This window comes from Argiope bruennichi, chromosome 2, assembly GCF_947563725.1.
Source record: "Argiope bruennichi chromosome 2, qqArgBrue1.1, whole genome shotgun sequence".
Classification (NCBI taxonomy): Eukaryota; Metazoa; Arthropoda; class Arachnida; order Araneae; family Araneidae; genus Argiope; species Argiope bruennichi.
Genome location: NC_079152.1, coordinates 108,251,839 through 108,396,017, shown reverse-complemented (window position 1 = coordinate 108,396,017; position 144,179 = coordinate 108,251,839). Strand labels below are relative to the sequence as shown.

Genomic DNA, 144,179 nt, shown 5'->3' with positions numbered 1-144,179 from the left:
TGTTAATTCCTTATGAGCAGGAAAGGATTCCATAATTTTCTGGAGCTCCTAGAATCCCCAGTTTTGTTTCAGTTCTCTAGCCATCTTGAGATATACATACATATATATAATATCAGTGGAGATTGGCTAGTTTTAAGGATGCTGATCCTGAATAGGTTTTTATCATGGCAAGTAATGTCTATTCAGATTGCTTTATTTGGTCTAGAGTGAAAATTTTCGGAAAGGCAGTAAATTAGTATTGACATATTCATAAAGATAGAATATTTCAGGATTATTTAATGTTTAAAAAGAAAGCAAGTATTTTAATTTGGATGAGTAATTATTAGAAAACATAATTTAGAATGAAATGAGACTCATTTTTCCCCCTATACTGTTATTCATTCATCCTGAAGGATGTATCATTTTGGAATATAGCTAGAAATTCATTTTGCACATTCTCTTAGATTTTGAATTCATTTAAGGTAAGTTTACAGAAAGAGTATTTAAATAAGTCGAGCAATTTTTTCATTTGGAGCTTCTAATTTATGCTCTAGTAAATGTGTTGTGAGTGTATATTTGAATAATGAAGCATGTGAAAACCTCTAGAATAATTGGTAAGAAATTAGCTGAGAAATAATTTCATATAATTAGTTCTGTTTGAATAATTGCTTAAACTGACACATTCATAACTATATAAAGAAAGAAAGCTTTATCAAATATGTGAATCCAACAGAAGTGTATGTGTAAAGAATGAGGATAATTTTGCCTATTGAAAGAGGAAAGTAGTCTGTTCTTTCTAATTAGAACAAGCACTTCTTTTTAGTTTCTGTGAACAGATAATCTTCCTATATTAATGACTTAGTTTAAATGCATTTTAAAACTGTTGTGAATGCTGTTTAGTTTTGAAATGGGAAAGATGGACTTTATGCTGTTGCCTTGTTAATTATATCTTACACCTTTTTTTCTGTAATAGCTCTTGTGATAAGAATTGGCAAATTTAATTTTTCTAAATCAGCACATATCTATCTCATGATTAAAATTGCCATCTTCAATTGGTATTTATAAAATTGAATACCTCAGTAAATGTATCTATAATGAGACAAAATTACAATAAATGTTTAAAAAAAAGTTAAGCTTCTTTACTAGTAAGGATTATAAATTGTGAAATCTGAAATAGATTTTAGGAGGAAGTGTGTACCAGTTATATAACTTGTGTAATAGCTTGAATTTTACTCTTCCAAGTTTCAGTGGGTTTATAAAAAGAATGCGTTTATTTCAATAAATTAGTGGTTAAATGAGCCATCTTAATTACTTTCTCAAGAGTGATAAATGTATGGGGAACCGTATATATATGAATATATTTAAAAAAATACTCTGTTAAGTAAAACTGATGTTCCCGTTTAGTTTTAATTTATGTATTCCTGATGAACACATTGAAGTAAGAATGGGCAAAAAAATGTAAATATTATTCAGAAAAGAAAAAATTAGTTGTCTCATTTAAAGAACAATTGTCAATAATGTAGAACTTGCAGAAAACCAATGGAATTATAAAATCTTGCACTTCTTTACAAGATGTTGAATTTAAGCAGAATTATTAAGTTTATAATTAGGAATTAGAAAAATGCTAGCAAATGATGACATTTTTTATAAACAAACTTCTTTATTTAGAAGAATTATCATTTTAAACTACATTTTTTTCTAATTAACTCGTCATTAAATAAAACGGCAATCACAGTTCATATGATAATAAGTGCATGATAACGCAATTTAAGGAAGTTTTAATTTTGGAGGATGTGCAAAAATCTAACATGTGAAATTACATGTGCAAGTTTTGTGTATAATTGTCTATCTTCAATTATTATTGATAGTTTCTTTGACAAAATCCAGGAGAGTCTAGCAATGGCTTAGAGAAGTAATTTGCCCGATTCGTAACGATGGATGGAAATGGAGTTGCCACGAACTGATGCTGCTGGGCGTCTCAATATGTCTCGTAGTGTGGTCAAACGAATTGTTGACCAATTTCAGTCGAGGATTCTGTGTCTAGAAGACATGCTTTAGGCCAACCACTCGTTACAACATTTGTGAGAGCCCGTTGCTTAGTTCTTCCGGCCCGGAGAAACACTACTGTTGTGCCTAAAGTTATGGCAGATAATTTTGTGGTAACAAAAATAAATTTTTTTGCTATTTCAGCGCGAAAACGCCTTTACAATATAGGTCTGCATGCAAGGGATCAGTTTGCGTCTTCCCTTGAATCCAGGGCACAGTTATCCGCTTACGTTGGGCAAGAGACCATATCTGGATCAGACAGCAAAGATTTTCTATATTCATCACAGACGAGTCCACGTTCACACGGGAGAGTAATTCAGGACTTTAGGTGATCTAGAGGGAACAATGCATCAGATACAACAAATTTAACGTTGTTAAAAGCCGCATTTATAGAGATGGTGGGAGTATGGTTTGAGCAGGGTCACACTTAACTTGCATGTGTTCTGAGGAACTTTAAAAGGTTTGAGATATCGAGACGAGATCCTTGATCCATATGCCGCTGCTATTGGTATGATTTTTTTCTGATAGACGGTAATGTATGACTGCACCAAGCTCTGCTTATTGCGGACTATCTTGAGGGTCACGATATGTAGCGAATCTACTTTTGATTACAAGGATTAGAATGATAGCTCGATCCCCAGACTTGATTTCGATAGAGTATGTTTGGGATTATCTCGGGAGATAGGTTGCTGCTTTAAGTCCTCCTCCAGGATCATTAAGATTAAATGAATTAGAGCAAGGATTACACCGTGTCTGATCTTCGCTTCCCTTTCGGTGTCTGACAACTTAATTCTCAGCGCGGAAAGTCGATGCCGCCAATGCATTGCAATTTCTTAATAGAACCTATTTCTGTAATGTTTCCGTGACATTTTCACATATAAAACTTAAGAATTCCTCCAAGAATAGTGCTTTTTTTTTTTGTTGTTGTAAATCGCGTTTCTGTTGAACTTAAAAAAATTTATATGTTTTATTCATTAAAGAACTATTTATTGAACATGTTTCTATGCTCATTCATTCTCAAATTAGACACAAAAGACAGGTTGTGTCATAACTTTTAGAGGTAGTGTGTTTAAGACAATTTGATCTTAATTATTATGCTTTAATAAGAAACCATCAATATTCTCTGGTTTGTATGATACAAATTTACATAAGATGAACATTTCTCCTTTTGGAGAGGTTTTTGTCCAAATGATTGGGAAAGGATAATCTGTCTATACATAATCTATCAACAGTGGCATAGCAAAGATAAATGGTATTTGAGGAATTAAAAAAAAAGTCATATTTGCCTTTAGAAAAGGAACTTACAACCTACATGGTACCCGGGGATCATTATTCTCTTCCATCTTCCTTCTTCAGTTATGTAAATGGCTGTTAATGTTATGTAATGGCTAAAAGTAAATACACATTTTTCAAGTTATACTTGTCCATGATTAATTAAATATTATTTTTATATATGTGTGATGACTTTTTTTTCCAGGTAAGAGATAAAAATTGAATCCAAGTAAATATTTTCACTCAAATATTATTTGATAGGTTTTAAAAACTTGTTATATTTATTCATCTTATAAATATATTTTTAATAATTATATATATTTTACTAAACAAACAAATTTGGAAAGTTCAACCAATAGATTACACCAAATTGCACACTCATTAAACTGATTTAATAATAAGAGAAAGTGGAAATTATAAAAAGGTTTATGATTATATTTTTAATGAATAATATGAATCAAGCTCTATAATTTATTTTTATCTTTTGTAATATGAGACCATTAATAAAATAAGAAAGATTACAAATTCTCTTTAAAACAGACAATTTTTGCTCTTTTTATGAGCAATTAATGTTGCAATGTATGCTAAATTTTTAGATTGAATTCTTTTTAAACATATTTTACTAGAAAATTCTAATTTCTATATCCATTCTTACATATATTTCTTTTAATTGGTCAAAAAATTATTAATATTAGATTTATTAATTTTTTGTCATACCTACCTAGAATAATGATCTTAGATATGCATTTTTTATTATTTGCAATTGATTATATAGATCATTTTTAGCTATTAACATTTTTTTAATATATTAAATTTTACAATTTTATTTTTTCTTAAAATTAAAGATGAAATATATTTAGTGGTTCCTTATTGTGGGTTATTATTTTGCCAAAGTTTTAATAATAAATTCAAGTGTTCAAAGCTCACAAAAATATTTAGCATATTCTAAAATTTTTAAAATGCAACCCAATTTCAATTTTTTAAATATTGGTTATATTTCAATTTCCAAGCTTTTTTGAATAATAATTTCAATTTTTTCCCTCTTTACATAAAGTGTATAAATTTACAGAATTCGGTAATAATGCCTAGATGTACCAATGCAATTAATGAAGACCGTTTTATACTGCAATATAATGAAACCCAAAAGCACTTATTAAGTTTAATGCACTAGGAAATATTCTCAAACTTGCATATTTATGGAATACTTTGGTGCAAGTTTTAAGACATTTAGCATGAAAAAATGTACTATTAAAAATGTCTTAAGAATTTGTTAACCAATTTAAATTATTCAACGGCAAAAAAATAGTTAAAAAAATTATGAAGTTTAAGCTAATTTTAAAGCTATATAATGTTTGCAAAATCATGAAAGATACCTAATAAAATTTATTAGTCTGAAGAAAATTAGTTGTTCTTGCTCACATTTTATGATAAAAAAACATTTTTTAAATAATCAGTTGTTTTGATTTTCAAACTCATCAGAATTCTTTAATCAAAGTAATAATATAAGATGTGAAATTTTGGTTCCGATATTATTTTCTAAAATTTGACATTTTATTTTTAAAAAGTGAAAGTGATTGCCTATTCATCATTCAAAGTATTTCTGTCGCCCACCCTTTTTCTTTTGGCAATTGTCGGTACCATTTCGAAAAAAGATGAATCTTTTGAGATGATCTAGAATCATCCATTATTGGACTTCATCATAATGGCGAAAATGCTTATCAGCCAGCCAGATCGATTATTCCATCGATTGAAATAAATGGTAGTCAGGAAGAGCAATGTCTGGAGAATTCGGAGTAAGACCTTTCATTTTAGCATTTCCAAGTATGTCTTGACTGGCCTTACAGCATATGGCCGGACATTGTCATGCTGGAGGATAAACTTGTCATGGCATATTAGACATGGACATACTTATATCATGGATACAGGTAAATAATATATTTTTTAATGCTTGGCTCAAACGCATAAATTAATTTCAACACAGATTCCTTGTAATAGTCACACTCGGTTTCAACAGCTCATAATATATCATACCGAGCTAGTCCCATCAAATATGGAGCATAACCTTGACATTGAGAACATTTGGTCAGAAGCGTTGAAACCACTTACGACATATTCTTTCACTAAATGCAGACTCACCGTAAATACTGGAGAGCTTTCAACGCGCCACAGCCGCAGTTTTCTTCAAATGGAAGTAGAAAATCAAAAGTTCTTGCAAATAATGATAATTTGTCTCAAAAATGAACATCTTCGACCGAAAATAAATTTATGATGTCAACGCAAATTCACTAATGTGAGGTTTTCGTTATGTTGACAGATGTCTAAGTTTATTGTGCACCATTTTCGATCCGTCTGTTTCAATCAATACTTACCACTTCAGCCATCCATTGAAAAACGACGGAAGTAATGTTGTATACCTAATATTACAATTTTAGATCAATTCATATTCGATTTAAATAATCAATAATTTCATCATTGTTTTATCATCATCCTGCCCTTCTGTTTTTAATATATTTTTAAAAGTTAAATAATCCAGAAAAAAATTATTACATTTCGTATTTAAGAGATTGAAATTGTTCGTAGCCTTAATTGGCTTTAAATTTGTCTTTTTTAAACAAATAAATATAAAAAAATATGTAAATTTAGCTCAATTCTGCATTCATTTTTTTCTTACATTGCAAAGAAAAGGTTAAGCACTTTTTGAAGTAAAGCAGTTTTAATTACATTATTTTTCAATTTCTGAGTGGAAGTTTGAGATATTCTAGTTAAGTTACATAAATATTCCATTTAAAGCAGTATGAGAATTTTTTCTGATATAAATATTATAATTTGGAATCATGGTCAAATGAGATATGATACCCTGCTTTACAAACTCACATCCTCATGTTAATGATAAAATGTTTGGCTATCAATTTCAGATTTAATTTGCAAAACCACCTCATCCCCTATCCACCATATGGTGAGTTTTGAATCTAGAACCCTCTAATACTGAAATCAAAACATTATTACTGTGGTTCTTCTCCAACACAGTATATTAGCAGATAATAATGAAAGTATGCAATTCTTTTTAATTACAATAAAAAAAAGTATTATACAGAAACATTCATTCACACCTCATAGAGCATATGCTTTTCTTCTAAATTAATTTTTATGAAAATGGTATTGGCATGGAGCAGCAGAAGAGAGTTTACATACAAAGTAATCGATAAAGTCTTTTTAAGCCCTTTAAATTCAAAATGGCGTCTTGTATAGACAGAGAAGTAATATGTACATACAGTAAAATAACTATAATGAATTAATTAGAACAGGCTACAAGTGTCCCTAGGGGTGAAATAAAGAAATTACAAAAAGATAAAGGTAACCAGCCAAACAGTCTCAATGAAAAATATAAGCTTTACTAGAATAAAAACAGAGGGAAAGGTTGCATGCAGTTATTTGTAAAATAAGCAAGATGTTAAAATTATGAGCTTTTCATGACTGGAAAAAGGGTTCATATAAAACTGAAAAATGTATTCTCTAGTATTCCCCTCTTCAAATGCGTTTTTCTGATTTCTTATTATTTTTGGTTTATTTTATTCATTGACTAAATTATATTACGCCTCAGAAAAAAAAAAAAAAAAAAAACTAAAATACTGGAGAATACATTTTTCAATTTAGGATGAACTATTTTCTGTCTCAAGTCACAGAAAGTTTAATTTTAACCACAATTATCTCAGCCAATTTTACAGTTAATGTCATGAAATTTCTTCCTTGTCTTTATTACGATACAGCATACATTTTTCTAATTGGACTTTTGGGCAAATTCTCTTTATTTTTTTAAACTTCCTTATACCATTGCTTAGAGCACTATAACCTATCTCAATAAATTCAGCATTGTAACTTTATACCAAGTACATGCTACTTCCTTTGTTGTATGAGACACCTTTTTGAATTTAAAGGGCTTAAAAGGGGCTTCACCTTCCACCCTGTATATTAAAATTAACACTGATTTGATTTTTTTTTATTTGAAAACTTTTTGACAATTTAAAACAGCATTTATTTGTTATGAGTGCCATGGGAATTTAGAAATTATTAAATATATTTATAATAGTTATGTTTCATGTTTGCTAAATTTTATGTGAAGAAACCAATCTTAAAAATTTTCAAATGATGGATATAATTTATTTAATAACATTACAAAAATATAAACACAATGATACAAAACAATACTTCCAAGTATCAAATAATTAATACAATACTTAAAAACAGACTAGACAGATGACTAGATTATATCTGGATACAATTTCATTTGCAAATATTTAGAGATTTACATGAGGAAGCAACAAGATGTTAATCAGTTTGGCACAGAAACTGATTTTTGGCAAGATTATCAGCAAGTTACTAGTTTAAAGTTTTGTCACTGTATTGTAATTTAAACAGGGGCAAGTGTCATATTATTTTCAAAATAGATTAGTAAAACTCCAAACTTAAGAGCAGACTGATTTATGAAAAGTAAAAAAAATTGACTAATCTGTCAATAAACTATCTGTAAAATCTTTAGCAACATGGCCTTGAGAAGAGTTCTATGACATTAAAACTCCACATGGATTTTTTGGTATATTAATCTGGTTTAATGATTAAAAACAAAGAATAGCAATGTGTTATATATGTATATATTTCAAGGTTTAATGACAGGTTCTGTATTCTTATAATTACTAGGATAATAAGTCCCAACTGTATTAAAATAACTTCAATGTTTTGCATTTGCTTCATATGAAAAATCAAAGAAAGAAAATAATTTTTAAAAGAAAGATTAATTTTGATTTAATTTCTTAAGAAGAAAGACTTAATTTTTAAAAAATGTAAGTAATTGGAAACAAAACTCATTTAGTAAAAAATATAGAAGAGTATAAATAAAAAATATTTAATCCGTAAAATATTGATTATTATCTGATAGAAAATAATATTATTGAATGGAAGGGCAAAATAAAATATAAAAGTTGGAAGGGCAAAATAAAATATAAAAGTTGTTTGCAGTGTAGTAAAAAAAATTTTTTTTTGGGTTTAGATGTCATTTTTTTTTTTTTTTTTTGAGTAACAATACAACAATTATTAATATTTCTAAGAATAACAATACTCTAAATTCTGTCACATCATATATATAATTCTCTGAATTATATATTTGTCATAAAACAAAATCTGAGGAAGACAATAAATTATTAACAAAATGGATAATTATAAATTCGTATATATATATATATATAAAACAACTAAATTTTCAGCTGATGTTCAAACAACTATCACTCCTGGTTAAACAGCAATAATAAGGAATTGAAAATTCATATATATTCCTTTCTGTGGGCTTTTTATAGTAATTAGAAATTGTAAAAGGAATGCTTATGAGTTTCTATATACATTAATAGATCAAATAATTACTTTTACTTAATCAAAAAATTTCAGCAACAATAACAGAAAATTTTCAGATCATTTGAAATAAATCTGATATATACATTAACAAAATAATACAATAATTATAGAAATATATATAAAAGAAGAACCAATATTTGGAAAGGTATATGAAAGGTAAGGTATATGATATATACCTTATTTTTCATTCTAATGATATAAAAATAGACAAAATATTAAAATAAAAAAATCTAGAACAATGAATTATAGAAATATATTTAATTTGAAAACTGATATTTTCCTTTCCTCTATTAAATTTTAATAAAGGAGTTGAATCATATTTGAAGTTACACAATGACTCTATATTATTTCAGTTTTATAAAGGCATTAAAGAACTTCCAATTTTACCAGAGAATGATAAATTTTGGATTAGAAATTAAATATTTTGTTATTCATAAATAGTATCAAAATTTACAGTTTGTAATCGCTTATTGAAATTTAGTCGTATATGGAATTGGCTTCATATTGATGAAATTTCAAACTACCACAGAAAACCAATTTTATTTTTTGTATAATCAATTACTTTCTACAGTAGCAAAACAGATTATGCAGTTTCAATTATTATTATTTTCCAAAATATTCTCTGTGGAAAATAAATAAATAAATCCAAATTGTAGAATGTTTGCTAGATTAAAAAAAATGAGGCAAAGAATAGTAGCTTTAAAGCATCTACAATATAAATAACATAAAGTTGTAAAGAACAATAGTTGAGAAATTCATTTGGAATTAAAAAAAAAAAAAGAAAAAAAAGAAGAGTGAAAAATTGTGGAAGCAGTTTTTTTTTTAACCAAAGTATAATTTCAAGATTATATTACTTTTTAACTAACGTTTTCTCTGTCAATGTTTGTGGATTGAAAATTCTTCTAAAACTTCAGTATTTTGTTTAGAAATTTAAATGAATACTAGATAACATCTTACTAAAATAAATGTCTATAAATTTTTTGGATCAATAGCAAAATTCTTAGAAATATTTGCAAGCTTAAACAAACAAACAAACAAAAAAAAAATCCACATTTTTTTCCCTTTTTTTTTTCTCCTGACAAGTGAATATTCAGGTTTATCATTACAAATTTAAGTGAAATGTAATTTGCTTCTGACTAGATCTTTACATAGCACAGAAATTATTTCTTATACATAAAATATTTGGAAAACATTAATAGTATGTGACAAAAATTTTTATGATGTATATTCAGCATATTCTAAAATAATACTTAATACTCTCAGTGATGTTTTACCATCTAATGGCACCTGAAGACTGACCAATATGCAAGATAAAATAAATAAAAAAGTAAATGCTATAAAATATGCATTTAAAGATAAATGAAAAATACAAGAGATAAAAAACAACAACATATAATGAGATAAGTAAATAATAATAAAAAAAAAACATGTATAGAAAAAAATAAGTATAGCCAAAACATTACTAATGGGCTACTTTGAATGAAGGTGATTTTAACAAAAAAAAAAGTTTCTTATTTTAAATAGCATAATTTATCTGTCAATATCAAATGAAGAGGCAAACATAAATGTGAGATTGATGATAATAAAACAAGTATAATTTAAAGTGAATTTCTATTGTCATTTCTTTAAATTCACAACAAAAATAAAAAAAATCTATAATTTTTTAAATAAATTTTATAGTTTTAAAAAAAGTTAGGCAAATTAAATAGCTTGTAATAGAATAGGATTGGAATGAACTAAATTAGGATGCATTTGTTCATGCAATATTCCTTTAAAATAATGTATTATTATTTACTTATCACATTTAATAAATTCTTTATTTTGAGAAAAAGTTTCAAAAGCAATATTTCTTTTGCTGAAAACAATTGTGATCAGTTCCCACTGATTGTTAGTTCGATTTTAAAAGTGATAAGAAATGTAGAGGACACCCTTTTCTCCCCCCCCTTTTTTTTTTCCAGATTGTTTATTTGAATTTCAAGTTTAAATAAGAATGAAAAATAACTAATTCCTTAATACATTTTTCAAATATTGCAACTAAATTTTAATAAGGGAAACTAGCTATGCACTTTCAGCTAATGAAAATCTCACAATTGATATCATAAACATATAAATTGTTGAAGTGTGGTTGACTCAAAAAATATGTAATCAAAATTACAACTTATTAAATTTTAATTAAAAATTATATGAAAATAATTGGGTACAATAAAAAAAATTTAATTAATAAAAATAATTTAACAAATTTAGCTCAGGTTTTACTTTCAAAATTATGAACATATTCTCTCATGGGAAAGATCATTCCAAAAACTTACAGTAACGATGTGAGCTGATGGACTGATAGCATGGAAATATATATGTCTTTATAAATGCTGAGAATGAATAAAAATTTATTTTATACTGGATTTAGATTAAGAAAATAACCAACATATTTACATGCACACAAAAATATTCAGTTAATGTTGATCATTGACTACTCCTTGAATTGACTGATCCTTTATTTTCAAAAAGCATTAATGACAGATATTTGTGGAATTTCCTTATCCTCTGAGTAATTTCTACCCATGAGATGTGGTTCATATTCTTTCATAAGAACAAGCATGGTCTGAAATGATTTAATCTGACTACCAATGGGACATCCCACTAGCCTATTAACACTATTAAAGGAAAATAATTAATAACAACATTATCATGATACCACAAACTCAATAGTTAGAAAAAAAAAAAATGTTTTGAAGATTTCACTTTCAAGAACTGAAATTGATCTATGATGCCTTTTCCAACTTCAGAAATAATTATGTATAATATTTCCCATATTCCAGTGAAACTTTATCTAACAGTTTAGCCTATTTTTAAATTTAATTTGATGTATTCCTTTAGGTTAAGTCTTCCAGTAAATGCACAACATATTTTGTATTTGGCACATAAATTATCTATTAACCACAGAAATAAAAATGTCTATATATATCTAACTGGAACATAGCATTAACTGCCAATATTAAATTCCTAACTTTCATATATTATTGATGAAATTCAAAAATTGTGCAAACTTATTCTTTGATTAGATTCATTATTTGATAGATTTAAAAGAAAATTAATTTCATATTTCAACAAGAATACAGCCTTATTATTGCCAAGATAAACCAAGAGATTATAAATATTAAATAATACCTGAAAAATCTCTTGGTTAGGTTTTGGTCATTTAACAAAAATGAATGTTTTAGCAAAAACTGAAATAGCTCTTTTCCCCTTTCCAGAATAGATTTCTGAAATAGATTTTCTGGAATACAAATAATAATATAATAATAAAAAGTAATAATTTCTACTGATTCATTGAATTAAACACATACAGTTTAAACTGCAACATATGCATCTGTTGGTAAGAGGTTTAGGTGGTATCAGATCAAGATCCTCATCATCAGGTGTCAAATCTAAATTATACCCATCTTTTATCAGTTGTTCAGATATTTCTTTTGCAGCAGATTTGGATATTGGATGGTAATCAATTTCATCATCACTGTAAAAGATAATTATCTTCAATATCACAAAAAGAAATAACAATTTAAATAGGAATACATATTGTTTAATATGCTCATTACTTTGACGTTCTAGCCAATCATTAGTGTAAATAGTGTGTAGCAATATTTATGTTGACAAAATTATTGCAAAAATTTAAAAAGGCTTCTGATAATTGAATAATTAAGTAGCAAAATATAACATAACAGAAAGTTTTTAATTCCAACAATCAAATTTTAACTCTGTTTTTAATTAGATAATTTAATTAATGGCAGCATCTGTAGATATATAAATTAGGAAACTGATTCTATTCATTAAGATTAACAATACAGTAATATTAAATCTATTTTTAAATTTTGAATGGTTTAAATGAATTTTTAAAAGCAATTCTATTTATCTGAAAAATAAAAATGTATTTTAATATTTTTAATTACTTATGTCTATACACTATTTAACACATGATCTATATATATAAATTGCGAGAAAACTTACTGTTCTTCACACATTTATATTTTAAATAAATTTTTTACATCTGCATTCCTTAAAATCTTTTCATCTTTAAAAATGTTAACAAGTATTTAGCATTACATTAGATAATTATTAGCAATCTTATATCACTTTAAAACTTTTTTTTACTACCCATAAAATATAGCAATTTATTAACCAAGATATTAAAATATGATGATTTTTCTGATGACAAAATAAGTCTATTATTAATATTTCATATGACAGCATTTTATTGGAAACTTTTAAATAATTTTTGAAATCAAACATACAATTTTAGTGAAAGATTTCAAAACTATCAGAATATAAAAAGTACACATTTTGTCACATACACAGTATTAAAATTCACAAAACTACTAATAGTTCTTTAGTATATAAATTAGTTGGAAAATAACTTGCCACTCTTTTCTTAAGAATTTCATAGTTCCCTAGCTATTAGTAATTAGTGTTTTCAATTTTAATGGATATTTTAAAATAAATGTAACAATTAAACATTTGCATTTAATTTAATTTTTGTATTTACTTAAAATAATACTCAGACATAGAATATGCAGCTGAATATGCAAAAACATGTGTAAACTGGATATGAATAAGCATTTATAACTAACATTACGAAAACAGTTTGAATAAATTAGGAAATAATGGTAATTACAGGTATATAATTATATGGAAAAAAAATCTAAATTCAATTCAAAGTGTTATTTTTAAGGTAGTCATTCAAATATTAATTTACATATTATTAATAATTATGATAAGTCTCAGTTTGAAGTTTATTCCTATTTATATTAATGATAAATGCATACAAATACTCAAACTTACACATTGACGTGTGTGTGAATATTAATATTTTAATGTATATTATAAATATAAAATTCTTATTTATGCAGTAGTTCACAAATAAAAAGTTCAGAGTACATTTGTCATATATTTATTAATCTTGAGAGACCAATTATTTTAGTTGTTAAAAAAACTAAACATGCATGTTAAATTCTACCTTTCACTTTCCCAGGAAACAAGAGGATGAGAATCTGTTTTCTTTACTAATGGTACATCACTTTTGGGAACTTTAAGTCTAAAAAATTTGGACAAAATTGTTAAGTAAATACAAAATACATTATTCAACAAGAACAGTAAATACATTAAAAAAATATTTTGTAAATATCAGATATCACATAAAATATTTCATCACATTCTAAACTAACATGAATAAAATTATAATATAAAATGGAAACTGCAATATAATACTGATCTTATTCCTAAAGCTTATATATATATATATATATATATATATATATATATATATATATATTGAAATTTTTGTTACAATTACAAACAATTGATCAAATTTGTGGAAGTTTTTAGGCATAACTAGTCTAAGTTTAATGAATCATAATACTATCTGCTTTTTGAGTAACAAAGATTTGCATTTTGAGAAGTATACAAAAAAATTACAAAAATGAAATGTAATAAATTTTGCCTAAACACCAAAATTGCATAAAAAAAAAAAATAAAGGATAAATAAAATTTAATTGAATGAAATGAAAAATAATGTTTTAAAGATGCATATATTTTTTAATTTATTAGTGAACATAAAAATTTACACTACAAAAAAGAAAATCTTAGTCATATGAGCTGAAATTTTCATAGATGCATTATGGTTAAGAAAATTTATCATATGCTATATGTATTCATGAATAGTATTTTTTTTTAATCTTAGTTTTTAACAACTGGCATTCTAACATCATCTATATATAAATAAATAGTTTCATATGATTATTAAAGTTCTGAGATTTTTCATAGAGAAGTTATTGGCCCTTTCCCTTTATTTAGAATATGCAAGATAAAGAAAAAAGGACTTTATTTATTCATTTTTTAAGCAACAATTTTTTTCAGACATAAACTGATTAATAAGTTTTACATTAAAAAGTACTCTTAGACTGACCTCTAAATTTCATGATGTGCTTTTACCTATCATATAAATATGGACAATTAAATAATCCTCATTAGTTAAATACAACTTATTGTTAATTATTGATTAGATATTAAATAATTCATTAGGTTTTCTTCGATCCTAAAATTTATGATAAATTCATCTAAACTGCCATTTAAATATATTATTGATTTTTTTATAAAAATAAAATGTATTCAAATATTTACATTTTTTTGACAAAAAAATATGAAATAAGGTATACAGAATAATAATTACTTAAATTTTGCAAAGAATTAGACAGCTTTTATGATTTATACTTACCTACTACGTGGTATGAGTTTCTTTTGCATTCGTTCTAAATTTTGTTCTCTTTGTCGAAATTTTCGAGACTGAAGCATTTGTTTTTCTGAAAATAATATGAGTATCCTTAAGTTAGATGACAACACCAAACAAAAGCATATTGTAACATTGATTGTGACATCATTTATTAAAGATCACTACATGCTTACATCTTAAGAAACTATATAAAATTATATTGTAAGTGCTAACAGATTCAAAACTGATAAAACATGAAATATCAGTTTTATAAAAGAAACAAATGCAAGAATAAATACGATTGTTATATGCAAAGTGTACAAAAAATGGTGAATTATGAATGAAATGGGATGTTCTTAAAAAAATCCGATTGATTGATTTTTTCGCAAAAATAATGCTGATTATCATACAAATAAAGAGTATTTTATGCTATTTTTAAAGGCTTAGGTAAATGCTATTTAACCTTTTGCCATCCTCTCTTGTCCACGAACATTTTTGTTTTTCCTCTATTTTTTGCCGCATTAGAATTAACAAAAATAAAAACTTAAAAAAGTAAACATTTACAATGCATTTTAAATGTTTAAAAGTTTCAAAATGCATAAGAACACTTGAAGCGTGTTATGGTTACCCTATAGAAGTTTCACTCAAACATGCTAGATGCGTTACAGACAACAAAGAGGTTAATTTATGATTACATGTATCAAGATATTTCCCACAGTCTTTATTCTTTCCATCATTTTTCAATTCAACTTTATATTGAAGACACTAGCTTTTTTAGTGAGTTAAATTCATATTTTAGGCAGTTATAATTCTTATATAATTTCATAAGATGGATATCTTACATAATTTCAAGCTTCCAAAAATATATAAAAAAATCATGCATGGAAAAATTTTGTCCTCAATAAATACTAACCAAACTAAAAATTACTTTATTAAAGAATGCAGACAAAAAAATTCTTGATAGTTTTAAATATAGAAGTAATCTTTTTCTCTTGAAATAAATCATCATAATTGATTTCTCATCTCTGAAGTTCTGCATGAATTTTTTAAAAAAGATATTTAAAAAAAGAGAGCCAATTTTGGTGCAACTACCATTGAAGGAAAAGTGGCTAAAAATTTCATACATGCCAATACCATGCTATTATGTTTGGACTATACAGTGGTTTCTGGTGCATTCTGCAAAGAGCCATCTGCAAAAAAAAAGTTCTGGCAGGATATCATCTTGAAGTTTGATTTTAAAGAAGTGATCAAAGAAGCTTTGAAATTTAATAATCAACTTAAGATACAGTTTATTGTGCCATTTATAAAATATTATAAGCCAGTAACAGATATTCTTAGTTATAATGAATCCATTTTCATGTTAGAATCTTAATGAACTACAGACAAGTAAAAATCTTACCTAAATGCTTCTGAAGAACAGATGATGATTTGTGCTTAGAGGGTGCTTTGAGTGTCCCTTTGCAAAATACAACTTCTGCATCATTAGCCTGAATAAAAATAGAATGTTTCAAATGATAAAATATTTCTAAAACTGTATATACTATGAGTTAAAACTCTTTATAGACTTTCTTTAAAAATCTAATTGAAATGTAAAACTTTTACTGGAAGATAATAGCAAGAATTAAATGCTTTAATTACAATATTAATTTGAAATTGTAGCCTTTAAACATTAAAATAGAATCAAAGTTATCAAAAAGATACAGTTAGGAGGTATAGATAGGTACAAGATTTCATTTAATAGCTAGTAATTTTCCAACATCGTGCAATTTTTTTTGCCCCAAAGCTTTGAATGAGCTTTAGCCTTCCTAAGAATTCCAGTCTTATACTTCATTTAATAAAATTTTATCAACTAACTGACTTTTCCATCAAAAAGAAAATACCAAATAGTAAGCTAAAAGCATTAAGTAAATAAAAAAATAAAACTTTTTTTAAATAAATTTAATGATACTAGAGTTGTTATGTTTAAAATGGATCAAATCTGAAAAAGAAAGAAAAAAAAAAAAAAATAAGATCTGTATTTGTAACAGACAGTAAGCATATTCTAATATATAGTTTAAAAATTTACTTTGAAATTGATTTCATAAAAAAAAAAAAAAGTTCTTAGATACAGCTCTTGGAAAGGCAAAGTCTGAAATAATACTGACAAACATTTGAATTTATTGCGTAATAAAAAGGTATAGTTTAAAGGAAATTCCACAACAACTAGTGTACAAAATTTATTTTTAATGAATATCATTTCATAGGTTATTGACAACAAAAATAATAGTAATATTGAAAACTGAGTTAGTATTCAATTCTGCACAATTCCAAGCTAGATCATTGGAAAATATGAGAATCACATGGGGAGGGTTTGGGTAAGGAAACTGAGTAAAAATGAAATTTGGTATATTAATAATATATGTTTAGGGTGCTCACTCTTTAAAATATTAAAGTACAGCAGACAAACCAACTGCATAAATATTAAATTTTGAGATAGTTTATATATCTAAGTTGCCTCAGTTTGCCAGGGATCAAGCACTATGGTTAGCAGCTGATTGGCTGATTATGTTGGTGAGGGTCAACTCTGTTTATTATTGTATTTGTAAAATTAATAATTTTACATAAACAACTTATAAATACATGTTATTAAAATGTTAATTATTCTTATCTGTAAAATAACTGCTCATCCATATGACATTTGAATAATAACTTAATTTTTAAACAGAATATTAATTTAAAACACAACTTTAATGGTGATAAATATAAGTTTAAAGTTTATTTTTTCAGAATTAGCTAGCTGAAAGTTTTACTATTAGTTTATTATTTTAACAAGTAAACATCCTAAAAGTATTTTAATATACTTGGTTTCATCCCAAACTAAATTTTCAATCCACACCATCTTTTTGTCAAAATATCAGATATAATGTGCACAAGCCAACATATATGATGGAATAAGATTTGATCCTACTGCCAAAACCTTACAAATGGTCATTTCAGCCTCTTTACAACATTATAATTTTGACCAAATGAAATTCCACATATAGAGAAATAAGATTTAAAAAAAATCTAGATTTAGGTCTAAATTTAAATTTTACAGATTTTTTTCTATTTCAAATTGCAAAAATTATTCAACACTTTTCATTTTATCAATTGAATATAATTTTAAAAGGTTAAACATTTACTTCTGACGAGTTTTTAAAAGCTTCAGAATTCACATTAACAGTATCTTCACTATCATTTGGCTCTTCTTCATGATCTGGGATTGCAATGTAAGATTTATGTGTTTTAAGTAATCCAGATTTACTATCACTGTCAATGCCACTGTCTTCCATTTTCCAATCTGTTAAAAGAAATCAGTTCCATTTCAAATAATTCATAGAGCAATTTAAACAGAGTATGTGAAAAATTGAACAAAAATAAATTAAATTCCTATATTTCATTCAGTATTTAGATAAGTTCAAAAAATCCTATTTTGACTTTCTAAGTATTATTATAATATGCTTAGATTATTATCATAAATTTTATTTTTACATTTTATTTTAGAAAAATCTTTCATAATCCTGATGTTGGTAAAATCTTCTTTTAGTTCTCTAGGCTCTCTTTCTATAATAACATATTTTCACTTCTAAGATCTAATATATATATATATTTAAAAGCATACCGTAGTAATATGAAAATTCAAAAATTAGTATAAAAGAATTTTTAAATAATATTAATTTTAATATAATTTAACTTCCTTAACCATTACAACTGTTAATCTAAATGTTTTCTTCCATCAAAAGATATATAAATTTAGAAATTAAACTGGGAAAGTTACTTTAAATGTTTAGAATATTCCAAAAAGTTTATAGTAAAATAAAATTTAAATAAAAAATGGAATAATAAGCAAAATTATTAAAAATAATTTTGTCTCTTGAACTAATACACAGAAATATTAATTATTTAATTAACAATAAAAAAATTCTTGATTTAACATATCTAATATCAAAATTTGAATTTTATAATATCTGAATAATATGAATAAGCAAAAGATATCGTTTGGTACATCATTATTATTCCTGAATAAAAAATTTATAAACTTTCTCAATATGAATTTTTAATACTATGTCAAATATTTTCACAAAATCAAATTCTAAAACTACGTTTTTTTCCAGGTCTGTTTAATTAATAACACATTTTCATATTGTAAAAAAAATTGTCAGTTTAGTTAAAAAAAATAAAAAATGCAGACGTCAGTTTTTGATATTACTTAAGAACTATTTTTTAACAATTCAATTGTTTCACATTTCAATATGTATTTTTTAATGAACTTGTAATTGAATTATTTTTTGGTTCATTTTTTCATTTCAGTAATTTTGTGAAAATATATGTTATTTATTTTGATTTGTGACTATGCTATTCATGTTTGTGCATAATTATATTTCAGCATATGCTTGTTGTTAATTAATTACTGTAATAATTAAGAGAACACAAGGAAACAGGTACGAACTTGACCTATAGATACTGTTAATATTATTCTAATATTTTATAATTTATAGTTTAAATTTTTAAAAATTGATTCATTTAGCAACTAAACTAACAGCAACTACTTAATCAATCTGTTTTCTCCTTTTCTCAGTTTAGCAGACCTAGGCAATTAACTGCCTAATTAAAAATCTGGTACTGCTCTTAACCAAATCATTGGTTTAAATCTTTTGGCATTTTTAAATGTCTTTTTATCTCACAGCTTAAGTTAACACTATGCATTTTTTGGAAAAATTCAATTATTTTAAAACCTTTTAATTACTTTTTGGTGCAAAATTTGTTCTATTAAATTTTTTCAGCGATATTCACATATCGCTATAAAAATTTAAAATCATGGATTAAGAAGAGGGGGGGAAAAAAAAGAGGAGGAAATCTCAAGCATATTTTTATCAACATTTTAGAAATTTGGATATTTTTAAAAATCAAAAACTGTCAAACAGTTATGACATTTAGAATCAAATGAAACAAAAATGCAACACAATATTAATATAGAATGAATAGCTACATAGTTTCTCTATAATAATTCCTATCGGAACATATTTTATTATTTTGATAAACAACCTTTTGAGAGTTGAATGGGGTAAAATTTCTCCACTTATATATATCTGCATTCAATAAATGACATTTTTCCCCGTTAAATGTTCCTTTTTGGTAACATTAATTCTTCTGATACTTGTTTCACATGTTGTTCTATAATGGATCTTTTTATAACATCATGAATAATAAAGATATTAATCAGTCTGTTTCCCAAAATTAGTTAAATTATGAATTCTTTTTTTAAAAAATACTGAATTTTAAGGAATTCATTAGAGTTGAAAAGAAATAGATATTTTGAAGAAAAAAATTTACCTTGTAAGATTATTGGAATAATATAATAAATTAATTTCTAAATGCATAGAAAAAATTTTCGTTTTACATTATGGATTTAAAATTCTAAATACATAAATCAAATCATAGATTTCAGAATTAGCAATCCACAATATTACTTAATTATGCTTAAATAATACAACGAATCTTAACCGAACGGCTGAGAAACCCGGTGTATGATTGATTGATTGAACTGAGTTTTGAGATTTTTAGCTGTAGAGCCTGTCATTCCCGTATTCACGTGATTTCAACATTTCAAAGATTTTGTCGCGAAAATTTCAAAGATTTGCTTATGAGTTCCTTGAGTTTGCTAAACAGCAAAACAATTATAACGCCAGGACTGTTGAATCGTTTTAACCTCCATGATGATCTCCTTTGTCATGAATGTAATAGCATTAATGATATTGAACACGGGCAAAAAGTATACAAATTATAGGGACAAATTGTGAGCTTTTCTACCATTAGATAAGAAAGATATCTCCTTCAAAAATTTTTTTGGGTTAAATAACTGCAAATAAGACCAATATGCACGTTTCTTTTCAAGAGGTGAAGCACTTCAATATCTACTAACTTTATTGACCACATTCTGCTGAGATTTTTTTGTCTCTTTTCTTTATTACCATTCCGTGTTTCGTCTTATTGTACTTCTTTTCATGGAATTCCCGAATATGTACTAAATCGCATCAGCGGAACTGCTTTGTAACTGCTAACTGATTGATTGTGTTTACTGATAAATGGTTTTTGCTCTCTACATCTGGAAACAGGATATAACAGCCATTGATGCTATAAATTCCAATATCTTACTTCTTTTAAGTTCAAATTCCTTGAGTTTGAAATTTTTGATGATTTCAATCGCAATTTATTCCAGAGAATATACTGGATTATTGAATAATATCGAATTAAATAAAATGTTAATAGTTTAAATTTGCATTTTCTTCGGATGTAAAAGGTTTGTGGTGGTAACTTCATATGCCAGATAACAACTTTCGGAAAAGAGTCTACACTTTTGTCTAGTGGTTTTGTTACTCGACTATGAACTCTAACGTTGCGAGTGCGGACCACAAACCTGCACATTGGGGACCCTGGTTCTGAACAACCGCATCCTTCGTTCAGCTGTCGTGGTTCTATCTAGAGATGCATAATCCACGATTTTTTGAATAACAAATAATATTGCTATTGTTATTTTTAAATATGTGTTCCAAATATCTGTTATTTAAATCATATTATTAATTAAAAATTATTACGTAATATTAAATATAAAATTTATTAATTGTAATTAATACTTAATTTAATAATTTAATTAACGTGTGATTGAATTAATTTATCTGTCTCAGCTTACTTCTTGAATTTTTTTTCTCAAAACTATTTATTTAATTTATTTATTAGAGTGAACCATTTTCTGGAAAAGATGAGTTAAAAATATATGTCATTTCTTTAAAATGTTTACTTTAGTCCTATATTCTACCAATAGATGGCGCCAGCAGTAAACATAGTACATGTAATCAAAGTCAATCAAAATGATCTGTCAATAAAAATGATCTGTATGGAATAGTGCATTATCAAATACGAATATCGGTCACTCCCGTAAAGTGGAGCGGTGACTTCGCACTTACCAGTGAAGCCTCGCACTTTCCGGTAAAATCACCGCTCCGATAAGTTTCAGTGATATGCAATTCAATGATACGATACGATAATTCCAATAACCGGTCCGTTCACTTTTCAATCCAATCACAGATTTCTTTCGAGAGCTTCCATTGGACAGATCGTATCGATTGTTACTTTCCAGTGAAGTCACCGCTCCGGCAAATTTCAGTGATATTGTATCGATTGCTACTTTCTATCCTGATCCAAAACCTGTAATCGAAATATCATCAGTAAGATCGTATCAAGGATTTGAATCACACCTCTCTTTGAAAAGTATTGATCACTTGTATTTGTGACTTTTTGATATTGGTTACGTAATAACGGCTCTGAAAATATTCGTCATCCCTAGTTCCATCTACCGGCAGAAACGACTCACACACGCTCGCCGTCGCCCGCCATAATGCTTGGCGCTGTAACAACGTTCGTGGCTCGCCATAACGCCTGGCGCGATAATCACGTTAGTCGCTCGCCAAAACTGGCGCGATAAACTCTACCGACTGACTGGTGGGGGAGTATTGTGGTGGTAACTTCCTCCGGAAAAGAGTGTCTACTTTTGTCTATACTCTGTTTCACCCTAACTTGGCAGTAGTGAATATTCTACGCATGCCGAATCGCAGTCGTTGTCAAGGGAACTGGGTTACTTTAAAATACAAAGTTACAAGAAATGTAGATCGCTAGGCGAAACTTTATCGCCCAAATTTTTCGCCAAATAATAAATATTTATTAACTTTATTAGATTGTCATTTTAAATCAGAATTAATTCTTACCTTATTTTCATTATTTTGTTCAATATTATTGGTACATAACTTTACTGATTTATTAAAATAATTTCATTTTAAGTTTATACTTATTTATACGAGATTGAATGACTATTAAAATCCCACATAATTGAAAGCAATGCATAAGTGAGAGTGGCTAAAGTTTTTATTTCTTGACTGAATATTCAATATCAAGAAGTTGATTTTTCGGAGATTGAAGTTTAGAACTGTTAAACAAAATATAATAATGGTTTTGAGTAATAAGCCTTGCATTAATAACAATGTATGACATTATTTGCGATGAAACAATATGCAGTGCTTAATAAAAAGTAAAGTTAAACTGAGATTTTTTTCAAATGTTTTACGGTTTTCTCAATAAAGTCTAAAAATTAACAAAAGGAAGAAATTTTAAAAAATTTAAATTTTCGAATTAATACAATAATTAACGTATTTATATTAATAATAAATAATTTTGCATATTATATATATATATATATATATATATATATATATATATATATATATTCAATGAAATCAAATTTAAAAATCAAACATTATTAATTTAATCCAGAAAATCAAGTATTTACAAATATATAAATACGCTAAATATTCAGAATATCGTAAATTATTGTATTATAAAAATCGTAAAATATTAAAATTCGAAGTAATTGAGAATATCAAGAGAAATAAATTATTTTATGGGGGAAAAAAAACATACTTACTAAAGTTATTCAGAACATTTAAAAAATATATTAATTATAATATACATTATAAATGAGACATCAAAAATCATCAGCACTCATTAGTTCTGCCTCAATGTCACTTGAATCACTGTTCATGGAAATTATTAAATTTTGGTTTTCGCATACTTCCTCTACAAGTCCGTCAATTTCCCACATTTCTTTCTCTTTTGTTGTTACATGGTTAATGCATTTTTTCCAATTGTCAATTGTTACTTTTTGTATTGCTTGGATTACGAGCTCCTTTACATCATTAAGCTTAAAAGTTTTATTTTCGCGTGCAACATGTCCTTTAATTTGACTCCAAATCATCTCGATAGGATTTAACTCGCTGTGGTAAGGTGGCAATCTCAAAATTGTATGTCCATATTTTTCTGCAATAGTTTCTACTCGATATATATCATAAAAATGTTTCACTTCAGAAACTTTCTGCAAAAGTTCGATTTTAATCATGTCTTTATCCCATGAAATATGCTTTTGGGATAACCATTCTTGAATAGACTTTTTAGTCCAAGAAGTTGTAGGAATTTTCTCCATTTTTACAGAATGATAAGAAGCATTGTCCATTACGATTACGCTGTTTTTCTTCAGTTTAGGAAGAACACTTTCTAGCCATTTTTCAAAATGATCACCATTCATCTCGTCATGATAGTCACCAGTTTTTTTCCCAATAAAAATCTCAGCTGCATCACGGACGAAACCTTCTTCGCTTCCAATATGTGTAATAATGAGTCTTCTTCCTTTTCCTTTTGGTGCCGACAAACCTACTGTTAAATTTGAAGAGGAGGCTTCGTAGCTACTTTTAATTTTAGTATCTTGCCATACTCGACTCTGAGAATGGCCTTCATTTACCCATGTCTCATCAAGATAATAAATGGGCGTGTTTTGTTTCTTATAATGAGCAATTTTTCTCAAATAATTCCTCCGCCACAAAATAATATCTTGTCTCTCTAGGAGTAACGCTTGTGTTTTTCTTTTTTCTAAAGAAAATCCCAAGTCTTTCAATATTCTGTAAAGCGTTGTTCTGCTGATGTTTTTCGAAAAGATATCTCTATCATCGTTCACAACTTTTAAAACTTTATCTAATGTTGAGATCTCATTTCTACGAAAAAATGCATGAATTTTTCGTCGAATGCAGGATAAGGTAAAGTCATCATATTTTATAAGTCTTGATTGTTTACCTTCTAAGCCTGGTCGCTTCTTTCCAGGGGTACTTAAAGGACTGGATGCCTTTTTTTCTTTTTTCAAACGGAAAACTGTTCTTTGTGAAACGCCCGTAAGATGCGAAACTTTGTCAACGATTTGATTGATAGAGTCTTGAGGGTTTTCTTCTCGGAGTCGAGAATAAACATTTAATATGTTTCTACGTGCTGCACTTTTTATTGGTTTTGTAGGAACAGATTGTGAGTAACGCAACTCATCATCGCAAGTTATTGTGGTTCACACGTAACTAAATATTATAAATAATTATTAATGTTTTGTATTTGTTTAATTGTTATAATTGTTCATGTTTGTTTTTGAAGTAATTGCATCAAAAATATTTTATATATTATTTTTGTGTTAAATGAAACTATTTTTCTGCTGTTGCATCTGGCAACGAGATTATTATTGTAAAAATAAATAGAACGAGTGAGATGCTCGCCGTTGCTTGGATTTGACGTAGTTTGTGTTTTTATTTTAATTTCTTTAAAATACTTTAAATCGTTGGTCGTAATATCCTAAAATAAGAAATGTTTATTTTATGTATCGAGCGTTTACAATCTGCACATTAAAACGCAGAGTCATACGCCGATAAAGTGGTGACCCGGAAACAGAACTGCAATGGCGACCAGCGAAAAACACGAACCGAAACTAAGTGCAACGGAAACTGCAGCTAATGGTGAAGTAGCCAAGGTTAGTATAAAAATACCTCCATTTTGGACAGAAAAGCCAGAAATTTGGTTTTACCAAGTGGAGGCGCAATTTTCCATTAGTGGTATTAAATCGGAGGAAACAAAATTTCATTATTTAATTGCGCAGATGGAACCAAGATTTGTTGAAAATTTATGGGATATAGTCACTGATGCTAATGAAAATAAATATACCGCTGCGAAGGAGAGATTGCTGAATACCTTTAAAGAAAGCGAAAATAGACGTATTCAGCGTCTCGTGTCAGAAATGGAGTTAGGCGATTTACGGCCAACTCAACTACTTCAAAAAATGCGTAGTTTGGCGACAGATGGGATTTCGGATAATGTGTTGAAAACTCTATTTCTTCAAAAAATGCCGGATTCCATCCGAAATATCCTAATCGTCAGCAATGAAGATATCCGGAAACTTGCCGAAATGGCTGACCGTATTGTAGAAATGCATCCGAATCGGGAAATATATGCTACATCTAGAGGTGATATACAGCAGGATAGTGAAATAAATAGTTTACGTTCACAAATTGTTTCTTTAGAGCGTAAAATCAACCGCTTACAACTTGAACGCAGTCGTTCAAGAAGCAGAGCTGCTAATCAAAACAATCGGGGGCGCAGCGCGTCTCGTAAACGATTTAATCCTGCTGGTAAGTACTGTTTTTATCATTATAAATTTGGAGCAAAGTGTCATCCCGATAAATGCAAGAAACCTTGCGAGTGGAAAAATGCAAATTCGGAAAACTAGCATCAGCAGCAGACTTAACGGCGAGTTCTGCTGCGGAAGTAAATCAAGATTGCCGTAAATACCGTTTATTTGTCTTTGACAAAACAACGGGTTTGCGTTTTCTTGTGGACAGTGGAGCTGATGTTAGCATTTTTCCCAATACCGCAAAACAAATTTCAACTAGTGATTATAAATTATATGCTGCAAATGGAACTGAAATTGAAACATATGGAACGAAAGTATTAACCCTTGATTTGGGATTACGTCGTGAATTCCAATGGCCTTTTGTCATAGCAAATATCAAACAGCCAATTTTAGGAGCAGATTTCCTAAATCGCTTCCATTTGTTAGTTGACGTTAAGAATAAAACATTAATTGATGGAATAACTAACCTCTCTACTGAAGGTAAAGTTGCACCTGCCTTAAACGTCAGTGTAAATACAATGTACAGTGCCTGTAAATATTCAGATTTATTGTATTTGTACCCATCTATTACAAAACCTAATTTTTTTATTTCTGATGTAAAGCATACTATAAAACACCACATAGAAACTAGGGGACCACCAGTGTACTCTAAGGCAAGACGATTAGATCCGAAGAAATTAGAAACTGCCAAACAGGAATTTAAGTTTATGCTGGACAATAATATTATTCGTCCATCTAAATCAGAGTGGGCCAGTCCACTGCATATGGTCTCGAAGAAAGATGGATCTTTCCGACCATGCGGGGACTACAGAAGGTTGAATGACCAAACACTCCCAGATAGATATCCAATTCCTAGACTTGAAGATTTTCAGCACATTTTGCCAAACAAAGTCATATTTTCTAAAATTGATCTTTTTAAGGCCTATTTTCATATTCCTGTTGCAGAGGAGGACAAGATAAAAACAGCTATTATTACTCCGTTTGGACTTTACGAATTTAACAGAATGAGTTTTGGTTTGCGGAATGCTCCGGCAACATTCCAAAGATTTATTCACGAAGTATTTCGAAATTTAGACTTTGTGTTTCCTTATTTAGATGATGTATTGATTGCCTCTTCTAGTCCAGAAGAACATCGTTCACATCTCAAAATAGTTTTTCAACGCTTAAATGATTACGGGCTTCGCATAAATGTCAGCAAATCAGTTTTCGGAGTTGATTCACTAGAATTTTTGGGCTATAAAATTTCGGCTAAAGGATCAGGGCCCCTGCCTGAAAAAGTAAAGGCCATATTAGAGTATCCATTGCCAAATACCCTCCAAAAATTGCGTACATTTTTGGGTATGCTAAACTTCTATCGTCCATACATAAAAAATGCTGCGGAAACTCAAGCCCCTCTTCATGAATTTTTAAAAGGTGCCAAAAAGAAAGATCAGAGAAAAGTGCCTTGGAGTGAGGCAACTGTAAAATTATTTGAAAAATGCAAAATGGATATAGCAGAAGTTGCAATGTTGACATATCCAAATTCCGATTATCCTCTGTCTCTTCACACAGACGCATCGAATTTGGCTATAGGAGCAGTTTTGCAACAACACGAACCTGATGGGTTGAAACCTATCGCATTTTTTTCAAAAAAGTTAAATGAGGCACAAACCAATTATTCGACGTACGATCGTGAACTTTTGGCTATTTATTTGGCCGTAAAACATTTTAAGCATTATTTGGAAGGAAGAGATTTCCAAATCTTCACTGATCATAAACCTTTGGTTTTTGCTTTTAAGCAAAAGAACGACAAAGCGTCGCCAAGACAGTTGAGACATTTACAGTATATTTCTCAATTTACCACAAATATATGTCATGTAAAGGGTCAGGAAAATATTGTCGCAGATACATTATCGAGAATTGCTAATGTTAACCTGCCATCTATAGACTATGATCAAATTGCTGATGCCCAAACTGATGATGACGAACTGAAACAACTGCGACTTTACAGTAAATCCTTGAAATTTAAGCAGTGTCAACTTCCATCCGGAAAATCTTTATGGTGCGACACATCTACATCAAAGGTTAGACCTTTTATTCCAAAGCCTTTCCGTATGCGGATGTTTCAACAAATCCATTGTTTATCTCACCCTGGAATTCGTACAACAGTTAAAGAAATGTCATCACGATTCATTTGGTCTTCACTGAAACAGGAAGTTCGTAACTGGACACGAGCATGTCTCCATTGCCAAAAAAATAAAATTTCGTGGCATACAAAATCCGAATTTGGAACTTTTAAACCGCCAGATGATCGTTTTAGTGTAATTCATATTGATTTGATTGGACCGTATTCTCCATCGGATGGATACATCTATTGTTTGACATGCATCGATAGACACACATCTTGGATGGAAGTGGTTCCTTTACGACAGATCACTGCTGAAGTTGTTGCACAAGCTTTTTACGAATGCTGGATAACACGATTTGGAGTACCTTCTCTCGTGGTTACGGATCGAGGAACTCAGTTTACTTCAGAATTATTCAAAAAATTAGCAATCATTTGTGGTGTAAAATTACGGCATACGACGTCTTATCATCCCCAAAGCAATGGAAAGATAGAACGCCTACATCGCACGCTAAAAGCAGCCATTAGATGCCACAACTGTATTCGATGGACTGAGTCGTTGCCTACGGTTCTCATGGGTTTACGAGCTTCTCTTCGAGACGATTGTAGTTTTACAATAGCCGAAATGGTATTTGGTAAATCTATCAAATTACCTGGTGAGTTTTTTGAAGATTCGAAAACTGTGTCCATTACAGATTCTTTTGTTGATAATCTGCGAAAACAGATGCAGTTAGTAAAACCAAGAATACCCAAGCAAAAATGCAAACAACACATTTTTGTCCCACAAGATTTAAATACAGCTACTCACGTATTTCTTAGGATTGATCGCGTAAAAAAACCCTTAGAACCGCCATATGAAGGACCATTTTTAGTATTACAACGAACGCAAAAATTTTTCACGTTATTAATCAAAGGTGAACATGTAAATATTTCTATTGATCGAATTAAACCAGCCTATAAGTTAACACATTTTGACATTTCTGATGCTCCATTGCCATCAGCTGTTAACAGTCCTGCATCTTGTGAACCCAAAAGAAGTGGCTCAACTGAAAGGATGCAACATAAGAATGCATTAAGTGATTCAATAAAGGACGAGAAACTGCCTGCTTTAACCACACAAACACGTTGTGGAAGGAAAATAAAACGACCTGTGCGTTTTACAGACGATGCATAAAATGTTGTTCTAGTGCATTCTATTCATATTAAATTTAAATGTCATTTTCAATTTTTTTTCTAATTAACGTAACTTCGTTACTGGCAAGGGAGTGATGTAGGAACAGATTGTGAGTAACGCAACTCATCATCGCAAGTTATTGTGGTTCACACGTAACTAAATATTATAAATAATTATTAATGTTTTGTATTTGTTTAATTGTTATAATTGTTCATGTTTGTTTTTGAAGTAATTGCATCAAAAATATTTTATATATTATTTTTGTGTTAAATGAAACTATTTTTCTGCTGTTGCATCTGGCAACGAGATTATTATTGTAAAAATAAATAGAACGAGTGAGATGCTCGCCGTTGCTTGGATTTGACGTAGTTTGTGTTTTTATTTTAATTTCTTTAAAATACTTTAAATCGTTGGTCGTAATATCCTAAAATAAGAAATGTTTATTTTATGTATCGAGCGTTTACAATCTGCACATTAAAACGCAGAGTCATACGCCGATAGTTTCCCTCGTCTTGAAGGTGTATAGAGAGTAGTCGGTGATAACACTTTTTCAGACATTTTAGAAATGACGACTTGAATAAATATTAACAATCGAAAATGAATGTGATTAACAAGATCAAAAAATATCAGTTAATTAAAAAGCGAGAGCAAAAAAAGTACGTGTGATGATAATAACGGTGAGAACTAAATGGATAGCTGGCGAGGGCGTACAAGAGAAGCGCGCCAAATATTTGACCTTGGAGACCGGTTCTACAAAGTGGAATTCATTATGTCAATCTTTTGGTTTTATTCGTTCGCTTTATTTACAAAATATTTAACAGATAAGCACTTCTAACTTGAGAATAATTTTAAATACATGCTGATAAAAAAAACGATATCTGTAATTTATGATATAATTTGATAAATTTCAGCGCATTTTAGTTGTTTTAAAGTCAAAATGGATGGGGAACTCTTTCCCAGCGCGGAACGTCACATTTTCTGCCTTTTACAATACTGCCAAGTTGGGGTGAAACAGAGTATAGTGGCTTTGTTACTCGACTATGAACCCTAACGTTGCGAGTTCGAACTCAAACTTGCACAGGTTACTGAAAATTTTTGCACAAATAGCGTCTTTCTTTCTGTTCTTTGTCCCTTTTGAGATAGTTTTGTTGTCTATGGACAATAACCAACCAACTTTACTAACATCCAGTTTTTCATACTTGCACCTGCATTTTATTGAAATTTATTTTATGAAGTATATTCTTACAATTTAATTTGATGTGAGGAAAACAACTTCCAGCATGATTCGGCAGTTCGAGGCTTAAAATGATGAAGTATTAAGGTAATGGAGTATGTGGTGATTATGTAATCAAGTAATGAAAGGAGTTTGGCTCGTTATGAAATATTACTAAATTATGACATCTAATTTTAAACGGTTCTAATCAGAGCTGGCTTTCTCTATGAAGGGGCTGGGTGCAAAAAACCATTAGTTTTGGCAAAGCAAAAAAAGAAATGCATGTTTTTTAATGTGTGATTTTGTATTTTCTATTAATTATTTCAGGAAAATTATAATTTTTTACAATTACTTTTTCGATGCTTAATATATCATGTGCATTTAAGCGTTATGCAAACAAGTTTCACCGAAGGCAAGTCTTTATTAATTTCAATTTTCTGAAAGAGCGCTCAGCATTTGTTATAGTAACTGGCAATGTAAAGAAAGGTTTTAACATAGTTAATACATTTAAAAATAAATCATTATAATTATTAATTAGTATATATTTCAATATGTGTTGAGTGTTATTTACATAACTTTCATTAAAAATCAAATTCCGAAGAAAAACAATGATTTGGTTTAGGTTTTCATCTACATTGTTATTATGAAAGGTTACAAAGTTTTTGGAACAATTTTCTAATTCATGTTTTTCTAAAGTTTTTATATCAGTGATTAATTTGAAATGCTTTTAAATCTGTCTTCTATCTGCGCATTAACAGTATTAGTTACAGAGTAAAAAATAACATTCATATTCCACAATCGAATTTTCTATAATTTCATCTTCCGCTGTTTCGAAATATAAATTTTCTCTTTTTCGAATTAGTTTTTCAGGAAAATATTATGAAAGATTCAAATTACATGCTATCGCTTTTGCTTCTTCTAAAAATGAGTTAAATTTTGGATTCCAATTTTAATTGTATTAACTAAATTTAACGCTTGGTCGAGAACAATTGTTTTTACTTGAAATAATTTATAGATAGTGATAATTTTGGACAAAGTTGAAAACCGTACTATTAAACATAAAATAAATGTAATTTCTTATATTGAATCCAATAGACTTTTAGCTTCGGATACCGTTGTGTTATTGTTATTTGCATCAATAAATTCTTCTAGGGCATTACAAGTTTGTTCAAACCGTCTATTAACCGTATCTGTATCGTGCTTTAACCGTATCTGTTTTGGCTTCCCAACGAGTGTCGCATAATGGTTTAAGAGTAACGTTTAATTGCTTTTGTAGAATTTCCTATCTTTTTGCAGATGCTGAAAATAAGCAATATAAACGTTTGTTATAATAGTTTGTGTGGAACTTTCTTCGCCAATTGAAGCTTGAATTGTAACTTCTGAAATCGAAGCAATTTCATTGACAGAATTACTTCATAGACAAGAAAACAGATGTACTCGGAACTTTTTGAAATTTAGCTTTTCTTCTTTTTTCTTTTCTGCTAATTTTCTTTTTTCAAACCGAGCCTTGAGACACAGAGAGACACTTCCTTGTCATGGCCATGATTAGATCTAACAATATTAAACATTTTATAGTATGGATGATCAAAGTAATATATGCAATTTAACCTAATAGGTGAGATAAATGACTCAACTTTATGTTTATAATATGTTGCACACTTGCACTGAACTGTAATATGTCTGTAAACTTCATATATTTCAAAACTCATCTAATGTTCTAGTTAAGTTTCATCTTCCTTTCTTTCCATCCCTCTATTATCTTTCAGAACATTATTTTAGTTCTTGATCATGTTGGGGACTCTCGATCGCGGGGCCCCTGTGTATAGCATCCGCCGCACCCCCTAGATGGCCGGCCCTGGTTCTAATATATTTTAAGACAAGTTAACGTGATAATACAGAAAAGATTGCACGGTCTGCTTCTCTAAAGAATGATGCATTCCAATTGATTTTGCAGTCTTAATTTTCGAGCATATGTAGTTAAATTGCTGATGCTCACTTCAAATGGATAGAATGTGAACGACCACGATTAAGAAAACCATTGAATACTTCATGGATAGTTTCACAAAATTTGAACTATCATTAACATTTGTCATCGTGAATAAGTCTCAGTTTACATCTTAGGAATTTCAAATATTTATACAGTATGAAACACAAAAACTATTTTAAAACAATCGTTGAGAACACGGAGAAATATGAACACACACACACACACACACACACACACACACACACACACACACACACACACACACACACGCTCTCTCTCATACGCACATTTCGAATTTATTATTTTTCAGCTATGATTTTGTTTATTTTTACAATATTTCAATATGAGAATACTTTAAATTTTGCTGTTGAATGCCTTTTTTGGAATCTTCGTCTGTTTCACATACTGTTACATGCTCTCTACTTTTTAAACTTAAAATCTCTTTTTCAAGGCTCTTATTCAAGGAAGAGTAGAAATGAGATGTATATTTATGCTGAGCTACCACAATTTTTGTAATTTAGGAATTTAAGCAAAGGACCGAATGTGAAAAGATACAAGATGTGCTAACTGGGTTTTTATCGTAAACCCTTTTCGGGTGCATAAAACTGAAGCATTTAATGCATTAACGGTCATCAAAAAAATAATGGAATGTGAGTTTATGTTAGCTAAAATTTAATTGGTTCTAGTAAAATAGTTTCCAATAATATAATTAGAACTGAGGACGTATGTTTTATCTCATTTCAATTATTTCAAATCATTACTTTACTAAAATCGTTCTATGAAGCGGTAATTGGTACATTACACAACAAAAACTAATATTTACCTAAATAGTATTAATGCTATCGGGAGTTTTAGAAATTTCACATAAAAAAGTAATTATGGTTTATAAACAAGATCTTCCGTTGAAAAAAAATTTTTTTTTCTTTCTTTCCTGTATAGTTTTAAATCCATTTACTTTTTCTTTGATTTCTTTTTGAAAGACGAAAAGGTTCAAACACGGTAATCCAGCCTTCGAATTCACATAGGATATAACAAAGTAGATTTTCTGAAAGGATTTCTGATAAATGTGCAAAATATGTTTTTTAACTGATTTTCCACATTTACAATAGTTGTGGAAAATCTAGATTCATTTTTGAACAGTATTTAAAGTTAGTTCTAAGACTAATGTTTCAAAGTTAAGAATCAAGATATTTTTTAAGCATTTTGCAACAAAAAACTTGAACAGCTCACTTCTTACTTTTTAAAGGCAGTCTTTTTGAAATAACAGAAGGACGATTTACTCAGATTTAAACGAAAAATACATTCAGAATCAATTACTTGCTTAGTTCAGAATACAAAAATCAGAATTCGAATTCACTACTTCTAAGCCAGTTGCTCACATCTATCTATCTCTGCATAGTTATTTCATAATAAAAGTAATTATTTTTTTAATAAGGTTTTCTAAATGTTAATTTCGAAATTGCTATAAGAAGGAACCAAAGTCGAAATGATGAAATTTATGTCATAGTGAGTTCAACTGGATTTAAACTCCTTTTAAAAATCACAAATAGACACACAAATGACGATGTTAATAAATATTTAATGCATTTATTCAATTTCTACTATTAGTTCATCTCTCCCTATATACCTATATTTATATATCTTGCTCAAATTTTCAATCGTTGATAAAATTCTTTTTATTCATTCACTCAAGTTCAAATACATTTTTTTCAACTTGTAGTGGATGACACTTGATGTTAATACAGTTTTTTTTCAAATATTAATTCATTAATTAAATTTAATTTATTCCGTCGACCATTTTCGCCAAACCCGATATTATCGCCAAAAGGTAGTTTTGCGCCAATAACCACAAATTACTTTTCATTATGATGATGCCAAAGGATTGGCGCATTCCCGGCAATCTTTGGCGCATTTTCGTGAGCTTTGACAGGTCGATGGGATAATCCCAAAGTACTTTTCGAAGTAAATTGTAAGTTTCTTAAAGTTTTATTTATTATTATTATTATTTTTTGCACTTTTCGAAGCTCTAGAAATTTTATGGTTACAATAAAAAAAACAATCTATAGATTCTATTAAATAATGCCTTCAATCTAATCTGAAATTTTTTGATGCTTATTCTTTGAAACTTAATAATCTTTTTTGATAATTGTTTAATAAAAAATAACTAAAATAAAATTTTTCTTTGTTGACCTAAATAGGAATTGAATTAATTTTTTTATATTACTTGTTTTTATTTTTATATCACTTCAAAACTTAGAGAATGCAGGGATTCATTACGAGAAAACTGAGCGAGGGTTTACTTTGCCTAATTAAAGAATCCGGAATTGATCCTTGAAACGAATCGAAACTTTATTTAAACATAAGTAATCAATATTGTGAATAACAATAATGAAAAGCTAAAAACGTTTCATTTTATAAAGGTGCTTCTGTAGCCATAAGAGGCATAGAAACACATATCATATAAGTAAGGTAAGTTAAAGTATAGTCGTTGCGTAATTGCAACACTCGAAACTTTCTGAGAATAAACTTGATCACTAATAAGTTCGCACAGCATTTTTTAAATCCACAACGATATTTCTTTTTCCTATTAGCTATCCCACCGGGGACCACCTCAGAAATGAGGATGAGAAGTACCTGGTATGGTTGTTGGTTTTCGCCACACTGGCGATTACAGAAACAGGAAAGGTCGGCTACCTCCTATCCATAACGGGACGTACTTCCCACGGGAAAGATTGTATCGTGGCCGGTGATGACCCTTAGGACCCAACCATAGTTCCCGTCAATGTAACTGTCGTGGCGATTGGGGCATTCAAATTTTTCCTTGTGCCTTCTGGTGGACGGAGTAGCCGGTTAAGGTTAAGGTTTTCTAACAGCTTCTGTCTTCAAGGGAAATACAGGGAAAAATTAATGCGGAAAACCGAATTCTTAGATTTTTTTTTCTGTCACTCTGACGAGACCCCCTTCCCCTTCAAGTCAGTTTCCTTATACTGCGCACTTCCAATGCAATTCCCTGTTTCCACCCATGAACGACACCGAACTGCATTCTTTTTATAATACCGGCAATGTACTTATGAAGCCTTTTCGGATGGAACAATTTGTCACAAGTCTAAAGATAGAAATGAAGATTAATCAATGACAAATAAAAAAATGATTTCAAATAGTTTTGTTTACTGGTTTTTTTTTTGTTAATTCAAACAATTACTTATACTTTTAACAATTTTTACTTGGAAGTGTTGAAAAATCAGAAAGAAAGCGCTTTCAAAACAATAAATATAAACTTATAATTATTAAAAATTATAATGATAAATAATAAATAAATAGATAATTAATAAATAAATTAAAAATTAATTAATAAAAGTATTTACTCTTTTTAATGTTTTTAATTTCGGTCATGTAAATTTGAATGCTATTTGGAAAGTTAGTTAAAAAATAATTTATACAGTTACTTATAAAACATCATTTGAATGTTTTTAATACGACAAGAAAGGTAAATTATTAGAATATTACTAGAATGAGATACATTTATTTAATTTTATTATGTTCAATTATTATTTTGTCGACTTTGTTCCCTTCTATTTGTATAATATATAATTTTAATTTTTTTAAATACAGTAGTTAAGAGTTGAATGCCCTGTCATTTGTTCTTCAATTTTTTTTTGAATGAGATAATTTGATAATTATCTAACTACTAAGTTACGCAAGGTTATAACACGCCTGTACACATTCTGTAAAAGAAACAACGTCAAAACAATTGTGGATAATTTTTGCTTTGTCACTTAGTTATCATTGAATTGAGCACTTGGACTCGTGCCACTGACTCACTTTTTCAACTTTATGACCTTATTATGAATCTAAACATAAAACGTGAAAGAAGTGCGCACAATACAAAACGTGATTAACAGTTCTGTGTAACGGTTGTAAATAGTAGCATGATAGCCCATGATTCAAATTTATATCATTGGGGATTTATTATGAAAGGTTTATTATTTTTTTTATTAATTACTTTTTTTTTACTTTCTTGTATACGAAACAGACAAAGAAAAAGTATTGTAATCGTAAAAAAAATTTGAATTCGAATCTTCAGCAAGATTATTTTGATTATTATATTAACCATCAAGATTATTTTGAAAAAAAAAGTTAATTTGAATGAAATTATAAGTAAAACGACAGCATTAGATGATTTGCTATTTCGAGTGTTTTGCACTTCTACTGAATGAAGAAAATCACTATCCGCCAGAGGTTTTAAAAATCTACCAACATCGATTAACACTATAAGAAGAACTGTTATAAACTACAGTAACGGTGTTCGCAATTCTTTGAAACACGAGCTAATACAATTAAAAGTAAATGGTGAAATATTTAGTCTTACATTTGATGAATGGACAAGTGTAAGAAATAGATGCTATTTAAATATAAATATTCATTCAGAAAAAAAAAATGGAATATGGGACTTACACTCTCTAATAAAACTGGCAAATAAAAACAAAGAAACACGTGTTTTTTTTTTCCTTTTCTAAAATTTCTACTACCGGTATTAAAACCGGTATCCCAGTATTACGATCTAAAGAATACCGAATACCGGTATTGAACTTTTGATCCGATATTGCAATCCCTAGCAGTAATCTATTAAGGACTTTTTCTTAAACTAAAAAATGTTTAATTTTGACTCTTATCTAATGGTTACCTTTTCATATCTATGTAATTATTTATCAGTGAAAAATGAAATTGATTTGAGTTCATTTTTTAAAGAAGGCCTATGATTTACGATAATGCTTTGTTTATGTTTCTTGCATTTAAAATAGGTATTACAAAATTTCTGTTAAAATGGGGATAGTTTATATCCTTTAACTAACTTTTTCTCTAACAATTTCTTGAAACGTGCGGTGCAGTATATAAATTCCTGCTATAGAGCTTTCCTTCTATTTTAACTCGACACATTACCGGCAATTGCTTTTATGATTCACCGGACCGCGGCTGTGTTCACATTCTACATAGCTTGAGGAAAATGGAGGGCTTAGTGTTCAATAAGAAATGAGAAAATACGTATTATAACAGTGAACCTTGGTATAAAAACTTTGTCTTCTAGTATTGGTGGGCAAAGAAATGCCACGTTAGGTAGGATATTCGGGATTGTACTGTACATCAAGAGATTGACCCTTTATCGTTTTGTACTTTCGCATGCAATAACTCAGCAACACAACAACTTGGAGTAATGGAATTTTGAATGCGATTTTATTACTAAAATTTTAATTCAATGTCAAATTCTGGTTTCAATTAGTCGAGAAAAAAATCCTTCCAAAATGCATATACCTACAGTTTTCTTCACTCCGGGTCGGTTCTAGGAGTGTGCAACCTATGTTGCGATATAGGCCGCCATGGAAATACTGATATCACTGATTTCTTACATTACATTTGGAATTTTCATGTTCCATCCTCTAGGGATTAAAAAATTTAAGTAACCCTTTTTAAACTCTACGATTTAAAAAAAAACATCTTTTACTATATTTTAAATATACATCGAAAAAATACTTTGCATTTTTTACTCTCTAGAGAGTAAGTTTATGTACTTTTAATATACAATTATACAAGGGGTTGGGAGAAGGATGCCACAATAATTTCTCATATTCTGGAGTAAGTCGGTCTTCAATATATTATAAAATACAAAACTGTTATATGGGGATATAGAAAATGAAAATCTCAGTACTCGCGCTATTTCACTACCTCGCATAAGGTCTGCAATTTTACGCGTTGGAGAAAAGGGATCATCTCTTTTTTAAAGAGTATGCAAGAAATCTTTTGAGGAAATTACTTTCGGTCGTTTATTTCATGGTCTTGTTAAGGTAATTAATTTTTTAAAAAAATTATATACTTTCAAATTTATTTATCTTTAAAGCATATGGTCTTAAAAAGTAAACTTATCTTTAAAAGAACAATGGAATGTTTTTTTTTTCCTTTGACTTGCTTGTTTTTTTTTTTTTTTTAAATCTAAGAATGACAATTTTAAAGTGGGGTGAAAAGTGACTTTGGGCGATGTTCCCTCAACGGAATATTATCGATATAAAGAACTGTCTTCAATTTTCTTTTCCATTCAAAGTTTCTTTAAAAATGTGATTTTTTTTTCAATTTGATAGATTTTTTTTTCTTTTTTGACACGTGATTTCAAAATATAATAATTAAATGATATCAGTTTGAATGTCATGGTTTTTTCCCCCTTGATTTCCGTTATTTTCATAATGTTATTTTTTGTGATAGATACGCATTTTTGTATAGAAGTTTCATTGTGTGGTCGCCCAAATACTTCCTCACATACTCCCTAATAAACTTACTTACATTGTATTTTCCACATCACTTAAAATTTTAGACTTTGGGCAAAACTGTGAAAACCACAAGACTCAGATTTTCATTTTTACACATGACAGTTGTGCGAATTTTTAAGTACGAGAGAGTGCTTCATAATATAATGAAGAAAACTGGTACTTGCGTATTAATTGTATGCCTTTCATAACTATTGTGAGCAATAGTTATGAAAGATCGATCTTTAACGTGAATTTAGCATTTTACTAAATTTAGTAGGCAAACTCCATCGATTTTTTAGCGATTAATCCCTGACATGTGGCAATATACAAGTACTAAAAATAGGATAAGTACTTTGGATGTCTATTTTTCCGACATATTGAAACCTGAATTTTACATAGAACCAAGATTCAATATAAGATTACATACCAAATTTCATTTATAATAATTATTGTGATTTTGAGGTATCGCGTTAACATTCTTGCAAAAATATAGACAATAGAGGTCAGTCCTTTGAAAGACTTGGTTCAAAATTTGATAACTTTAATACTATAGATGCTTAAACTATGAATAAAATTTCATTTTCGGAAGTCGTTACGCTTTTTAATTATTTCGTTTATATGAAAAATAAGTAGGGATCAACAAATAGATTTGGTTTCAAATTTGATATTGAATCTGTGTCCCAAATTTTATATATCTAGTTCTTTATATTTTGCAATTATCGTTCTCACTTGTACTCGAATATCCAGGCAAGCAGACTTCCTCTGAATTGATTTCATTGAAAATTGATTAGAAATCGATAAATTTACTGTAAAGATCATATACCAAATTTCATTTGTCTCGGTGAAGGTGTTTTTGAATTAACGTGCTCAAAGACAGATATAATTCCAAAAATGTGTTTTTTGAAGCTAAAATAGTTAGTTTATCGAACTCTCGATTTCGAATGTAGTAAAGATTGCAGTATTTTTCTCTTCGTATACTAGAAAGTAAAATGGCACATAAGTAAATGTGTTTAATATTTTCTCTAAATGGAATTGACAGTGCTCCTATAAATAAGTGTAATAAAATGCATGTACTTTTCTTGACATGGATGACAACACTAAGGTTAAGAATATCTTTATAAATATGACTTATTTTCTTTTAGTTTTATAGCAAAAAATCAAATGGAATCTATGTATTTCAACTAATGACATCCGGCACCAATAATTTATTCCTTATGAAAGCCTATGCCATAAATGGCCACCTGTTCCTCATTTCTTTTCATTTTCGAGAAAAGTCTAAAAAAAGACTACGCCATTTATATTCCCGGTTGTGAAAAGCATTGATAGTATTTCCCAATCACAACTATTGATCAGGTTCCACCGATTTTTTTATACCAGTAGTCTTTCGGGAGTAGTTGGCGGTTTACCAGTGATATTGATTACATTTAAATTGAGTTAAATTGTTTAGATGTAACTCTATGTCAATAATTTCATCAAATTGTTAAACATGAAAGACGCACTATTTTAATTGTTTTACCTATGCTCTGTTCATTGCGTATATGAAACTTTCTAATGTAGACCGATCTTATGACATCATGGAACTATTAAATTTCTAAATTTCGTGGTAATGTAACTTTACTTTTTTATTTACCTTGTAAACTTCATAGATGTAATTCTCTACAAATAATTACTCATTTCTTTCTGGTGAACACCATTTTATTTTCGGACACGTTTTTTTGTGCCACTTCATGTAGACTATTACAGATTAGGACACCTCTCACAATCGGGTGCCACGTCTAAGTGCTAGTAGCATCGTTCTTACACACTCTCCCTTCTGATACAAAAAAGGAATTAACAGAACTTTGTACTCGACAGATACGCCATCTATCGGCGTGAAGCTGTAACAATAGATATTAAACAAAATTCTTACTTTTTTGCTTTCAGAAATAATCACGCGATCAAATATTTGTTGAATATATATATATATATATATATATATATATATATATATATATATATATATATATATATATATATATATATATATTTCAACATGGAGGAAAAATTCGTACTACTATAAAACGGGTATCATTTAAAAGATAATTTTTGAAATTTTGAAAATTTTTAATTTATATTTGTGCAATAATATTTTCCAAGTTATTTCAGAAAAACGCCAAATTAAGCTTATATTTTAATTCATTCTAATTAAAATTTCAAAAAATCTCTCCAAATGTACATTTTCACCCACCAATGTATTCCACCAAATTTGGTTGTGGTTAATCAAACCATTTGATCCGTAGAGAGCCAATGAAAACATTCGTCTTTATCAATAACAGAAATAGAGATGAAAGCTTTGGTGTTGTATAATACTTTATCGATACTTTGTAAAAGCTGAATCAGAACTGCAAAAATATCAGACACTCAATATTAATTACTAGATCCTATTAATATAGATAGGTAATATCCTCTACTAGGTTCGTTTTCGATTTGGTAATACTGTATAAACTTGATGCAGCGTACCAGGTCGATGTAATATAAACCAATCCTTAACCAGTTTTCTACCTTGACGACGCTATTAGCATGCATTAGAGTTTTTATAATTACCTATTTATATTATTTCTGACGATTAGCTGAATTAAATGTAATTCTAATGCATTAAAAAAAATTTTTTTTTGTCATGCTTACTAAGCTTGTAAGATCGATAGGAACTTTTATGCATAAATAAAGCATTTTTTTTTATTCGAGACAAATTGATAACACAATCAACAGAATTATTTAATTCTAATGCATTTTAAAAATTTTTTTTGTCATGCTTACTAAGCTTGTAAGATCGACAGGAATTTTTATGCATAAATAAATTTGTTTTGTCTGAAGCATTTTTTTTTTATTCGAGACAAATTGATAACACAATCAAAAGAATTATTATCTGTAAAATAAATTTAACCCAGATCAAATTTAAATGTTGAGCGCATGTACAATTTGCAGAATTTAACGATTTTAAAAATATATTTAACAAATTATATTTTTACATCTAAATATAAATATATGATGGTTTACTTTAAAATTAAATGAAAATTAGATTCTTGTTATTAGCATTTAAAGTTTTATGGAACACCTTACTTTTTTAAACAATGCTATAAAAACAACCAAAGTACAAAATTAAAATCAGCAATTAAACTTATAAGGTTATGAGCAATTCGGTTAGAAATAATTATCTTAAAAGCTAATATTCTAATAATGGACAGTGTTGATGAGTATATATGGAAAAGGGACCAGTTATCGTTGATGTAATTTACAAATGAGTATTAGTATCAATCTGTACCTGATAAAGCAGCAGAACCGGGTATTTGCCCAACTCTAGTTCACGATCTCTAGATACGCTGTCAAAGCTCACCGCTCCCATTCTCCATTTTCAGAAGATATCGCAAAAATAAACCTTAACAGTGTTCCCAACTTTAACAATTGGACCAGTTTCACAAATATTATTTACAATCATAGCTAATCAATAAAAGTTTTTATTATGTAAGAAGGATTTAAAACAGTACTTTCATTTGTTTTGATAAGATGTAATTCCTCAAAGTTGGATGACATAATTAAATTAAGGTTCAAATTAGGAATATGGTGGCCGAACAGTTGATATACGAAACCGGCTAATATGTATTTAACAAATCCTTCTACAATTTTAAGGGTAGATTTGGACAAAATTTCAAACTTAAGAAATACAATTAGTCGATTTTCTTGGAAATGAAGAGCTGCAATTTCAAAAATGTAGTTTCAAATTTAAGAATTATAATTTTGGTTTAAAGAACACATTTTAATTTTATCCAAATAATTAATTACGTTCTGAGTAAATCTTTGTGCTTACATAAGGATGTACAGATGCACGAGCATAATCCGAATTCTAATTTTGTAGTAGGAGTATGCTTAAAATGACTTTATTAATCGATAACAATACTGGGACAATACTAGGAAAATCAATAATTTACTCCATAAAAAATATATTCAACCAACAATGTGTAAAATAAACGTATTTCATTCACATTAGTTAAAAAAAAATTTGTTCTCTACTAATAATAAAGGAAAATATACGTGTGCATATTGGCGCTCTATAGAAAGGCTCATTTGAACCACAGCTAATAAATTCGACATAGTTACACGTTAGATATCAAAATGTGCACTTCGCACAGTTTAAAAAAATTTTTGATTTAAGTTTACAATTATGCCAGACTTTGAGTTGTTTTCCCAATAATTTCTTAAAATGTTTACAAAACTGACTTTTTTATTCTTTCAAAACATATGTAATAAAATTATGTTTCAATTGTAATTTTTCCTGAATTTTGACAGTTTTTTTTAAAAAAAATTTCTGCGTAATTTTCACCAATATACTTCATTATTTGCAAAGAAATTTCAACTATTTTCATTGTTTTTAAAGATCGGTGAAAGCTAAGGAAGAAATATTCTTCTTTAATCATCTGAACAATTTACTTGAAGAAGAAGAAAGTAAAAATTACAGTATGATAAAAGATAACGTGCAATTAAAATGATTATCCAGACACTTAAGTTTTTAGTGGCATTTTGATGTCACAGGATACGATTATATTAACATTAACATGTACAGGGCAGTAAAGTTATTTAAAAAGTACCATGGTTTTGATTTTTTCCATAATTTGATCCTGAAAATACTCTGTTCGGGGGAATTACAAACATCAAGATATAGTTGAGATTAAATTGAAATTAAACTGAATCAATATTCCCAGAGTACCAGGTAGTTATCGAAAGCGACTTATTAATAACTGGAATGAAATACTTTAAAGCATCGAAAATAATCACTTAAAATTCTTTACTTAAAACTTCAAACTCAGTGTTAGATCGAATAATTTCGAACGATATCTATCCCCCTCCAATCTTTCAGTATCTTTAAGGAATGCTAAAAAGTGATCTTAGAACTGGTAGATATTTGCTTCTTATAAGGAAGTAATAAATTTACTTATGCTTTTTTTTACTTATGCTTTTGAAAAAGTTTGAAGAAGGTTCTTATTTATATGCTTTACAGTAAAAGGAGACTGAACTTTCTTACTCAACATTTATATTGAATTTTATAAATATATATATAAAACTTCTTTCATAGTTTCATGGGGCTAACTGAAAAATTGACTTTGCGTCCCATTATTGGCGTTGCATTATCCTAAGCATATGTTCTCCCTGACCCACCTTCATATACCGTAGAAGAAAAGGTTATTGAAAGGCCAGTGAAGTATCACGTAGAAAAAAAATAGATCACAATGCCGATGTAATTTTTAACGATAATGCAATGTATATAAGTTAATGACTGTTTTTATTTTCTCGTATTCGTAGGATATAGAAATTATAGTAATCCTCAAAAATTTACAACTCAAGATTTTAGACGAATTTCCACGTTTTAGACTTTCCCGAGTTCAGAAAACACATTTTTAGAAAATGTCCGTCTGTCTGTCTGTCTGTGATAAAGATAACTCAGAAACCCTTTGAATCAGATGATTGAAATTTGGTATACGGTCTTTACACTAAATTTGCAGATTTCTACTAAATTTTGATAGAAAATCTGTTAAGAAGAGGTCCGTCTGTCCGGCTTTTCGAATATACGTTAACACGATAGTTAAACGAAGTGAGAGCTAAATAGATAAAATTCGGTACACAATTAACATCTGTAATGTAGACATCTGTCAATTGTTGCATCAAAACCAACCACGAGTTGATTGTCTGTCCGTCCGTAATTTCAGAAACATGTAAATGCGATAATTCAAGAATGCAATAACTTAAATATATCAAATATGGCATCAGATTTTTTTTAAAACTATAAGTGCAGTTTTGTGTAAAATTTTTGTACCTTCTTCTTGCGATTTGCCGACCACCCCTCCACCACTGGACGTAGCAGTATAGACAGGATTTGTTAAAAAACGTATCTAAAACACAAATCTGCATACGATGACACGATGAATTCAGTAAAAATGCTGAATTCACGCTAAAAGTTAATATTTCGTAATTATTGTACTGTAGAGTTATGCAAAGCATTCTCTTGCATGGCAAGTTTATTAGAGAATATGCGAGAAAGTTTTTGGGAGACCTCACGTGCTATTGTAACTACTTTTAACAAATAAAAGCAGTAATTATCAAAATCATACAAAAGTGAAATTCTAAATTGCTGTCATTTTACTTTTTCAAAAATACGAATTTCTGTTTTTGGTAAACATTTCGTAAAATCAGGATTATCTACAGCTTTTGTTTTAAGGTAAATACTGCAAACGTGGATGGGGCAGAGAAATCTGGAAGACCAACTATTTCCATTTACATTCAAAGCCATAATTCTCAAAACGTAGTTAGATTATTAAAAAGATAGGAGAAAGGAAACCACATGGCTGCACTGGTTTGTCATGTGATTTACTTCATCTACGAGCACTTTTTTCTCATTGACTTCGAGGTTCTGGCCTTGATCAAGAAGACTCGTGGCCAGTCTGCTAACTCATTCCTTTTAGAAAATGAAAGGGATAAAAGGGAAAAATTCATTTTCATGTTTGACAGATGGTAGAAAACCTTGAGTTAAGGAACGCTAGTTTAACATTCGAAAATAATATTTACACCTGGTAAGTTTTTCTTCCAATTTGTGCTTAAATATTATTTAGGATTTAATCTTTTGGTATACAAACAATTTTGGATTAAAAATGGAAAAGCAAATTTGCTTTTATTTTAGTGTTGTGAAAAAGTATGAATAACAAGTTTTGATCCCTGGACACGGATTGATTGTGGGGAAATTTAAAAATATTATCCTGTGTCGTTAAAAAATTGGATAGCGTTTTATAAGTTTTTTTTTTCTCAAAAAAGATAGAAAATGTTCTGCTTGGAGTTTAGATATTCGTCTGTTAGAGTATCTCAAAATACTTCGCTATGAACTGCATTATATTTATTTTAAAAAGATTAATATAATAACTACTATTCAGTTTCACCTATATATTATTAGTTTGTGATTTATCTTTTCAACAGACTATTAAATGTGCACTTACTTAGCTGTCAATTTTAATTACTTATTTTTGGTACAGGTCATACAAACGAACGTTCTAAAAAATTATTATTATTATTATTTTAGGTTTTGGTCGTATTTTTGGGGAATGTGATAACTTGATAGGATGGCATCATTTTGTATTAATCTTACATATCTCACTATGCAGACGATAATCTTTACGTCTGGATTTTTTTAGAAGTAAAAACACAATGTCTTAGAAAATGCTGAAATTGGTTTGTGAAAATGTTTTCATTATTTAGAAGTCTTTGCGCAACGTCTAATTCAACCAAACTGATTTTTAAAGCTTTTTCTTAACACTGATATTCAAACGCAGAAAATAAATTTTAAATAAATTGAAGCAGAATTTTAAATAATTGCAATACATATTAATTTCATGTTGAATTTTGGAATAAAATTGAAAATAAAGAAAAATATTCTACTTTTTTTATTCCTCTCTGGATTCCAAATTCAAATAAAATTTGAGTTTTCTGACTTTCAAATCAGATTTAACTTGCAAATGTTATAACTGAAACAAATGCATAACAATTATTAAAATTCATCTATGAATCATACCATAATTATTTCCAGCTAATGTTGTTTCAAATACATTTTGCTTGCTTAGAATATAAAGTTCAACCCATAAATGATAAAAACATTTTTACCACATCCGTCTTTTATGCGATGAAATAACTTTAAAAATAAATAAACCGCAAAAATTTAACAATTACGTGTCTTTTTATAACAAGAGAGAAGAGACAGGAAATTAAAGAAATTCTTAAATGTATTCTGATAGCTTTTAACTTCATTGACATCCTGTTTTGACCCGACAGAAGGATTATTTTTGGTCGGCCGTCACAATTTTGCCTCATAGTCAAATGATGAAGCCGACTTTCGAGTTTAAAATTTTCTAAATTTCTCCAACTAAACAGAGGAAACGCTTGGATGGATTAGTACATGTTAAAGTATGTGCTTAGCGATTCATAGCGATTCAAAGTTTTGCAATCATGTTATGGATTTACATTTAGGGTATAAGCTCAAAATTGAAATAAATTATTTTTTGAATAAATTTGCACATGGAGATATTTTAACAGTAGATAAAATGTGGAAATTATAGAGATTTTCTTCTTATTTTCCATCCATTATTCAACATGCATAAATTTTTAGCCAATAAGCATACTTTCACAATAGCAGAAAAATTAATAGTTGTTGGCATTACTTAAATGCCAAATTAATAGTTCATGAAAACAGTGGAAGAAAATTTTAAAAAAATGAATTTTGATTCCATAAGCTTTTAAAATTAATTGTAACGAATTTTACAATATCAATGACAGCAGTTTTCAATTTTCTGTTTCCGCATTAATGTTTATTTCTAGGAAAAATGGAATAGAAGTCATTTTGTTAATTCTGAATATAATTTTAATTGCTTTATGGCATTTTAATCGAGAATGTTGATTATTTTAGTTGCTCGGAGTGTTTTGGCACCAGAAGTAACCTTTTCTAAACTGCGCCGTTAATCGAGAATGATTGTACTTTATTTAAAACAACTTCTGTAAAATATATTTTTCTAAAAAATGGTTGAAAATTTCTCTTACATTCTACTTTAGTTTCTGTTTCTTAAAATTTTGCAATATCTATAGAAGGCTTACAGAAAATTCTTCGGAAGTTTTACGCACTGGAAATTTTTCTAATGCTTTAAAAACATTTATAAAACAGCTGAGGATTATTCGTCGGTTTTTATTATTTTTAGACAATGAATATTTTGAGTTTGATATTTTACTCAATCGTTTTCTCCATGTTTTTAACTTCCAGACTGGTAATATTTATTAAAACTGATATTCATGAGCTCATATTTTGAGTCTTCTAATACAATGTTATTGTTCTTTTTTTAATTTTTTGTATTTAGTGTGCATATAGAAACCATCTTTAAAAATTCGATCCTAGAATTTTGATGATTTTTGAGATTTTACACAGATTTTTGTAAGAAAAAATGAATATATTTTTTGGTATTATATCCATCTGAATGCGCAAAAATGTCTGAATTAAAAGAATGGAACGAGCTAGATAAATGCGATTCAGCCTTGCAATAAAACTAGCTTCAGATTTGAATCAAATTACAATAAAAAAGAAGTTAAAGAAGTGCTTTAACAAATAATATAATGTATGTAATTTTTCAACTATATTTGGAAAGAAAAATGAAAAAATCTCATAGTTATGTTATTTTTTTTAACATACATTATTACTTTGGCTAGTAAAGATATCTTATATTTTTGAGCGTATCATACGAATAGTTAATGAATTTTTTAATTATTTTAGAAATCAGAGATGAACATCTCTGCAATCAAACTGATATCACCGTATAGATGATTTTTGAATTTTAACATGGCATATGATTTTAGTCGGAGAATAATTCCTCAAATGATCACGGGAATGCATAAAATATATGAAAGAAAAATCAACTAAAGAAAGATTTTTTGGATAATTTTAAAGTAATTTTTTTGATGATTTATAACGGTCGATTGCATAAAATATGAAAAAAATAATAATCACACATTATTATGAACATTTTTATATGGATGTGAATAAAAAAGGGAAATAGTAAACAATCATTTCATTTTTATAATATTTGTTGAGTTGCCACTTAGAAACTGTAATTGAGGTTGGTATATAATGAAAATTCACGAATTATTATTATTGCGTAGTACAATGAAATCAAAACAATTTAATAACTTATATTGGTTTGAATCTTTCATTGTTATCTTGTTTAATGAGCACATTTCTGAACTGAAGGCAAATAGCAATAGCTTTCTTTTTTGAAAATAAAATGACATAATAAGTTAAGAACATCATTATTCATTTTCCTTACATTATTATTCGTTTCATTACTTATATTAATATATTTATAAGTGAATTCTATGTCTCTATTCCTATATTCTGGAATAAGTGAATAATGTAAGCTTTTAAAACTGTAAAAACAGATTTATTTTAGTGTAAGCTTGTAAAATCGTAAAAACAGATTTCCTTAAAAATTTATTGTCGTAAACTTAAAAGCCAATTATACATTCTAATTATCTTCACCACCCCCTCAAAAACTTCATGAATATTCTTATAGCTACTAAGCTAAACAGTCCTAAGGACCGTAGATCTTTAAATATTTTTTTAAAAATTGCATTAATATTGCATTTTCTGAGAAGTTATTTAGGAAGTTAAGTACAAAAGATAAATATCATCTCTATTATTATAATTCCTTTTTTTTTCATAATTTTTATCTCTATCCGCCGAAAAAAGTTAAAATAAGACAGTAGTTATTAACCTTTTCGAAGGTGAAGTATTAATTGCTAAAGTGAATTAACATCTTACTTTATAATTTTTTTGTAGATTTTAGCAGAAAGCCATTTGCAAAAATTCATGGGGGAAGATTTTAATAGGGGCAAATTAAATTACTACTCATTTTAAAGCAACATTAGGGCTGTTTTGGGAGGGCCCGTAATTTTGAGCCACGGTCAGATGACGAGACCGGCACCTGAGCTGATACCCCTTCTCTAACCTTTCGCAGCACGTCAACGGGCGTACATTTGGTGCTAATGAATGTAGCGTGCACCAGACCCGCTTATATGGAGGCTCTTCAGTGGAATCGGATCTCAAGGCTGAGACCTTACCAGGCTACCCCGGACCAAATTTACTCGGCAATTTATCGCGCGATTAAAAATAAATAAAATATATTTCAATAATCATAATATAAAGCTCTTAACCTCATCTTGTAATCTTAATATAAAGTTCTCTAAAAGATTATTAGGAGGATTATTGGAATATATAAGAAGCTTCGCCATGTTTTGCGTTAGTAGAAAGGTATTTTAAATTTGCGAACTTTCTTCATAAAGTTGTTTTTCAAATAAGTGTTAATTTAAAGTTTTGACTCACTACTATATACGTAACAATTATGCAAGTGATCAACTGTTCCAATCAGACATATAAACGTTTTACAGTTAATTAAAATCATTCTAAAAGCAAACAAATAAGATTGAAATAAAAAAAAATCTAGAAAATGTCTAAAATTCAAAAATTAATTTTAGAGAGAAAATAAATTCTAAAATCATCATCCAGAAATCTAGAGAGAAGTTTGTGCGAATACATCAAATACAGCATTCTTTTTTAGATTTGATTGTTTTTTTGTTTGGAGAAATCATAGTGTCTAAAATTAATTGAAACATTCAGCAAAACTTTAAAATTAACATATAATAGCATTGTGATGGTGACAGACCTTTTATCATTAGAATAAATTTTTCTTGTGATATGGTTTTTCGTGGATATGATAGTAGAATTATCAAGCAGAAAATATTTGCATATTAGAGTAGATGAAAGAAATGTGATTTTTTAGAACATGAAAACAAAGATAGTTTTGTTATGTTTATGAATTGAAAGCAGTTCATTTATAGTTTGTCTGTTTTTAAGTTTATATTGTTTATGTACATCGAATCTTCTAATAATGAAGACATTAATCTGATCTTTTTAAAGGTTCATTTATTTATATATGTATGTATATATAAATTTCAATTTGTTCGGCATTATGTTATTACGGATTATTAGTATGTTTAACAACACACACACACACACACACACACACACACACACACACACACACACACACACACACACACGCACACACACGCACACACACGCACACGCACGCACACACACACGCACGCACGCACACGCACACACACGCACGCACACACACACACACACACACACACACACACACACATTAAATTATAAAATTTAATTTGTAAATTTTTTTAAATATCCAAAATTGCATCACTAATTGATCTACATGCATGATATTCAATGTTTTGCTCAAAAATGTCTTGTTGAAATAAGTACCTCTTTTAAAATTTAGAATCAAGAAATTTCGATTTATCAAAACGTAAACAAAGCTAAGGGCTTTGTTTTGTCTCACAACTTTACACAAGATATTGCATCATCGTTCGGAGAATCCATATTGCTGAATTTTATCAAGGAAATAGAAATTTATGTATTTATCCTGCAAAACCCCGTGCTAGCTTATCTACATGCCATATCAGTTACAATCTGAACAGATGTATACTTTATTTAGAGAGTGACGATCACCTAAAACAAAACAATCAAAAATCCAATTTGGGTACATTGCGTGAATTATGTTTTTCTTTTCAATTATCATCTGAAATATAAAAAAGCCTTTTTTGAAGGGGTAGGTCAGTTATCCGCTTTGAATTTGTATAGTTCGGACGAATTTGATGTTATTCAAGTTTTGGGTATGCTTTTCAATTTTATGAAGAACTTCAACTATTGTTATTAAGTTCAAATAATTTTTTAGTTCACTTTGATTTTTATAGTTAATTTTTTAGATGAAGAGTTAATTATTTATTTTAAAATTTTTCATCAAGTTCGAATGCTATGTATGTCATTTATTCTATAGTTATTTAAACTGTTTATCAATTAACTATCCTTAAAATATTTCCAGGATTTAAACAAGTATAATACAAGCAGGTTTATCGCAAAATTAAACAATTGTATTTGAGATTAAAATTTTTATATGACTGAACTAATGATATTACTAATACATTTTCTTTTAAAAATAAATAAAAAGATCGAAATAATACGAAAAATATTTTTAGTTTAGATTAACTAATGGAAAATACAATTTAAATATTTCCTCAACGGAATGTTTGATTGGTCGTTGATGACTTTTTTGTTTAATAATTAAGTTAATCATACAATTATAATTATTTTAATTGCGCAAACTTTATTTTAAGATTTTTAGGTTATTAAATAACTGTAATATTTAAGTTTTCGTTGATTGAAATTTCATCAAAAATATTTCTTTCTTTAACTATGACCTTTCAGAACATATTTTTCCTCTTTTCAAATGCCGTTTATATAAAGTTGAAAATGTTTCAAGATTTTTTTTTTCAAATATGAAATTTAATCATTATTAAGAAATACTTCAAAGAATAAGTTCGGATATAATATAATAACATTTCACGGTTAGAATATTGAAGAAATGATTTGAATAAGCAAAATATTTAAGACAATAAAGCAGCAGTGCAGATAGAGAAAAGAAAGTGCAAATAGAAAAAATCTGAAAAAAAAAATCCAATAAAAATTTTAATAAAAATTTTATGTGTTATATTTGAAAGGGAATATTAAAGAAAAGTAAGAGAATGATATAAAAATACTTAAATCATTTTTAGTATTTTTGCAACATAATTATTTTCTTCCAAATGAAAAGCTTGATCATTATTTACTAGGTAACTTATTCTGTTCCTGATGTCTGGAAAGATTTTTGAAGTTATAATCTCTATTGTATCTCATCAGATCGTCAAGTTTATTAACATTTGTTGTACAAAGTATTATTTGTTGTTGGTGAATATTTTTGAAATTTTACACATTCATTCTGCCTTCTCCTTCCCAAAAGAATTTTTAGAGCTCATCACTTTTAAAATAATATCCATTATAGAGTTCAAAGTATATAAAATTACGAAAATATAATCTATTAATTTTTTTTCCAATATATTGTTAAATAATCCTAAATTTGATATTTTTTCATTTTTTAGAGAAAGTTGATTAATAAGTATAAGGAATGCAGAAGAAATGTATAAAATTCAATGCTGAAATTAACTTTTTGATTAAAATTTGTTACCCAAAATTACTCCCAAAATTACCCCAAATCCTCCCTGTCCTCAATTCAAGTATTTAGTAAATAAATAATTTTATTTAAGAGTTGTTGAAAACAAACATAATACGTAAAAATAGTCATGATATCAGCTGCACAGTGATGGGTTTACTTCTCTGTTGAGAATTAAGAATTGTACTACACTTTTTTGAAACTTTATGAGCTCCTATTTTCCAAACTGTAAAATAGATGACAATTTTATTAGTTTAAAGAACACTAGAAGAAAAGCAGAAATTACGAATTCTAATTGTATTGATGAGTTTTTTTTTTGAAATATCATCTAATTTATGTATAATAAATTATGGCATTATATTTATTCAAAGATTATATTTCAATTTTTATAGATGACAAAATGCTATGACGATGTACATATTAATTTTTTCTACGACTTAAATAGTTGTATTTTTTTCTTAATTTAATGGATTTTTAATAGAAAGTACTGTATAAAGAAATTTTTAAATGCTATTATTGGAAATATATAAATATGAATTATGAAGAATTAAAAATACAGTAACATCTATTTCTAGGCGGAAAATTTTTTGGGCTTGTTTTAAAAATAATTTTCTGTTAATTAAAAAAATAATTTATTAGACGAAAGGAAAAAAATCTCGAATAACCAAATAGAATTTAATATAGGTTCGATTTTAAATATATTTTTAGCAATTTTTCTTTTAACAAAGAACGCAGAAAACTTTGCAAGTTGTTTAATTGATAACATTTGAGGAAGTTTTGAAATCAGATCTCATGACTCGGAAAACAATTCACGTTTCTATCGACTCTTTTAATCTCTTATCAGATGAATGATAATATAGATTAGCCGATTACAGTTTTTATGATATCAAAGAGAGATAAATTTGAATATTTTAATGGAATGAATGGAATTTAATCGATTTTTTCCCTTCTGCTTTGGCTGAAATAATTTTAAAATGTAAAATAGTTTCAGAAGTCAGAAGCAAAGGAATCATTTGTTTGAGCAGCTATTATCAATAATTTTCTTTAAGGATGCAATTTTCACCGATATTTCTGTAAGGGTACAAGAGACAATGCAAATTTAAATGATTAACCAAAAAATGTGATATTTTTATTTTAATTATATTAACCAAAAATTACTAGAGATCGCATGGAAAAAAATTGTTTGATATATTCTGTTTGTTTTCATTTGCACTGTAGTTATTACTTACAAATTTTATGCAGAGTTTTAGCGTTATCAGAAAATTAAAATAACCTTATATACATTTTAACATTCATTGTCCATGATATTTTTAGCTACAACTTTGAAACTTTGATACTGTGATATTTGAAATAAATTTAAAATCTCTGCTTCAATGAATGATTTAATTATTAAGATATAATTATAATTTATTACATATTTTCTTTTTGTTTCAGGTATCTCGCAGTGTAAAGGTTGAATGCAAACAACAGACACGTGATTGAAGACCTCTCATCATGTATCAGAGTACGGATAAGCTTGTTTCCAATGAACAAGGGGTACGATGGGTTATTTATACCATAAAAAAATCACTAATGATGCCAAAATACCATTTGTATAACATGTTTAGATTATTTTTTATTGACAAAGTAAATCGTTTGCAGAAAATGAATAATCATTATAAAAGAACTTTGATAAAATTTGCTTTTATTTAGGGGAAAAAAAACTCTTATATAGCTAGTAGAAATTTTATAATAGTTTTTTGGGAGACAAAAAATATTATTTTTATCAGGTGAATATTTTTTTTATCTTCTTCTTACTACCACAAATTTTCACGGGCCTTTTTTATTATAAATCGATCAAAAATAATAATTTTAATTTGGGAAGGATTACTACTTATAATAATTCTTGATGTCTCTGCATTAAAATTTCATCTTAAAATTTTAACAGTTTCTATCAGTTTTTATATATTCAAAAGAGTTTGAAGGGATTTTAAAAATTAAAAGGTCTTGTTCTTGTAATCTGATGCAATCCTACTAAATTTCTTTTATTAATTAATATAACATTTTTAAAAATTGGGTATTTCTTTATTTTTTTAATCTTTTTTACATTTATGATGATAAATCGAAATATAGACTCTCTCTTTAATAATACAGAGACATTTGTATTATTAAATTATTATTGTCTCTGTTTCTGTTTTATTAAATTTAATAATACAGAGACATCGACATTTTATGATGCTCTATCATTTCTTAACGAGTATTTCAATAGAAATATTGTATATCTACATCTATAATTTGTTTTTTCTGACAGGTTTCCCGACAGGGATACCAAAGTGTTGAAGGGGGAGGCTCAGTAGGTGGTCATGAACCAAACAGTAAGTAATACGACCATTTAAAATTTTTCAATATTATACAAACATAGATCAGATTTTGGAAAAGAACATCAGTTTGAAAATACGTTTAAGACTTTTATTTTATTTATTTATTTCTAAACCTCATGTATCTAAAGAAATCATGATGCAATAATCTAGTTAATGATTTGAGAAACAGTGAAAATGTTATAATAGTATAGGTATTGCAAGTATTTAACAATTTTTTAAAAATAAGTTTAGATTAGATGTATTAGATGTCATTTTTATTTATTAAATTTTGACTTAAGAAAACTTCGAAAAATATTAAGAGAAGAAAATAATTATGGTAAATGACGTATTATAGGGCAAATCACTTGCTTTCATTTTTTAAATAAATAATTTGTCTATTAAAATTTAGTTTAATTAAAGCTTTTCGAATGGCTTTATGAATAACCTATTTAATTTAAAAGATAAGAACACTTATCATGCCAAATTTAGGCAAAAAGCCGTATCATGGAGCCACAAAAATATTATATATAGGTTCAATTCATTTTGGGTTAATCATTCAAATTACCTTTTAGATAATCTTGTATAACCAACTGCGATTTATTTTAATTTTAAATACGAAAAAAAAAAAAACCAAACATCCACTATGTTTATAATTCTTCTTCTCTTTGAATATTAATATTTTGAAGAAATTCGATTAACTTAAAAAAGTTTAGGAAAATTACACTCTCTGCAAAATTAAAAATTTTTGAAATGGAAATATTAAAAACAAGATTACTATAAGAAGTTATTCCTTTGTTTTTATAGTCGGCGAGCAACCTCCAACCTTTTTGTCCCAAGTTAAGAAGGCCAGGGAAGAAAACATAGGATGTTGCAACTTCTGCCTGGCATTTTTTGCTTTGCTGATTGGTTCGAGTAAGTTTTAAATATCTAGAATTATTTTATCTTCATTAAATCATCAAAATACATTAAAACGAGTCATTAAAGATGTGATTTCTCTAAATTAAAACTTGTCGATTCTACGCAGATTTATCTTCTTTTCTGTATAAAAATAATATGTCATAATTATATGAACATAAATATCATTCAGATTGTAATTCAAATAGCTATACTTTTAATGGCAATGATCCATTTTTTAAAATTGTGAATATAGTTTTTTGTTAATTTATCTGACCAACTTTTCATTTTCAGGAAGTAATATAATCAGCTTTGGTTACTGTAACAACAGGTTACAGTAATCAAATGTGCATACAATTTGTAGGTAAGATTACAGCTACAAATTTGAGGTGACAACCACAAATCGGTGTCTGTTCTTTTGAAATTAATCAATGAAATCCTTAAATTTTAAACTATTTCAAATTTAAGATATATATTTAAGGTAATAAATAAAATTATTTGGTGTATTTTTTTGAAAAAAAAACTAACATAATAAACGTGTTTATGCTGTTTGTTACTTAATATTTTGAATAGTATTTCCTTAATGTTAAGTGGATTACCATTCAATAAATTTGTGAAAATTCAATTTTTAATGTTTTTTTAGCAAATGGTATGTATTTATTTTAATTACACTTTTTTGAAAAATATAATTTTTCCAAAATTAAATGATATATGCTATTTTATGTATAAACACTATTATGACAATCATTCATCCATATATATTTTAGAAAGTTATATGTTTAATAGTTTTTAGAGTCTTTTCATTTTAATAAATTAATCTGTTTTTGAAAGCGCAATTTACCATGTTTTTAGAAAGTTTAACATGATTTAACATTAGTACTTCAAGTTTATAGTATTTTTTTTATTTTATTCAATTGAAAATCTCATCCTGAGCCTTATACTCTTATATTTGTCTAGAGCTATTTAAATCATACATTACATATTTTTCATAATATTTTGTTTTATTAAAATTGTCATTTTAAAATAAAAATTTCCTGATCTTCTAATTAGTTGGATATTTTTAATATTAGTATGTGTAAAGAAAATTTAATAAGCTTAAATATCTCTGATAAAACTTTGTAGAAATTGATTGATTTCTATGAGAAATTCTTGAATTATTTAATGTTGATTACCTTAAAAATTGACCTTTGTTTTTTATTTATTATTTGACATTTAAAAGAAATTATAGCTCTTCATTCAGGTACATTTTTTGAACTTAATTCATACTTAAAATATTTAAGAACTTTACTTAGTTAGATATCTTAAGGATTTTTTCATAAATAAAGATACAATAAATTGTGATTTGTGTGTATGTCAAATTTAGTAAATCAATTATACATTAAAAAATAACATTTTTTTCTCAAATCCTTTAAATTTAAAATTTAGAATCTTTTTTTAAATAAATTATTGAATAAATTTGAACACTTCTTTTCTTTTCTTTTCAGTTGTATGGACAATCGTTTTGATAATAATCGTAACTGTACCCATCGTTATGATTGTCATTGGTAAAGTAGCTTTTCGTTAATTATACATTACAACAAAATGATCTATATTTATAATAAAGATGAATGTATATTTGTTGTGTGTGTTGGAGCTTTACAGGTCATATCGTTTGACCTAGAATTACCAAACCTCTTATATACATACTTTAGAGGGTATAAATGTGTAACTCTGAACTAATTTTTTTTTGAAATTTTTTCTTAGAATTTTAATAAAAAAAATTGCACGTTTTGGCGTTTTTCCGCGATAACTTCCAAAATTATTCATTACAAAACTGATTTTTTCAGCACTGAAAATTAAAAAAAAAATCTTTTGAATGATATCAAATTCAATTTGCCAATTTTTGCTATATAATTTTTCTTCTATCTTTAATTAATTTTAAAAATATTTTAAGCATATTTTACAAGATATTTCCTTGTCAAAGTGAAACTCAAATCGTTCGCATTAATCTACTAATATTACATTCTGCCCTTTTCTCCATTGTTGTGATCAAAATAGGAAGATACGATTTACTTTTTGATGTTATTTCAATGAATTTATTTCAAATAACTAATTGAAGAGTCATAAGAACTTCCAAGAAATCATCGAAAACCTTGATGGCAGCTATGGCTCCGAAGTCTCAGAAAAGATTCTACGAAAATTTCTTTACATTGCATGTTAAATTGATCATAAAATGTCTTAAATCGAATCTCCTTAGTGGTGTGGAATCCGTGGTGTGGAAATTTGGAAAATTGAAAGTCACTTCGAAGCGAGAAATGATAGATCGCACTAGAAGGCCTATATCCACATGTAGCTTCGAACACAGGATGTAAATCTAATAGATTTAATTTACTTTTAGTTATGAATTTCTGAATTACAAAATGATGCAAAGTTACATCATAAAGAGGTTAGGCAGCTTATCGAATAATTTTAATATTTGTATTATTTTAGTTGACATTTTTTTTACATTTCATTATATCTTAATTTTCCCTGTTACGTTTTAAATACAAAGTTTACAATAATATATATTTTTTTCCCTTTTCTCTTCTTTATATACAGTTTTCAAAAAACAAGCATAGTCTTTTTTTTTGTTTTCAGTGGAAGATTGTCTTGTTTCATAACGTACAATATTGTATATTTCCCTTTTTAGTCACGCCTTCTTTATTTTATATGTTTCCGGAAAGTGATTTAATTTTATATATATTTAGTAATTGCGGTTTTTAGAAATGATTTTGTTTCTTAACAATTAATTTATTTAAAAGTTAGTTAAAAACCCGATAAGCTTAGATTTATAAGACAATGTCTCCAATCACTCAATTTCAATGTAATCTGCAATTAAATTTTAAAAATTGGTTCATTTATATTATTTAACTATATTGGCAACACTATCGGTAAAAGAAAGAAACACATTAAGAATCAGTAAAAGTGCAATCATGTTCAAGATATATAAGATTTTGTTGGAGAACAGGTCAATAATTTGACTACTGTAATCGATTGAACTAACTGCTGTACAAATATTGCTCTATTGTGAACTAATTGCAAATTACAGTCATCATTTAATACATCAACATCGAACTTCAAGTATGAAGCCAAATGATTTGAAATTATCATATAGAAAAACAAGATATTTTGAACGATAAACACAGAAATAAAAACAAGTGTTATTCTAAAAGGAAGACAAGCAGAAACTATTAAAAATTATTCATTTAGAATAATTTTCGCTAACATGCATAATCAATATGAATATTATTTGTACTTTAAGGATGATATTTCGTTGCAATTTTTAACAAAAATTATTTTTGATGTTTTATTCAAGGTGCTGAATATTTCCATGATTGTCCTGTGCAGAAAATGATCCCAATCAGTCTCATAGTTTCTGGTTCTGTTGCACTACTTAGTAACATTGTTAACTTCTGGGATAGATTTAAAAGATTTTCTGAAACTGGTCTGCCAAAAACGCATACTGTCGTTGGATGGATTAACATCTTTCTGAATCTTTTCCTCGTGGCTTGGTTTGTTGCATGTGCGTAATTACCACTTATATTGCAATTTGAGTTTATAGAGATCATTATTTTGATACAAGTTGCATTTGAGAGAGAATATCAGAAATATAAATTTATTGCATTAGTTTAATGAAATCCACCGTATTAATTAATGAAGATAAATACTTTTCTGATTGTTTTCTAAACGTGATGCTTTATTTTTATATTTTTATTTATAGTTGTTTGTTGCAATTCATGTTTCACTATGTTATCTCTATAGCATTAATATATAAAATAATTTTAGTAGATATGAACCTTAATCAACATCGTATACAATTGAGCTCATTTTGATTGAACGTTGTAAGAGTAAGCGTATTGGACTCTTTGTCCAGAGTAAAAGTTCAATTCCATTCTGAAGTCAATATAATATTATATATAACAAATTGGTATTATTTTATATTGTTGTGAGACATTTAAAGAAAAACTCTTGGAGCAAAAATGTGATATTTAGCATAGATTTTGCAAAATTAAAATACTGGAAGATTAACAACAACCACCGGTTTAAGGTTTTAATTAATGAATAGTTGTCATATTTCGAATAGAAATCCCCATTCTGTCAATGTTTAAAAATCAAGAATAATAAATGTTAAAAATATATAATGCATACCTTTAATAAATTTCTTCGTATAATGATTATGTTAATTATGATAAATTTTTAATAAATTTTATTGGTAGTAAAATATATAGTAAAATGCAATACATTTTACTATATATTTTACTGTATAGTAAAATGCAATACATTTATTTACTTTTCATATACATTCTTTTTTTGTAATTATTTTACTTTATAAATGTCATTTATTGTGTCTTTAACAGCATGTTACTGGGTGTACAGTGCTGATGTTCAGTTCAAGGATGAAAAGGCTTCTACTTATTGCAACGCGCATCTCTATGGCTTTATCTATTGGTTGCTTAATTTCATCTTCATTTTCTTTGGAGCTATGGTGATTGTGTCTGCCTTGATGATGTGTTTTGCCTTGATGTGCTGGTGAAAAGGATAGTGCATGAGTTCAAAAGAAAATTTGCAAATTTTCATTAAAACATTTATATCTCATCTGTTGCAAAATGATCTTGAGTAAATGAAAGGCTATCGTTAAATAAAAATCATAATATGGTATTATATTATTCACAATAAATCCATTCATTATTTATTTATATATATATTTTAACATGAATATTTTTCTATGAGTGTACGTATTTTTAGTGAAGTGTGTGCATTTTTAATGTAGTGTATATTTTTGATTTTCTTAAATAAAGATTTTAACATGTTTTGATAAATGACTATAATTGTCTTAATTTGTGTGTGGAAATTTCATGTCCTAAAAATAACCCAATACTTCGGCACATTCAGTTTTCCTATTTACTTAACATTACAAATTAACAAATATAATGTGGGCATTTCTTTGCATTTGCTGTGGGATTAAGGTCGGATAAAACTAGTGACCAAATTTTTATTGCTAATAGATTGCTACTTCCTGATTTGTTAATATGACCTCAATATTCAGAAAATAATTCAGTTAGTTAGGATCACATTTTATTAAAATTTATTTATTAAAATTTGACTAATGGGTTGGCGGAAAATTATTTGTAAATAATCATTTGAAATGAATCATTAGAAACTATAATTTTGCTGAGTATACGGAATTTCTTAAAAGTATCATAGATATTTCCATTACATCTGAAATTTTAAACTTTTTACAGCTATTTAAAAGCTTTTTTTACATCATTATCAGAAGAACACACGAGATTTCAACCTTATTTATACATTTTTCACATTAGGTTTGTCTAATTTTTTCCATGAATCTAAAATCTAATTTAAATCTTAATTGATTTCCTAATTTTTTACCTTTATTTAACCCATTTTAACTTCATTCTAAAATGTTCTCTTATTTCCTGAATCAATTTCCATTTTTTTATTTAATTATTTATAACACGAGGCTCTAGAAAACTATTCGGTTTCCCCCGCTTCGAGCGAAAAAATACCTATCTGTCGCACATAACTTTCAAAGATATCTAAGATTCCTTTTCCGAAGTCTACACGACTCAAGAAAATCCTATCAGATTCTTTTAGTAAAAACAGTAAAGGGAAAATTTCTGTCACACTGCTATTATGTCGCGATGTAAAAAGATGTAATTTTATCATTGCTTCGCTCCCCCTCTTTAAAATTATGGTATATATATATATATATATATATATATATACAGTGGGTAAAAAAAGTATTGGCAATTGCCTTAATTTATTCATATTGACAAATAAATAAAATGTTATGCAATTTTAGCTGTGGTAATTAAATACAAGACATCTTAGATATATAAAAATAGTAAAACTTTTATTTTAATTTGCATTTTCAACGATTTTTTCTTTCAAAATCGAAAATTTGCATGTCAAAAAAATATTGGCAAAGTTTTAACTGCTATGCAAATTTTGTTACATTAAAGTCATGTGTTTTGACTGATAAGAAACTCTACCGATATAAAGTCTGCAAAACTACACCAAAAGTGTGTATGCATTATTTTGCGATTACCGCAGTAAAATGACTTCGAAATCGAAGGAGTTGGACGTTAGTGTTAAAAACATGATTATTAGGCTCAGAAATGAAGGTTTAACTTATCGTGCTATAGGAGTGCAGTTGAATATAAGTTTATTTACTGTCAGAAGTGTTGTAAAAAGGTTCAAAGAAACAGGATCAACGGAAAAAAAGACCCGAAGTGGACGACCTCGAATATTTTCTAGAAGAGAAAAACGTGCCATTATTAACAAGGTTAAGAAAAACCCTAAAATAAGTGCACCCCAGATAGCTCGAGATGTTGCTTTCACTTCGCAAAAGACTTTCAGCGTACAGACTGTACGGAATGTTTTACACGAGGGACGTTATTATGGAAAGGCAGCTAGAAAGAAACCATTCATCTCGCAAATAAATAGGAGACAGAGGTTAGATTTCGCAAAATCCCACGTTGATTTATTCGAAGAGTTTTGGAACACAGTTATTTTTTCCAACGAATCAAAGTTTAACATTTTTGGCAGTGATGGACGACGATATGTGAGGAGAAGGCCAAATACTGAATTGGAAGAGCAACATTTAACTGCTACTGTAAAACATGATGGAGGCAGCGTCTTAGTTTGGGGCTGTATGGCAGCTAATGGAGTTGGCAACCTGTATTTTATTGATGGTATTATGACAGAACGTACATACATTGACATTTTGCGCCATAACTTAAAAATCACTGCCCAAAATCTTGGCTTGGGAACATCATTCGTTTTTCAACAAGACAATGACCCCAAGCATACAGCGAATCTCACCCGTGAATGGCTACTCTACAATGCTCCTCGCTAGTTAAAAACCCCACCTCAATCGCCTGACATTAATCCAATTGAAAATTTATGGCACCTGCTGGATCTAGAAATCAGGAAACATAAAATTTCAAGTAAAGACAACCTCAAACGCTTACTCTTGCAAGAGTGGCACAAAATTCCCAACATTGTCGTAATAATATAGCCGAAAGAAAATAAAAACACCAGATTGTTTCATTTCAGAAATGGCTACCGGTTTCATTTAAGAAATGAAATGAGTGCACCATTTTTTATTTCTAGTGATTAAAAATTTTGATTTCCAAAAGTTACTTAATGCGAAAAATAATTTCTCCATCACACCTTATCCAATTAATAAAAAAATGGAAATAACTATAAATGATGATGAAAATATTGAGCAACTAAATAAAACCGAGCTAAAATTAACAAATTAGAGTAAGTGACCTAAAAATCAATGATAAAAACAACATTTTTTAAATCAAATAATGGAACATATTTTTAATTATGTCTGAATTTAAGTTGTTTCTTTTATGGTCTAGGTAGTATTACTGAAAACTGGTAAACAACTTTTACATACATTCATATAAAACGCTCCAAATTCTAAAAATCAGTAAAAAAATTACGCTGAACAATCCGTAAAATTGTATTAAGGCTCAAAGAAAGTGAAGAGAATAATAAATAAAATTACACTGATTAATAACGAAAGTACTTCTTAAAGTAATTAAATTTAAATGAATTCAGAAAATTTTATCAATTCTCTTATAAGCAATGTATTTTTTCAGAATACAATAAACTATTATTATGGCCACGCAATGACTATAATAATGAGAATGTACTTAAGATAAAATAAAAATGGAATTAAAGATTAATACAAAATCATAAATTGATAATTCAGTAGATGAGTAGTACATTTCCCCCAAATTTATACTGGATATTAATTACATAACGAGCGGATATATTTTTCCGAAGTCTTGCTTTAGGGAATGGGTATATATATTATGCATTATTTATTGTATTTTTTTGTTAGAAATATATCAAGAAGTTTTCAGTAAATATAAGTAACAAATAAATGTTTACATTTTTTTTTTGTCTGCACTTAAGATAAAGATTAGGAAAGTAAATTAGTAAAGTAAAAGATTAGCAAAGCAATTAGACAAAAAAAATCTTATCGAAACACTTATGATTATAAAAGAGTCCATTTCTCAGCATTTTCAAATGAATAATGTATACAAAGAAAGGGAACATGGAAATGATGGATTTCTTCAACATATTAAATAAAATAAAAGCAGAAAATTTTGGAATTTAAAATAAAAATGTTTTAAATTTCATGAAAAAGTTCGCAAAATTGAAAAGACGATAAAAATTTGTTAAAAATTAAAGATTTAAAAAAATACTCTTTACCTTTTAATTGCTGGCTACAAGGAATCATCAAATAAGTATTTAAAATTGAGTGACATAGATAAGTTATTTCACATCTAAAGAAGAAATGTTTATTTTTGATAAATTAGATGACTACAAATTCCACTAAAATGATTATCTTTCCAGTAATTTAGTTTTAATTTTATTGTTTATAAGCTATACGAGAATTAAAAGTTTTCGAAAACTTGAATAGTGGTCAGATGATGATAACAAAATTTTAGTTAATATCCATTCTCAAATGAAGCTGTTGCTCAGTACCAACAGGATGAAATTTGCATATCCGTGGATTTAATGTGTACCAAAGCCATGGACACGTTGGACGAAATCACCAAGTATACATTCTTTAAAAATTGGAACTGGAAAATTTTTTAATAGGTTTTTAAAGAGAATATGATTCGCAATTTGAAAAATAGTTTATTTTAATAATTTATCTAAAATTGCTTCACTTTCTGGTAGATAAGATACAATGAGATTTCGAAGGATAAAAGAATTGTATTTTGACCTCAAAGTCTTTTGCAACTCATTCATCATTACGATATCCAAGAAAGAAGCAAGCAAATATTGTAGCAATTCAATTAGCTAACTCCAAAAAATATTTATTTAAGAAGACATTATTAAAACAACTGAACTATCATAAAATACTAGAGAAATTTACTAAATTTATGCTTATTTGACAAATGAAAATAGCACTGACTAATTTAAGTTTTGAATAAGCACCTTTTGTAATAAGCGAAAAAGATAAAATGCTATGGCATTTGCATAAGCCAACTGTTTTTACATAATGGATGACACGTATCCTTGCATTTTGAATGGGTCTGTATGGTATGTGAAACGATTCCGTTATTCGACGGCGATCAAAGACATTTTGTATAATTTATGAATCGAAGAGTTCAAAAGTTTTGAACTACTGATTATCTCAAAGCAAGAGTTCATGAACATGAATGATATGGATTAGCATAAATATTTTTTTAATTTTGAATCTTGACATGTAGCATCAAATATTTGAATGAATTGTTCGAAAAATAACTCTTTATATTATCAACGTATAATCCTTCGAAAAAAAAATTCACTTTTTTTGAAATTCTGAGAATTTTACGTCTACGAATACAGAAGATTTTCGTATAAAGCTCTGTCGTGCTATACGAATTCGTTATAACATGACGAAAAATTGATTATTCTCATATAGAAGAATAAAAAAGTTCGTATTAAGCAGGAAAATTATACCTACTATTTAACTTTTCCAATAATAATAATAATTATTATTATTTTTTTGATTAGAAAACTAAATTTTTCTTGTTTGCGTATGAACAATAAAGCTCACAGCTTTAAAAAAAGTATTATCTCACTAATTATATGCGCAGCTACAAATTAGAGACACGTTGGAATTTGATAAATTCGTCCAATGATTCATGTCGCGTATAACACAATTTTTCCGCCCTGCATATGAGTGCATTGTGTTTTATTTTTGTAATATAATTTTTTAAATCTTATTGGATTTTCAAAACGTTGCTATGAAATCTAATTTTTTATACATAGTTTTAAAATTCTTTTATTATATTTGGTACAGTTTGAAATATTTTAAAATTTTAATTGATACATTATTCTATTTTTTATGAAAAAGGATATGTTTGTATATTTTGGAGAATATTCATAAAATATAATTCCTCAAGAGAGGAAAAATATTTAATTATTCAATTTTTACAACTGTGCTGGATTTAATTTTTTAACTATGTAGACTTTTTTAAAAACAGGCTGCGTTTTAAATGCTGTTAAAAAATATGCTGTGTTTAAAATTTAAAATTGCAATGGACGTTTATAGCATTTACTTGAGTCGATGACCTTTTCAAGCAATATTATCTTTTTTGTTTCATTTTTAAAATTAAATAAAAAAAATTTTTAATCATTTTCGGTTCACTGATTATTTTTTATTTGATTATGATTACTTTTGAAAAATTCTTTATAAATAACTAATTAGCTGAGACAAAAATAGTTTGTTTTCAAAAACTCTTTTATTTTTCTCTCTCCCATTATGTCAAATTCTCATATCATATGTCATATTTTTATTCTTTACTAAACAAATTAAGATAATGTTGTACATCCGGTCTAAGGCCTCCCAACTTTAATAACCTCCCAACTTAAAAAAATTGCTATTTAATAGCATTTGGATTTTATGATTTAGTTCTCTTCCTTCATTTTGTTAGTTTACTTTTAAATAAATACAACTATATATAAAATAAAAAGAAATGAAATAAAAAAAAATATATATTCTGCGTCCTTTGTACAAGTATTGTATGCAAATTTTTTAATGTAGTGCAAATTTAAGTTTATAATTTTAAAAGGCAGAATTTTTTTGAAATTATAATTATGTAGTTTTTAAGTTAGATAAAAACAAAAAGAATTACACTGGATTTAAAATTAACACTGTGGAAAAGCATTTCATCAAAACTACACAGATTTCTTTTTTATAGCAAAAGTCTGTTATAATAACCATGCATATTTATGGTGAAAATTGCATTATAATAGATTTTTCTCTTTAATAAAATTATAACTCAGTTTAAATACAATTCAAAATATCAAAAGTAAGATAAGCATTCTTACTTCTTGCATTCTATTTATAATTATTTTCATTAAATTACACACCTAATATATATACATATATAATGCATTCACTCATAATCAAATTATCGATTGGATAATACGATTCTATACTTTATGGAATGCGGAGTTTTTGAGATTGGATTATCTTCCTTGATATTTCATGCTGCCAGAAAATCTTAACGCCAATTAGTTTCCCGGATAAATTCATTTACTTCATCTTCTTCAATTTCTGAAACCTCTTTGTCAAGTTTAATGGTGTCTTTTTTTTCTTTTTACTTGACGATATTTTCATCAGCGATCACATATTTCAGTATGGAAAACTGATTTTTTTTTTATGTTAATAGGGCTACAACAATCGGTCTCTTTTTGATGAATGTAAATCAGTATAAGAATCTTTAAACTTATTTTCTTTGAAAAATGAGCATGCCTGGGCATGTAGCTTCACAATTTCCATGAGGTTCTTTACTAAAAAAAGATTTCACAGCATTAATGATATACCCCTTCAGTGTTTTGTCACTCGCTTTCATACCTCTTATGAAACCACTGGTGAAAATGCCTCGGCGATTTTACATCACTTATTTTAAAAGGTAAATTTATAGCGAAGGTTTGCCTAATTTTTACTAGCTTTCCATACTTAATTTTGTATTTTTTACGTCAGTTCGTTAATGTTGTATTGCAAATCACTGGAAATAGCAGAATTTTGTTTAAAATACTCGCGCTCATTACCTCGTATTTTTACTGCATTTAAATTCAGTTTCAATAACATTACAGTGATTAAAATTTTAATACCAAAGAAAAATTTATTTTACTATATAATATTTTTTTAGAAGCGAAATATACAACTTAATATTATGAAGAAACCATATACTTTTCCTTTTTTCATTCTTATGAAAAAAAATCACTGTAAAGCATTACAATATAGTTATAAGTTAAGTAAAATCCGTGCATTATGAAATAAAACGTAGGAAAATTTCCCCTGTTTACAAGCAGATGTTACTCAAAAAATGTTACACGTGCTGTTCGGCATCAGAATTCATGATGCTGCTTATCTAACTAATAAAAGACTTCATATCACAATTCGGAAAAAAAAAACTTGTGCAATGCTATCTCGAATGATATCAGTTTAACAATCTACACAGATTGTATTTTTTTGGGGAATGATGCTCATTTTTAAAGAAAGACAATTTTTTTTGTTCCAAAATTATTAGTGACATGCATTAGCTTGAAATCATTATCTGGAATAATATAAAGTGATTTTCAGCAAAGGTAATTGAGTGTTTGTTTTGAAACTACTCTGTTTGGATTAAAGCTATTTTGTTTCAAGGTAAAATTTAATTATTGTTATTAAGTAGATATGTGTTTAGTAAATGTTACTCCAATATTTTCGTTTAGAAAACCATTAAGTGATTTTCTAAACAAAACCTATAAAAAACTAACTATTTTTTAAAAAATGAAAATTTTCGTTTCAGTGAATTTTGCTGAATTTTTCTTCACTTCTGATGAGCTTTAAAATTTTAAATAATTAATATATAAGTGCTTTTTATGCTATTTATATGTATTCAGCTATATTTAAGAGAGGCATTTTTTGTATTAAAATCATGTATTTTGACTAATTTTAATTTTTATTTTTGGTATGAAACTAATTTCCAAATTATTCCCATTTTAAAATCAGCAAATCTAATCGAAATATTTTTTATGCCGGTATATATATAATTTGTTGACTATTTGTTTAATATCTGGCTATTAATGTGTTTCCTATACATTTTTTTGACAATTTCTCTTTTATCATTCGAATTAAGTAGTCAATATATAGAACAAATTTTGATTTTTTTTTTTCGAATTCATTTTAGTTATTTCTTGAGGTAAAACATAGTATCTTTGCATAGTGACTATCATCTCAAATGGAGAAAATTCGTAAAACTCTACATATTCGAACTCCATGTAGTTAAATATTGCGTTTCCCAATACTTAACTACAAGCTAACAATGGAATTCAGAAAAATTAATCTCAGAAAAATTTGTTTAATGTAATATTATAATGTTAAAATATGATGAATTATACTATGTCTCGAACAATGTTTTTTGAAAATCAATAAACTAAAATAATTATTAGCGTCTGAAAAGCTAAGCGTTGAGATTTTAAATGCATAACAAAAATGTATTTCTTTACAGAAAGGTAAAAAAAGTATCGCATTTATTAAAAACAGTGTTTATAACATATTTTTTTGGGAAGAGAGTAATAAGATAATAACCAGGTCAAAGAACTGCATAGAAGATGACCCGAAAAGTAATTTACAAGCTTTAGATTTAGGTATTCAAATATGCAGAAAACAGTCATTTTTTTGCAATACATCATGGGATCGGAAACGTAAAAAGGAATTGCCGACTTTTAGGCGATTTTTAGTCAGTACTGTAAGTAAATAAAAGGAATGTACCCGATAAGATAGATGTTCATCATTGATTTAATAGAATACGAATTAATAACAGCACAAGAATGTATTTACGCGAATAATAACAAGGCGAATCCAACGGGACAAATGCAATGTCAGGCAGGAAGTGATATCAAAAATAGACATTTGGAATACTTAAATGTGGCATGAACAAACAGTAATAGATTTTCGACTTGGCAGAAAAGAGCACAGACAGGTTGATTAAAAATGTTAACAGTCTAGTTATCAAACAAATTTGTAAAAAATACAAAATTCACAAATTATAAAATATTAAGCCTAAGATATGTGTTAACATTGGATTATCAAATAAAATAAAATATAATTAGATACTATTTATAATATATTGGAATATCAATTATGTTATATTTGTTTAAAGTTTATTTGGTACTAATATATCATAATATCATAATAAATGTATATACTTGTAAGTAAGGAAATCCTTAATTAATATGGTTTATTTATTCAGAATTTTATTATTTTAGTCTTTTTTTCGTGTTATTGAAAAATAGTTTAATTAAAAACATATCTTTTAATAAAATTTCTATATAAAAATCAATCTCAAATAAATGATTAGCATGTTGATTAATTAAAAAACAGTTTCAAATATGAGACTAACTTTGCCAATTATTAAAATAGGAGCCTCGTAGCGTATACTGCTTAGGGCCACAGAAATCTAAATCCGTCACAGGGTATGAAAAAAAACAGGGAAGTTTATTGTTTGAATAATATTGAAAATATATTATTTATATAAAAAATTTGCTACAATTCTATTGATACATGCATTTTTTTTTCTTTTTGAGATAAGATTTTTTGAAACATCAAGAACACATTTTCAAATTGTTATGAGAGGAAGCTTGCAAAGTCAAAGAGCTGCGTAGTAAAAATTAATTTATTCAGTATCTAAAAGTGCACTGCAATAAGATAGACAAGTGAAAATACCTCAAAGTAGATTATTACACATCGTATAAAGTCCTATTAGCTAAATAAAGGCAAATAATGCAAAAAATATTAATTTCAGCAAGTAAGCTTATAAAATTTCTTTTTGTGTTAACATTTAGAAGAAACAGGTTGTATAAACAATAATTATATTAATATGCAATAAACAGAGACGAGGTTCCATACCGAATAATTAGTATAGGAATGAATGTTAAGCAAATAACGACACAAAGGCTTTTTCAACCAGAAAAAAAGTTTTAAAAAAGCAAAGTGGTTTTTTTTTAAATTTCAAATTTTAACAACTTATATCTCAAAGATAATTAGAATTATTTCTTTCACATAAAATGATAAACTGTAAGAAAATCCATGAACAAACTTCATTTACAGAAGTTTATAGCAAGGATAAACTTCCAGTATTAATGTAGGAAATATTTTAACTTTTATTTATAATAAGCTGTAACAGAAATAAAAAACTGAAGTATCAATTTCAGTCTTGGTTGTTACAAGTATGTTTAAAATATTTTTTAAATATTAAATATTTTATATACAGAACAATTTCTAAACAAAAATACTGTTACTAAAAATACTGTTTAATACTTGCTAATTTAGGTTAGAACTTTTATGGCATTTTCTGCGAAGCTTTGTAAAACATGTCGCATGTCATAGGTGCAAACAAATAATGCTAATCATCATCTGTAATCAGTATTCAGCTGCGTAATAGTAAAGATTTGAGTACTGATTTAATCATATGACAACAAGGAGAAATAAACTCGATAAAGTTTGGCAGAAATCTGAAATAGGAAAGAATAAAACATCATTTAAATTCATCAACTGTACTGGATGAATTAAATTAATAATAATAAAAGAAAAACAGTAGACGGCGGAGTAAAGAAGACAGCAATGTAGCTGTTATCTGTTTGAACACCTGTTATCATTCCCTCTTTTAATATTTTTGTTGTTCCAGGCATCATTCGTGCAGAAGGCTGACTACTGACAACAGTCACGTGATCTCGGACTTCACGTCATGTATCAGAGTACGGATACACTCGTTTCGAACGAGCAAGGGGTAAGCTTTGTGGTATTTGTCAGTTTTTTTTCTGTTCTGCCATAAAAATTCACTGCTTCATTGCTGTTTGTTCTTCTTTTTAATGATCAAATGAAAATGAAAGCACAAGGAAAACAAGAACAGTTATCTTTTAATCTACCATAGGAAGTTTTCCTCTCGAAAAATTTATGATTTACTTCATGAAAAATATTTATGCCGAAATACTTTTAACTAAACAGTTGTTGATACATAAGAAAAATTATAATTTTAAATGTCATATTGGAGCAATGGCTGCTGAATTTAGAGTCACAGCAATTCATTATTTTTGAAATTGTACTTTTATATTCAGAAGTGGCACAGATAATGTATTATTACGAAATCGGTTCTCATCTTTTAGTTCTTGAGGCCCAGCTATATTTCTTAGTTTCAAACACATGTACTGTATTGAATTTAGAAATTTCAAATAATTAATATCATTACAGTTTTTGATTTACTTCATACCTAAACTAGGTGATCCTTAATTTCTTACATAATCAAATATATATGGACTCTAATAATTATTTTTAATGAATGTTTTGTCTTTTTTTAATGTTTTCCTTTTTTTTAGCATTAAGTAAATTGTCCTAAACAGAACATTGCATATAAATTAAAAATTATTGTTAGATGGAGTTCTGTGTATCCTTATCAACTTTAACATTTTGAGGATTTAAAAGTGCTCTAAAGAATAAATATATATAAATATGCTAAGAAATAAAAAAAAAAGTCAGAAAACCTCACTACAAGTATTTGTTAAATCTCGAAAGAAAACAATAGTTATTTTATTTTGTTTAAGAAACAAATTCTACTCTTGTATGTCTTCATTTGTATATAAAAAAATGCAAAAATGGTTCACTTATCGTTTCTTTTTCTGGAAAATGCTACCTTCTCACATTTTCTGTCAAGCTAATTTTGTATTATTTAAATATTGTATCATATTTATTCATTAAAATAGAGTTATTAATTTCTTTTTTTTATCTTCTTATAAAGCCTTTATCCATTAAATATCCTGTCTTTTTAAAAAATAATCTTTGAAATCTGTTTAATAAATTTCAATTAAGTTAATGATTTGGAAATTTATAAATCAAAAATATTATCAAATTGTATTTAATGAAATATTTAAGCTAAATGTAAATTAATGTGTTAAATTAATGGAATATATGTCTAATTCAATGAATATGCACAGACGTGGACGTTGGGATGTCTAGAACCATAATAAATAACTAAAAAAACTAATACATATTTACAAAGTTGATAAAATAGAAATTAACCTGAAATAAATCATTAACATATTTTAAATGTGCTGAAATATGAAAATAAATTAACCACGTTATTTACGTTACCACGTTATTAACCACGTTCCACTGTCCAGGACCGTAAAATATTGAAATCCTCCATTGATTAATGCAGTGAAATCGTATATATGATGATGGACATTATTTATTTTAAACTTGCAGTTAAAGATAGAATAATTAATAGTATAATTTCATTTTTTATTATTTATATATATATAATTCTAACGTTTTTTTGAAGTTTTACATAAATTTTGTATTATATAAGAAAAAAAATCAAAGTATTTGAGACATTACTCTTTTCAAAAAAACATGTCACTTCATAAGCAGAAATGGAAGTCTTAATTATGATGTTTCATTCCGGTTCAATTAAAATGCAAAACAAATGCAAAGAACAAGATTTTTAAGATGGAAAATTAATTTTCTTCAATTATTTGTTAAGTTATATATAGAACAAGATATAAAAAATCAGCTAATAATAATTGAAAACCCAAAAATAATAATTCAAATAATTAAAAAAAAAAAGTTGAATATTTGTTGAGAATTCAGAAACAAATAAAATCTCTGTCTTTTTATATCAATAAAATTTAGTTATTTATAAAGTACACAATTAGTTTTCTCTCGCCAAATTCATAACTTTTCCAAACATTTAAAGAGCAACATAAAACCTATAATTTTAACACATTTTCTTTTTGAGAATATATTCTGCACCCGTTATTTTTAAATATTCTTAATACAATTTGCCCCGTTTGATAAAAATAGCAAAGTTAGTAAATACCTACTCCCAGCTGAACTCAGTTACTTCTCACACACCATTATTTACATGGTCAAGGCCAAAAGCAAGGAAACCTTCACATGTACACTGTTTCTGTCTAAAGAACGTTGATGCCTAGCAGGTGCTTTTTACTTTCCCTTATGTTTACATATAAACAAACGTATTAGTGTTCAGCTGTGTTTTAAAAAAGTAACCGTGGAACAACAGACGGCACGAGTGAAAGCGTTGGTTGGAATGCTAAGTGTTTTACTCCTTTTGTCGTCAAATGAAGGGGTGGATGACCGCGTATGTAACCAAGAAATATGGAATAGAAGTGTCTTAGGAAAAGAATTGGTAAGTGAGAAAACTAATTAAATGTTAATTTAACACATCTTTCTGCTCAATTAGGTTTCAAAGCGGAGATCATAATTGTATATTGAAATTTTGAAAGGGCCAAGTGCTCTCTTTCGTGGAATTAGAGTACGTTTGAAAAATTGATCATCGTTTGAGCTAATTATTTTATTATTCATCTCCCGAATTCCTCATTGTAACTTTTCTATATAATTGTGCTTCGGTTAAGTCCATTCAAATTGACGACGACGATAAGGATGACATTGATCAAACAACTTCTCTTTAAGATTAACATTTATTAATATTCAAAGAAAATATTTTTTTCTGATTATTCCAAGATTAATGATTAATATGCACTTGATCTGCGTATTTCATGTCCTTGTAAATGATTTATTACAAACACATGAGGGTATCACTGGTATCAATCTATTATAGCATAGGATTATTCATTTATCATAAATATAAATTATGGTGGTATTTCATGACATACTGACTTAATGTTGCTCTAAGTTTTAGTAAGTTATGTGATATAGAATCAAGGCATAGAGAAGTCATCAGCTGCACGTATTTTCTTGTTATTTTCTTGTATATTGTTACTGAAAGATATGGTTTGTGTTGTTTGTAAAGATTTTAAAATTTAAGTTTAGATGTATGTTAGTTAAGTTTGGAAGATGTTATGACTTTTTTTTTGATGTAATAGATTGATTTTTGAGAACTGGATTTCCTTGTATCAGTGTATTACATCATTAATTTTGAAATTGTGTGAAAGGTCTAATTTCTATTAAATATCAAGAAAGCAATTTAGGGATTATTTTACGAATTACTTATTGTACTGTATACTGATCTGGGACAAATAGAATGCTGTCTTGGGCCAGGAATATCCATAATTATATAGCTAGAAAACTGGAGTGTCCTTTCAGATTTCATTTTTATTAAAAGATCATGCTTTTAAAGTAATGAAGACTATCTTCTTTAAAATTGAATCAATAACAACAACAAAAATAATTGACTGACTGAAACTACTAATACAGTGATACACATCGATGAAGTCATTTGGAATTCTAAATCTGCTGCATTTGTTTAAAAATATAACAGTTTTTAGATGCAGTTCGCTTGGATATTGGCTTGATTTCGAAAATATAAATCGAATTCCTATTTATGTGATACATATCAGAGACGCAATTTAAATTTTGTATTTGAATCCATATCGTATCTTGTAGGTCATTATCGTACAACGTAAAGCAATGTGTAGTGAGATGATATTGCAACTATGTTTATCATGCATAAATGTCGTGCCATGCGAATTCACTCTCATGACAACTTTGTGGTATCTGCTGCCTCAAGGAATAAATATTTATTTTTGTGAAAAAGTGTAACTGCTTATATGTTATTTCATTTATGTGTAGTGCTGCATGTATAAATGGGAGGGATTGCGATTTATATTTCTCAAAAGGATTGCGTTCTACATTCGTGAACTATACATAGTTTTTTTAAAGCCTATATGCTTTAAATACTATATCGGATGGTATATTGCCAGCTGAAATTTAAAAAGAAAATCTCAAATTTCTGTTGAGAGTAAAATCGAGAGGGTTCTGAATTTTAATCCTTTGGACTCTGGAAAAATACACATATGCATGATTTTATACCAAGGCGGCATATGTTACTTTTCCATCAACATATATTTTAGCATTTTGGTGTTCTTATCGTTAATTTAGAAGGCGGGAAAATTTTGGATGTTTCATTTTTAATGCATTTGATCACATAAAACATTTTTTTGATTTTTGATGACATCTTAAGATATAAAATGCACAAATAAATAAATAAATATTTTGTTGCTGTCACTTAAAATTTTGAAAAAAAAAATATGACTTTTACTTTTTTTAAGAATTATTGATTGAATAAGGATTCACTTCAGTGCTCCGGAATCTAAAAATTATAATTGTTTAGGTTGTTTTCCCAACTGTATATATATGCTTTCTAATTATCAAAATCAAGGAATGTCAAAATGTTGTGCCCTCTACAATCTACCTTCGTTAACCTTGAAATATCTTTTTTATTCAGAGAATTTTTTTTTAAATAAATATTTTAATGAAATGGACAATAAATTTCAAAATTCTTAAGAAAAAGATTGTGTTAATTTATTATTCATTATTACTTCTGAGATATTGAATAATTTTTGTGGTTTGCTGGTATTAAAATTTAATGTTTCCTGAAATATAATCATCTCATGCTATTAAAATTTCATTATACTTTAGGTTGCTCAGGAGGGATACCAAACTGTTGAAGGAGGTGGTCCAGTAAGAGGAAATGATTCAAATAGTAAGTTAAATAATGATTTATTGATCTCTTATTCTCCAGGCAATGAAAAACGCAATGCTTGGTCAGTTATTTAAAAATAAAACTGTTTGATAATTTAGTTTTATTTATGCAACCTTCGGTTATTGCAACAATTAAAAAAATTCCTCGTTTTAAAAGATTGTTCGAGAAAAATTAATAATATTAAGAGCTAAGTCAGTTGTTACTATTCGTTGGTGTTCAAATTGTTTTTGAAAAATAAAAAATAATCCTCTTTTGCATATAACTAACAAAAAAACAAAAAAACTTGAATCTGTTATTTTACTATTCATTTTTTGATAGCAATTTTGACGGATTTTGTGAATTTCATTTGTTACAAATATATTTACAATATATACAATACAAATATATTTTTGTTGGCTTAAAAATACTTTTTCCTATTTTTTTCTGTTTCTCTTACATTACTGGCACAAATATTCGAAACCAACTTATTCTAATTGTAGTAGGTAACTAAAAAAATTATATTTATGATGAAAGCTAGAATGAAATTTTGAAACAAATTTAAATAATTAATAAAAATATGCTTAAAACGATAGGAATGCATTAAATAGAACATCTTGTGTTTATGTTTACTCTATTTAAATTCCAACTCTACCTAAATTCAAAATGTAACTGGATCTGGTACATGTTGGATGTGGTCTTATTTGCTTAAAGACTTAACTACATGTGCAGTTTCGATCGTTTTGTGATATTTCAAGTATTATATGCATAAATGAGCATTGATTCTCACTTGCAAAATAGCTCTCTTATGAAAAGATTAACTTATAAAGAAATCGATAGCAAATAAAAATTTAGAGTTATTTAAAAATAACTTTATGATAACTTGATACAAATGCGATTTTTTAAGATAGCATGGAATTTAGGATCATTTCTTTTATTTATTAAATATTAAAAAAGGATATAACATATTTTACTCATGATAACTATACTCTGAGTAATTAATTATATAAATTTTTTTTTAATCACAGCTCTTATGGATAATTTCATTATTAAATTATAATTCTTCGTTGAATAATATCGTACAAATATTCTATTGTATGAGAAATGGGCTGAATTGATTTGCTAATACTTAATTTTAAAACAACAAGCATTCTAAATATGGGAAAAACCTTTTTATTGACGTAAAATAAAATAATTGAAAACATGGTAAATGGAAAAAGAATTTTTTTTTAAAAAATTTCTTTTTAGTTCATTTGTTAAATTCTTTATTTGTATTTTCAGTTAGTCCATCTCCCCCAACTTTTTTGGAGCAAATTAAGAAAGCCAGAGAAGAAAATGTGGGATGTTGCAATTTTTGCATGGCATTTTTCGGTTTGCTGATTGGTTCAAGTAAGTTTTATTTAGCATTCACAAAAAGATTAATAGGAAAAATAATAGATTATTATGAAACAATAACGAATTACACGAATTTATGAATTTTTTTGGATATTAAAAATGTTTACCTTCATCTGATTACATATTGCATTTTAAAAAATAGAATTCCCAGATGCTTTTATTAACTCTGCTTTTTAAAAATTTCATAAAAATGTCTAAAAATATATTGCATCAAAACTTTGATATTTCAATGATTTATTTACGTCACGGTACTTTTTTATGGACCAATCTGGGAAATTGTATTTATATTGAAAACTGATAATTTATGTAGCGATCAGTCAAATTTTACCGCACAACGAAGAAATGAATAAGGCTGACCAGTTTTAGAAAATGGTATGAATCAGCAGTGAGTAAATCGTACTCAACCGCTTGCACGAGTCAAAAAATGAAATCTAAGTTTATGCAAATCAAAAAAATTTAAAGGAGATTCCAATTTCTAGTCTGGAACATCGCAGCATGATAATGCTTTAGATTTTGTTCCCCGATATTCATATTAATTTATAGTACTTTCAATTATGACCACAGTAACGTGCTCACACAAAAGAAAATGTGTTTAATATCTCCGCAAGTGGTTTAGAACGCGACAACAATAAACGATAAAAAATATCATTGTAAAATATTTTTTAATAATTATTTAAATTAGAGAAAAAATTAAATGAATGTAATTTAATTTAAAGACCATATAAAAATAGTTCTTCTGCAATAATATGTCCCGAAGAAGAAAATTATTACTATTTCGATTATTTTTTAATTAAAATTCTAATTAAAATTTTTTTAAAAAAAAACTTTCATTTTAAGAGCATTTAACAATGATCCAAGTCTGGTAACACAAATTCCAAACGACTGTTTTATAGAACGTTTTGAACAATTCTTGCATTACGCATGTCCCGGACACAGTTTTCAGATTGCATGCTAGTCTATAAAAAATATCACGCTGAATATTTAAATTTTAATCGAAAAATAGGTTTACTTAAAAAAACAAAACAGAATAAAATATCGAAGTACAATGGTAAAAATAAGTTTTTTTTTTATCCTTGATATTTGACTTATTTTCAGAGATACCAATTTTCTTAATTTGGAGAAGATTTTGTTCTCGATTATTGTTTTAAATGATTCAAAATGGTTCTTTAATAATTGTAGATCTTAATAAATTAAGAGTAAATACCGATATTTTCACACCGGTATTTTCAAACGAGAAATTAATTTCTTTGTGTGTTTCCATGCACAGTAAATACTTAAATAATACAGATATTTCAACTAAAATTTGATTTCTATTGGAATCACAGTTGCAATTGCTTGTAGTTAAGTATAAATTCTTACCATTGCCGGATTTTGACTTCATGAGGTTCTAAAGTGTAGGGTTAAGATGAAAGTTTCCCATTTTAGAGGGTTCTAGAAGGTATTCCAGAGCCCTTCCGTAATTGGTGAGAAAAACGTCGCAGAATATTTATATATTTTGCTTTTAACGCGCAGCCAAAGCTGGCAAGATGTTAAAATTTACTGCGTGTGTACTATGAAAAACACAGATAATTTTTGCTGTTAAATTCTTTCAATCTTTTGAATCATGTGTAATCCTGTTACTGCTATAGTATACATAAAATAAAAATTTCATGCGTTTTTAGCAAAATGTCCTAATGAAAAAGTGGTAAAATATTTTTCAGAAAATCATCTTGGAAAGATCTATTAAAAGTTATAAAGGGTGTCCCAAAATTAAAGCAAGATTTGAATTTGCTACCATTCGTGCAGAAAAGTATTAGCAACCCTATTAAAAAAAAACATTTTACTGCTGATAGTTTAGGGTTAGGAAAAATGGAGCGTTACACAATAGAACAATGTGTTAACGCAAGACTTGAATTAAATAAAAAATATTTTTTTCTTTAAATTGTTATATTTTTATTGAATCGTAAATTACACAGGATAGGGTCATGAGGCAAATGACCTCCATGGTTTTGCTGGTACATGTGGACTCTTTTGTAGAAATTTTCCATGACTATTTTGCATGAATGTGGCTGAATTTCGTTCATGCAGCTTGAATTTCCTCCTTCAATGCACGCATGCTTGTGGATTTGTTGGCATAAACCTTTGACTTCAACTAACCCAATAAAAAAAAATTCAATGGTATTAAATCATACGATCTAAGTGGCCAATTCTCAAATTTTCAAACTGTGACCGCCAGACTTTCATTATTTTTGAAATATTGTTCAAGAATGAAAACGCGTGTCTCTATCGTGTAACTCTCCATTTTTACTAACCCTAAACTATCAGCTGTCAAATATCTTTTTTAATAAGGTTGCCAACACTTTACTGCACAAATGGTGGCAAAGTCAAATCTTGCATTAATTTTGGGACACCTTTTACTTTGCCCTATTTTGATTAATGCAATAAAACACTTTTTAACTATTATTGCATTTTGATTGATGCAATTGATTTAAAATTTAATTTCCTAATTTTCTTGCAGGTAGTGGTACGTACATTTTTAAATAATATTTTCTTTGTTTATTTGACTGAATCATATTATACTATTTTCAGGGTCAGAAATTTATAACTCATGATGAATTTCATGTTTTATAAGAGTCTAATCAAAACAATAAGTTCATTTATTTAGAAGAGATTTACTTGATATTAATGAAAATTAATGTATAATATTTAAGATAATAATAATGACGAATGTTTTAAAAGCGCGCTTTTGTTAACATTCTGAAAAGCAGAAATTATTTTTATTAAAATGTAATCAAATTAAAATATTAAAGGAGAAAGACATTGATAATGATATAATCAGATAAATTGGAATTTTAGTCCTATTTGTAATATATTATTAACAAATATCAAGAAATTTTCGTTCTTATGATATTCATTAAAGTTTAATTTCACTACAGTATTAATGTGAATTTCACACATTTTTGCAATTCTGTATCTAGCTTTCATATTTTTGATTAACTAAAATAATTTTCTACTTTCTAGCACATAAATCAAAGCATGTTTTTTAAATTTATTTGTATTGTTTTTACTTTTTTTTGTATTCGAAGTATGCAAAGCGAAAGTGTTATAACCGTAAAAAAAACTGGAGCTTGAGATTTTGACGAATCTCCACGTTTCAGACATAAAAGTGGCCGAAAAACATATTTTTGGAATTGTGTCTCTCTGCCCCTGACGATAGTTCAACAACACTTTGATCCAGACGGAGGAAATTCCGTATATTATGTTATATTTGTTGATTTTGTGAAAGTCTGCGAGTCCGTTTGTCCGAATGAAAGTAAACACAAGAACTGGATAAATGAAATCCTGTACATAGGTTTATTACCGAAAGTTTTGATATCTATCAAATTTCAAACCACACAAGAGGTTGGCTCTCTATCGGTTGGTACTTTCATAATCATGTACATTCAAGTGATAACTCAAATACGCGTTGACTAAAATAAATGGAATTTCGTATGCGATTTTAAGACTACAATTATAGCTGTGTCTCAAATTTTAGTTTTAATAGGTTTGAAAAATAGCATCTAAATACATATTTGATATTTTGGTACTTATTTATTACCCGCATCAAGTAATTAATCATCAAAGATCCCAAATTAATAGACCCTCTATTATTTACTAATAACATGCAGTTAATGACACACAAATATGTTTATTAGATAGTATAGATGAATATTTCTGGACGACAATTTCCGCTGGTTTATATATTAATCTTCAGAGTGTCTTACATTATAATATTATGGTGCAATATGTTAATTTTTTTCGGCAGTTCATCACCAGATGGCTCTTTTTTATGGCATCAAAATAGTTAAAATTAATCAAAGTAAGTTTTGAGAATATTAAATTATTGTATTTTCATCAGAAGCGCACAAACGTACAAAATTTCTGAATTCTAGTATATAAGAAAATGAATAAAATGTCTATAAAAAACTAAATCTTTATAAACTTGAAACAAATCTAGTCAGCTCTATTTAAGGCCATGCTAAGAATACATATCACCAAATTTATCAATTATTTTGTGAAATTACAGAGAGTGGTGTAAGTTTTTGGCAAATTCGATGAAACCAAATTCTAGATGCCTTAGTTTTGTATCTTACACCATAATGAGGTGTTTTAATTTGCAAAGTAATAATTTAATTACCTGAATAGTTTTATTTAATCTACTTAATGAATATTTTTTTTACATCAATCTCAAACTCAAACATATTTTATATACATATGGGGGGGGGGAAGGGTTCTTTAAAGGGTGGAATAGAAGAATGTAAAAATTGAACCACGTTTTCGCATGGAAAATAACAGAAAAAGAATATTGTTTTGCATTTTGTTTACACTGATTGCAGTTTATGAATTTCACTTATTTTTTTATAGAAAATGGTATGTATAAAAAATAATGGGTTTATTTAATAAAATAAATTTTATTTGTTATTAAAATAGAATTGTGATTATTATTACAGATGAATTTATTTTTTTTCTAAAGTGTGAGAGGGTTTATTTTATTTATAATTTCAAACATTAATAATCAACAATTTTGCATTTCTCTAGTACGTTTTGGTGAAAAAATATTCTCAACTTAACCTGCAAATTGCCAGTTTTAAATTCACTATTTGTTTTCATGACTACGAAGAATACACAAAAAATTCAACCATGAGATTTTGATGAGTTATGTAAAATGCGTTTAAAGTTGTTGTTGTTTTGAAGTAGCTTAAGGAACCCATTGTTAATCTTAAAATATAACCAATTCAAATCAATAAATATTTCTTTTTGAACAATTGTTCTTCTGAGCTGGTTGTTGGTAAGTGCTAAACATGTCGACATAATGTAAGGACTGAAAAAAAATAATTTAAATACATTTCATATTGAACATTTTTTCAGATCAAAGGTTATTAATAATCAAATTTAGAATTATATTACATTAAAAAACTTCAATTTTATTTTTTTAGTTGAATAACTTAAAGCATACATATATAATTTTGATAGTATCTAGCTGAAAAATCTTTTCTAGTCACCTTTTTTTTCATTTTCAAATTTTCTCTTGTTATTTCTACTAAGTCGGTATTATGCAGCCTACTTCAATATAATAATTCTTAATACAATTGACTATTAAAAACAACTTACATTTCAAGTAACAATTTAAGTCGCTCTGTGCTTAAAAGTTTTATGCATTTTTGACTATTTTAGAGTTACAAAAAAGGCTTAATAAAAGTTAGCGTTCCCATGAACGCCAATATTAGATTTTTTGATTGTATTTTTATATTTATTGAGATTCGAACAATATGTGTAAAAATGTATATAAAATCCATTTTTTTAATCTTTCAGTTGTATGGACTCTCGTTGTGGTCGTTATAGTAACTGTTCCCATTATTATGATAGTAATAGGTAAGGTACTTATTATTTCTTTACTGTAATGACAAACACGCCAACTTGTTTAATTATTCATTTGCCAATATTAATTGTGTTAATTAACAAAGTTAGAGATTGCAAAAGATAAATAAATCTTCTTAAATGTACCTTCCTAAAAATGTTTCCGTAAAATGTATTTACGTTAAAATAATTTACTTCAATTGAAAAAAAAAATTATTTCCTACTTTTTAGGGTCATTGAACGGGCAGCATGCATTGTCTACTTTGTAAGACTATCAATATACAGTAACACCTTTGTATGAAAACCATTTCATATGTACACATCTTTTTTACATGAAAACCATTTCATATGTACACATCTTTTTTACATGAAAACCATTTCATATATAAATAAATGGCTTTTCCAACTAACGCTGGATAGCGGATCTAAAAAAATGTACCTTGCTCTGAATGGTTGTGCTGATAAGCGAAATAAAGAAATTTGTCCTTTGCTCGAATATTAAAGCAGAAAGATAAAAAAAAAAGAAAAAAAAGAAAAAAAATAACTGCATTGGATGAGTGGGCTGAAGAATGAGAAAAGAAAGAAAAAGATTGGAAGACTAAACAAGTTGCTATTTTGTCTTGCGCGGGCTATCCAGCCAGCGATAAAGAAACACCATTTTTTCACTAATTTTTGTGGCATTTTGCTGTGCACTCTTAACAATTTTGACCCATTTCCTAAGCGTTTCGGGTTTGTATGTTATATATGGCGTTATGTTCAGTGCTTCAAAGAACAATAATCGGGTTTTACACGCTGATTGGGAATACAGTGATATGTTAGCGAATAGTTTGAGCTATATTTTCATAGGGTCTTGATCTCTTATTTATAAAGAATTGATTATTAATGAATAATAATATAAAACATTGAAAAACGTTCCAAGAAAGCAACTGTTTTTGAATTTTTGATTTCAATCATTAGAAAAAATATTATGTAGAACAGATATTTATATATCTAGATATCTATAAATTTCTAGAAAATATCCAGTGATTTCAGTAATTGATAACAATTAAATTGGATAGTGTGATACAATTTATATTTTCTGTCTCAATAAAACTGTTGATTACTTTCTTTTTAAATAAAAAGCCTAAGTCATTGTTGTTATGCAAATAATAATTAATAATTTATAATTATGGCTTTTGCAAGGTTCGGAATACATTCACAATTGCCCAGTACAGAAAATGATTCCCATCAGTCTAATAGTTGCTGGCTCCTTAGCTCTTCTGAGCAACGTCATCAATTTCTTAGATAGATTCAGAAGGTTCTCTGAGTCTCGTCTACCAAGAAAACACACTGTCATAGGATGGATCAACGTTTTTCTAAACCTATTTCTTCTGTCTTGGTTTCTTGCAAGTAAGTAATTTTAGATATTATATACTTTTTTTGTGAAATGAAAATTTTACAATTAAGGGGAATCTTTTTAATACATTTAATGGAAATTGTATGGAAAAAAAAACATTCTCTCATGTTTTCCGTGCTGATTTTCCTCAGAAACCTTGGTATACCTACAATATACAATAATACAGCAACATACAAACTATTGTATACCAACAATATACAATAGTACAACAATATAAAATTATTGTATATGAACAATATACAATAGTATAACCATATACAAACTATTGTACACCAACAATATACAATAGTACAAGAATATAACAACTATTGTATACCAACAATATACAATAGTTTCAATCTTTTCGCAATTGGAAGATACAATATTTTTAAAATTTATTTTTTGTGCTGCTATATAAAATTTCTTCTTAATCATTACGAAATCTATTTAATCAGAAAATATAATTACTACAGGAAGTTTAAAATTAATCTATAAAATTTACGATTCAGATCAATGGAAAATGAGCCATTGATCTTTCAATGAATTGAAGCAAAAATTTGTCACCTTCGTATTTTCTTTTATTTATTTTGTTACATGTTTACAAGAGCTTAGCAAAATTTCTTATACAATATCAATTTTAAGACAATTCTAATAATAAAATTTTATCTTGCTAATATAATTCTGGAAATCCAAAAATTCTGGCCTAGTAATAAAATTCTAGCTTCTGAATGGTCATTGAATCGTCATTCACTTCTGAATTGGCGGGTCATTGGTTCAGAGCTCAATTACGCCAGAGATCCATCCAGTATGAGGGCGTTTAAATGTGAGCTCCCAAATTTCTAGAAGCTCAAAAAGCTAAAATCTGCATTTTTGCATATAAGTGTATTCATGTTATAAATGCGACAGAAAGAAATGCAAAATATGCTCTGATTCATCATCAATATTATAACCTAAAGAGCGTTAACTTTAGGAATGTATGAATTTTGGGAAATCTTCTATCGTCGATAAAGAGCATAATTCCACTTCCTATTATATCCCAAATAAATCTTTAGTTAAAAAAATTTAAACAGCAGATATTAATTAACAAATAATAATTCAAAAATAACTAAAGAAAAATACCGAATCACTGCTCTTAGATATATACCTGAACGAAAAAGTTATTGAAGATTAAGTTCAGTAAAATTAATTTAACTGATTAAATTAAATTAATAAATTAGGTTAAATAAATTAATTAAAGTAATCAGTAATTAAACTGATTAAAAATAAGTTTCTTATTGCCATTATTCTAAAAAAATATCAATAATGTAATTTGAATTTAAAACAAAAGTTTTAATAGGTATTAATCAACCAAAGCTATAATAAAAAAAATGAGGAACAAATCTCTCATAATTAAGATTGTTTTATGAAAATAAAATTAAATATCGCCAATGATACTTTTTTATCTTTTTTTTTAACAGTGTGCTACTGGGTGTACAGTGCTCCAGTTCAGTTTAAGCAAGATGATTTGGATACCTTTTGCAATCCACATCTCTATGGCTTTGTTTATTGGTTACTTAATCTCATCTTTATATTTTTTGGAGCCATGGTTCTCGTGTCCGCTTTGATGTTGTGTTGTGCTTTCATATGCTGGTGAAAAAGAAAATATAATATTACTTATAATATATATATATATTAACTTTTGTTGAATCGTCTTTTTATTTTATGCTCTTAAGACTGAAGTGCCATTACGAAGCGGATCTCATATGTTATTCCGACAAACTTTAATCGTCATTTATTTATATGTATTTTAGCATTAATTTTTTATGACTGTATAAACTTACAATGTGATTTTTTAAATAAAGCTTTTTTGTACTTTTTATTGAATTTGTAGGATGTTTTTTCTTTTATGCTTTAAACTTCATTATCCTATCAGTTTGGTTACGCAGGAAGTTAGTTTACCTTACATAGAGCTCTTTACCAGCTAATTAGACCCTCGGGGGGGGCACCTCGGAATGAGGATGAGATGCTTCTGGCATGGTGGTTGGATCTCGCCACCCTGGAGGGTACACTAATAGGTGGGGGATCTGGCTCCTCCCATCGATGACGAGACGTACTTCCTTCGGGGAGGGTTGTACCGTGGCCGGTGGCGGCCCTTAGGACTCAACCACACTTCCCGCCAATTGCTGTTGCGGCGGTCCGGTCATTCAGTTTTATGGTTTAAATCCGTGTGCCTTAGGGCGGGTCGGAGAGTTAGAAGGTTGACTTACCAGCTAATTAAATAAAATGAACGAATACAGAAGGTTAAGTGTACGACACAGTACAATAACACATTTACATAAGTTACAGCAATATTGTAAACAACATGACAGACAAATAGGACTCATTATCAGTATATATGCAAGCATAATTTTTGAAGCAGAGTCGTGGCCGAAGACAGAGAAGACTTTGAATTATTAAATTAGCTTTATTGCATCCCGGGAGACACGAATTATGTACAAGAGGAAGCGACAAGCACAACACAGAACAACACAAAACGAAATGAGAAAAAGCGAATGAAAATTTTATCCCTGTGAATATATACTTTAAGATTTTAATAGGGATTTCCAACATGCATCAATCACAGGTAAGGGAATCATAGGGATCTTTTAGAAGAATTTGTTTAGATAAGCAATATTTTATCCCTTCACTCGGAGTGTGGGAACTTGTCGGCTTTTAGCCGATTCAGCAATTTTTGAACTCATGTTGAATAAATTAAATAGAAAAAGTGGAATGGAATCAGGAAATAAGAGAATATTTTAGAATGAAGTTGATATGGGCTAAATTAAACTGAAAGTTGGGAGATCAATTAAGTTTAAATTAAATGTTAAAATATCATTACACACACACACACACACACACACACACACACACACACACACACACACACACACACACACACACACACATATAGACATAATTTATTTGTCTCCCGGGTTGTACAAGTTGCAGCGATGAGGCACATCAACACAGAACGACACAAGAGCGAAAAGAGGAGAAGCTAATGAAATATTTATCCCCATGATTATATACTGTGTGATTGTCATAAGGATTTCTTTTCACGTGTCGATTTAAGTAAGGGAATAATAGGGACCTTTTAAAAGAATGTGTTAGATCGACAAATTTTTATCCCTTCACTCGGAGTGTGAAGACCGCTGACTTAAGCATTTTTTCAAAGCTTCTGTTGAATTAATACAAATTAAATAGAAAATAGAAATTAATTAAATAGAAAAAGTGGAATGGGATCAGGAAATAAGCGAATATTTTAGAATGAAGTTAATATGGGCTAAATTAAGATAAAACTTTGGAAATTAATTAGGATTAAATTAAATTTCAAAATATCATTACATGCATATAATATGATATCTCTTAATTTAAATCCTAATTAAATTCCTAATTTTTATCTTAAATTATCAAATATTAACTTCTGTTATTTCCTAAACCATTTCTCTTATTCTCTTATTTCCTGAACCAATTCTCACTTTTTTTAAAATTAATTCTATACGAGCTCTAGAAAACTGATGATTTCTCCATTTCCAACTCTCAGAGCGAAAAGATAAAAATCCCTAACGCTTACAACATTCTTTTAAATATACCTAATATTTCCTTGTCTAAATCAATACGTAGCAAAGAAATCCCCTATCAGAATCTCATAGTAAACTCGCTGATGGGACAGTTGACTGCTGCATCACCTTATCGCTTTTTCTCTGCACAATTTATGACTCCCACGGTGAAATGAATCTCATTTAAAATTCCAGAAAGTTTCTTCTTTTCTGTCACACATCTGTAAAATTACATTTGTATGTATATAAAATCCTTCACCTCCTTTGTAATGCTGGACAAAGTTAAAAGCAGTCCCGTCTTTTTGGTCTATGTCATAATGGGATAGGAAAGCCCGATTTCCATGTTATTATCTAGCAACTGAGACAGTTTTTTTAAATGTTTACATTGGCTGATTTATCGATGAGCGAATAAAGCTACGCGCGAACAAAAATTATTTATGGGATCGTAAAATTCACATCTTCGTACATTTTTTAAATGTTCTATTATAGCAAAGCTTAACGAGTTGAAGTCTGTAATTTTTATTACTTTATATTCAAACTTGTTTTAATGATTAATTTTGAATTGAGTCTTCATGAACATAATGGATAGAAAAGATCCCACTGCAAGGAAACAAACAAACCTTTATGTTACTGCATATTTACATCTGAAGTGTATCACAAATAATATTTATTTATTTATGAAACACTCTGTCAATAGTCACGATATCTTCTATTACAGCTTTCTTTAATTAATCAGTAATAATCATATCCAAGATATTGCTAATGTGGTAATAGCCTGTCTAGAACGGCATATATTCAACAAGCAATAAAATTAGGAGTATTTAAAGCAAAATTCAAAGGAGTTCCTGTCGAAAACTATACACATTTCCTTAGTTATAAGTCATGCGTTTGTATTAAAATGATATTGTTAATTTGTATTTAATTAATTTTCTTATGTATGCTTTTTCTTGTGAATTCCTTTCTGCTAATGAGTTCTCTGATAAAGAGCCCTCTTGGGGATCATGTTTTGTGTTTGCAACCCATTGTTCTGTTATAAAAATGATCTGTTTCTATATGAGTAAATCTACTCTTAAAGTTTTCTCCACAATTTTCGAATCAATCTGTATATTGCTTTTGAACCGAGTTCGTTGATACAGCTGCAAGTAGTTAAATTAATGTTTTAAAACATCTATCCTATCAAATAATTTCCGATGTCATATTTATTTTGTTTTCCATTCAATGTATCAGAATTAATAGAACCTCTGCTTTGATAGAAAGTTTTGTTTGATCAAATAAAGTTTTGAAGGTTGGCCAAATGTGTTTCTTAGGAAACTTGGCGCTATTTCCACTCTGTTGTAAATAGGCAACACTTGATAAAAGAAAAAGATATTTGCTCTTAGGAAAAACTATTTCCCAATCTCCATTGTCAAACACAATATTGAATGATATACTCACTTTAGAGGGTTTAATGGATTCATTATTTTTAAGACAGTCACAGAATTTCTTGTAATCTCATTTTTAAGATAAATTTTGCTCGGGTTCATAATTTGATCTTCAACTAAGTGTTCAACGCAATTTGTCTAGGATTGGGCATTGTGTCGTTAAACTCAAACCGACGACAGTTTATCACATTCATCGTTAAGTTGATTTCTGTAGTTAACCAAAAACATTCGCTGAACTCTAATGATGAATGTTTTTATTATTTTTATATTGATTTTTTGCATTATATATTTTTTTATGATAATACAGATAAGATACAATGATAATACATGAAGTTCTTTAGTGCAGAGGATAATCAAGGGTGTCATTATTGTTATTAATTATTAATTATAGTTGATGTTCATTAATTATAATTAAGGCTAATTAATTATAATTAATTATTAATTGCAATTACTTAAAATTAATAATAATAATTAATAATTAATTATAATTAATTATCAGTCTATTAATGTATTGAAAAGTGAGTTTTTTATTTGCTTTCTGCTTAAAATTTCCTTTCGGAAGTCGATAATCCATTGCACAATGAATTCAGCTCAGATGCATCATTAGTTTTGTGAATCAGATGCATCATTAGTTTTGTGAATCAGATGCATCATTAGTTTCGATACTTTTAAAGCAGAAGTATTTTTTATCCATCATGAAAGATCAATAGACTTATTCCATAACGAATAACTTATATATTTACACCGAACAGTCTTCGAAACTGCACTTTTCACAATCATCAACCTAATCAGCTAATTATAATCTTTAGCTAATTGCATGTATGCCTTCTTAGTAGCTATACAACTCGTAAACGAAGATTTTCTTTAGATTATCATTATTATTATGTCTTCAACTGGAGTAATTATGGATTTATTTACCAATTCACATTAAGGCAAACAAAGTCCTTTAGAATGCACAAATAATGTTTTAAATTCATTTTTATCACAATAAAAACTAGTATTCTAATTTAGATATAAAATTCGAAGAGTTTTATTTGAATATTCTAGTGACGTATTCAGTTATCCTTGTTTTACCCTTATCAAAAGTGGTATGTTTTGGCATTCCTTCTCTACTCTTAAAATTCATTAAAAAAATCTTTTGAATAATTCTGTATAATCTATGAATATTTCAAATGATCCTTCAAATTTTATTATAATACAACTGTAATTTCGGTATTCTGTTGTATTAGTTAAAAAATTAGCATTTATTCGATCAAATAGAAATAAAATATTTTTGGAGATAAAGCATGTTTTGCATCTATTCTCCGCGTGATGATGCTTGCTTCTTCGCATATAATGACATTTATAGTTTAATTTAGTTATATTAAAGTTCCCTTTTAAAGTAACACTAGGGCTATTTTTTTGAACCGCGGTCAGATTACGAAGACACATCTGGGATGACAATAACAGAAATTTAAAAGGTCTTATAGTTCTACTTTTATTGTAATGTCAGCTCAAGTGATATCTTCGTAAGCATGATTGCGAATGGCAGTATACTTTCCTAAGATAGGAACGTTATTCTGACACTTAAAATATAAATATTGACATCCAGATAAGAATTTTAAATTTGATTTATTCCCACCACAAAAACTGCGACCCTAATTTGGATATAAAATTCGAAATGTGAAACACTAATTTTTATCTTTACTGGGTTCTGAATTTCGAGTTTTCAATGATAGCTTATATTCTTATCAGAGAAGGCGATATAAAAATTGAAATTGATAGAAGTGTTTTTCGGATTATCATCTGCCAATAGGAACTTTGGTGATAAATAAATTAGGATGTGGAGTTGATTATCATATTGTGCATAACTCTCTGATCATTATGAAAAACTCATGATAAAGTATATGTTTGAATGCTGAACATCGAATGAAAGCTTGCTATTGCAAACTATTATTTTTTAAAAACTTTCAAAAATAATCAAGAAATTCCTTTTTTTCCTATAAGATGTGTTTTATATGAAAAATACATTTGACTATAGCTGAATATATATATGATTAAAGCAGATTTTCTAAAGAAAAAAGTTTCGTATTGCCATTTTTATTTTATTATATGAAAAATACTAAGACAAAATACTGTAATTATGGAAAATTTAGTTTTAAAATTTTGATGAATGTTCACGTTTTGTTCGAGTCTGAAGAACATACTTTTTAAAAACAATGTATGTCAGCCTATCTAACCCGATGATTTAAAAAAATACTTAGAGTTAAAGAGATGAAATTTGGTATATGGTTCTATCAACAGAGGTTTAGATTTGATTTAGAGCAACTTCGTTAAGTTGCTGACTGCAAATATGTTCATATGTTTGTAAATGCGATTGCTTAAAAATACAATAACACAAAAGATGGAAATATGAAATTTGATATATAATTTTTTTCAGATCAAAATTCCAGACTCATTCGACAAGAAGAAAAGATTCGAAATGAATTATTGATTCTTTATACTGTACGAATATGTAAAATGCTGTGATTATCATATTGTCGAAATAAGCACAAAGGCCTTGAAAGAAAACGTCTTCGCTGGTTGATATACTATTTTCTTACATTTTCACTCTTCACATTATTGTTCTTTTTTTATATATTCTATACGAAAATGCCAAATAATACGAATTATACAAAAAAAGCGAGTCTGCTCTTACTTTTAAGCATCATAAAGAAAGAGAAGTTATATTTCTTTTTTGATTTTGTTATCAAGGCATTTCTATAGAGGCCATTTAGAAGTATAGTACCTAAAGTGAAACGACCAGATATGCCTATGCATATGGAACAATAACAGGATGGCACATAAATACATAGAGACAAGTCAGTGAGGCCAATTGTTAAAAAACTAGATTGGAAGTCTGAAAAAGAACATCTTTACTAAAAGTTCTTTGGAAAAATTTAGGACTCACCTGAAGAACTTCAGTTACTAAGTTTATTTATTCTAAAGGGAAATGAATTTAGTATATTGTACGAACGCATTTTGCCTTACATGAAGCCAAATTGTAAATTAATATTCAAAATTTAGATATGTTCAGGTAAGTTTAATCATGTTAGAATAAGCCAAGATATTTATGCCCAAAATTTTGAACTAAAAAAAACTACAACCAATAACTATTTATTATCTTACTACTGTTAAATTACTGTTAAAATTGATAAGTTTAAATGCATAATAAGATAGCAATAAGAAATTAATAAAAGAGATGCTACATGGCATCATTTTAGACAGCAAAAACTAACTCAAAAATCACAATTGTTTTTACTTAATCCTGCTTACACAGAGACAATAACAGATCGCAATTGGACTATCCCGAAAGTCACCACTGGTTGATAATCTGAAATGAAGGACATGCGCAGGCTCTACAATGCGCTGCTGTCTTCTTCTTCTTCTTCTTTTTTTTTTTTTTTTTTTTGCTATCTCCTTTCTTCCCTATTTTATTGCATGGATATTTTCTCTTCACTATGAATCCAGATGGTAGAATGGGGATGAAATTTTATTGGTGTTACGTAGCATCTTCCTGAGACCAACGATTGTCCCTGTATAAAGGGTATTTCGTTAAATATCCATATATATCGAAGTTCTTTACTCATATATTAAGTTGTAAATTTGAAGTTCAGGAAGTCCAAAAAATTTTTTTTAAGTATTCATCATGGCTGATAAAGACGCGACACCAAATTCATTTTCTTTGGAATCAGGCTCTGAAGCCATTGTGGTATTTGTCTCTTTTATTTGTCTATTTTATACCTTTATTTTTCATGAAATAACTCAATTTATGTTCCTTTTCTAATGAGTATTGATACTTCAAAAAGTTTTAAGAACTTGTATAATGTTAGTAATAAATAATGTATTGTTTAATCCTATTTTTTCTTATTCTTTTATTTTTCGACATGTTCTTATTAAGTAGAATAATGAAAGCGAAATAATTATTTTTAGTTGATGATATTTTTTTAAAAAGTAATAGAAATTACATCATTTATAAACAGCACTTTTATAACCGATTGGTATGGAAGAGAACATATTTATTACGTTTGTTAAAAGGATCTGTATTTACATGAAACATATTTTATGTATTTCAAATTGGATTTTTTAAAAAAAGATGCTAGCTAATATTTGTTGTTTAGTAATTTCTTTAACATCGAATTTTTTTCGTCTTAACATCGAATTATCTGAAGTTGCTTAATTATGTTCCTATCAATGATTCTCAGAATTTGAATGAATTTATTTTGGATGAACATTCCGATGAATGAATTTATTATACAATGTAAAGCCAGAAAAAAACAACCCAAAGACAACTCAGATTTTAGTCTTAATAGTGTAATCATAAATTGAAAACAGTACTGATGTATATAATTACCTTGGAGTTTTAAAAGATGCACGAAGCTGGATACCATGTGAAATCCTTTCAATAATGTTCGAAAATAAATAATTCCTTTTAATTGTCTATTTCATTGACAAATATATTTCATTAAATAATGCTTATTTTTAGAACGTAATTAGAAGTAAATAGCAGGACAAATATAAAGTTTATAAAAATGTTGCAATATAAAATATGAAAATGTTGGACATAATTTTTCAGGAAGCAGCTAAAACACCTACAGTTGATCAGCCAGGGATGTTAAATCGAACAGATCCCAATGTTTGTAAGTAAATATCGTTTGTAGATACTTCTAGGTTTTAACTAATTTGAGCTTTTAGTTAAATCGAGTTCTTTGAAAATTATTTTCAAAGAAATTGAGGCCATCAGAAGGTAACAGATATAACAATTGATATATCATAATATCCATATAAATTTTATCTCAAAATTATAACTGATTGCAGAAAATGTATTCGTATTAACTTAAAGTAATTGCTTTAAACAGAAATTTAGAATGTGGTCTGGGAAGATGTTTTTTTCGTGTGTATATATCGAATTTAAGAAAAAAAAAAGATGCAATAACTATATTACAAACAGTAGTAACATTTTCACAATGAATCCTTTAAAGTTCTTTCAGAAAAATAGACCATAATACATATAGCTTTAAAATACAATAGTTTTCTTTTCGATTAAACTGAATTTCGTACAAGTCGTCGTTTTTCATATTTCTATGCGTCGAAAATCCAAATGAACTACCCCTCTCCAGCATATTTTGATTTTCTTGAATACTTTTAGTTCAATGCAGGAGTGAATGACTAAAGACTTTGTACCAAAGTAGAATATGGAAAAAATTGAATGAATTGTTGAATTTCTTAAGCGCTCATTATCTTGGCTTTCATGCACTAATTAAAAATGAGTCACTGATCGCTTCAGTTTTTTTAAATTTAAAGACGATCAAGCAAAAAAAAATAAATATTGAATATAGATTAAAATTTTTCTATCATAGATTTATTTGACTGGGGTTAGATTTATCAGTGACCGGGTTTTATGGCATTATTTTAATACTGGCTTTAGGAATTAGATTAATTTCTAATAATGCAGAAATCCCATCCCTGAATTGCTATTAATTCTTAATATGTACCAGAGTGGTTTCTTTTATAATCGACAGATTGCATCTTACTAATATTTATCACTTCAATATTAATACTCAGCTAAATAGTTTAATAGAATTTGGACAAAACAAACGCTTGCTCTCAAAATAAACCTTGTATGATATTCCGAAAGGATTTTAAATTTTAAATGGACGAAAAGTAATTTTTATTTAAGATTAAATTAAAATTTGTTCAAAATTAAATTTTCAGATTTTATCATATAGAATTTAATCTTTAAAATACTTTATTTGCAAATGTTGAATAATTAGATCTATTTATAACCGTGCACTTCTTGGTTCTAATTTCTAAGGTCTTACTCAATATAGTCAAAGAAAGTTGTTGCACTATAGAATAATCAACCAATTCGGTTCTAGTTTTACTTGAAGTAATTTCTTAAATATTTCATTCTAATTTCTGAATCTTTCTTTTTTCCATAATCTGTAGCACTTGCCATTTTGAAAAACTTAAATATTCTAGACACAGAATACTAATACAGTAAAATCGTCAGGCTATCAGCATATTACAAACCTCTATAATTATGGCTTTATTATATTCTATGGTTCCATAAAACTGTCCGAAATTTAAAAATACTTTTTTTTTTCTGAAGAAAACTAAATTACATGATCATAACTTCCATTTTCCTGTAGCTGTACCAACTGTAGCACAGGCAACTTTATCTGCAACTGAAATTAATGAAGATGCTAAGATGTATTCGAATGCCGTTGAACCTTCCATAAGCGAATCAAGTTCTATTCAAATTTCACCACAGACGGTTGTTGGTGTATCGGAAGACGAACATCAATCGGTTGAAGACGATCCTACAGTATCCTTGGTCTGTCCTCGAGATGAAAAAGTTTTTTCATCAATAGCTGGTGTTGATAATGGAACAAGCGATCAGCCTTCCCATCGACAACCTTTGTGTATGTGCATGTGTTGCTGTTTTACAATGAAATACGATATATTCGAGGATGAGCAACCAATTCCATTCTACACACATTATACAAGAAAAATAAGAAATTCCAGTAAGTACAAGTTTTTGTGAAAAATCTGGATAAATTTAGCTTTATTTAATACTAGCCGCCTTTGGCGACCAGCCGGTTCGCCAATCTTAATGTTCGTTAAAATTTTAATAATTAAATATTTTATGCAATTTCTACTTTAATAGCTTCTTCATCAAAATATTTTAAAACTTCAAATTTTGATTATCATATAATTCATTCATAATATTATAAAGGCCTTCAGTCATAACGTAATATGTATCTCTCTCATTTTCTGTTAGCACCCGTAGAATTTATGCTTTAAATTCAAGTGGAAAGAATTTATCTTCAATTAATATAATAATATTTTTTACTGAAACAAAGCATTTTTCTATAATCTGATTACTGAAAATAGAGTCACTCAGCGTTTAAACTTTATGGGCACTAAAGAATATCTTTTTAAATTTATGTAATATCTCAAGAGTTGGTCAACAAAATTTTCTTAGATTCATTATGAGCAGATCGATTAATTAACAATGTTTAAATTTAAATGCATCAAACACTAAGAAAATAAAACGAATCGTTTAAAATAAACGGTTGAAAACAGGTTTTAAAAAAAACTACTTAAAAAACGATGTACTTAAAACTATAAGCATATACAAAAAATATATAACTAACATAAATACAATTTACATACAAAAGCATGCAACTAACCCAAAAATAATTTAAATCATCCATTGATAACGTTGTCATGGCAACAATCAGAACAGAATGCGCATGCGTGAATTTTCTTCGCCGGTTACGTAACGCAAATACGTGATTTTTTTTACGCCAGTTGGGGTAACGCTATGCGAATTAGAAATTTTTAATTTTCTTTTTTCTGTTTTATTTTAATTCAAAAGTACTTCAGAATGAATCTGAAAGATTGATTCATTAACAATGTTTAATTTTAAATGCATCAAACATTAAGAAAATAAACAGAACTGATTGAAATAATCCGCCGAAAAATTTGAACCCTAGCCTCATTACTGTTGGGAGAAAAAAAAACTGAAGACTTTCTCGTTTGGCGCTGAGGATAATGGAAGATTTTTTTGGCGGAAAAGTTGGCGGTGGGGAAAATGGAAGATTTTTTTGGCGGGAAAGTTAGTTTTTAATTAATAATTAAAATTCTAATTAAAAATTCGAAAAAAGAAACCCCAGGTGCACATTCCCAACCTCCAAGGTATACATGTACCAAATTTGGTAGCCGTATGTCAAACGGTCTGGCCTGTAGAGCGCCAACACACACACACACACACACACACACACACACACACACACACACACACACACACACACACACACACACACACACACACACACACATTGAGCTTTATTATAAGTATAGAAGTTTCTTTTTAAAATTTGTGCTTTTTAAATATTTAAAAGCAAGTAAACACACTATAATGTAATGTCTATTAATAAGTGATCAAAAAAGATCATTAATTGTATGGAGAATTTGGGACTTAGGAGTTCTGATAGGACTTACTGAATCACTATTTTTGTAATATTATATTTGGTAATATTTGAAATAAATAAGAAAAATTAAATTATTTTATCAACTAATTCTGCTTTATAATATAAAAAATATATAATAAAGCAAAAAAAAAAAATGACCAAAACGCAAAATCAGTATTTGATATGTTCTAAAGATGTCTGTAGAAGCTTCCCAAGACAAATAATCTTGTGCTGTCATCCAAGAATCCTAGGAAGAATTTAATAGATTGAGACGCATTGGGACTTTCAAATCTACAAGTGTTTAAATTAAGGTGTACGTACACACTTGAAGATTTTTTTTTTAAATTTAACTTTAAAAATCCAGTTTTTTCACAGTAGGTTATTAATATATGTTTAAACTCATTTCAGTGAGTAACAACCATATTACACTCATTATTAATTAATTAAATAATATTTAATGAGCTAATTAACCTATTTTTTGGAACAAGATATCTTAAATTCTAATTTTTACAGACACACAATTCTAGCTGGAAATTATGTCTAATATTAGTCTTCATGTTGTCTGCCTCAATCAAGTTATAAAAATATATAGTTTTTTTCAACAATTTTTTCATCAACGATGAATAGAAAAAGCCAGATTTTTTCTGTAATTTTAACTTTTAAACAGCTATTAAAAATTTATTTCTATAAATATAACTTTGATTGAAACACAAAACATCCGCTATTTCATACAGATTTTGATATATAAATAACTGTATTTGGTTCATTTATTGTTGAGTTATGATTGTTTGAATGAAGCAACATAGTGGAAAAATATCCTTCTTCATAAAATGAGTTTTAAAAATACCGTAACTAGAGTTTTCAATGAAAGCACCTCAAGAAAAATAATTATAACTCGAGAAATATTTGGAATATTGGCAACATCTTGGTATCGTTTGAAAGCTAAGGAATCAGAAAACATTATTAAGCAATAAAAAAATATTCGATATTTTGAACGATTTTCGAAGTTTTAAGTGTGTACATACACCTTAATACAATACCATGAGAAAATTGACGGGTCTTTCGGCAATAAATAAAGGTTTACATTTTGATTCATTCATTCATTTTTAATCAATAGTCAGATAGTATAACGGCTGATTTTATTTAACATGCTCGCGAACTAAAGTGTGGGAAATGGGAGTAAAACGTTCCATGTTCTACCGAGATGATAGTGATGTCATACCTTCAAAACGAATATCATTAATAAAAAACAAGCTTTGAATATCTCCCCCCCCCCAATGCCGTTGGAAGATATCCCATCAGATATCTGTCGAAGATATGGCTACATGAATAAGAAACATCGTTCAAATTACTTCGGCAACTTGGAATAGATATGAAATGCGTTATTTACACTTTAAAAATGACAAATCATGCACAATTCCCACCAAATTCATGGTGAGAATGAAAGGATGATTTTAAACGATTTTGGTGTAAGGAAGGATTATTCTAACTACAATGAAAGAGAATATGGTACCAGTTTCTGACGCTTGTGAAATGAAATCAGAATTAACATTTTTTTCTTTCCCTCATTTTCCTTCATTTTTTCTATGAACCTCGGAAGTGATATTAATACGCAGCACTGTTTTATAAGAAATAATCAGTCATCAAATTATGAAATCACCAATTCACTGAATGCGGTTTGGTATGTATTATATTTTTAATGCAAGAGACCAAATCTGTTTATCTTGTTTCGGTCGGAACTCTTGTGGCTATAATTGTTTAAGAAAATGCCTACAAATTCTATGTATTTTCTTCTATTTAAAAGTATTGTTTTCTTATGTTAACAGAAGACAGTTTCTTTTATCTGATGACTCATCCCGCAGGGGCATCTTAGATAAAGTTTCCAGCATGGGGGTTGGTTCACGCCACCTGAGTGAATACAGAAATGCTGTGGGGTCGGCTATGTTCTACCGATGACAGGACGTACTTTCCACGGGAAGGGTTGTACTGTGGCCAGTGATGGCTTTTAGCATTCAACCTTACCTACCTTCAATGCTGTCGTGGCGGTCCAGTCATTCAGACTTATCCGTGTTCCTCAGGGTGGGTCGGAGTAATCAATGAGTGATTATCTGATGACCCTCAAAAAATTTCCGATGTTTCATCTCTTTTGATCAATTCTGATTCAGTAAAGTGCGTAATTATTTGCTTAATATAAAGAGTGGGAAAAGTCCAGGAATTATAAAACTTATAATAACATATTATAAATTATTAAGAAAGACCTATTCTGAATTTCTTAATTGCGGTGAAATGATATATTTTGATATATTTCCTAATAGTAATAATTTTAAGATGTAAAGAATTCGATTTCTTGATTTAGTAACCGTTGTATACTTCAGACAAATGTTTTATAAAACGCAAACAAGTGAGAAATGGTTTATCATTAAAAATAGTCTAACCATTATAATCACAAGAAATTGCTTCCTCCTCTGTTAAATCTTCCTGGGCATAGAACATTCTCTGAATGACAGTCGACACGATAGTAAGAGAAGGAAACGGACATTATTTTTAACGTCACAATTGAAACAGCTACAATATTCATAATTACTACTTATTCTCTTCCTTTAAGAAGTATGCCTCTTTGCAGGAGTGGAGGTGATTCGACCTCGCAACTTTACTACATCCATCTGGAGACGCGAGAACTCGTTTATCTTATTGGCAGCTTTTCGTTCATGCACTCATGGTTCTTCCCTTCCTCGAGGAGTTTGCATTATAAGGCATTTAAAATATTTTATTGTTAATATTTTCCATAATTATATTTTCAGAATACATTCTACTTGTATTGGTTGCTCTGCTAGCAATACCTGTCTCATCTATGTATTTTGGTAAGTCTTAATTTTTCTAAATAGATGTTTGAAACTGAATGCATCCACTTTAAGCTCGGAAAGCTGATTCGCCATCCTACGCCCCTCCCTACAGAAAACGTTTATAAACTATTCAATATAGCAAGTTATAACATCTATGAATTTTCTACTCAGATCATTAAGATCCAATTAAATAACTTAAGTGGAAATATCAAAATGAATTTTAAAATTTGTATGCTTGAAAGTTTTAGAAGGTTAATTTTCTTTATCTTCGATTTCACCGATATACTCAAATCTTTGTACTTAATCGATTTAATGTATATTCAGCGGAAATTGAAGTAAAATTCGGAGCATTGTTATTTCTAATCTTTTTCTGTTACAATTTCATATTAGATATAATATTACATCTACAAATTGGAGTATTTATCTGTGTGAATAGTTTATTGCACTTATGTAAGAATTCGGACACAAAATCAAAACTTCCACAACAATTCTTTTTTAAATCTCTGCATTTAAAATTTTCCCTGAAATAGGAATGCAAAGCGCCTACAGAAAATTTAAATTTTAGTTTCTTAACGCCAAGAACAACGCTACAATGTGGTGAGATGACGCAAACCAATAAAGATGAAAAGATGATTCGGGCAAATGACAATGTTCCGAAGTTAAAAATCTGTATTAATAATTGGTCGATAATTTAAATGCTTACATTTTATCGATGCTAAATATTTGCCTTTTTTAGTATGTAATACATTTAAATGATTCAAAAAGAATGAGTTGGTGTTTTGTTTTACTTTATAGAAGCCAAACCACATTACCAAAAAATTATTTTGCGACTCGGATAATAAAGTTTTTCGGTCTATGCTAGCTTTTTAAATTGTATGCATCTTATTACTTTTCAGCGTAATAAGTTCGGCAAATTATATATATTTGAACAGATTCCTTTTTAATGCTTTAGAAAGTCAACAAACATAGGTTTATCATAATTCTAAAAACTGATTTAAGAGTTTTGGTATTACACGGTTTTTATAATAATCATCTAAAAATGATGCGAATATGATGCATTTTTTAGGATGACGAGTCAGACTCGACATAGGAGGACAAAATGATTAAAATGTACAAGTTTTAAGCCAGAACTATGGTACTAATTTATACAACCTACTACGTAAGGAGAGTACACTTAATGCACTTAGCTAAATCTTTTCTAGATTCATTCTTTATATAATTTTTCTTTGCCAAATTTCTATAGAACAACCGTTGCAAAAAATCTAGCAAAACTACCTTTTTCTCGCTTGCTATTAATAATTTTAATTTCATTAGGAGGAATGGACTTCTATGGATTTGTGTTAAGAATATATCAAAAATTACTCTCTGTGAACAAAGTGCCAGAACCGCGCCCCCTGACAACAGCAAGAGAGCTTTACTTAAACATAACTATGACTTCAACATAACAATTCTCAGAAAAATAATATAATCTGACGAATAAACGAGATGCATTCTTTTTTTATAGAAATGTGAATAGACTATAGGCCCAGTGTTGTGTTCGAATCATAGTGACATTTGTAAATAAATCTAACTAAATCAATTGATATATAAAAGGAACTTAGCAAAGGTTAACTATATGAGCCAATTTTCTTTAGTTTCCTCCTTTTGTATGGTTTATGTAGTTAAATTTATTTTGATGTAGTTAATAATTCTCAGATGGCTTTGGTAGTTAATCTGGAGCTCATATTTACAAATTAATTTCTGTGAGTTTCTTTGATCTTACAAATTACCACTCTTCCTATTAAACTGTCAGCATCTTCATGAACAAAAAAATAATTGTTCATAATTATGAACACCAAATAAATATTTTGTTTCCTAATAGTTACTGTTCATAAACCCATATTTATGAAACTGATAGTTTGATACTCTACATATACAACTTGTAAGGCTTGTATTATTGTTCAAAACTTGAGTAAAACTCTACAAAAATGAGTAATCTAAAATTTTATTTTATAACTCATCAAAAAGTTAAGTTTTTGACAGTTAAATTTAAGAAAAGTGAACAGTGACTAGTTTCGTATACTCAACGGGTTTATATGCAATAGGTTTGCGAATTACATAATTATATTAAATAAAATATTTAGAAATATATAAACTTTCCATATTTTATGGCCAGTTATTGGATGAATCTGATGTGAACAGATATATATACTTTTATAGCTACAAAAACATCCCCCATCACCTGACTGTTTTTTTTCATTTTTAATTTTGAATCATTAAATCTATATACTTATAATAAAGCTCAATGTGTGTGTGTGTGTGTGTGTGTGTGTGTGTGTGTGTGTTGGCGCTCTACAGGCCAGGTCATTAGACATACAGCTATCAAATTTGGTACATGTATACCTTAGAGGTCGGGAATGTGCACCTGGGGTCCCTTTTTTTGAAATTTTAATTAGAATTTTAATTATTAATTAAAAACTAACTTTCCCGCCAAAAGAATCTTCCATTTTCCCCACCGCCAAATGAGTAAAGCTTCAGTTATTTTTTTCTCCCAACAGAATTGAGGCTAGGGTTAACATTTTTCGGCGGATTATTTCAAACGATTCTGTTTATTTTCTTAATGTTTTATGCATTTAAAATTAAACATTGTTAATTAATCCATGTTTCAGACTCATTCTGAAGTACTTTTGAATTAAAATAACACAGAATAAAGGAAATTAAAAATGTATAATCTGCATAGCGTTACCCCAACTGGCGTAGAAAAATTCACACATTTGCGTTAACGTAACTGGCGAAGAAAATTCACGCATGCGCATTGTTTTCTGACTGTTGACATGGCAACCAACGGATGATTTAAATTATTTTTAGGTTAGTTGCATGCTTTTTTAAGTAAATTGTATTTATGTTAGTTATATATTTTTTGTATATGCTTATAGTTTTAAGTACATCGTTTTTTAAGTAGTTTTTTTAAACCTGTTTTCGGCCGATTATTTTAAACGATTCATTTTATTTTCTTAGTGTTTGATGCATTTAAAATTAAACATTGTTAATGAATCGATCTGTTCATGATGAATCTGAGAAATTTTTGTTGACAAATTCTTGAGATATTACATAAATTAAGAAAGATATTCTTTAGTGCCCATAAAGTTTAAACGCTCAGTGACTCTATTATCAGTAATCATAGTATAAAAAAATGCTTTGTTTCAGTAAAAAATATTATTATATTAATAGCAGATTAATCATTTACACTTTAATTTAAAGCATAATTTCTACACTGGGTAACAGAAAATTAGTGAGATACATATCACGCTATGAGTGAAGGCCTTTATAATATTATGAGTGAATTATATGACTATCAAAATTTGAAGTTTTAAAATATTTTGCTGAAGAATCTATTAAAGTTGGAATTGCGTAAAATATTTAATGGCACGACCGGAGTTTAACCCCCTGCTTGGAGAAATTTTTAAGAATCGCCAACAACGACCTTGCGAAATGTTCAAAAGCAAAGGAGCAGATGTTCAATTATAGTGCATAATAAAGATTGCCAGCTTTGGCGCGTTATCGCAACTTGGCGAAGAAGGGGGTTAAACTCTGGTTCAACCTGTTTAATTATTAAAATTTAAACGAATATTAAGATTGGCGAACCGGCTGGTCGTCAAAGGCGGCTAGTATCAAATAAACTAACTTTACATTGGAACCAGTTTATTGCAAATTTCATACGAGTGATTTATTTTCGAAATGCAAATTTTGTGCTCTATATAATTTTTTATAACTTTCTTTCAGGTGTCATCTATAAAGATTCTTGCCCGATGTCTCGGTTTTCACCTGTGTTACAGATTATTATGGGGATTGTTGGTGTGATTTTAATTTTCGTTCGTCTTATAACTATATCTATTAGGAGATTCGCTTGGAATATGAAAGAACCACCAAAATTAATACACATAGCTTTAATGTTTATGTTGATGGTTCTCTTGAAAATAGGTATGCATTAATTCGCACCTAAATGATTGATCGTTTACATAACTAAAGAAATTTTTTTTTAGTTCGATGAATGTTGATTCATCCCCAAAAATATTTTACTTTCAGCTATATTTGAGTCCTACGGTGTAACTTTCCTAAAAATATGAGTTATCGTTATGAAGAATTAGAAGCGTTAGAATACGCAGAAACTAAATAATAAACACAAGAGAAAATATTGCTTATTATATGTTCTGTCTTATTCTGCCTTTAAAAAATATATAGATCAAATAATTCAATATTAGTGTAATTGTAACCGAAGACAATGCTGCATAGAAACCGAATCTGTAAGCATCACGAATGCTTCATTTTCTGAAATTACGAATTATTCATCTAATAGTTTATTTCACTTTAGGCCAAACTGCAATAAAACTTACGAGCCACCTGAAAAAATCTTGGAAAATGAATTCGAAGATTCAGTTTCGCCAAAAAGAGGCGAAGAACTCCTTTTATTTTGCAATCTAAAAATCTCAATCCCCGATGAAAATAAATGTTGAAAAAAAATAAATAAAAATCTCTTATCTTCCCTAAACTATTCAGTGAGAAAATTTAATAGGGTTATTTGTTGGGTAGACAAAACAATTGATTATTTTCTTTTCAAAAAATCTACTGAAATTCTGTTTTTTTCACTCTGAATGTTATTTACAATAGCCATTCTACGTGTAATATTTTATATAACCAACAGAAAAAAAAAAGAAAGAATGCCTTTTCTTTTATTTCAGAATCTATTTTCTCTTTTGTTTCTAATTTAATAAAAGGACATTTTTGGCTTGTTTTTAAAATTCGTAGAGTGAAATTTAACGGCTTTAATATTTCTAATCGTCATAAAATGCAATTTTTTTTTAATCCAATGAGAAAAAATGAGTTTGCAAACAATGTAACTTATGTATTCTGATACTGGCTGATTTTATTCGCCTTGAAAACCGAGTGAGCTTTCAATATCCAGAGAGTTTTGTATGAAGACGCATGTTAAACGAGTTCTTAAAAAAGTTTCCTAAGTATACTGTTTCATATTCAAAAAATTATATTAGCTGTTTTTTTGAAAAATGTATTAAAGCAAGAATAATAGAATATGAATCTAATAAACAAGGAAGGTTTTATTAAATTCTATTTATTTTTTAATTAAGGAATGGTTTTAGAATATTCATAATCATTACCGGTACAAGTTTTGAATTTAAAAAGTTGGAAATTTTGATAAATGGCGATAATAATAACATAAGATTTTTTCCATCATATGCTTGCAAAATCGTTTTCTATGATAAAATTTTTTCGAATCTGATGACATGGTTTAACAATCCTCAAAGTCTAATTATATATTTATTATGAAACAAAGAAAACCTAATTTTATAGTGGGTGTGTTGTGGTTTTCTGAAGAACTGCCCGGTTTTAAATGCAATATTTTTAATCTTCACAAACACAGCTACACTATAAAATTCACAAACACTTATCTACTTCACACACATAGAAAATTAGGCAAAAGAAAACAGTATGGTGAAGGGATTCCACAGTTTCCAGCCGAAAGCATTCGGCGTTAGCGCAAGGGCTGCGCATAGGGAAAAAGTCGACCTCAGGATGCAGATCACCAGTTCAACTGCTTGTCTTCTGTAAAACGCCACAAGGGGGCGCTCTCTGCTCAAGGAGAAAAAGAGATGCTACAATTTTCAGTTGTTTCTATCCCTTTTCCCACAAGTGGTATGGCAGAATAGATTGTGATAGAGGAATAAAACGAAACATTCAACAGAAATTGTAAATATTGAGACCATATTTTTTGAAAACTGAAGATAGTTATGATTTAGGATATTTAAAAGGTCGCAGTCGATATATCTAATCACATGAATGTAGCACTTTCTGTTATTATTTCTTATTTTATTGAAGGTTTTAAATTACTAGTTGCTTGTGTATTAAATCTTTTTTTGACATTACCAAAAAAAACTACACAATTTAAATGAATCTTTAATTTCTGGCGAATGTTATACCAAATATCCGGACGTACGGTATGGTTTTCTGGAGTAGGAAAAAAAAAGATATTTCTTGCGTAAAATTTAAAAATATTATATCCAACATTATATACATAAAAGATTTAAATTTTACATTCATGCTTAAAAAGCGAGTGACTTTTATTCTTGTTTTATTGTAATCTAAATGCTTTTTTCATGGTTAATATTTTCATTTCAGAAATGGTCTATTTTCATATTCCAACACCTGTTTTTGAAAATCCCAAAGATCCTTCCTTCTGTGAAAAGACATTTTATGACTACGTGTACTATATGAATATCGCAGCTCTTGTTATTGGAATTCTGGCATCTTTAGTTCATATTCCTCAAAAACCTCGTATTGCCACGCAAACTCTTCCACAGTGACATACTGATGATAATTAATTTTGTATTTTACGAAATTTTATTGTACATTACATTGAAATCTAGAAGAAGTTTTGGAAATAGCTGAAATTTTTTAGATAAATATGTGTTCAAATTGTTTAATTGAATTATAAATAAAATTTTTGAATTTGATATATGAACTTCATTCTAAGGAACAACAATAAAATCTTTTCAACTCTTTAAAGAGTATTTTCCAAATTGCAGGATGCCTTTTCATTTCGTTCATGTGCCATCAGATTTCTAAGCATTTTTATTCGTTATAATAAAACAGATTATAACATATTAATTTGATATATTCTGAAGTTGCAAAAATCAAAAACTTAATTCAAATTAAATGCATTCAGCCAAGGCATGGAACGTCTTATCCAACAAAAAGTAACTAATATATCATAAGGATATTTTTGTATTTTTTATAGTAAATTACAAATGTTGTATTTTGATAAGATGCATCTGATTTTAGATCGTCGCATTTTACTTCAAGGTACATTAAAAAAAATACAAAAGAAAGTATTTCATAATATTTTATTATAAAAAGTTACTTGGATCGAATTTATTGCAGAATAACTTTTGCATAAAATCAACGCTGAATATCAAAATTTGACATTTATGCAGCAGAAGTTAATTGAAATACTCGCAGGAAAGCAATTATTTTTGTTTATTGCTCTTAACATGTTTAAGATGTAAATGTTTGAACAGGACGGGATAGCCTGGTGGGTAGGGCGTTGGATTCGTATCACTTGGGTTGCGAGTTTGAACCTCGCTGCCGAAGACTCTCTGTGTACATGGTGGCTGGTGCACGTGTAACTCTGCCGAAGCCGCAAAGTCCTCCAATACCGCTGTGGGTACTGGATAAGAGGTGATCGTTCTTAGATTCAGGTCTAAATTATGATCTGTGTATGAGTGAATGAAATGTATGAATGAAGTCCGCCCCGTGAAAAGGGCTGTGACGCATGAGGAGCTAAGACGTACTCTTTGCCCTAGATGGAGCTACTGAAACAGGAGACGCTAAAACTCGGCTAAAAATCGCCAACTTCGTCAGCGGGCTTGTCTAAGACAAGTGTCATAGGTAGCAACAAAAAGCTTGAATTTGAAAGTGAAAAATAATAAGCTATTATTCATAAACGATTTCTTTTAGTTGAGAAGATGAGAACTCTTAATGGAATTAAAAATGGTTCTACCTCATCTTCATAAGTAACTACAAAGGGAAGAAGCAGTTTTTGCAAATATGCAGTTTTGAAGTTTTATCTCACTAAATTAGTATTAAAAAGTACATGAAACTTCTCTCCTGAAAATGCGAGTAGTGTTTATTTCAATTGCCTTTCTGTAATATTTTGTCATAGAAATATAGGATTTTGAAAATTATCAATTTTAAGTCAAATTTTTAAGGGAAAGAATGTGGTTAATGGAACACTAAATTGGCTGCATAGTATTTTTAGAGTGACAACTAGTAAAAGGATATTAAATGAATTCGTGAAGCATATCATTACATGTGTTAAAGTGATGTTGGATAAGAAAAAGAAGCTATTTGAAATAACTGTTACGGGGGATATAATGGTACAAGAGCCAGACATATAAATTCCTTTAAAAAATAAAATTTTTGCTCCTCAATAGGCAAACCAGTTTTTTAAAAAATCTTTCCATTTGTTTACAGGGCAGAAAATAAGCATATTAGAATGCTGTTTTCTCTTTCCTGTTACTCAAACATAAAATACAATAGCGCAAATACATAAACTAAAAAAATGTTTAAACAATTGTGATAATTTTCGTCTCCTCGTGTGCATTTTTCCCGAAAATATGATAGCTTATCCGTATTAAAAAGAATCAGAAGAATAGCAAGTTGATTTTTAACTTCTCTACAGGCCTTTTTAGCGTTTTCCAATAGCTATTTATTTTTAAGAAAAAAATGTACTCATTTATCGAAATTCTCATCACAGCATTGCAATGATGATAAGAAACAATTATTAACTAGAAATTCATTAAAAGTTGTATTATTTAATTTAACAGGGATAAGGATTTCGAATTGGGGAATAGGTATATTTGAAATGAAGGATACATTTAAATATACAAACTTCTTTTATAGTTCTTACAAAATTGATAACTAAAGAAATTTAAACTATTGTGATAATTTTTGCCACCTCGTGTTCTTTTTCCGAAAATGTGAGGATTAGTAACGAAATAAAAAAAATCCAGAAGTTCTCTAATTTAAAATAATTATAATAATCCATAGTGCTTTGAATATCGATATGAGTTTCTATTTGCTAGTTAAATATCGTTCGTACAATGAACTGAAATTAAATAGACTCAAATTCAAAGATTTAAACCTCGAGTTAAAGTATTTAAGATAGTTTAGATTAATATATATTTTTCCTTTTCATTTTTGTATTGTTAAAATTAGTTCTAAATAATATAAGCTTATTTTAATTCATGGGTATGTTAAAGAATAACATATCATGAAAGAAAGTGCCAATAAATGATATGCAAGGCGATCTGACAAAATTTTAAACGCATCACGGATGGGATCAAAACAGCTTGTATCGTAAAAAGTGTAAAGGTACTCTTGATACTGATAATCTAGTTTTCTTTCTATAAAACCTATAATTTTTTTAGGAATATATGTAAACCAATAAAACTGTTTTGAATAATTATATAATGGAGCAAAATGTTTTCAGATTTGTTTTTTGAACTAAATTTTAAATAGTTGATTTGGAATCGTTTAAGGAAAGGAAACTGAATATCAAAACATACTTAAAGTTTAAGTAGGGCCACGGTGGCCTGGTGGTGAGGTCATGACTTCAGAACCGGAGAATTTCAGGTTCGAGACCCGATTCCACAAATAAACAGCCGTGTAAGCGGGCCTAGTGCACGTTAAATCCGTCGGTGCCAAACGCCTCCTGCTGGTGTGGTGTGAAAATTTGGAGAAGGAGGTGTGAGATCAGGTGTTCTCACCATATGACCGAGATTCAAAATTACGAGGTCCGTCCCAAAATAACCCTAGTGTTGCTTTAAAACTGGAAGTTAATATGACTCAACTAAACCAAACTAAAGTTTGTTACTTTTTAATGTCTCAACAAAAGTTTACCAAATCTTTTATAAAATTCCAGTATTTTGAGTATATTAGTATATTAATATTTTCAATGTGTTTCTTTTTATATAATTAAAAAATATGAATTAATAAACGAGATTCAAAAGGGATTTGCAAAATAGTTTTGGTAATTTTAGAATATAAGGACTTAGCTCATCCAGTACCACTTGATTTTTATTTTTATGATCCTTTTTTTGAGATGGGCACATTTTTTTACGAGTTAAAACTTTGTCCCATTATTAAAACTAGAAAATATGAAAAATATCAAATTCTAATGACGAGTAAGAAAATAAAAATTCTTAAAATTATTGTTCAATACTTTTTAAAAAAATAATTCAAATCTAGATGATTTTCTTTACTATTTTGGCTTAAAAATAGTGTAAAATCTAGAATAAGAAGGTCCTGAAATTTTTTCGCTTCTCTAATACATTTAAACCTGGACCCTGCTTGATGCTGTCCTTGACTAGCCTGAAGTGGGCTTTACCAATGCCGTGTTTTAATGAAACATAATTAATTGAAGGAATGAAAAAAATGAAGGTATTTATCTGCAGATACCTTTGTTTCGCTTTCCATGACACTGCAATATAATGCGATCGATATCTTAAAATCATTTCTAGTAACAGACACCCTCTGTTTAGTTACAATTAACAAAAGTTTGTATGAAAAACACGGTTGAGTTGCCGGTTTTACGAGAAATGATATGTATGACTCGCAAGGTTATTGCCTGTCTTGAATGTAATAAAGAGTTTATTGCATTCGGTCTTATGAATTTTTAAAATATTGGATCTGTAGTTGTTAAAGAAAATAATTTAGACAAATTAATTTAGAAATAAAATTACAATACATAATACAAGTAAAATTATAATTACTTTTTTGGATTCACAATAAAAAATAACTTGGATTAATCTTTGTTTTGTTTTGATACCCACATAAATTTTTTTACAGCTGTATTACACTAAGTAGATTTAAGTACATTTCCTTTCGATAAAAAGAAAGATGAAACTATTATATTGCAGTAAGTACTTTATCTATTTAGATTGTTTTTTTATAAATGAAGTGATTTTTTTAAAAGCAAACCTTTTCTCCATTAATTTAATTCGGAGTTTTCAAGAAACTAGCGAATAGTTTGATATATTTACATATACGAGTTTAATATTAAGGATCTAATTGTTGTTTAGTTTCTTTTAATTTAATATAAATGAAAATAAATGATTTATACGCTTTCTTGTTTTAAACAATAAAAAATTCCCCAAATTTCAACATTTATTTCAAAACTTTGTGTGACCCAAAGGTTTGAAGAGTTTGTAGAGATAGAAGATTTATTTTCATGCTAAAATTGATCTTAGTAGTTGTTGCGATAAGAGGCTGTATTGCAAGCATATTTTAGAATAGAACAATAATTAAGGGAAACCATTTGAAAAGTACCATAAGAAATATTCGGAAAGGGGCATAAATATTACGAGGCTAATATATTTTGAGTATGTTTACATACAGAGGCTCAAAAAATTAAGAGTACACTTTACTTTTACGTGATAAATCCGACTTTCAATGTAAATAACTTATTACCGGAAAGTGCAAACATGTTTTTATTTTTACACATACCAAATGTAATTTAGAGTAAAAATAAAGAAAAATCAACGAAAAACCTCTAAATTGAAACGTTTCAGAAGCATTTTAAATAAACATACGTAGAATTTTGCCTCAAAAAATTGAGAATACACCAATGAAATTTTTGCAATACCACGCATAGAAACAAAGTGTCACTATTAAGTTGCATGTCTTTTGGCTCTTAAAATGTCCTCTAACTGTCATGGTACAGGTTAGTACCATGTACAGGTTTTCATTGTAAACAGCAGTTACACACACCATCACAGTACCCCGACATCAATGCCATTGAATATCTGTGGACCACAGTCGAAGCAGTGATCCAAAAACACAAAATTAGAAACAAAACTCATTTAAAACTAATTTTGCAGGAAGAATGGTGTAAAATATCTTCAGATACCACCAAAAATTGGAAGAACCGGTACCATGACGTTTCGAGGCCATTTTAAGAGCCAAAAGACATGCAACTTTATAGTGACACTTTGTTTCTATGCGTGATATTGCAAAAATTTCATTGGTATATTCTCAATTTTTTGAGGCAAAATTCTACGTATGTTTATTTAAAATGCTTCTGAAACTTTTCAATTTTGAAGTTTTCCGTTGATTTTTCTTTATTTGTACTCTAATTTAAACTATTTGTTATGTGTAAAAATAAAAACATGTTTGCACTTCCCAGTAATGTGTTATTTATATTGAAAGTCGGATTTATCAAGTAAGAGTAAGGTGTACTCTCAATTTTTTGAGCCACTGTAGCATTCATTTTCGATCGTGATAGCATCATAGGCGACAAGATTATTCCATTTATCATTTTTAACCTCTTACGTATTTTTTTTCGTAATTAGAAGATATCTTACATTTCAGGAACGTGATGTCTTACTGATTCTACCATAACCATAGAAAACTTTAAGTGCATATAAGAATTTTATGTACAAGAATTTTTTTTTTGAAAAAAGCACACTTTTTTCGGGCACCTTATTGTAAATATAAGTTGGTCCATTTCATATCATATGATAAACAATAAGATAAGAAGGTTGCTTTCGGAAATACAATGCGATTTTTGTTATAGAAAAAAGAAGTCGAAGATGTTATATCTTATCGCAAGACAACGCACCATTAGATGTTTGTTATATACATACAATTAAGTTTGAAATCCGAGAAAGAAGAGAGGACAATAGGGACAACATAAATTTGATTCAAGTAACTATTGAAAGGGAAATAAAAGAACTCCTAGCTTATCGTTGAGTTGATATTTTATTTTAATTTGAAGTATCTCGTTATTCAAGATGTCTTTAAAATTTTTCTAAATGAGGTAACTGATCACTGATCTTATCGGAGATAGTTGAGAGTTAATGATCTGTTTCATGGAACAAACAGCAGTTAAATCCTTTTTCGGTCAATATTGGAAACGATAAGCTGCTTCTGCAAATGTTTTGGAAGCAGCTATTACAGACAGTGAACAGAATAATTGGGTCTTTTTACAATGACACGGATAGTTGTGAAAATAAATGATTCGATGTGGTAAGTAACTAGTATAAGAGAACATAATTTGTAACAAATTAAAAATTTACTTCTCTTTTGCTGTTTTTTTTCAAAATAAATAAAAGAATAGATTTTATAGAGCTGATTAATCAGTGTTGAAAATTATATAACAAAGCTAAACGAGATGCAATTGAAAAAATTATGATGTTCGATTAGTTTTTAGTTCTGAATTTCAATTATTTTCTCGGTAACGTTTTTTAATCAATCTCAAATAAATAATTTAAAATCAGAGTTAGTCATTTTGGAATAAAAAATAAGAGTTCTTGCACACACAACAGCTTATTTTTACATTTAAAACAAGGACGGCACATAAATAAAAAGACATAAAAATATGTCCGCAGTACCGAATTCTTTTTCCAATAACGTTCTACTTACAAAGAGACAAACTCGATGGCATCAGAAATAATACTGGTTGCCATATACAATCATATAATCAATAATAATAATAAAATATCCTGGGACAATACACAAAATATTATTAAAATACAAATATCGTCAAATTACAAACATGTCCAAACAAGAAATAAACTTTATTTTAAGCCTCACAATTCTTCTTTAGTAATTTATTGTTCAAAATTAAGCTTACATTTTCTAACGCACAAATAGGCCTTCGTTGCATTTATGGCAGAATTTAGTGTCTTAAGATTGCACTTTTGACATCTGTTTCAAGAAGAGATCTGAAGATTATCATAGCTTGACTTATGCTGAATCTTTCTACAGTTATGCATTCTCAGTTAGATATGATGTAGAAGTATAGGAAGTAGTGTGGTTGCTCAGGTATGGCCATGTTACTTACATCATGACAAAAATCTCTTTTAGTTTACTGGAACTTCAAAACAAAATGCCAATATAATTAATTAAATCTAAATAATGATTCTTAATCAGATTTAAAGTAGTTGCCGTGGCTGGTTCGTGAATGCTTTGATTAAATACGCAAATAGAAAACTTAACAACAAATTTATTTCAAAATCCAATCACTACAGTAGCAATCATCTTTAAGATAAAAACTTTGTAATAACTAATTAAATTTTTTGAAATTGGAATAAGTGCTTTAATTATAGTTAATACAAAAATTGTTATTTAGATATACATGGATTAGCGTAAAATAATTAAATTTATATCAATAAATCTTCCCAATGCAATTTTATCAACCGGAACTGAATATACTAAAGTATATGAATGCTTTATATCCTAGCTTCTGGATAAAAGAGACGCATGATATCTCACAGTTCATGCCGTGCGTTCGTGCATTTGGTAGAAATTTAATGCACGAACAGATTCTTTCAGTTAACTTTCAACATCTATAAAAGCCGATCCTTATCATTCCTGAACGTCCAACTTAACATGCCATCCGCTGGCATTTCAAATAAAATATGAATGTCATATATGCAATTGTGACACTAAATCGTGAATGGAAGTCGTGCTTTACTAATAATTAGGTTAATATAGTCTTTCATTTGATACTAAGTAGGTAGATAATCAATCAACAAAAAAAATGAATTTCATATCTGTTACTGAAACTGAGGCATAATCGGTTTTAAAATTTTTAATGCATTTTAAAGGCTTCATTATTTGGCTTGTATTAAACAAAAACTTCAACTCTTAATATAAAAAAAGAGGAACTTGGCATTCCTCTTTGACAGAGCCACAGTAAAAGTCTAACTTTTCACAAATCAGAATTAAAAAAAAAAAATTTAGTCTAAAATCGCTTTTTTAAATTGGCAGTAAAATAGTTTTTTGTTTTATATAGATTTTAATACATAATGCATTGTTAATAAAAACAGTAGATAGTTTTAATAAATAAAGTGATAAATATAATTAAGAACAATTATAATTATTTAATTGCAGTTATAATTAAAAACTTTTAAAAAATAGTAATTTAACAAGGACAAAACAATTTTCAGCATTTAGAATGCAACTAATTGAACAATATAGTTTTAGAATAAACAATGCAAATAACAACTAATATTTTAAAAGTTGTTTATGAAAGAGAAATATTTTTTTCTCAAGATTATTAACCCTTTCGCCGTCCACTCTTGCCCGGCGGAAATGTCACCCCAGCGGTCCTCTGTTTTTCGCAGCATGTAGTGTTGTTTCCTCTAAATTAGTATATTTCTCTGTATACTAATTATATTATATTAGTATATGTTAATATTATATATACTCTATATTCTATAATATATATATATATATATATATATATATATATATATATATATATATATATAATTCATATATTAGTACATATATCTCTGTACAGATTAGAACAAACAAAAATAAAAACTCAAACAAGTAAACATTTACAAAACATTTTAAACGCTTAAAGTTTTAAAAGACAGAAGAATGCTTGTAGCACGTTACGGCCACCCTGCAGAAGTTTCACTTGAATGCGTTAGATGCGTTACGGACGACGAAGAGGTTAAAGGTCTTAAAAAATTTAATCATTGTGATCACTGAGAACACACAAGAACTATTTAACTAACAAAAACTAGAACGAAGTTGAATAGTTTTTAATTTTGACTACGAATTAACCAAAATAAATCTAGCTTAAGATGATATTCTGACATCACGCTAGTAGAGATTCCAAAAGCCAGAAAAAAAAGAAAAAAAACTCGAATTTGCAAACTTATTCTGTAATAAGTCCATACAATAGACATTTCACTTTTAATGAAAGTGTCAAGTTTCCTGTTGTGTACCTTTTTTTTTTTTACAACATAAACGTTGCAGTTCTGGTTAATAAGGCGTTAATTTCACGCCCCATTATACGACATTCATCAAATGAATGAATTTAATTCTTATGAAACAATAATTGAATGCTTTTAAAGGAACAGTGTTCTGTAAACAATTACAATTTAGTTTGGAAAAATAAAACAGCTGTAAAATGGGTTTCGATGAAGTAGCGACAAAAGGAAAGTGTATCAATTTCCTCGAAGTTCCGGATTCCCAAAAGTTGTTATTTAAAATAGGCTTATTCTGAAGTTAATTTTTCTGTTTGCTTCATTAAGTAATGTTTTTTTTTAAATGATACGACGAATTTTTCTGTGTTTCTAAATAATGCAGTACAGTATATAGAATTAATTTTAAGATTTAGTTAAATTAACGTGCTTTGAATTCCAGATATTTCAAGTTGAATAGTAAAAATTATAAAATGTTAATGCTTTCTTTGAAAAGTAATAAATGTTTTCAATTCACTCTTTTATTTTCATAAAAATTTTCATTTCACAAAAACCATAAATTTCAATCCTAACAATAAACATATAGAGTATTAAAAAATCTGCTTTTTAAAAGGAAAAAAACATTGAAATGGTCTATTAGAAACTTTTTGGAATGTGAGTATGTAAAAATTATATAAAGGACAAGTTTCAGTAGAGATAGATAAGAATGGAAGCAATTTAATATTTGATATGATTTTTCATTAAGTTGTTAAGTTTGTCCAAGATAATTAAGTCATGATATATCACAGCTAATATCTGTTAATAATAAAGATGAATGTATGTCTGTGCTTCTGTGTGTATGTGTTTAAGCTTTGCGAGCCAGATCATTTGATATATAACTATCAAATTTGGAGTATGTATACCTTTGAGGGTGAGAATGCGAACCTTGGAGCGGGTTTTTAAAAATTTAATTAAATAAAATTTAATTCTAATTTTTGGCGTTTTAGTGCGAGAACTTCCGAAATATCCGAACAGCACAAAAATGAATTTCATATCTTTCAAAATTTAGAAATATTCTTTTTTTAATGAAACCAATACCAGTCGTGCGAATTTTTGTAATCTTTGCAAAATATTTTTTTGTCCAATTTCCAGCAATTGATTACATTGTTGTCCTGAAATTGAAACCGTTTTTTTTTTTTAATTGAGTATTGATTCGCGTAATTTTTTTTTTATTGTTGAAAGCAAAAGAAGAAGAATTATTTTTTATATCTGCATAGTTTACAAGAAGAGTAAACAAAATAAAATTACATTACGTGAAATTTAGAATATACTATATAAACCGGACATTTTCATTTTTAATAGCACTATAATGTTATGGGCTTAAACTTCAGTACAAAGATTCATGCACACAATAAACAGAAGTTAAGTAAGGCAATTAAAACAAAACGACTGCTATTTTAATGATGTTTGCAGAATCATGGATACGAAATCATATTTTAAAGATTTAAATAACATTAAATATAAGCAATAATACCAGCAAACCAGCTTTAATGCTTCTGAGTTCTGCAGATTTGTTACTTTATCTGCACTTAAAAAGACTGGATTTCGAAGGATATAAAAGTGCAACTTAAGCAATAAATTGCAATCGATATAATCAGAAATTAAGATGGGACACCTGGCTTATCAGATTAAATAAGCTATACTATGATTTTAATAATTTTTATTTATTTTTCTCATTATATGCAATCCTATATATTCATGTCAAACGGAAAAGTTCAAAACAAACTAAAAAAAGTTGAAAGAAAAAAACGCGTTCATTAACAAAGTGAAAGCACAACTGTGATAACTGCAATCGTGCCAAGGACGCGACATTTCATTACAAAGAATGATAAGTAATGGCGTTCACACGCATAATATGCCGTTTGAGAGTCAATTAGCCGATCTACGTTTACATTTCCCTTGAATTCACTTTGCAGAGTCCGGTTTCTCTTGCATTTTAAGTGTATTTGTTGACTAGGTGACTTCTACACCAATCGTTATTTGGTTACTTTTGGATGTTTCAAGTTCTGCCATTTCTACTCTGTCGTGATTAGAGATATTGCAATATCGGACCAAAATTTCAATACCGGTATTCGGTATTTTTTTAGATCTTAATACCGGGATACCGGTTTTAATATCAGTATTAGAAATTTTAGAAAAAGAAAGAAGACACAGGTGTTTCTTTGTTTTATTTGCCAGTTTTATTAGAGAGTGTAAATATATCAAAAAATAATTTGTAACCTATAAATTATAACAGTACGTATTATTTATTTAAATATTATATTATGTTTAAATAAATGGAACATATTATTTACTTAAATCACAAAAAAGTGTAAATATCACTATTCAGTCTGTGGTACTATTACAAATTTTTGAAAAGTGATCTTAAAAAACATAATGCATCAATTGTACTGTCATTAAGTCTGAAAAGTAATTTTGTGCAAAAATGACCAGCTGTCGAAAACGGTCTTTCGGCATCTACGCTAGTTGATGGTACTGTTAGCAATTATCGATATACTTTTTCCAAGTATTTACCTCTAAATCCCTCATCTTCAGTGGATGGTTCGTCGGATGGTTTTGGAATAGCTGATTTCTGTTTTGTATTTCGGTTCGTTGAAATTTTTTTATTTATCGCTAATTCTAATTTTTGTTCAAGAGACAATTCCTTTTCACTATCGCCATTAGTATCATCATAATCTTCGATAACTGAGCCGAATTCTTCTGAATGTGGAGAGGTGTGTGGGTAAAAAATTCTAAGAAAATTTACTATAAAAATCAGATTTGAATTGGTTATTTTCTTTTCTTCTTTTTCATTTTCATTTTTAAAATCATTATTATGTTAATACCATAAGACATTTTCTATTTCGGTATGCCTTTCTGCCGAAAAAACGGTATTTAAACTTGTGAATACCGGTATTACAAAATTGTACAAATGGCTCAAAATACCGGTATTCGGTATCCCGGTATTGCAATCTCTAGTCGTGATATAATTCAGTATTTTATTCGTCAACGGACATAAATTTTTCCAAAAAAGACAGAAAAAACTTTTCTGCAAACTGCCATAAAACTGTGAATATTTAGGATTTAGCAGTAATAAGATGAGAGAAAATACAATAATTAAAAAAAACGTATTGCAAAAATTAACTGTTGTGAAAAAAAAATCAAAAAATGCTCAATAAATTACTTGTAAAATTTTCAGCTCGAGATTTTTAAGATAAGTTTTTCTTTTTATCTAGTAAAATCGGTACAGCGAAGTATTTCATTCTTTTAGCGAATTTTCAGTTTTTTTATATTAACGTGTATTTTTTATCATTGGTTTGGAGTTGTTCCAATTTGAGTATTACTTATATTAATTTCGTCTAGCGAAGAAAAATTCAGCTGTGTTACGAAATTTCCCGGGGTTCGTTTGGATAGTGGGAGTTATATGGTGTGGAGAACACTCAATCAGCAGGCGGCAGTAGAAAATGAAACAACGACGTTTATTTACACGAAGACACACAGGACATCACAAAGACGACAACTATATACAGCACAATAGACGATTATCTTCAGCCGAGACGTGCACCATACAACCAGTATGGCGCACGTCTCGGTACTCTATGGTACTCTACTGCAGACAGTAGCGCACAGCTTAGTTCAGCACTAGCTTCACTCCGTCGCTGCTCCGCTTTGCTCTGGAAGGCCAGTTCTTTAGCGTCGATTCCGACTACTCTCCTCTGTCGCTTCCGACTACGACGACCCAATTCACGACTACCACTGGTTCACGACTCTCAATTCACCACCACTCCCCGGCAGCTGCAGCTCCTTTTATAGGTCTCAGGCGGCGGGGCTAGAAACCTCTCAACCAATCAGGAACGTTCGAGGCGTATCTCGGTTCCTACTGGACGGATCGGGAAAATTCTCGATGTTTCGGGTATAATCTATTTTGGTACCAAAGTCGCCAAATGGTCGCCAAGCTCTGGGACCTCCTATGGAACCAATTATGCTGAGAAGCCGCAGCTGTATGCGGACTTTTCATTACGTTTCATTACTTTTTTTTCTTTTGTCGACTTCTTTTTATTACTTTTTATTTTTATCTGACTTTTATATACAAAACTAGAAAAAAAGAAAAAAATTGAAAGGAGTCGTCAATTCAGTGTCAGAGTATAGAAAAGAGGTCGTCAATTTATTTTTCAAAGAATATGAAAACATTAGAGAATTTTTAGATTGTTACAAATTACCGTCGAGCATGTCAAATTATAATATCTTGTTAAGTAGTAAACCTACGAAACAATCCGAACGCTTAATAATGTCTCAGAAACTATTAAATCTTCTTATGATAACAAAATTTTCGTATAAATATTTAACTTTAATACATTAATATGTAATTACTAATTTTTTTATTTGGCTATCAGTATCTATATCCATCAATAATCTAAGAGTTTCACTTTAAGAGTATTTTCAGTATTTAGTGGAAATGCAGCAAAAGGAAGAATATACCTCTTTTTATAGAGCGAAAGTTTTCAAAAAGTACCATTTTCTCTGCAAGTGCAATAATGAAGCCTATTCGTTCGATTCTATAGTTTGTGAAGGAAAGGTACCATAGGAAGAAAAAAGTCAATTTCTGCCACTGCGCAAACGCAATAATAAAGCGTATTCATTCAGCTCCGCAATTTGTGAATAGAGAAATGTACTTTCCAGAATATAGGCACCTCTTTCTTTTCTAGAGACGGTAGAAAGGAGGCTTTATACTCTTTGTTTCTGCAGAAAATTATTTCGCTTGTACGGAATTTGAATATAAAAATAAAAAAAATGTGTAATTGTTGATAAATGTATTTTAATTAAAAGTATTATACTATTAAACCTTTTCTTAAATAAAAAAATATATATAAATGTCTATTTTATACTTACTGTTTTATTATCTTTTTTATAGTTGAGTTGCACTTGAATAAATCTTCAAAGAAAATAATAAAAAAACAGTTTGAAGTCTTTTGTTAAAATTCATTAAAAATTATGATTTCAATGTTGAAATATTCTACATTAAGTCAAATATCTTATTACTTTTATATATTAATAATTAAATTATTTAGCATTAAACAGCATGGGCATAATTTGAGGTATGCCTTCCGGTGTAACTTAAATGGGGAATATTCTATAACTTACATGCACAATCACTATGCACAGAATTAACTATACATAAAATAACTTTGATAAAAGCAATTGTTTGGTTTAAAAATTTAAAGATATTATACATTAATGAATGCTGGCGATTAATCTCTGATTAAAAAACTCAAATAAAAGTATGTAAATATGTATGTAAATAATTTCTTGCTACAAAAAAATCATGACATCATGCCATTATTTAAAAAATGATGCAGATATATTTCTAAGTACAATAAATTTTCGATAACAACTATCTTCCATTTCTTTTTTTTTTTCTCTCTTTTCACTACTCAAGTGGAACAAGTTACTAAATCATTTTGTAACAAATATTTAAAAAAAATATTATTCATAAATTTAAAAAATTTACAGTAAAATAATTGATTATATTTTTTACAAAAGAAGTAAACAACAAATTTGTAAGCACAGAAATCTACAATATTAAGACATAGCTGGATGTATGGTCCCTCAGGGTAAGTCAGCCATCTGACTCTCCAACCCGCCACGATGGCACAAGGATTTAAACCATAAAAACTGAATGACCGGACCGCCGCAACAGCAACATTGGTGGGAACTGTAGTTGAGTCCCAAGGGCCGTCACCGGCCACGGTACAACCCTTCCCTAAGGAATTCCACCCCGTCATCGATGGGAGGAGTCAGATTTCCCCCACCTATTAGTGTGCCCTCCAGGGTGGCGAGATCCAACCACCATGCCGGAAGCATCTCATCCTCATTTCGAGGTGCCCCCCGGGGGTTAAGGTCCCTCAGGGTAAATAAAAAAAGAGAATTTTCGTGTTGATATGTTCTCTTTTTAGGTAATGGCAGATTTAGATATTTTATGGCCCTAAAACTTAATCAACAAATTAATCGTTTATTTTAAGTTAATTTCTTATTTTATTAACTCTGCGAAGATATTTTTGTTATGACTGAAAATTCCCATTTGTATAAATTATCATTGTAATAGAAATTCAGACATATGTAAATGTAACGAAACTTAAAGGAATTTTATCAATTATATTTGATAAAGTTTAATATTATACTAATATTTTATAATTAATAGAATTTTGATTTTTTTTTTTTTTTTACAAATTTATATATTTATCAACTAGGAAAGTAAAATAAAGATTCATATTGAACTTGCATTCCACCTCTTCTGAGCTTAGCAGTCCTAGAAAATTACTTAGTCTGAATTCCATCATTGCTTTCTAGCCTTTATCCTCTAGTTTTAAACTCATCGTCAATCCTTAGTTGAATTTCAAAAATTTGGTCTCTTAGCATTAATAAGAAATGTTTAAAGAATAAGAAATCAGATTTAAGAAAACAGATTCCAAAAATCATATTAAAATGTGATGATAAGCAAATGAATGCTACTGCAAATAACGAAATTATTTCAGTAGTTTTCAGTATAAATTATCTCTCTCTTTATAATCAGAATTTTATTAAATTTTCTTGATTAAAACAGATTGTAAGGGAAAAAAACTTTTTGATACGCAAGATGATCAATTTTAATTTTATACAATCAATTTTTATCTTTTATAAAATTGCTTGCCATAGTTTGCTTCGACTCACATCCTAATTTCAGATTATAAGATGACACGTAATTTTGAAAGGTGGTCCGATGATTCCTGCTATCCTTTTTCAAATTATGTACAAATAAAAGAAAAGCATTTGAACTTCTATTGACTTACCGTAGTAATTAGCTGTTACTGATTTGGGTAGTAAGCTGCTGATTTAGGCATTTATGTTTGCCACGCAACAATCATTTTGAGGGTTCTCTTTTAATAACTGATTAATTTAGCTTCGGATTTTTATTTTAATCGTGTTTTGTTTTATTGCAATTTATAATTTTTTATTTTAATAACATTGTAAAAATATATATTATATATTTTTTTATTTAATTTTTAATAAATATACATAAAAGAATGCCTAAAGTAATAAAATTCTTGAAGAATGAATTTTGATTATTAATTAATGATTTTCTTACTCACAAATATAAAGTAAGGAAATCATTAAATAATTGAAAGATTAGAAAGAAAAAATAAATTTCAAACAAATATAACATTAAAAATTAGTTTGTGGACAAGTGGAAATTATAACATAACCGGATAACAAATCTACCCATCTATATATATATATATGTAATGATATCTCTAAATCTAAATTAAATCCATATTAAATTCTTAATTTTTATCTTAATTTTACCCATATTAACTTCATTCTAAAATGTTTTCTTACTTCCTGATCCAATTCCACCTTTTTTTATTTAATCAATTCTGCACAGCTCTGTAAAATTGCTGAGTTCCCACAATCCGAGTTAAGGGATAAAAATCTGTCAGTCTAAATAAATTCATTTAAAAGATACCTATTTTCCCTATTTATAATTACCGGGGATAAATATTTCACTCTTTTGTGTTTCGCTCTTGTATCGCTTGTGAACGGACGTCAGTTCGTTCGCGCTTCATGTACATTGATTCTGCCTCCCGAGAAAGAATAAAGCGAAATTTTAAAATTACAAAAGTGTCTTCTCTCTTCGGCCACGAAACTGCTTCAAAAAAATTTATATTTTACACACACACACACACACACACACACACACACACACACACACACACACACACACACACACACACACACACACACACACACGCACGCACAAAACTCTAATGGTACGTGGCACCGAAATCGAACTTATTACTTATTCTCAAATGGCAATAGCCAAATGTAAATAAATCACTAAAGAAACGTTTTATTATTAGACATTGCTTCATTAAACTTTTTTCTCAGCTGCATTTAGTTAAATGTTTTATTAGTTAAGAAACGTCAAAGTATTATTAGAAATTTTCTGAATAGGATTCACTAAAAACTACATTCATTATTTAAAGAAATAATAATAATAATAATAATAATAAAAAACAGGAGTCAAACAAAACTTAATCGAGAGCAAAAATAGTTTTAACTACCACCAACTAGATAACACTTTGGCCTAGTTATATAAATTGACGACCATATCTACAAAACTATTAGCTCACAAAAATGATTTCGCCTTATTTTAAAACTCCGGAAATTACTTTTTTAACGATATCGATTTCATTTCTGTATAATATTTTCGTTACTTTTAATAAACATTTTAAATGTAATATATAATTAGAAAAACATAATTTTTTAATGTTATGAAATTCAAACTTATCCATCAAAACATTCCATTGCATTCAATTTCCAATGTTGAAATTAAGATTTTTTTTTAAAAAATGCTTTCTTTGAACATTTATTCCAAATTAGGATTTCTACTTCCGCTTTTATTTTGTAGTATATACATTTTTTTAAGCTGCATGCATATAATGCATATAATGTTTTTTGATTTATTCAACTAAATTGGTGGGTTTTTTTTTCAATCATAGGAAATAACAAGGTGAATTTTTTTAAAAAAAATATGCTTTCCACTTTAATATTTAACGGCCTGAAAAGTCAATAATCTGTTAGAAATGATGGTCGCCAAAGGCGGTAAGTATTTGACATCCCTCTATATTATAAAAATGTTAATACTTAAACTGTAAACAATGATTTTAATAATTCAATGTATGCGCGTATTGCAGTAATAATCTTTTATAATTCAAAAAAGTACAATTTATTATATGCTTATTTATCAGACTAATAGCATTTACTAATCCACTTGCTTGTGCCTCTTTCATTCAGGGATTCAAGGCAGTGGCCTATTCCTCTTAGTAGGAAATCCGCCACTGTTTGCAGTCTATTTTGCGGATAACCCGCGGCTGCTATGTTAATCAGTCAAGCAGTAATCGTAAACTTTATTGCAAATTTGTAAATTGATAAAAAAAACTGACTTCCTCAATAGCCGACAACTTGATAAAATCAATAATATGATGCAAGTAACTGACGTCATATTTAAACAAAACATTAAAAATGTTTTGATTCTTTTGTTTAAAGTTTAATCATGCAAACGTTGGAGACCTATTTAAATATTCCACTATCGCAACTACGGAACTAAAAAGATCTTTTGAAATGTGCCTTAAAAAAAACTCTGACGGATACAAGAAGTATAAAAACTTCCATGGCTAGTGTTTTGAATGTAGTTTATGATGACATGCTTTGGAATACTATGCTGCTTTTTGTGCTTGAATTTCATTCTCCCAAACTTTATTGACAAAATTGCGCCTTCCAAAATTTACATTTTAAATAAATAAATAAAAAACGGAAATCAGCTTACTAAGAAATAATAAAAGAGTAAGTGGTATTCAGCTTTAAAATGGATTTGAATCATTTAAAAGTATATAAATATTGCTTAACTTGGAAAAAATATGAATTTCTTCTGTAAACTATTTTTTAACATTATAATTTGATATTCTTTTAATTAATAATTCTTAATTGTTCTATACAATAAAAATACCTAGTACGTAAACCCCAATAACATTGTGCTGATGTTAAACATAGTTGAGATATCACATAATTATCAATCTCACCATTAAATTAAAGACTTCATATACTGTTAATCACTAAAATACTTTATACATTCTTATTTAAAATTTTTTAACATTTGTTAGTAAATATAGCTACAAAAATTTCCTGATTAAAGATATGTTTAATAAGCATTAAATTTTTTAAAAAAAATAGATTACCGATGCACAGTATAAAAAATATTAATAACATATTTCGGTCATCGGCTTGTGTGAAATTAAATAACTTATGAAATTTAATTTATCTTTATCCTATATAAATGTAATCCTTAAATTCATTTCTTTATCCTTAAATGTAAAATTCGTTATTTCTGCGATTTTATGTAACAGTTTATATCCGATCTTTTATAATAGGGTTTTTAAGCCTGTCACACACAGACACCTATTGGGTTTCGGTAATGTTTTCAACTACAGAATTTAATGAAAAAACACTATATTGGACGAACAAATGAATTTCGTTTTTACACTTTTCAAGAGACAAAGAAGAACAATGTTGTAAATCAGAACAAAAAACGAAATGTTAGAAAATAGTTATATTAATTACCGCCAAAACTTAATTTGAGTGGGCTACATAAAAATGTTATAACTGTTGGGAATGCTGTATTAACAGTTTCAGGATAATCGGGATTAACAATGTTTCGATTGAAGTTTTATTATACTTCTCAATAACTTTGATCTACGGATAAAAAAGATATAAAAAATTGATAAATAAAAATATATATAAAAAATTGAATAATGTATATGCTCATATTCCGTAAATAATTTTTTTAATTAATTTTTGGTAAAATATTAGTTATTTATTGAAAATCATGGAATTTTTATTATTGTATTCATTTTTTGTTTATATTTTTATGAGCGCTTATTAATAGTATGGTCTATACTATATTGATTATATTTATATTGATTTATTTATATTGATTATTATATTGATTATTATATTATATTTATATTGATTAGTTTATATTGATTATATTTATTTTTATAGAATATATATATATATATATATATATATATATATATATATATATATGTAATGATATTTTAACTCTAATTTCAATTTAATTAATTTTCAAGATTTTATCTTAATTTAGCCCATAGTAACTTCATTCTAAAATATTCTCTTATTTCGTGATCCAATTCCACTTTCTCTACTTGATTAATTCAAGAGAAGCTTTATAAAATTGCTTAGTCAGCTAAACGCCGATACTTTCACACGCTCGGCGTGAAGGGGTAAAAATGTCCAGTAAGCACATTCTTTCTTAAAAGATCCCTGTGTTTCCCTTACATGCGATTGACATGCGTCAGAGATTCCTATCAGAATCTTATTAATACATTAGAACTATGAAGAAATATTTTCCCTATCAAATTCTAAGGTAATATAAGCCGAGGGATAATTTATTTCGGTCTTTTTTTCCCTACTTCTGCTTTTTTGTACTGCGCTGTGGCGGACGTCTTGTCCGCGTGTCTGCTTGTAAATAATTATGCTTTTCCGATGGATTAAAAAGGTTAAAAGTATCTTCACTGCTGGTCACAACTGCATTCTGCATCACAACAAATAATGTTACATATATATATGTATATATATATATATATATATATATATATATATATATATATATATATATATATATATATATATATATATATATATATATATATATATATATATATATATATATATATATATATATATATATATATATACATTAATAAATAAATGTGAGAAATTTTTTTTCAAACACGCATCTATAACCTATTAGGTCATAAATGTATGTACATGAATACTATGAATATAATTATGGCTTATTATTTTTCTCGCATATCGTAAATGAAAAGCATTTTCATGTTTTGCGCTCTTTATTGTGGTTATTTTTCTGTGGCCACCGAAATTTGTGGGAATTTGCTCAGTGATCATTGAATTAGAATTATTATTTAACATTTTATTTTTGAATGAAATAAGTTAATCAAATTCGTTTTGAAGTTGGCAACAAGTTGTGAGGAATTTTGATGCAACAAATAAAGAGAATTTAATTATTTCGCCAGTTTGAATACAACTGACAATGGGCCTTTGACACAAACTGTTCTTTTTTTTTTCTAACCTGTGGTACTCACGGGGAATTTGAAGATGTGAAAAATAATTTCTAGTTTCATCATTTGTGTTACGACATTCATTGCAAGCTATATAGAATTGTTCCATCATTTTCCATCATCACTGAGAGTATATATAAAGAGTTTTAAAACACCCTGTATATGAAGCAATATGCAAATACTATATAATATATAATATTTCGTTTGCAAACTTTATACAAGCTCAAGAATCCGAATTAGTTGAGATCTATAATAATTTCATAATTTCTCAATTTAAAAACTGAATTAATAAATGAGAATTTCAAATATTGCATTGGAGATATCTGAAAAAAAGGATGATGAGATAATATTTATATTGATAGATTTGTCATCAAAGGAAGATGACGAATTTGGTTGTCATTTTGTAAATTATAATAGTGGGAATAAATTTGAAAACTGAAAATCTCAGATTATCAGATAATTGTTCCACCTTTATCGCTGAAGTTATGCCATAAAGATACCGATGATTATATCAGACAACAAGGGGAAACTGGACAAAGGTTTCAGATAGGATGAACTTGCATGCATTAGAACCCTGAGTGAAGAAAATGAAAATCTGGAAAAATTTGAAAGGAAAAATAAATTAGCATCATAAAGGAATTCAAATATATGGCATAAAAGCCCACGTAGAATTAATAAGAAAACTGATGAGCATGGTTAGCTCACAACCAAGAAATTCGATTCAAATTTCAATTTATTTTATTTCAAAGCTCAAATTAAAATCTATTTGAAATTATTTGAAAAACTAGGGACTTTTGAAAAAAAATGATTGTATAATTCTATAAAAGGTAGACCTACCCAGTAAATTTTTGAAAGAGGCAATCTAATGAAATTGAAGACAACTTTTTTCTGAACTAAGTTTTAAGCAGACATGGTATCTTTGAAATTTCACAGAAAAGATTATTTTCTAAGTGTGAAAAATGAAGGAAGATTCCAAACATTTTTTTTTTTTTTTTGGAATGGGGGATATAAAAAGAAGTAAGAGAAGACAAATCGAATTGGAAGGCTCTATCGAAAACTCACCTGTTGTGTTCCAATTTCCAAATCATTCAAAAATGCTTCTTCATTAACTCTTCGATTTGAAACTTCAAAATGCGCGACTGTTTTTATAAATTTTGTATATACCATGTTATTTATTTTATATCTGATTAGTTATTTAGTAATGTTTTATTTTATATTTAGTTAGCTATAATATATCAAGGATGTTTCTTAAGTATTCTGAATATCTTTGCCGTATCATGTACTTACAAGTATTTTTGAAATGCTGTATTATAATGTGTGTTTTACTAAATTATGTCACATGCATGTGGTATATTTTATGGTATGCTATGTAAAATGTATTCTGGGCTTTATATGCAAATGAATCCTTCTATCCGATTTCCATTAATATATTCATATTTGGGTAGGTGGTGCAAGCAACAATAACTGAATAAATAAACATAAAATACCGAATTTAAATTCCATATCGAACATTTTTTTAAATATTCTAATCAAAGATTCTGACATTTTTTAAAAATATACTAAAGGATAATAATGATGGCAAAGAATTCTTTAAAAAAACTGATTGATTTTATTGGTAGACAAAATTTATTTAATTTGAAATTTCACTACTAACAATTCGAGATTGAAATCATTTAAAAGTTTCGTAATCGTTTGACAAATAATAATTTCTTTCTAATATTAAGCTGAAATATATGCCTGTAATTGCAAAATTTTCAATAGCTGTCTTTTCTTTTGATGCTTAGAAATTTATATTTTTTATATATAAACATATTGTACGTGTAGCGCACTAATAAAAATTATTACAAGTCTTTTTTACAAACAATATATTTTTCAAAAATGTCTGTTTCATGGTGGATAATATATACAGTACACTCCCGAGTATCCGGTTCACGACTATCCGGCTTCCATACTATCCGGCCTAGTTTTCTTTTATCGTAATTAAATGAGGAAGGCAAGGCGTTGTAGAAACAGTCATCTATGTATTAAGGACTTTTTCAAAAACTAAAAACTGTAAGTTTTGACTCTTATCTTAGGATTACCTTTTTATATCTGTGTAATCATTTATCAATGAAAAATAAAGCCACTTTGAGTCAATTTTCTTAAGAATTAAGCTATTATTCACTTTAATGTTTTGTTTATATTTCCTGCATTTAAGTTAGGAATTACCGAATTTACGTTAAACTGTGAACAGTTTATATCCTTTAACTTACTTTTTCTCTAATAAATTCTTGAAACGTGCGATGCAATATATAAACATATTTAAACTACCAATGCAGAGTTTTCTATTTTAACTCGACGCGTTGCCGCGGCCGTGTTCACATTCGACATGGCTTGAGAAAAGTGGGGGGGGGGCTTAATATTCAATATGAATTATGAAAATACGAATTACGTAATGCATTTGGTATAAAAACTTTATCTTCTGATATTGATGGGCAAAGAAATGAACCCCAGCCTATTCGACTTTTTTATTGTCCGGTCTGTCCTTACGTTACATTAGGCCGGTTACTCGAAATTGTACTGTATGTAAAACCCTAACTATATATTTATCTTCTTCTTTTTTAAATCTGTATTTTAGAAGGTACCCATGTTTTAAAGAGAATTTGAGATATTATTTAGGTTTGCTTTCTTTAAAAAAAATTCCAAAATGATGAATTTCTTAATTTGAAATTTGATTTGAACTTTAGGTATTTAATTGAATGCATAGTAAAGTTTTGAAATTAGTGTAGACAAAACCATAATGGATCAATCAAAATAAGCTGTTAAGACTGGTTAAGCTCTTCATGATGGTTTTATCTTTAATACTCAATGTTACAAGCTGTTATTTTAAATTTTTTTTAGAGATGATGAAAAAGAACAAGTTCCGGAAATTTCAGCTTTTAAGATATATTTGAAGATTCTGCATTAAATTTCATGCATGATCGATTCTATTCCTTTTCGTCAACAATTTTACTCTAAGAAAAATATTTATCTTGTTTATCATAATACTGGTTTAACCTTGAAGAGGAATAATAAGCGATCATAAAACAAGAGGTTTAGAAAATAAGTCTAAAACTTTAAAAATAAATGAAAGATTCTTAGCTTCTGTTTTTGATTTATTTAGTTAATTTTTTTAATAAAAAATAAAGTATTTATTTTAAATCTACCACCCTAGAACATTTTTTAACTGATAAAATGTGATGTATCCCCAAAAGACATTATACATATAAAATTTCCGGTATTGATATGGGATTAATGCTACATAGTGTGATTTAAAAAAAGAATTTATCTACTAAGTATATTAGTTTTATTTATCATAATTATTTTATCTTTATTTTAATTGCTAATAAAGGAAATATGTGTCTGTGCGTTGGCTCTCTAAGTCGAGAACACTAGACTTAGAGTTACCAAATTTGTCACAGATTTACTTTGGAGAGTGGAAATTTGTAACTCACTGTGATTTAAAAAAAATTAATTGATTAAGTATTAAGAAGAATTTGAGTGTTTTCGCAGTAACTAATGAGTTAACTAAAATATTATTCCACACAATTAATAATTGCAAAATTTTAAAATAATTTTTTTGAACATAGAAATTTTATTGCCATGGATATCCCTCTGAATTTTGACAATTTACATGAAATATTTTTTAATGTACTTTTCAATAATATTTTTTATTGCTGTAATGAAATTCAAACCGCTTTCACTGCTTCATAAAATATTTGATTGCACGATTTTTTTTTCACTTTTGCCCATTATCTGGCAATTCTTCATGTGGAATAAGAAAATAAAATTATAGCATCGCGAGAAACAGTATACAATTTAGAAGATAAACAGCAATTACATTCATTACACAATTATGTTTTTAATAGCCCTATGATATCATGGGACTTGACTCCACTAGAAAGGCCCATTTACATAATGAATAGTAGAAGGTAAAGTTATTAATATGCTATGGTTTCAAGTCTATCTCAATTTGATGCTTAAAGTACTTATTGAGGAATCTTGAAATTGAAATTATATATAAGAGATTCAACGGAAATGTAATCCATGCATTACTGCCGGCGAATAACCTGATTGCCAAAGATAAAAAATATCAAAACTATTATAAGCGAAAATGTCAAAGCTATATCATGCAGTAATTTTGATATCAGGTATTCTTAAAATATGTTGCAAGGTTAATTCTTTTTCGCATACTTTTCTCGCTATAGATTTAAAATAAATAAAAAGAATCTGCATGTTGAAGAAATTTCAAATTTTTATTTCAAATTATTTTCCTTGTTTATAAATTTAAAGAAATTGAAATTGTTTTGTTCATGTTTTGCTGTGAGTAAGGATATTTGCTTCAACATTCTTAAAATTTGAATGAATTTTTTAATTTATGTTTAAAACATTTATCGCAACTTATTGGTTGGTTTATCGCTTGCCTTATTTCATTTTAACCGCATTCTGCACCGACTTTTTTTATTTTTCAACTGAAATTACTTAAACCTCTATGTAGCAAATTTTAAACTAATTTTTAAGATTAAATTAATTTATTATAGACACTGTTTATTTAAATTTTATTTATTAAAAATTTCTTCTTTTCTTTAAAAAATGAAGAAAATCATTAAATCATTTTTACTCACTTACAAACAAGATTGCCACACGAATTGTCTATAATTCACGTCTACTTTCTAAATATATGACCCGTTCTCTAGAGGTAACGAAATATCCCGAAAAAAAAAGGAATATCCTATCAGATAAATGGTCTGAAACATAAGCATGCATCATGACATCAAATGTGTTTAATTGTTAAAATGAATCGAAAAAAAGATGAAAATAAGTGATACGATTATGAATCACGACAATATTTAAAAAGAATGGCAACTAATACGATATGATTACTTTCTTCAGCAACTCGAAGCTATAAAAGTCTTTTCCAAGAAAATATTCGCTGGCATAAGTACATCCTATCAATATTAAAATATGCATCATCATCAAAGCTTTCAGCTGCTAATGTCCAACAGTTCTGCAAGAATAAAACCAACAAAGAGTGAATTAATTTCGGCTGAAACACCCAGCATATTATAGCCATAAAAAATGCATATGCCTACTTAACAATTTTTATGCGATTTGCTACGCTTTTTCTTCACAGGCTTACCTCAAGATTGTCCTATTGACCTTCTAGTGGGATGGATCATCATTACTGTTATTTCAGCGAAGCATGTACATGTCGAAACCGTTAGCGCTGGTTCGTTGAGCAGAGATTCCTCGAACACAGCAATTTTGTCGCACTTCATGAAAAGTTACCTGGGAAAAAAACTACGAAGTTGGAAACAGGATGATGAATTCCTCGAAGAAAAAAACCGCGAAAACGCGCTAGGAAGATTCTAGCGAGGAATAATAACTGAAAAAAGTCGTTGACCTTGAAGATATAATCAAAATATTTGTCCTTTGCGATAAGATTTTTTTAGCATATTTTTGATCGACTAATAAACAAGTGAATCTTTTCCTCATAATAATTGTCACTATAATAATAATAAAAAAGTTAATACATAAATAAAAAATATATCCAATGTTTAATGAACTTCTTTGCGTTTGATGCTGTATTCACTATTCTTAGAACATCGATCATTATAACAGCTTACAGAAAAGAAAACTCTCATTTCATACATATTTAAAGTGGACGAAATGAAAGTAATTGGAAAAATGTTCTTATATTACCTTTTGAAAAAAAATATAATAAATTATTTCAATGTAATTAAACTCACTTTCCATACATTTTATTGTTTTATTTTAATTGCAGAAATTAGATTTGAAATAACAGAAACTGCATTGTATCAACTTTTGATGAATTTCTGAGCTTATTGATGATTTGAATCCTTTATCTGTTGCTGGGTATTTATGTGTTTTATTTTGTTACTTCGCAGATTTATATAAATACTTTAAGTTTATTAGACATTTTTATAAATTTTATTATTAGCCAATGGATGTCCCATTATATTGCTTAAAATTAAAAAAAATATTATTTGATTTGAATTTGGATGTTCTCCATTTTATTGTTGTATTACGTAAAAAAAAAACAAAAAAACTTGATTTAGAGAAAATAAGATATAATTCAAAATTTCGCAACTTTTTATTTTCATAAGACGTAATATTTTAAAAAGAAAAAAACACTAAGCAACATTAAATATTTTATAAGTGAATTTGTGTGGTAAGAAAACTATAGATGATAATTCCTTTTATCATGAATTTTTTGAAGTGTTTTAAAGTAAAGTTTTTAATAAATAAAGATGCCTCTTTTTTCATTCAAATGAATTTTTATTATTAAGAATTTAATCTTTTAATTTTTTTTTAAGTGAATGCAAAAACTTTTAAAGGTGTATTAAGTACATTCATATTCCTAAATATATGACAACGGTGACTGAGAAGGGACTGCAAAAAGGTGTATAAAAATTATTTATTTTCCTAAAATTATATAAAAAAATTTTGATTGATAAAATATTAAGATAATATTAATAATTCATCAAATGTAACTGCTCAGTTTCTTAAAGATTTCATTATACTTAATTATCAGGATATTTTCAAAAAGAGCATCTAGTGCAATAATATCGTGTATTAGCACGGACCCTGGTTAATAAAAATGAATACTTATTCATTAAGTTAATAAAATAAAAAAAATATATGAACCAAAAAATAAATCATTAGCATTTTAAAATTTCCCTTAAAAAGGAAATTAATTTGATCATTTTATAAAAAGAAGTACCTCGTGATGTGCACGGTCCAGGGCCGCTAAATACTTAAATCGGCACTGTTAAATGTAGAATATTCTTGAGGATTTTTGAAAATGGTTTTAAAATATATTTTGGGAAATATTCAAATTCCTTACATATAGAAATATTTCTAAACATATATATATTTTCAAATATGTTTCTTAAATTTTATTATTATTCCTTTTTTAAGCAAACTTGTGAATGATATAAAAAAAAAAGCTTACAGAGCCATAACTAAATTTAATTTTTAGAAAATCAAATTCTACCTTCCCTATTTTTTAGGAAACCAATTCGCATTTCCTTTTTTTCATTTAGTAATTAGATTTCAATAGAACATGATGAAAAACAAAAACAAAACAGATGTACTGAAAAGTATATAATAAGAAAACAATAGCAATCTAAAATTCAAATACGAATATTACTGCTGTAGAACAAAGAGAAATGTTGACATTTTTTTGAGTATTCAACACAGAATTTTCCTATGTGCCAAATTATTTTATAAGAAATAGCTGACGAGAATATATTGAATACTTTCGGAATTTTAAATTTAAAAAAATTGTCAATGAAGATAAATAAATGGTATTCCAAAAAATTACAAGTAAAACAAATTTTTAAGCATATATTAGATTTTTGAAATAAACATCAATATAATCACATTGCAAAACAGAAACGCAATGGAAAAAAATATGTGTCATAATAATTTATAATAATTTTCAATCCATACATTTTTCGATTTAACTCTTGTAAAAAAACATATTAAATAATTTCAAATATTTCTAAAATATGTCTTTAAAACATTTTTAGGTAGTTCGGAATTTTCAAAATTTTTAATCTTCTATTGTAATAATTGTATTTATATTCCAACTTTCTCTCTCTCTATTTTTTTTATTCGATTTGTTTTATATTTGTAAAAAATAAAATTCTATTATCAGTTTCTTATTTCTTGTTATGTAATTGTTTTGAAATTTTGTGCACATTTGTATTTTCGAATATAATAGATTTTTTAATATTTCAAGAAGTTATTCATTTATCTGTAAATATATTAATTAAATTAAATTTTGATTTCGTTTGATTACATCCCAAGGTATTGAATTGGAGAAAAAAATTGATTCCAAGATTCGATAGTTCAGTTGAGCTCAGTTATATTAACGTCCCGTTTTTAAAGTAATACTAAGGCTATTTTGGGACGGACCTCATAATTTTGAACAGCGATCAGATGACGAGGACGACACCTGAGCCTGCACCACACAAGCGGGAGGGCGTTTGGCCTCAATGAATTTAACGTGCGCCAGGCCCGCTTACACGACTCTTCTTCGGTGGTATCGGGTATCGAATCAGAAACTTCCCGGTTTAGAAGTCAAGATATTACAACCAGATCTCCGCGACCCCACCCAAAATTCTATAATATTTACAGTAATGAAATATAAATTAATTGACAAAATTGTAGGAAATAGTTTTTAAAAAATCTACTCTTTTAGAATTCTAATAATAGCTTTCAAAAAAATATTAATATTTATTACTGTATTTTGTGTCATATTTAATTATTTATTTTTAATATTTCATTGGTTCTTTCAATAATTTTTAAATTTTTACCCGGAAATCAGCCAGTTTGAACAAGTGTTCTTGATATCCCTAAGTACGCCTTATAACTTTTAATGGAAATTTATTTTTATTGTTAAAAAGATGTTATTCTAAATTGCGATGATGGGTGGAAAAATATTTTAGTAAGAACAGAACCGGATTGCTGACCCATAAATGAGGATGGGCGTTAAGTCCGCAAATGAATTTTGCAACACAGCTCTTAACATAAGTTTACTTTCTCAGTGGAAGAAAGGCGACGCATACTTGAATAATGATTGACTCATGAATGAGAAGAAAGAATCTCAAAATATTAATGAGCAATTTGAATGATTTCAGTGTGGAAATTAGCCCTTATTTATAATCTCTTTATTATAGATGAGAATTATAAATTATGGAGAATTTGGAAACATGAAATTACTGACTTCTTTTTTTTTTTTGTGAAAAACTTAAGCAATTGAAACACAAGGTTTACATAAATGAGTAACCGAACATTAAACATTTATATTACATATAACATAATTAATGATATATGAAAATAAAGAAAAGTATTTCATTTTTTTTTTCTATTAGAAACATTCATTGTGTGAACACGACAAACATCTAATCTGCTGTCAAATTCGTTCAAGTTTGTAGTATCCACTCCCAAGTTTGTAGTTGTACACTCCCCGATATCAGGTTCGCGACTCTCCGGCTACCGTTCTATTCGGCCTGGTTTTATTGACAACATTGTTTATGTTTCCTGGATTAAGTCAGGCATTACAGAATTTATATTAAAATGTGAGTAGTTTATATCCTTTAATTTACTTTTTGTCTAATAAATTCTTAAATCGTGCAGTTCAGTATATAAATATATGTATAAATTACCAGTACAGAGCCTTCTATTTTTCGATGCGCTACCGGCAACTGATTCTATGATTTATCAGGCCGCATTCACATTATACGTGGCTTGTGATAAATGGAAAGTTTAGTACTCAATAAGAAGTGAGAAAATACGTATTTTAACATTGAGCTTTCGTGCAAAATCTTTGTCTCTTGGTATCGGTGGGCAAAGAAATAGAAATAGTTCATCGAATTCCTATCCAGCTTTTTGTTATCCGGCCTGTCCTTCCACCACATTAGACTGGATACTCGGGACTCTGCTATATTTTGAAATTTTATATAGTCAATGATGCGTAACGCAGCTTTGATGGGCTTTTTAAGTTCATTGACTGTTTTTGGCAGTTTGGCCGTGTATACAATGTCTTTGGAATAACCCATAAAAAGAAATAGTTTTAGGTAAGTTACCAGAGTCGTAGTTGGCCATGTGATGAAAGATAAATCTGCGCTACCTACACGTCCAATTCAGCGTTTGGGAGCTCCTGTTTTAGGTTGACTACGAACATACAAACTGCAACAGAATGAGGTCCCGTCATGTTGAACGATAAAATTCGAACTATCCTCCCATAGTTATGGAAATAATCATATTTTCAAAAAAGTCCAGATGAATGCCATCTGTTGAGCGATGCTAAAAGTAAAATTTGGGACGTTTTTCTTATTGACACATGTGTCTACTTATATCATGTTCAATAGTTTAAAAAATTAAAATTGATTTTTATCATATTGGGAAAAAAATTAATTTTTAAAACCAGTCATTTATTTATGCTAATTCTGTATATTTATTTTATAAATAACTCGACAAGAAAGTTCAGCGAAGAATTTTTAAAAATTTATATCCATTTTTGCATTGCTGAATAGAAAAGTTTTTGAAACAATTAATCTAAATCGGTAAAAATTACTTATCTATATTTTAGAATTATTAGCAGTAACTCTAATTCTTAATAATAAGTGCTTCCTAACAGTAATAATTTAAATTTTTAATTATTCTCTTTGAAATCTAGCCTCATTCTTTTTGAAAACAGTCATTCTTTCCGAAATTTTTAATGTTATTTTTTTCTTAGAATTCTTCTCTAACGCTATTGCATTTCCTTTTAACAATATTCATTATCTGAATTGATGAGTCAGTTTTTAAAAGCGCTACTAAGCTCTTGAAGGCATTCACTATTGTAATTGAATTAAAGATGATGAATAATATAAAATTTTGTGACACATGTTGTGACAACATGTAACACGTCACAAAATTTTATGTTATTCATTATAAAAAGAAACATGAATTGATATTTAAAAGAGATAAAGTTAATAAAAAAAATCCATTCTACAAACCTTTCACATAAAAGTTTTTTTTTAAAAAAAAACTTGCTTTTTTAAATAAAAGAATTTTTTTTTAAAATTTTTACTTTTATTATTTAACCCTTTATAGGGTATAATTCCGGGGATCTAACAAATAAATTTTTTTCAGGATTATATCACGAAAAATTGATGATGTAAATACTAAAATATCAAAATTTCGTTTATTCGCCATTTAATTTATGAAATAAAGAGTGACAAATATACTTACTAGAGATCGTTTAGGGAAAGTCAACCATCTAACTCTCCGACCCGCCACGTTGGCACACGGATTTAAACCATAAAAACTGAATTACCGGACCGCCGCAACAGCAACATTGGCGGGAACTGTGGTTGAGTCCTAAGGGCCGTCACCGGCCACGGTACAACCCTCCCCGAAGGAAGTACGTCCCGTCATCGATGGGAGGAGTCACATCCCCCACCTATTAGTGTACCCTCTCCAGGGTGGCGAGCTCCAACTTCCATGCCGGAAGCATCTCATCCTCATTTCGAGGTGTCCCCCCGGGGGTATCGTTTAGGGAAAACTGAATGTGGTAAGCATACTTACCACTGAGCGTTAAAAAAAATATTCATCGAATGTTCATTGATAATTATACTTACCACAAACAACTTAAAAACAACTTTATACAGTTGTTTTAGTTAGAATTTAAACAGTTGTTTTAGTTGGAATTAAAATTCAGTGATGAATTTTTCTAAAGTTTGAAATTCATTTTGTATTTTTTAGACTGGCTGTGCGGATTGCTACACTGCATATAAATAAAACTTTCTTATCCAGTTTTATCAATGTGTAAACTATAGTATTCAAATAATCAGTGCATCAAAAGTGAAGTCAAAATATTATGAATTCAAAATAAACTTTTACGTTGTTTTATTTTAGTAACTTTACACTTGTTCTTAACACTTTTATGCACGGTCTTAATGGTATATATTCAAATGACGTCACATTTGTAAGCGAACATATTTCTTGCGTCATCTAACGTCTACATAATTGCTTGTTTCTTAACGCAATAACACAGTTTCTTCTTTCTCATCTGAAATGTACAGTTGATTCCAAAATGATAAGAACAGTTTATTTGCGTCATTGCAGAAGATGTTAGGTGGACTGAAGTATGCCAAGCAGAAAATGAAAGAGTTACTAATATAATCTTTTTGTACATCAAATATATCATTTAAAATGTTGTTGTTTCTTATGGCACTTGCCACTGACAAGCCCGCTGTTACGAAGATCGCGATTTAAGCCAGAGGGGGAGCGTCTCTTGTCTGTTTAGTAACGCCAACTAGGGCCAAAAGTACGAATTTGCTACTCACGCATCACTCATTCGCTTGCACAACCCCTTTTTATAGGAAGGCACTTTCACGCATCTCACAGATAGAACAACGGACGAACAACCATGCCCAGACCGGGACGCCCATATCAAGGGGAAGACGCGCTACCCCTGTGCCAGGACTCCAGCATCATTTAAAATAAAATGAGAAAGCAAGTCAAATTATATGAATAAAAGAGTAAACAAGCAAATAAGTGAAAGTAATCTTCAATCTGTATTTTTCAACGAATAAAAGAAAAATACGTTAACAAATTTTTATAAAAAATAGTGAAAAAGTTTAATGTCGATTATATTTACAAAAACTTATATTTACAAATATTGCATAAATATATCTTTAAAATTTTTTTCAAAATTCAGAAAAAATTGCACAAGAACTAAATTGCTATTACTAAAAAAGATAAATTTTGAATTTCAAGAAGGTATAAAAATCGTTTTTGTGCTAAGATAATTAAATTTAAAAAGTCGCTGAAGATAAACAGAGATGTATACCATCATAATCAGTTAATATTCGGCACCTTTAAATTCAAAACGCAGCCCTGCAGAGCATAGGCACATATTCGCTTTTTACATTAGAAGAGATAGCTTAGCACAGAGCGGTCAATAGTGACTTTGCAAATATACAAAGTTAAACCAACGCATAGTTGTTATTTTAGAATGAGAAAAAACATTTTATTATACAGAAAGATGCGATGGTCACACTTCAGCGACGTAAATGTGAAGCTAAGATGAATCCATGCACACACAGCGACACACATATCTTTATAAACAGACAAAACGTTTTCATCTCAGACCTTTTTCTGATGCATCGGAAATTTCTTGCTCTTAATTATCCTTTTAAAATGGATAGAACCGTGCTCATTTTTTTACTGGTTTCATTATCTCATTATTTAGCTTTTCATGATTTCTTTTTGACGAAAATTCCATCTAAGAGGTAATGTATTTGATGATAATGATGCAGCTTCTGTTGAGTGAACTATGAAATATAAAGCAGAAGATTCGGCAATGTAATGTCACTTTATAGAGTTTTATAAAGCAAAACGGCCAATATACTCAACTATCATAAAATACTTTTACTTTCACAATTTTTTCTATTTTTGCTATTAGATTATTGACATTTTAATGAAGGATTAGGTAAATATTTCTTTTTCGTTGTCATTTGTTTAATCAGTTTTGTTTTAAAATAACAGGATATTCAAGTGATACTGATTTACATATGTTGCTTTTAAATTTAAAAAAATGTTCATTCATTCAAAAAAAGATTTATTATTATAAATTTAAAATATGATACTTCTACTCTTGAAAAATATAGCTGCAAGGAAAATAATAAACATTGCAGATGTTAAATGACGTACCAATGATAAAAACATTGATTCTAATGTATTAACAACTATTTATAAATTCATGAAGTTGCCAAAAAATTCAGATTTAGAATTTTACAAATACCTACTCTGTTGACTATTCATAAAATTTTGCACGAATATTTAAAAATAAACCTTTTTATGGGTTCATTTTTAGTAAACAGGTGAATAAACTAAGTATACCTAACAAAACGATAAAAAAACCATGCTATAAATATTTTGTTTTGTAAAAGAGAATAAAATATCATGTGCTTTTACACGCCATATGGGTTTCAAATGAGTTATAGAATTTGTCTATATTGGATTTCCTGTATATCAAGTAAGTTAAAACAGGTAATACAAATTGTTAATTCTTCAAGAATTAATAAATAATTTTATTGTTACTTAATACGACTTACAACTAATAATAATACAGATTAATATTAGGAAATTGGACTTTACTTTCATGCTACGTATTATAAAATCGAAATCACAAATACTGTAATTATTTCTTATAGATCGACAGCAAAACAAGGTAAGAAAGAAAAATAAATACGTTATCAATACAATCTACCTTTTTTTGGTATCCTTAAACAATTCTTAATTTATTCTTCATTATTGTTTTTAAAAATTAATGAAACAATTTTTTGTAAGAATAATTTTAAACATAAAAAAAAGAGTTATATTTGTTTTGGGGATTAATTTTAAAACATCCAAAAATACATAAAATATTTTTCATTCTTCCATAATTATTAGTTTAAATAGATTATTTTTCAATAATTTCTTCCATCCAAACAAAAATTATATAATAATTATATAAAATAATTATATATGTAAGAAATACGATTTTTCAGTAAAAAAAAGTTACCATTACCAACGCTTTTAAACGTGAATTTTCAAAATTCCACAATTTTGTTTTATATTTAATTTAATTTCTTTTTATGAATACTGCTATTTTGAGTAAGAAGAATATGTTTTTAGATAGCAAAAAAGGCTGTTTAAGTAAAAAGTGAGACCCGCTTAGATGAAATGCGTAAGACCCATTCTTTTATTAATTAAGCATTCTAAAAGGTTTATGAGGCTCTCAGATATACAAACCAAAGAAATATGATGAGGCTTTTATTCAAAAACTAAGCAGAAATACTCGGATTTATGACATATCTACCATTTAACTCATAGAGCTATATAAAGAATTTAATTATTCATATGATCGTATTTATGTCTTTCATTCGTAAAGATAGATTTCAAAGCAAAATTTGACATTATTTTTTTATCAAGATAAATCTCTCTAAATTTTAAATAATTATAAACATCTTAGTAAATAAATAGCTTAAATATCAAAATAATAAACTATTTTACATGAATTAATAAGAAATGCACAGCAAAATATATAAAATTTTGCTTATAATTACAATAGTTGTTTAAGATTTTTCAAGTGAAAATAATAAAATCTAATAATTTGAAGTAGTATATTTTATTTCATTTATTTTAAATATAATATATAATAAATTTTTTAATTGCCTATTTTTTTACTCTTTTCGCCCGAATAACTCAGAATGTCTTGTTATTTTAATATTAACAGTTTAAATACTTAATAACTTAAATATAATTAACTAAATAATATGCTAAATAATATTAAATATAATTAATCACTTAATAATTAAATACTTAATAACTTAAATTTTTGCAATTTTGATGTAGCTAAAAGACGTGTCCGTCCGCATGGGCTGTTGTCCTGTTAACAATATCTCGGATATAATAGTCACAGATAAACCAACGAAAGTTGTATAAGAAAATCCTATGCACATTGAGTAATTAAGAAATAAAAAAAATATTATTTTTAGCATACTTTAGATGTAAATATGTAGCTACATTAAATTAAGAATTGTGTTTCTTTGCAGTGGGATCTTCCCTACCCACAATGTGCACGAACACTAAAATAAATGTTTAGTCAAAAAAGACATAAAAGCAAATGCCAAAACTTATTATTGATAATGATTAATGCGACGACTGAACATGTTTCAATGTATCGCTTTTGATATGTCTATCGTTTCTTATTTCAAGTGCAAGTCAAGTTCAAGTTGTAACAGTGTCCTATATCTAACTTTAATTAATAACATGGCTGAAAATCCAGTTTTGCAAAGACATTACCTGCTGATCGGCATCATTAAAAATGCATAGTAAAAGATTTCTAATCTACTACTCGTTTCAAGATTATTTCTAGAGATATAACTAGTATATTTACAGTGCCATGCACTATAATTAAATAAGGATGCCAAATATGGCAAAATATATGTACCTCAATAATAAATTTAAAATAAAACGATTTGATTTAGATATTTGTGTAACAATTGTGCATCAAAAATAATGTAATATTCTAATAATGTATTCTATCTATTCAAAATAATGTAATAATTAGTACGTGACAAGTGTAGGTTGAGAACCTCTAATTTAGATGGATCTAAATTTTTTTTTTATTTCCTGATATTTAATTAGTGCTTAAAATAATAAACATTTGCTTAGTTAAATTTGACAGAATCATTTGCAACAATGAAATGCTGCATGGATTTCTGAATGCAATACAATAAATGCACAAGCAGGATGATTTAAATAATTGATTCACAAATTTCTCAATTTTATGTCTTTATTGTTAATGTTATTTAATTTTTTTAATTAGAGAAGGAATATTTGGTAACAATTTTTTTGTGATATATATTTGGGTAGTTGCGCGACGCCTTTTCCTGATTCATTAAAAAGCGTTACAAAGTTTAATCTATATGATGGTAATAAATAGTTTAATCTTTAATTATTTTGATACAGAATCCTTATTTATTTTAATGCAAAATTATCAAAATAATTTATTAACTATTTTGATACAGAATGAAACAAAAAAGAAGCATAATGATATCAGCATAGAAATAATGATATCATTTGCGAAATAACAAAATTATTGACATGTAGTTCACTTATGAATGGATTCAAAATTGATGCAGTTCTAAAGATTCAATCGAGGCTGAAGGAAATTTGAAAATACCAGTGTCCGTAAATCTGGGCACAAAATCTGGAAGAAATCTTAATGATTGCTTGATGTGAGAGAATGCTGTTTCAAATGAATGGAACAAATCGAAAACGAAGTACCAAACATTGTCCTATATATAAAGAAAAAAGGATATATGAACAAGAAAATTCTTAACAAACGCTTTCCTGTCTTATGGATCTAGAATGGGAATACTGTTCTTTCTGAACGCCATTAGTAAAAGGTGATTATTTTGCTTATAAAGTTTAACGGCCAAATGACTAATCAAATCCTTGACACCAAAGGATTTCTTTCTTATTCTTTACCTTTAACTTTTAAGGTCTCCAGACATTACTAATTAGTCCGGTTCAATTGAATTTTGAATTTTAAAAAAATAAGTGTTCATATTTGTATCATTTTTAATGTTTTTAAATTAAGATATTAATTAATTTTTCTAATAGTTGACTGTTGAAGAATTTCCGCTTTAGCATTGTGAATAGTAATATCAATTAACAAATGTAGCTGAATCCCACTGAGGAAAAAAATGATAAAAGTAATAGCAAAATATATAATCTTCATTATTTTTTTTTAATTTTCTTCTTGATTTTTGATTTTTTTTAAAAAATAGTTGACTATATGCTTACTCAATTTTTTATTTCATTGATTTTTATGAGGGGGGAGATTTCAAAAGATATAGAACTTACAGGAAGTTATTTGATTATGAAAATTCTGTGACTCCTGGTCATTATTTTGTTTGGTTCAAATAGAATTCAAATTTATACAAATTTGCAAACAAAATATTCATACAAAAATAGAACAATTCATACAAAATATTCATACAAAAATAGAACAATTCATACAAAATATTCATACAAAAATAGAGCGATTCATACAAAAAAAAAACAATTCATACAAAATATTCATACAAAAATAGAGCGATTCATACAAAAAAATAATTCATACAAAATATTCATACAAAAATAGAATTCAAATTCATAGAAATGGTTAAACAAAATATTCATACAAAAATAGAATTCAAATTCATAGAAATGTTTAAACAAAATATTCATGCAAAAATAGAATTCAAATTCATACAAATGTTTAAACAAAATATTCATACAAAAATAGAAATCAAATTCATACAAATGTTTTTAAACAAAATATTCATACAAAAATAGAATTCAAATTCATACAAATGTTT

The 144,179-nt window shown here is 28.2% G+C and overlaps 5 protein-coding genes across 10 annotated transcripts; 3 read left to right on the top strand and 2 right to left on the bottom strand.

Moving 5' to 3' along the window:
• Nucleotides 1-10,401: 10,401 nt before the first annotated feature.
• LOC129960911 (protein FAM219A-like) lies at nucleotides 10,402-20,488 on the bottom strand. Its single transcript, XM_056074639.1, has 6 exons — nucleotides 20,312-20,488; nucleotides 18,121-18,278; nucleotides 16,359-16,446; nucleotides 14,966-15,050; nucleotides 13,709-13,786; nucleotides 10,402-12,211 (listed from the first exon to the last, which is right to left on the bottom strand). Exons 2-6 carry the CDS (start codon nucleotides 18,268-18,270, stop codon nucleotides 12,025-12,027), a joined length of 588 nt encoding a protein of 195 aa, XP_055930614.1. The 5' UTR covers nucleotides 18,271-18,278; nucleotides 20,312-20,488; the 3' UTR covers nucleotides 10,402-12,024.
• Nucleotides 20,489-23,513: 3,025 nt separating this feature from the next.
• Nucleotides 23,514-25,386, bottom strand: LOC129962276 (uncharacterized). The gene is made up of 2 exons (XM_056076023.1): nucleotides 25,381-25,386; nucleotides 23,514-24,362 (listed from the first exon to the last, which is right to left on the bottom strand). The coding sequence occupies exons 1-2, from the start codon at nucleotides 25,384-25,386 to the stop codon at nucleotides 23,514-23,516; spliced, it is 855 nt and encodes a 284-aa protein (XP_055931998.1).
• A 19,854-nt stretch (nucleotides 25,387-45,240) lies between these two features.
• LOC129961766 (transmembrane protein 272-like) lies at nucleotides 45,241-60,545 on the top strand. Of its 3 annotated transcripts, none has more exons than XM_056075328.1 (7): nucleotides 45,241-45,394; nucleotides 53,906-54,007; nucleotides 54,762-54,825; nucleotides 55,615-55,722; nucleotides 57,189-57,248; nucleotides 59,039-59,245; nucleotides 60,081-60,545. In XM_056075328.1, exons 2-7 carry the CDS (start codon nucleotides 53,966-53,968, stop codon nucleotides 60,254-60,256), a joined length of 657 nt encoding a protein of 218 aa, XP_055931303.1. In that variant the 5' UTR covers nucleotides 45,241-45,394; nucleotides 53,906-53,965; the 3' UTR covers nucleotides 60,257-60,545. The 3 variants fall into 3 exon arrangements, with proteins under 3 accessions (XP_055931303.1, XP_055931302.1, XP_055931304.1); XM_056075327.1 differs by lacking the exon at nucleotides 45,241-45,394 and adding an exon at nucleotides 50,831-51,098; XM_056075329.1 differs by lacking the exon at nucleotides 45,241-45,394 and adding an exon at nucleotides 53,523-53,544.
• A 7,180-nt stretch (nucleotides 60,546-67,725) lies between these two features.
• On the top strand, nucleotides 67,726-85,753 carry LOC129961716 (transmembrane protein 272-like). 3 transcript variants are annotated; one of them, XM_056075261.1, is made up of 7 exons: nucleotides 67,726-67,857; nucleotides 70,941-71,042; nucleotides 75,710-75,773; nucleotides 77,031-77,138; nucleotides 82,476-82,535; nucleotides 83,703-83,909; nucleotides 85,353-85,753. In XM_056075261.1, exons 2-7 carry the CDS (start codon nucleotides 71,001-71,003, stop codon nucleotides 85,526-85,528), a joined length of 657 nt encoding a protein of 218 aa, XP_055931236.1. In that variant the 5' UTR covers nucleotides 67,726-67,857; nucleotides 70,941-71,000; the 3' UTR covers nucleotides 85,529-85,753. The 3 variants fall into 3 exon arrangements, with proteins under 3 accessions (XP_055931236.1, XP_055931234.1, XP_055931233.1); XM_056075259.1 differs by having other exon boundaries at nucleotides 67,774-67,915; XM_056075258.1 differs by lacking the exons at nucleotides 67,726-67,857; nucleotides 70,941-71,042 and adding an exon at nucleotides 72,997-73,457.
• A 6,608-nt stretch (nucleotides 85,754-92,361) lies between these two features.
• Nucleotides 92,362-106,209, top strand: LOC129961689 (uncharacterized). Of its 2 annotated transcripts, XM_056075223.1 has the most exons (6): nucleotides 92,362-92,624; nucleotides 93,489-93,552; nucleotides 95,065-95,439; nucleotides 99,693-99,752; nucleotides 103,497-103,694; nucleotides 105,906-106,208. In XM_056075223.1, the coding sequence occupies exons 1-6, from the start codon at nucleotides 92,562-92,564 to the stop codon at nucleotides 106,088-106,090; spliced, it is 945 nt and encodes a 314-aa protein (XP_055931198.1). In that variant the 5' UTR covers nucleotides 92,362-92,561; the 3' UTR covers nucleotides 106,091-106,208. The 2 variants fall into 2 exon arrangements, with proteins under 2 accessions (XP_055931198.1, XP_055931199.1); XM_056075224.1 differs by lacking the exon at nucleotides 99,693-99,752 and having other exon boundaries at nucleotides 105,906-106,209.
• Nucleotides 106,210-144,179: the final 37,970 nt, after the last annotated feature.

Bases quoted from the DNA above. Each gene is read 5' to 3' on its own strand.
- LOC129960911 (XM_056074639.1), bottom strand. From the start codon at position 18,270: ATGGAAGACAGTGGCATTGACAGTGATAGTAAATCTGGATTACTTAAA. The intron at 16,447-18,120 runs GTAAATGTTTAA...ATTTTTATTCAG, and splicing joins CTTTTAAAAACTCGTCAGAA to GCTAATGATGCAGAAGTTGT. The intron at 12,212-13,708 runs GTAGAATTTAAC...TATCTTTTACAG, and splicing joins GTTTCCTGGGAAAGTGAAAG to TGATGATGAAATTGATTACC.
- LOC129961766 (XM_056075328.1), top strand. From the start codon at position 53,966: ATGTATCAGAGTACGGATAAGCTTGTTTCCAATGAACAAGGG. The intron at 54,008-54,761 runs GTACGATGGGTT...TTTTTCTGACAG, and splicing joins TTGTTTCCAATGAACAAGGG to GTTTCCCGACAGGGATACCA. The intron at 54,826-55,614 runs GTAAGTAATACG...TTGTTTTTATAG, and splicing joins AGGTGGTCATGAACCAAACA to TCGGCGAGCAACCTCCAACC.
- LOC129961716 (XM_056075258.1), top strand. From the start codon at position 73,359: ATGCTAAGTGTTTTACTCCTTTTGTCGTCAAATGAAGGGGTGGATGAC. The intron at 73,458-75,709 runs GTAAGTGAGAAA...ATTATACTTTAG, and splicing joins GTGTCTTAGGAAAAGAATTG to GTTGCTCAGGAGGGATACCA. The intron at 75,774-77,030 runs GTAAGTTAAATA...TTGTATTTTCAG, and splicing joins AAGAGGAAATGATTCAAATA to TTAGTCCATCTCCCCCAACT.
- LOC129961689 (XM_056075223.1), top strand. From the start codon at position 92,562: ATGGCTGATAAAGACGCGACACCAAATTCATTTTCTTTGGAATCAGGC. The intron at 93,553-95,064 runs GTAAGTAAATAT...ATTTTCCTGTAG, and splicing joins TCGAACAGATCCCAATGTTT to CTGTACCAACTGTAGCACAG. The intron at 103,695-105,905 runs GTATGCATTAAT...TTTTCATTTCAG, and splicing joins GATGGTTCTCTTGAAAATAG to AAATGGTCTATTTTCATATT.